At 42.7% G+C, this 132,982-nt stretch overlaps 5 protein-coding genes across 15 annotated transcripts; 2 read left to right on the top strand and 3 right to left on the bottom strand.

Annotated features, from left to right (window-relative positions):
• Positions 1-17,871: 17,871 nt before the first annotated feature.
• Positions 17,872-40,687, top strand: LOC121575178 (transmembrane protein 14A). Of its 3 annotated transcripts, none has more exons than XM_041888145.2 (5): positions 17,872-17,974; positions 39,872-39,954; positions 40,073-40,174; positions 40,306-40,393; positions 40,593-40,687. In XM_041888145.2, exons 2-5 carry the CDS (start codon positions 39,879-39,881, stop codon positions 40,639-40,641), a joined length of 315 nt encoding a protein of 104 aa, XP_041744079.1. In that variant the 5' UTR covers positions 17,872-17,974; positions 39,872-39,878; the 3' UTR covers positions 40,642-40,687. The 3 variants fall into 3 exon arrangements, with proteins under 3 accessions (XP_041744079.1, XP_041744066.1, XP_041744071.1); XM_041888132.2 differs by lacking the exon at positions 17,872-17,974 and adding an exon at positions 29,372-29,494; XM_041888137.2 differs by lacking the exon at positions 17,872-17,974 and adding an exon at positions 38,081-38,162.
• Positions 40,688-40,906: 219 nt separating this feature from the next.
• Positions 40,907-45,339, bottom strand: LOC121575172 (glutathione S-transferase 3). Of its 2 annotated transcripts, none has more exons than XM_041888123.2 (7): positions 45,041-45,339; positions 44,387-44,490; positions 44,159-44,210; positions 43,943-44,075; positions 43,668-43,809; positions 43,356-43,481; positions 40,907-41,248 (listed from the first exon to the last, which is right to left on the bottom strand). In XM_041888123.2, exons 2-7 carry the CDS (start codon positions 44,471-44,473, stop codon positions 41,120-41,122), a joined length of 669 nt encoding a protein of 222 aa, XP_041744057.1. In that variant the 5' UTR covers positions 44,474-44,490; positions 45,041-45,339; the 3' UTR covers positions 40,907-41,119. The 2 variants fall into 2 exon arrangements, with proteins under 2 accessions (XP_041744057.1, XP_045080954.1); XM_045225019.1 differs by lacking the exon at positions 40,907-41,248 and adding an exon at positions 41,255-41,713 and having other exon boundaries at positions 43,318-43,481.
• Positions 45,340-55,635: 10,296 nt separating this feature from the next.
• LOC121575141 (serine/threonine-protein kinase ICK-like) lies at positions 55,636-67,575 on the bottom strand. Of its 7 annotated transcripts, none has more exons than XM_041888059.2 (14): positions 67,345-67,575; positions 64,611-64,736; positions 62,887-62,941; positions 61,893-62,014; positions 61,681-61,760; positions 61,404-61,536; positions 58,304-58,475; positions 57,857-58,024; positions 57,362-57,730; positions 56,946-57,148; positions 56,706-56,866; positions 56,184-56,300; positions 55,917-56,024; positions 55,636-55,823 (listed from the first exon to the last, which is right to left on the bottom strand). In XM_041888059.2, the coding sequence occupies exons 2-14, from the start codon at positions 64,709-64,711 to the stop codon at positions 55,669-55,671; spliced, it is 1,944 nt and encodes a 647-aa protein (XP_041743993.1). In that variant the 5' UTR covers positions 64,712-64,736; positions 67,345-67,575; the 3' UTR covers positions 55,636-55,668. The 7 variants fall into 7 exon arrangements, with proteins under 7 accessions (XP_041743993.1, XP_041743966.1, XP_041744002.1 ...); XM_041888032.2 differs by having other exon boundaries at positions 64,611-64,895; positions 67,345-67,574; XM_041888068.2 differs by having other exon boundaries at positions 56,946-57,145; positions 64,611-64,895; positions 67,345-67,574.
• On the top strand, positions 66,981-81,252 carry LOC121575171 (F-box only protein 9-like). Of its 2 annotated transcripts, none has more exons than XM_041888096.1 (13): positions 66,981-67,016; positions 75,028-75,108; positions 75,737-75,871; positions 77,295-77,352; positions 77,869-77,956; positions 78,074-78,201; positions 78,713-78,827; positions 79,030-79,148; positions 79,369-79,459; positions 79,867-79,962; positions 80,089-80,182; positions 80,440-80,600; positions 80,755-81,252. In XM_041888096.1, the coding sequence occupies exons 1-13, from the start codon at positions 66,993-66,995 to the stop codon at positions 80,861-80,863; spliced, it is 1,299 nt and encodes a 432-aa protein (XP_041744030.1). In that variant the 5' UTR covers positions 66,981-66,992; the 3' UTR covers positions 80,864-81,252. The 2 variants fall into 2 exon arrangements, with proteins under 2 accessions (XP_041744030.1, XP_041744041.1); XM_041888107.2 differs by lacking the exon at positions 66,981-67,016 and adding an exon at positions 73,880-74,058.
• Positions 81,253-90,232: 8,980 nt separating this feature from the next.
• On the bottom strand, positions 90,233-108,027 carry LOC121575133 (elongation of very long chain fatty acids protein 5). The gene is made up of 9 exons (XM_045222998.1): positions 107,885-108,027; positions 106,653-106,717; positions 106,045-106,232; positions 102,038-102,083; positions 94,346-94,377; positions 92,786-92,957; positions 91,942-92,066; positions 91,480-91,614; positions 90,233-91,277 (listed from the first exon to the last, which is right to left on the bottom strand). The coding sequence occupies exons 2-9, from the start codon at positions 106,708-106,710 to the stop codon at positions 91,146-91,148; spliced, it is 888 nt and encodes a 295-aa protein (XP_045078933.1). The 5' UTR covers positions 106,711-106,717; positions 107,885-108,027; the 3' UTR covers positions 90,233-91,145.
• Between the last annotated feature and the right edge of the window lie 24,955 nt (positions 108,028-132,982).

The raw sequence follows: 132,982 nt of genomic DNA, 5'->3' as shown, positions 1-132,982 counted from the left end.
CTGGTTGGGAATCACCGGTGTAGTGGTTGCTGCAGCAATTAATTCGCAGATTCCATCCATTGATATGATTATTAATTGACAGTTATTTGATAGCCTAAAGCAGGGCTGCTTTTGAATGAGAGCATATAAATGTGCAAGAGTGGAGCGAGGAGGAGAGCGTAATTCGAGCAGATTTAAAAAATGTACTCGCCCTTCTCTACCGCTCCAATTTTGCTCTGGTACTGCTCAGCCACAAGCTCTGGGCGTGCTCTTCTGCCTAGCATTTTTCATTTCCTTTATCACAATTATTTTAATTAGGCGTATTTGGTTGTAATTATTTAGCCTAACCCACCCACAGTAGCCTATATCTAGTTTATATTCTACTTTCTAATATTAGGATATGTAGTTTCTATTTTGAAGGACTTCAAATGTATTAATGGATGTTTAAGGTAGGCAATATACAGTGGGCAGAACAAGTATTTGATACGCTGCCGATTTTGCAGGTTTTCCTACTTACAAAGCATGTAGAGGTCTGTAATTTTTATCATAGGTACACTTCAACTGTGAGAGACGGAATCCAGAAAATCACATTGTATGATTTTTACAACCTCCTTCCCTCAGTAAGAGCATTGAAGATGGGTCGTGGCTGGGTCTTCCAGCATGACAACGACCCGAAACACACAGCCAGGGCAACTAAGGACTGGCTCCGTAAGAAGCATCTCAAGGTCCTGGAGTGGCCTAGCCAGTCTCCAGACCTGAACCCAATAGAAAATCTTTGGAGGGAGCTGAAAGTCCGTATTGCCCAGCGACAGCCCCGAAACCTGAACGATCTGGAGAAGGTCTGTATGGAGGAGTGGGCCAAAATCCCTGCTGCAGTGTGTGCAAACCTGGTCAAGACCTACAGGAAACGTATGATCTCTGTAATTGCAAACAAAGATTTCTGTACCAAATATTAAGTTCTGCTTTTCTGATGTATCAAATACTTATGTCATGCAAATTAATTACTTAAAAATCATACAATGTGATTTTCTGGATTTTTGTTTTAGATTCCGTCTCTCACAGTTGAAGTGTACCTATGATAAAAATTACAAACCTCTACATGCTTTGTAAGTAGGAAAACCTGCAAAATCAGCAGTGTATCAAATACTTGTTCTCCCCACTGTATAGGCTACTGTTAAATGTGTTTTCATTTTTCTTGGAATAGAAACACCCTAATATAACAAATCAAGGCCAGTATCGGCATTCTTTTCACAGTTGTAATCGAACAGACTGTCACCGAGGGCATGCGCAATGGTGATATTACCAAAAGAGAACACAGATTACTGGGACACGTTTTAATATGAAAAAAAGCATCACAATTTACAATGGGTCCGCTGTGGTTCTGTGTAGCCTAGTTATGCTAATATATTTGAGACCAGTGTATTACAGTTAATTTCGTCTTTGACTTAATAAGTAAAATATATTTGAGTAGTAAACAGGGAAACGAGTCCCAGACAGTTTGCAATAGAACAAACCAGAGGGGGGCACTGTTTACTAGGCTACCTAAATTATTGGGATCATCTATGGTTGTTGGTTATTTACCAGGTAAAACGAAGTGAAAAGGACTGAAGCAATAGACCCCTTATTTTACTCAACTAGAGATTGAAATAAATTGTGTTTCTTTGAAAAGATGGGCCTGGTTGACATGAAAAATACATTGAAGGGGAAAGGATCCACAGACACAAAAGTATCTTTCTGCACATCTATTTACAATGCTGGCTGCCATCCTTAACACAAACGCAGGACATTGAATGCTACCTGAACAGACTCAGAAAAGTAACATAAGTAGACCTACAGTATCACAGCGAGGTCATACAGGTGTGTGTGTGTTAGTCAGATTATCCAGTGTCCACAGCAACATTATTGATTATTCACTACCCCAAGTGCAAGTGGTGTACTATGGCCTTTGCCATGCTCTCACTAACCCAGATCTTTTCTCTTTCTCCCCTTCCGGAGGACCTGAGGCTCTTGGACCACGACTGAGGACACCCTGGCCTGACACCTAGACGTGCCTGTCCCAATCCCACCTGGCATAGTTTACCCAGACCCACCGCAGACCTTCGACAAATAAATCTCTGTGAAAACGCTTCCCATGGTCTGTTTTGTCACCACCAGTGTTTGTATTACAAACACTGGTGGTAACCAAATGTACCCAATCATTTAGGTACCCTAGTAAACGATGTGCAAAAAATGATGTGCAAATAGAGATACTGGGGTGCAAATGAGCAAAATAAATAACTATATGGGGATGAGGTAGTTGGGTGGGCTAATTACAGATGGGCTGTGTACAGGTGCAGTGATCGGTAAGCTGCTCTGACAACTGACGCCTAAAGTTAGTGAGGGAGATAAGAGTCTCCAGCTTCAGAGATTTTTGCAGTTCGTTCCAGTCATTGGCAGCAGAGAACTGGAAGGAATGGCGGCCAAAGGAGGTGTTGGCTTTGGGGATGACCAGTGAGATATACCTGCTGGAACGCATACTACGGCTGGGTGTTGCTATGGTGACCAATGATCTAAGATAAGGCAGGGATTTGCCTAGAAGTGATTTATAGATGACCTGGAGCCAGTGGGTTTGGCGACGAATATGTAGTGAGGGCCAGCAAATGAGCGCGTACAGGTCACAGTGGTGGGTAGTATATGGGGCTTTGGTGACAAAACGGATGGCACTGTGATAGACTACATCCAATTTGCTGAGTAGTGTTGGAAGCTATTTTGTAAATGACATCGCCGAAGTCAAGGATCGATAGGATAGTTAGTTTTACGAGGGCATGTTTAGCAGCATGAGTGAAGGAGGCTTTGTTGCGAAATAGGAAGGCGATTCTAGATTTAACTTTGGATTGGAGATGCTTAATGTGGGTCTGGAAGGAGAGTTTACGGTCTAATCAGACACCTAGGTATTTGTAGTTGTCCACATATTCTAAGTCAGACCCGCTGAGAGTTGTGATTCTAGTCGGGCGGGCGGGTGCAAGCAGCGTTCGATTGAAGAGCATGCATTTAGTTTTACTAGCGTTTAAGAGCAGTTGGAGGCTACGGAAGGAGTGTTGTATGGCATTGAAGCTCGTTTGGAGGTTTGTTAACACAGTGTCCAATGAAGGGCCTGATGTATACAAAATGGTGTCGTCTGCATAGAGGTGGATCTGAGAGTCACCAGTAGCAAGAGCGACATCATTGATATACACAGAGAATAGAGTCGGCCCGAGAATTGAACCCTGTGGCACCCCCATAGAGACTGCCAGAGGTCCAGACAACAGGGCCTCCGATTTGACACATTGAACTCTATCTGAGAAGTAGTTGGTGAACCAGGCGAGGCAGTCATTTGAGAAACAAAGGCTATTTAGTCTGCCAATAAGAATGCGGTGATTGACATAGTCAAACGCCTTGGCCAGGTCGATGAAGACGGCTGCACAGTACTGTCTTTTATCGATTGCGGTTATTATATCGTTTAGGACCTTGAGCATGGCTGAGGTGCACCCATGACCAGCTCGGAAACCAGATTGCATAGTGGAGAAGGTATGGTGGGATTCGAAATGGTCGGTGATCTGTTTGTTAGCTTGGCTTTCAAATACTTTCGAAAGGCAGGGCAGGATGGATATAGGTCTGCAACAGTTTGGATCTAGAGTGTCACCCCCTTTGAAGAGGGGGATGACCGCGGCAGCTTTCCAATCTCTGGGGATCTCAGACGATACGAAAGAGAGGTTGAACAGGCTAGTAATAGGGGTTGCGACAATTTCGGCGGCTAATTTTAGAAAGAAAGGGTCCAGATTGTCTAGCCCAGCTGATTTGTAGGGGTCCAGATTTAGCAGCTCTTTCAGGACATCAGCTATCTGAATTTGGGTGAAGGAGAAGCGGAGGGGGCATGGGCAAGTTGCAGAGCTGGTGGCCGGTGTAGGGGTAGCCAGGTGGAAAGCATGGCCAGCCGTAGCAAAATGCTTATTGAAATTCTCGATTATCGTAGATTTATCGGTGGTGACAGTGTTTCCTAACCTCAGTGCAGTGGGTAGCTGGGAGGAGGTGCTCTTATTCTCCATGGACTTTACAGTGTCCCAAAACATTTGGGAGTTAGTGCTACAGGATGCAGATTTCTGTTTGAAAAAGCTAGCCTTTGCTTTCCTAACTGATTGTGTATATTTGTTCCTGACTTCCCTGAAAAGTTGCATATCGCGGGGGCTGTTCGATGCTAATGCAGTACGCCACAGGATGTTTTTGTGCTGGTCAAGGGCAGTCAAGTCTGCGGTCAACCAGGGGCTATATCTGTTCTTAGTTCTGAATTTTTGGAATGGGGCATGCTTATTTAAGATGGAGAGGAAAGCACTTGTAAAGAACATCCAGGTATCCTCTACTGACGGAATGAGGTCAATATCCATCCAGGATACCCGGGCTAGGTCAATTAGAAAGGCCTGCTCGCTGAAGTGTTTTAGGGAACGTTTGACAGTGATGAGGGGTGGTCGTTTGACCGCGGACCCATTACGGACGCAGGCAATGAGGCAGTGATCGCTGAGATCCTGGTTGTAGACAGCGGAGGTGTATTTAGAGGGTAAATTAGTCAGGATGATATCTATGAGGGTGCCCATCTTTACGTATTTAGGGTTGTACCTGGTAGGTTCCTTGATCATTTGTGTGAGATTGAGGGCATCTAGTTTAGATTGTAGGATGGCCGGGGTGTTAAGCATATCCCAGTTTAGGTCACCAAGCAGTACGAACTCTGAGGATAGACAGCATAAACCAGCGTATTATCTTTGAAGTTCATTCATTTTTACATTACATTTTAGTCATTTAGCAGACGCTCTTATCCAGAGCGACTTACAGCTAGCGCATACATTATTTTTATCGAACCCACAACCCTGGCGTTGCAAACGCCATGCTCTACCAACTGAGCTACATCCCCTTTGTAACTTCCATCAATGTAATTGTCTGCATCACTTCCAATCCTCCCTCATATGTTTTTTTTCTTCTTGCATAATATATATATATATATATATATATATATATACACACACACACAGCTGTGGAAAAAATTAAGAGACCACTGCACATTTTTCTTAAATCAGCATCTCTACATGTATGACAGCCTTCCATTCCAGTGTCTGTTGAATTCCGACACAGGCACACCTCATTCTACTGAATTAGGTACAGATTAGGTGATCACCTGAACCAAATCTTATTTAACGAGGAAAAGTATAAAAACCACTGCTGGGGTCATCACTATCCTCTTGCAATAGGACCAGCTGGATGGCAAAAACAGTGCTAATAGTACCTCAAAAGTAATATTAATCAAAAGATAACTATTGACCATGCCAAAAGAGTTGAAAAGGAAAGTTTTGAGTGAGGAAAAGAAAGGTTCAATTCTGGCTTTACTGGCAGAGGGATACAGTGAGCGTCAGGTTGCTTCCATCCTTAAAATTTCAAAGACGGTGGTTCATAAGAACAAGGTCAAGCAGCAGAGATTGGGGACAACAAAGCTACAGACCGGCAGAGGGCGAAAACGACTCTCTACTGACCGGGATGACCGCCAACTAATTCGAATGTCACTCAACAACCGTATGATGACATCAAGTCACCTACAAAAAGAATGGCAAATGGCAGCTGGAGTGAAGTGCACGGCGAGGACGGTTTCGAAACAGGCTCCTAGGGGCAGGGCTGAAGTCGTGCAAAGCTAAAAAAAAAGCCCTTCATCAATGAGAAGCAAAGAAGAGCCAGGCTGAGGTTTGCAAAATACCATAAGGATTGGACCGTAGAGGACTGGAGTAAGGTCATCTTCTCTGATGAGTCCAATTTTCTGCTTTGCCCAACACCTGGTCATTTAATGGTTAGACGGAGACCTGGAGAGGCCTACAAGCCACAGTGTCTCGCACCCACTGTGAAATTTGGTGGAGGATCGGTGATGATCTGGGGGTGCTTCAGCAAGGCTGGAATCGGGCAGATTTGTCTTTGTGAAGGACGCTTGAATCAAGCCACGTACAAGGTTGTCCTGGAAGAAAACTTGCTTCCTTTTGCTCTGACATTGTTGCCCCAACTCTGAGGATTGGTTTTTCCAGCAGGACAATGCGCCATGCCACACAGCCAGGTCAATCAAGGTGTGGATGGAGGACCACCAGATCAAGACCCTGTCATGGCCAGCCCAATCTCCAGACCTGAACCCCATTGAAAACTTCTGGAATGTGATCAAGAGGAAGATGGATGGTCACAAGCCATCAAACAAAGCCGAGCTGCTTGAATTTTTGCGCCAGGAGTGGCATAAAGTCACCCAACATCAATATGAAAGACTGGTGGAGAGCATGCCAAGACGCATGAGAGCTGTGATTGAAAATCAGGGTTATTCCACCAAATATTGATTTCTGAACTCTTCCTAAGTTAAAACATTAGTATTGTTATGTTTAAAAATGAACATGAACTTATTTTCTTTGCATTATTCGAGGTCTGACAACACTGCATTTTTTTTGTTATTTTGACCAGTTGTCATTTTCTGCAAATAAATGCTCTAAATGACAATATTTGTATTTGGAATTTGGCAGAAATGTTGTCAGTAGTTTATAGAATAAAACAAAAATGTTGTTTTTACCCAAACACATACCTATAAATAGTAAAACCAGAGAAACTGATAATCTTGCAGTGGTCTCTTAATTATTTCCAGAGCTGTATATACATATACAGTGAGGGAAAAAAGTATTTGATCCCCTGCTGATTTTGTACGTTTGCCCACTGACAAAGAAATTGTCAGTCTATAATTTTAATGGTAGGTGTATTTGAACAGTGAGAGACAGAATAACAACAAAAAAATCCAGAAAAATGCATGTAAAAAATGTTATAAATTGATTTGCATTTTAATGAGGGAAATAAGTATTTGACCCCCTCTCAATCAGAAAGATTTCTGGCTCCCAGGTGTCTTTTATACAGGTAACGAGCTGAGATTAGGAGCACACTCTTAAAGGGAGTGCTCCTAATCTTAGCTTGTTACCTGTATAAAAGACACCTGTCCACAGAAGCAATCAATCAATCAGATTCCAAACTCTCCACCATGGCCAAGACCAAAGATCTCTCCAAGGATGTCAGGGACAAGATTGTAGACCTACACAAGGCTGGAATGGGCTACAACACCATCGCCAAGCAGCTTGGTGAGAAGGTGACAACAGTTTGTGCGATTATTCGCAAATGGAAGAAACACAAAATAACTGTCAATCTCCCTCGGCCTGGGGCTCCATGCAAGATCTCACCTCGTGGAGTTGAAATGATCATGAAAACGGTGAGGAATCAGCCCAAAACTACACGGGAGGATCTTGTCAATGATCTCAAGGCAGCTGGGACCATAGTCACCAAGAAAACAATTGGTAACACACTACGCCGTGAAGGACTGAAATCCTGCAGCGCCCGCAAGGTCCCCCTGCTCAAGAAAGCACATATACATGCCCGTCTGAAGTTTGCCAATGAACGTCTGAATGATTAAGAGGAGAACTGGGTGAAAGTGTTGTGGTCAGATGAGACCAAAATCGAGATCTTTGGCATCAACTCAACTCGCCGTGTTTGGAGGAGGAGGAATGCTGCCTATGACCTCAAGAACACCATCCCCACCGTCAAACATGGAGGTGGAAACATTATTCTTTGGGGGTGTTTTTCTGCTAAGGGGACAGGACAACTTCACCGCATCAAAGGGACGATGGACGGGGCCATGTACCGTCAAATCTTGGGTGAGAACCTCCTTCCCTCAGCCAGGGCATTGAAAATGGGTCGTGGATGGGTATTCCAGCATGACAATGACCCAAAACACACGGCCAAGGCAACAAAGGAGTGGCTCAAGAAGAGGCACATTAAGGTCCTGGAGTGGCCTAGCCAGTCTCCAGACCTTAATCCCATAGAAAATCTGTGGACGGGAGCTGAAGGTTTGAGTTGCCAAACATCAGCCTCAAAACCTTAGTGACTTGGAGAAGATCTGCAAAGAGGAGTGGAACAAAATCCCTCCTAAAATGTGTGCAAACCTGGTGGCAAACTACAAGAAACATCTGACCTCTGTGATTGCCAACAAGGGTTTTGCCACCAAGTACTAAGTCATGTTTTGCAGAGGGGTCAAATACTTATTTCCCTCATTAAAATGCAAATCAATTTATAACATTTTTGACATGCGTTTTTCTGGATTTTGTTGTTGTTATTCTGTCTCTCACTGTACAAATAAACCTACCATTAAAATTATAGACTGATCATGTCTTTGTCAGTGGGCAAACGTACAAAATCAGCAGGGGATCAAATACTTTTTTCCCTCACTGTACATACACATATCCTTTTTTGAAATATATTTCCCTTCATGACTTTCCAACCCCACCACCCCTTCCCTAATTTGAGTAAACTAGTGAACAACAATACTTAGGCCTCTACTTCCAGCTTATACATACTGTAACGACCCGGTATTGTGTTCTGTGTTCGTGGGTGTGTTATTGTTCTCATGGGTGCTAGCAGGGGTTAAATATGCCAGGACAGACGGAAAGGTTGGGGGGGTATGATGGGTAATCCCGCAGGGTTTTGAAATGCATAAATAGGGGCTACTGTCTCATCTCTCTCTCCTGTTCGGGACCCTTAACTTGACATGTTATATTTGTGTACGTTCGGAATTTAGCGGCGTGGGCTGTGGCCTGAACAATAGCCCAATTTAGGAATAAACCTGTGTTCTGCCCTGTACACCTGGTGCCCGTCTTTTTATTTATTTCTTTATGACCCAGCTGGGTCATTACATTGGTGTCAGAAGTGCTTTCGAACTACTGGATAGATCGAGATTAGGAGAGTTAGCTGTTTCAGTATAGGCCGTGGTTGGCTTTAGCGTGACTCGCATCTACGGTCATGATGCTCGGGGCGAGGCGGAAAATTAAGGAAGTCGGACAAAGTGTCCGTTGTGGGCTCGGGGGTACCCGGTCGGGAGGGTCAGGAGGCGACTGCTGTAGAAGAGCTGGAGAGCCACATGGCGGAAGTTAAATTGTCAGTCAGCAAGATGGCAGAACTGGCGGGTTTTCCTTCACACCGGTCGACCAGAACAGACGTCACGGCGACGGGGATGTCGACGTCACCGGGTGCGGAAATGGCTGGGCCTGCTTATGTAAACAGATGGCAGCGCCCTATTGCCATTAGCCACGTTAGCGGCTAAACTTCCAAAGTTCAATGGACAAGGTAAATGGGATGTTTTTTTCACTTAATTCGAGTTGTTGGCTAGAGTCGGGAGGTGGTCTAACGAGACGAAAGCGTTACAGCTTGCCCTGAGCCTGACAGAGGAGGCGTCGGAATGCCTGCTAACGCTAGCCCCAGACAAGAGGGGCGACTACGGTGCGCTAGTGGAGGCATTGGGGGGCCGTTTCGGCAGCGACGCGCAGCCAAACATGCTGCGGATTGAACTGAGTAACAAAAGGAGACTTCAGGGGGAATCATTAAATGCGTTGGCAAGTGGTATTCTGAGCCTGACCAGGCGGGCTTATGCAACTATGCCGATTGGGGTGCAAGACGAGCTGGCACGGGACAGTTTTATTAGAGCGCTCTCTTCCACCGAACTGGGTAAGCATGTTCAGATGGCGGACCCACCATCTCTGCGGGCTGCAGTGGAGATAGCCAGGAAGAGGGAGCTGATCTGGGGTGAGGGAGTGAGAGTGGAGGTTGCCAGTCAACCAGAGGTGAGAGCAGCGGCGGCCGGGGTGCCGGGGGGTCACCAAACCAGAGTGGGTCGACGAGTTGGGCGGGTTAGTCAAGACCGCTTCGCTTGTCATTGAGAGGGGCTCCAGGCAACATCGCAGTGTCAGCTCAACTCCCATTGTCTGCTGGGGTTGTGGCCAGCCTGGCCACATTCAGCGGGAGTGTGGCAGATTCTCCCGTCACCAGGGAAACGACAGCGGGTTCTCGCGCAGGGGGCAGTGCGGGCCCACCCCCCGCCCCCGAACCCACAGTAAGCAGAAGAGGTACCCAGCAGCTCAGGCAAGAGGGTGGGGACCTGCTCCCCCAGGGTGTAGCTGCCGCGGTGTTTCCTAGTCCGGTAGTTGTGGTGGGACGTACCACCGTTGGGGACTTCTGCAATGTCATCGTCAAGGTAGAAGGGGTGGAATGTTTGGCCCTGGTCGACACGGGCTCTACAGTAACCCTGATGAGACCAGACATACTACCTGTTGGGGTGCGGGTGGAGCCGACCCTTGTCCAGCTGCGGACTGTCACGGGGGAGCTAGCCCCCATGTTAGGGAAGTGTCAGCTGTCTCTGACTGTGGGGGGGAGAACTGTGGGGTGTCCGGTGTGGGTAGCAGCGGTGCAGGACCCCTGTATACTGGGAATGGACTTTTTGAAAAACTGTGGGGCTCAGTTGGACTTAGCTTCGGGCACTTTGAGGCTGTCGGGGGGGCCCACAGTGGGAATGTCGCCTTCGGGAGGGCCAGCAGGGGGCAGGGCTGTCCCTCAGTCTTCCTCCAAGCTTGCCGACACTCCACTGGTCGTCCCGGCTGCTCCCTTGGTCGTTGTGCCATCCCAGCAGCTGTCTCCGGCGGCGACGACCTTCACTCCCCATAATGGTGCAAGCACAGGCAGCCCAGTAGCCCAAAACACACTGGCTCCTTCACCCCATCAGCCCGACGGGGGGAAGGAGGAACCTATCGACGCCGTCGAGGCTGTGTGGCTGAAAAACTGTCAAGGTCTGGATGAGAGACAACAGAGACAGTTAAAGCAGCTGCTGTTGGACTTTAAAGATAGCTTCACTTGGGGGGGAAGATGAGGTAGGGCAAACGCACCTAGTTCAGCACGACATCGACACTGGGGACGCCCGACCCATTAAAATTCGTCCCCGTTGTATTCCCCTTGCCAAGAGGGAAGCAGCAGACACAGCCATTGTTGACATGTTGTGGGCTGATTTCATTGAGCCATCAGATAGCCCATGGCCCGCGCCGGTCGTCATGGTGCCTAAGAAAGGGGGTAAACTTAGATTTTGTGTTGACTACAGGGGCCTAAATTCTGTCACCACTAAAGACTTACCCCCTACCGAGGATCGATGAGTCGCTAGACCACGTGAGAGGGTCCTCGTGGTTCTCCCCACTTGATCTGCACAGTGGCTACTGGCAGGTGCCCCTCTCGCCTGGGGCACGTGAAAAAACTGCCTTCTCCACGGATAGGGGCCATTGGCAGTTCAAGGTGCTGTGCTTCGGGCTCTGTAATGCTCCTGCCACCTTTGAGAGGCTCATGGACAGAGTGCTGGCGGGGGTTCCGAGAGACGAGTGTGTCGTGTACCTAGACGACATATTGGTGCACGGCCCATCGTTTGAGGGGGCACTGGGGGCACTTAGGCGAGTGTTGGAGAGGATCTCGGGGGCGGGGCTAAAATTACATCCGGAAAAGTGCAATTTCATGCAAAGGGAGGTGGCGTTCCTGGGTCATCAGCTGGGTGGTGAGGGCATCAGCACGATGCCAGACAAAGTGGAGGCTGTGAGGGGGTGGCCAGTTCCAAGGGGGAAAAAAAGAGGTTAAGAGCTTCCTGGGGCTGGCATCCTACTATCATAGGTTTGCGGGGGTAGCGGCTCCTTTGAACCACCTTCAAGGAGGATACTGTTTTTCAGTGGACTGAAGAGCACCAGCGGGCGTTTGAGGCCCTCAAACGTGCCCTGGTGGAGGCCCCTATCCTGGCCTCACCAGACCTGAACCGTCCGTTCATCCTGGACACCGACGCAAGCAATGAGGGCTTGGGGGCTGTGCTGGCTCAGCGTGGTCCTGACGGGGAGCACGTAGTAGCTTATTACAGCAGAACTTTTGATAAGGCTGAAAAACTCTACTGCGTGACAAGGAGAGAGCTTTTGGCTGTCGTGGCAGCAGTACGCCATTTCAAGTACTACCTGGGGGGCCTGCCGTTTGTGGTCCGGACGGATCACTCCGCCCTGCAGTGGCTTGTCTCCTTCAAGGAGCCAGAGGGTCAGATCGCCCGCTGGCTGGAGGAGCTGCAACCCTACGACTTCCAGGTGGAGCACAGGGCCGGCCTTCGCAACAGCAATGCAGACGCCTTGTCCCGCCGCCCGTGTGCTGAGGACGGCTGTGGGTACTGCCCAAACGGGTGGAGCGAGAGAGAGAACTGTGCATGGAGGAGGGAGTCACCGCCACGGTGAGTCAGCTGAGTGTGACAAAGTGCCGAGAGCTTGAGGCCATGGACGTCGGGGAGTGGAGGCGTCGCCAGGAGGAGGACGCAGAGCTGTGTCCTGTGCTGCAGTGGGTGGAAAAGAGAAGATGACCGCCGTGGGGGGAAGTAGCCCCTCTATCACCAGTCACCAAAGGACTGTGGGCTAAATTCACAGTCCTTAGAGTGGCTGAGGGAGTGCTCCAGAGGGGGTGGGAAAAGCCAGCTACTGGAGAAATTACGTGGCAGGTAGTGGTGCCCAAAAGGCTGCAAGGGAGCGTGTTACAGCAGCTTCACGGGGGAGTAGGCGCAGGGCATTTTGGGGTCTCCAAAACGTTAAAGCGCATGCGTAAAGGCTTCTATTGGGCCAGGCACAGGAGTGATGTGGAGGACTTTTGTAGGCAGTGCGACGAGTGTGCTGCTAAAAAAGGACCTCCAGGTCAGTCACACGCCCTCCTACAACAATTCCCAGTAAGGGAGCCCATGGAGAGACTGGGGGTAGACATAGTGGGGCCGTTTCCAACCACAGACAGTGGTAACAGGTGAATTCTAACTGCTATGGACTACTTCACCAAGTGGCCAGAGGCTTACGCTCTCCCAGACCAGGAGGCAAAGACAGTAGCTGATGCGTTGGTAGGGGGAATAATCAGTCGGTTTGGGGTGCCACAGTCTATACACAGCGACCAGGGGAGAAACTTACTAACTGTAAGTCGCTGTGGATAAGAGCGTCTGCTAAATGACAAAAAAAATAAAAATTTAAAATGTAAATTCAACACAGGGACACCCGAAGTCAATCTTAAATGAATCATTCTTTATTATCAGCGCGCTGGAGAGGTTCCAACCAACTCAATGCACCAAGTACACGTCGATCAGGAGCTCTCCCGTTAGTTTTCTTATATACTGCAGACAACTCATATTTGCATGATTTTGCTTATTCATCATTCATAATTAATTCATCATTAACGTTTGCTTCATTCATGTGACTGACCAATACTGGGTCATGCATGTGACAGACCAATACCTCACAAGGCTTCTTCTCTAAGCAGAGGACTTGAAACAAGATATCTTTCATTCTCAAAACAAGGGTCTGGGCGTACTGCCAAATTGCAGATACTGATAGTGAGGATTCGTTCAATCAGTCACTTGCATGAACACAGAAACTGGTTATTAGAAAAGCACATGAATAGAACACAGAAATTGGTTATTAGAAAAGCACAACCAATAACATTTTCCATCACACTATGTAGCCTTGTGAAACTGTCCTCCTGGACTCTGTGCCGGTCCCTACTTAAATGTTATAGAGTACTATGGTATGTTGGAATCTCGTTATCTTCCTGCAGATGGCTGTATTGAGTCACGCCAGGTCATCTGCACGATTATAATGAGACCCTGCAGGTCACGCCCAGTGCATTGATGGAATAAACTACCAAAAAGGAATAACTTGTGCCTGTTTACTGTACTAATAGGATATAAACTCAGCAAAAAAAGAAACGTCCTCTCACTGTCAACTGCGTTTATTTTCAGCAAACTTAACATATGTAAATATTTGTATGAACATAACAAGATTCAACAATAGACATAAACTGAAGAAGTTCCACAGACATGTGACTAACAGAAATTGAATAATGTGTCCCAGAACAAAGGGGGGTTCAAAATCAAAAGTAACAGTCAGTATCTGGTGTGGCCACCAGCTGCATTAAGTACTGCAGTGCATCTCCTCCTCATGGACTGCACCAGATTTGCCAGTTCTTGCTGTGAGATGTTACCCCACTCTTCCACCAAGGCACCTGCAAGTTCCCAGACATTTCTGGGGGGAATGTCCCTAGCCCTCACCCTCCGATCCAACAGGTCCCAGACGTGCTCAATGGGATTGAGATCCGGGCTCTTCGCTGGCCATGGCAGAACACTGACATTCCTGTCTTGCAGGAAATCACGCACAGAACGAGCATTATGGCTGGTGGCATTGTCATGCTGGAGGGTCATGTCAGGATGAGCCTGCAGGAAGGGTACCACATGAAGGAGGAGGATGTCTTCCCTGTAACGCACAGCGTTGAGATTGCCTGCAATGACAACAAGCTCAGTCCGATGATGCTGTGACACACCGCCCCAGATCATGACGGACAGGCCTCTGTGTAACGCTCATTCCTTCGACGATCAACGCGAATCTGACCATCAAGAGACAAAACCGCAACTCGTCAGTGAAGAGCACTTTTTGCCAGTCCTGTCTGGTTCAGCGACAGTGGGTTTGTGCCCATAGGCAAAGTTGTTGCCGGTGATGTCTGTTGAGGACCTGCCTTACAACAGGCCTACAAGGTCTCAATCCAACCTCTCTCAGCCTATTGCGGACAGTCTGAGCACTGATGGAGGGATTGTGCATTCCTGGTGTAACTCGGGCAGTTGTTGTTGCCATCTTGTACCTGTCCCGCAGGTGTGATGCTCGGATGTACCGATCCTGTGCAGGTGTTGTTACACGTGGTCTGCCACTGTGAGGACGATCAGCTGTCCGTCCTGTCTCCCTGTAGCGCTGTCTTAGGCGTCTCACAGTACGGACATTGCAATTTATTGCCCTGGCCACATCTGTAGTCCTCATGCCTTCTTGCAGCATGCCTAAGGTACGTTCACGCAGATGAGCAGGAACCCTGGGCATCTTTCTTTTGGTGTTTTTCAGAGTCAGTAGAAAGGCCTCTTTAATGTCCTATGTTTTCATAACTGTGACCTTAATTGCCTACTGTCTGTAAGTGGTTAGTGTCTTACTGACCGTTCCACAGGTGCATGTTCATTAATTGTTTATGGTTCATTGAAACAGTGTTTAAACCCTTTACAATGAAGATCTGTGAAGTTTTTTGGATATTTACAAATTATCTTTGAAAGACAGGGTCCTGAAAAAGGGACGTTTCTTTTTTTTGCTGAGTTTATATAGTAAAATATCACATTCAAATTGATCCCAAACACACAAAGTAAATAGCCGCTGATGTTATAGAGTCCAGAGAAAGTGGCAGTGTAGGCTGTACGTATGCTATCTGTTCTAATGTTGGTCTGCTAGACCGAAAGATTACCAAATAAACTGAAACTGGCATTGATTCTACTACATGTGCACTCTCTTTCTTTGACGTGATCAGGGTGTACCAAATCACATCTTATCAAATTGCTGAGAGACAGGGGGGTTAAATAGCTGTGGCATGATAATAACATGATATTAGTTACAGCCACATGGTTTGCTTGTTAAAACTGAAATGACAACAGACAATAGCAAAAACACACCTTTATTCAAGTGTCAGAACATAAGTCTCTCCATCCTTGTATGCCTTTATCAAGAAGAACATCCAATGCACATACATATAGGTTATTTTTAAATTAACAAAGAAAATTAATTACTGGGCTACTGGTTACTGTGGATGGGGCAGGCTAAATAATTACAACCGAATAGGCCTAAATAAAAGAATAGTGACAAAGAAAACAATAAATGCTAGGTAGACCATGTCAGGAGCTTGTGGCTGAGCATTACCAGAGCGAAATTGGAGAGAGAGAAGGCCAACACCATTTTTTAAATCTGCTTGAATTACGCTCTGCTCCACGCTCGCCTACTAACATGCTCTGGCATTCAAAAGCAGCCCTGCTTTAGGCTATCAAATAACTGTCATATCAATGGATGGAATCAGTGAATGAATGGCTGCAACAACCATTACACGGTCTGACAAGCTGCATAACAAATTAGGCTTAATTAGACAAAATAACAATTAAATCGTACAAACGAGATAAGTCTTTGAAACGACTTAGTAAAAGGAAGCCTTTTTTTACTAAGTCGTTCAAATGAGATATTAAGTTGTTCAAACAAGACACTAAGTTGTTCAAACAAGATCATTCCAAGTCTAATTTTTTTTTTGCCTTGGGCTTCTGTATTGACATGCTAAACTTTGTGAATACAGTGCATACGGAAGGTATTCAGACCCCTTCTCTTTTTCCACATTTTGTACGTTACAGCCTTATTTTAAAATGGATTGGATTAATTTTTTCCTCATCAATCTACACACAAAACCCCATAATGACAAAGTGAAAACAGGTTTTTAGATTTTTTTTTATTTTTTTATTTACATAAGTATTCAGACCCTTTGCTATGAAACTCGAAATTGAGCTCAGGTGCATCCTGTTTCTATTGATCATCCTTTAGATCTTTCTACAACTTGATTGGAGTTCACCTGTGGTAAATTCAATTGATTGGACATGATTTGGAAAGGCACACACCTGTCTATATAAGGTCCCACAGTTGACAGTGTATGTCAGAGCAAAACCCAGGAATTGTCCGTAGAGCTCCGAGACAGGATTGTGTCGAGGTACAGATCTGAGTAAGCGTACCAAAACATTTCTACAGCATTGAAGGTCCCCAAGAACACAGTGATGGAGAGTGATGGAGTGCTGCATCAAATGACCTGGCCTCCACAATCCCCCGACTTGGAGGCATCTACTGTACGTGTGTGCGTGTTAATGATTAGTGTCATGCTTACGGTTACACAAATGCAGCTTTCCTCCTGTGCGGTTAGCTGAGCACAGAATGTGTGCCAAACCTACTTAGCCTATTGTTTAGATTACACGGCCTCCAATGAATATGACGGACATGGTTTTGAACCCCAGTCGCCTAAGAGCCTCAACAACATTTTGGGAGCTAACACGATTCCTCAGGCCTAAGGCAATGTTAGTCATGCGAGCGTAGTTCACCAAACCACCTCTGCACATGAAAGGTTCTAGTTTAGCTCAGTTGGTAGAAGCATAGTGCTATCTAATGCTAAGGTCATTGGTATAATTCACACAGATCACTTACACATTCTGCAATGACTGTTTGTAATGTCTTGTGTTGTAACAGCATGTAAAGTTAAAACAATTATTATTTTTTTAGGGGGTAGATCAGCTTTAATATTTCAGATAGATTGTAACTTCCATCAATGAAATTGTCTGCATCACTTCCAATCCCCCACATTTTTTTTCTCGTAAAAATATATATGTGGTCCTCTGTAGCTCAATTGGTAGAGCATGGCACTTGTAACGCCAGGGTAGTGGGTTCGATCCCCGGGACCACCCATACGTAAAAATGTATGCACACATGACTGTAAGTCGCTTTGGATAAAAGTGTCTGCTAAATAATGGCATATTATTATTATTAACCCAATTGGGATGGTTTGGGATGAGTCGGACTGCAGAGTGAAGGAAAAGCAGCCAACAAGTGCTCAGCATATGTGGGAACTCCTTCAAGACTGTTGGAAAAGCATTCCAGGTGAAGCTGGTTGAGAGAATGCCAAGAGTTTGCAAAGATTGAAAATATTTTATATTTGAAGAATCTCAAATATAAAATATATTTTGATTTGTTTAACACTTTTTTGGTTACTACATTATTCCATATGTGTTATGTCATAGTTTTGATGTCTTCACTATTATTCTACAATGTAGAAAATAGTAAAATAAAGAAAAACCCTTGAATGAGTAGGTGTTCTAAAACGTTTGACCGGTAGTGTAGCTGTGCAGCGACCCTCCCCATCCAACCTGACAGAGCTTGTGTAGATTGATGAGGAGAAAAATGTATTTTATCCATTTTAGAATAAGGCTGTAACGTAACAAAATGTGGAAAAAGTCAAGGGGTCTGAATACTTTCCGAAAGCAATGTATCTCTTACGTTCGCAAATTCACTCTGGCTATCTACTCTGATTTCAGAGAACTCTCGTCTGAGTGTGCCAGAGCGCAGAACAACTGATGAATTCACGAACACGCAACACCCACTGAATATGACCGGTGTCAGTAAGCAAAAAAGTAATAGTTAATCAAGAATGCTCTAGATAACATGTAAACAGCCTAACCAGCTCTGCTACGGTGAGTAAAATGGTCAAAGTGAGGTGTTCTCTCATTTGTGTCTGGAAGTAGCTAGCTAGCAAGCTAGCCAACTTTAGCCAGTTAGCTTGGGTGCTTGGTCGGGAAAAGCATGCTTTTGCAGGCAAGTTGCAGAAGGATGAGGAGGCTACAGTTCCCCATCGTGTACTAGTGCAATTTTGACGGCCAACTAGCTGAAAAAATTTGAGAGGGTTTATCTAATGTTCCTTTGTTAGATTTTAGCTCATCTTGCTCTGGCTAACATTAGTGGTTCATGTTGTTGTTGATGTGCATAACTGAGGGAGAGAGAGCCTACCTTTTCATGGTTGTTTGATCAATAGGACTGTAAAGTTCCCAAATGTATGAGGACACCCGTGGTGTTTACATATATGCAGAAATCCATTCATGTGTATTTTGTGACTTTTGGCGAAAGTGTTCTAATGATCTAAAGTCACGCTGTTGCAACTACCTGTAAACACACCATCCAGTTCAAAGTGAATGATGGCAGGCCCGTGTGGCAAATGGCTTGTTTGTATAAAGGCCTACTGTAGCTCTGCTTGGCTATAGCGCACCGGTCTCTATAGACTCCGGTCCTGGGGCCTGTTGCACAAAACTAGGATAAGGGATTAAGCCAGGATATCTTGGTGATCCTGGCTCAATTGATCCGTAATCCGGTTGCACTAAAGATGGATAGGGGGCAGGAGGATATGTTATGGTATAAATTACCATGGAGATTTATTCTGTGGAGCTAGCCTGCTCCAGACCAGGCTAAATTCCAGGATCTATTTAATCTCATCCCTAATGTCAGTCAGCAGTCACCACAAATGGAAACCAATAGTTATTTCACTGCTCACTATACATTGTTATCACATATAACTAGACCCACTGTCATTATTTAAACATTTGTGATCATTAATTTCAATGATTTTGGATAAAAAATGATTTTTAGATGATGTTGCTATCATTAGATAATTTACAGTTTCCCATAGACTATAAGGCTATATATAAAATGATAGAATATTAGGGCCACAGAGGGGAAAAAAACACAAGTCATAATATTGTAACCAGTTGTTTTAAAGGAGGACAGTTGTTAAAATGACAGATGTGGGGCATTTCGTGAAATTGTACTTCAGTATGGTTTCATAAACAAAGACATGCTGATGTGCCAGAATATTAAGTATCACATTGTCATAAGTATCAAAACTGTAAAACAATATGTAGCTTTCTGCAGAAAGAACCAGCCTCATAAATTTATGACTTTATCCTTTTTCTTCAGTGTGGCCCTAGTACTCTGTCATATAAACAAATACACATTCCATATGAATATAAAAACACAATGTGTAACATTATGTTCCTTTATTGAATAAGGACAAAACAAAGCAGGTAAACCATCAGCTCCTTTCGAAACTGAAGTCACAGTGACTCTACAAGATGGAAAGCACAGAATCCAAGCATATTATACAAAATGATACATACACATTCAAAGGTCTGTATATAACACACCCTGCATGTCTGCACACTAAAATAAATGCAGGACAAATCCATACACATCAACTGAACAGACAAATGAATGGATGCAGTAGCCTCCCTGCAGCCTTGTATTACACACAGTATACCGCACAATCATCATAAGAGGCCAAATTCGTAAAAAACGAACCCAAAAAAAACCCAAATTCCTCTGCCACCGCAGGACATATTTAACCAAAATTGAAAGCACACATACTAACTAAAATAATTCAACACATATTGGTCCCTCAGCAGCCGACCACTGTCGTCATCAGGGAAGATTGCCGGATTGTCCCAGTCCATGGCTGGTGGCACTCTGGGGGGCCCTCTCCTTCCTCAGGCAGGCCACATTGTGGAGGACAGCACAAGCCACAGTAATATCACATGCCCTAACAGGGCTGACCCTTAATTTGTGAAGGCAGTGAAAGCGTGCCTTCAGGAGGCCAAAGGTCATTTCAACTCTGGCCCTGGTCCTGGCATGGGCATGGTTGTAGGCCTGCTGTGCTTCCTGGGGGTCTGTGAAAGGTGTCAGGAGAAAAGGCTGGCAGCCATACCCCCGTCTCCCAGCAACACACCAGAGAATTCACCTGTCAACACAAAATCTCATCATTACTACCTCATAAACACAGTGATATTCTTGACACAGCCATGATGGTTATAAATAGGGGTTGTGTGGCTTACCTTGTGATAGGCACTGATAGATTTCAGAGGCCCGAAAGATTCTGGAGTCATGGACTGAGCCAGGCCATTTTGCCACAACATTGCTGATCACACAGTCAGCATTGCAGACCATCTGAAATCATAAGATGAGGAATATTACACCAATCAATGCACATCACTGGCAATGCAGAGTGTTCGACAATGGACAATATCAAAAAGTTATGTTCACCTGAACATTAATGCTGTGAAAGGATTTCCTATTCACAAAATCGGCCTCATGGGCACCTGAGGGGGCTTTTATCCTTATGTGTGTGCAGTCCACTGCACCAATGACATTGGGGAAACCTGTCACACAAAGTAATGAGTATCCTACTATGTGTTAACAGTTGTCCTGTAATTTGTAGATCCTCTTACCTGCAATCCTATAGAACTCCTCTTTGATGTCACAGAGTCTTCTGTGGCCAGGGAAGGAGATGAAGACATCTGCTAATGCTTTGATAGCCAGACACACACTCCTTATTGTGCGGCAAATTGTGGCCTTGTTCAGCTGTTCTGCATCCCCCACTGAGTACAGGAAGGCTCCACTAGCAAAAAGCGCAAGGCCACACAAACCATTTGCTCCACACTCAGTGCATGGCTCGTGCAGTGCGGTGCTTAATCCTGGGACCCAGTAGTCTGCATAGATACCTGATGCCATCTGCAGAAAACCTGTATCTTTCTATAGATGGTCATCAGGGAAGGCCAGTGGGTCCAACCGGTCCCTGAAGACCCTTTCTCGCCTGAAGGCTCTCCTCAGCACAAGTGCTTCTTCATCCACCACATCTCGCACGAATGGGCATGCCATTGTCAGAGCAGAAAGGAACACACAATTTTGGGCCTTCATATAGGCTAGTGGCCACACCTGGTGCTGGGGGTGGGCAAAAGAGGGCGATGCCTTATAACGATGACTTGGTTGTACTGATTGCTGGGAAAATAAAAAAACCTTAGAAAGATGCCACCGTCCTGTGTGCTCACAATAAGAGCTCATATGTCATGGCTCACTTGACTTTACGAGAATATACCTAATTTTTTATTTTGAGCTGTGTCATCTTCTTGGAGCTGGGGGAGGAAAGAAAAATAATGATTAATACATTTGTGTTACAGTTAGCATACAGTGTACATTGAAGGCATATCTCACCTCCCTCTCAAGTTTTTTTATTTCAAGGTCCAGTTTCCTAATTGTCCTCTTTTTTATTTCGGACTCCAGTGCAAGATTTTCCATCTTTTTCTTCTTGTACTGAATGTCTATGTCTGCCAGTTCTATTTGGCGCCGGAGGTGGTTGCCATACAACTTTCTGATAGCTTGTGAGCTCTGTGAACACAATACAATTAGCGCAGCTGGAATTTGGCAGGATGTGGTGTCCTTTTATTAATACGCACTATGTTGCCAGGCTGGTTTTCCCACTGTATAGCATCTGGGTCCTGTAAAAGAAATTAGATTTTTTGATTTTGATGAGGACTCCTCACCATTGTAGAGTAAATAGTACTTTCACAGTCTTAACATGATACCTCATGCCTTCTGGAATCCAGAGAGATGGTCTCCTCCTCATCATCGTCTCCATCATGTGCTGTTGCTGCTGCACTGGGGCCTTCACCCTATCACATTTAATCTGATTCATATTGAAGCTAGTAGACAAGACATGCCAGGCCTACAGTATGCCTTTGATGGAGTACTCACTGGATCAGCATCGTCTGGTGCTTTGTGCTGGTGGCTCTAACAGGAACACAGTGCTGCCAGACACTGCAAGGCAATAGGTAAACCAAAGTCAGACAGTCCAAATTGATTCAATATGAATGTGGTTGTATCCCATGTAGAGATGGAAGGACATACCTTGAATGAAGCGGGTGGCATCTTGGGAGGAACCTATGCTCGTCTCTTTCCCCCAGGGATCCCCTCTAAGACGGGCCTGCCTTTATTTAGCTCCAAGGCCATGTCCTCTGCTGGGGTAAGGTCAGCCTTTGGTGACCCACCACCCGTGCCTTGTCTGTGGGTATTCTTTTTCACTGCTAAAACAGTACAGACAATGTGTGAGCAGGCACCTTCTGGGTACAATATATGCTTGTGCTTTGTTAAATATTAGTCAGGGACCATACCATTCTGCAGAATGTTCTTTGTATTTGATTTTGACCTGCTGCCATGTCCGTTTTGGCCCGTTCATGTTTAATCTACACACACACACACACACACACACACACACACACACACACACACATTTAATGGAGTCACACTGCAAAAAATTACTTGGTATTTTTGTCTTGTTTTCGGTAAAAATATCAAAAAATTTATCATAGCTTTATACAGTGTGATGGAGTTACTTTACACAATTTCACTCATATCTGCAGTGCATTTCAATTAAAAATTTAACCGTTTCATAATTACAGTACAACTGCATTTTTGGAGATGTGAATTAAATATTTGAATTGTAATTGTGATGTTTCAGCGGAGCGGTGAGTGTGTAATTGTGCACTACTTACGCATTCAGGCGGTCTGCAATACTTTGCCACGCTTTTTCTCTTTGCTTTATCACTGTGGCGGTGTTGCCTTTCTTCTTAATTATATCTTTTACCTCCTCGTATGCCTCCATGAGGATTTGTGCTTCCGACGGGGAAAAGTACGCGGCTCTAGTTGCCATGGTAAATCAGTTAATCTGTGATCTGTGGCGGGGTCTATTTGAGTGAGCCGTGAGCGCGCACCTATCCAGGATTGGTTTCACCTGGCTTAATGAATCCGTGTCTGCTCATCCTGGCTTGGTCTTTGTGCAACCAATTAAGCCTGGACGCACATGTTTTGGCTTCATTGAGCTCAGCTGAGTCATTTATCCCGGATGTCTTAATTCTACTTTTGTGCAACAGGCCCCTGGACAAGACAGATGTTTTTATTCGGTTTTATTTGATGCAGTGTCTACAAATTGTCCAAACGCACGGCCCCTTTCCCACTCTATATTGCTATAGAATTTTCACAAATAGCTTAGTATACGTAATTCCCAATGTCGTGGAAATTATTTTACACAGGGACACTCGAAGTCAATCTTAAATTAATCATAGTTTATTTGTCAGCACGCTGGAGAGGTTCCAACCAACTCAATGCACCATAGTACACGTCTGTCAGAAGCTCTGCTGGGGCAGTCCCAGCAGTTGTCTTATATACGGCTATACACAGACAAGTTATATTTGCATGATTTAGCATAATTAATTCATCATTAGCGTTTTGTTTCATTCATGTGACAGACCAATTCTGGATCATAACATGTGACAATACCTCACGAGGCTTCTTCTCTAAGCTGAGACCTTGAAACTGAGATATATTTCTCCTCAAGTTCTCAAAACAAGGGCATACTGTATTGCAGCCACTGATAAGTGAGGATTCGTCTGATAAGTCACTTGCATGAACACAGAAATTGGTTATTAGAACAGCACATGAATATAACATAGAAATGTATAGAATAGAAAACACCAACATTAAAATGTCCATCTCTAAGTGGCCGCTTGTCAGAAAATGTTTTTAAATAGTGTCATATTCTTCCTGGGGGTGTATATGAACAGAATTGAATATGATTTAATGTTGCTAAAATGCTGTCAGTTCCACTTTAAATGCAACAAATGTTTCACACACCTAAATTATTTTCAAAGAGATGGCTAACAACAGCAGGCACGCTGCAATAAAAATCACAGTTCCACTCACCAGATGATGATCATTTGAAACTTTACTTCTTGTTGAAAGCTATTCTAATAAATTAGCAACAACATCCTCTTTGATAACACCTGCTGCAGCCGCTGCAAACTAGCCGACAACAAAAGCTAGCTAGCTAGACTGTGGGAAAACTACAGTCTAGCTAGTTTCCATTCGTTTTTGTATAAAAAACGGTCCCACCCATTAAGTCAAAATGTGATTGGTTGATTCCACTGTCAATCCAAAATGTTGCCCTAATACAGTTGAACGGCAGATGCCTTTATCTAGCGTCTGATGACCTAGCCCAGGGCTGCCCAACCCTCTTCCTGGAGATCTACTGTCCTGTAGGTTTTCAGTCCAACCCTAATTTAGCGTATCTGATTCAGCTAGTTAAGGTCTTGTTGTGCAGCTAATAAGTACAATCAGGTGTGTTAAATTAGGGTTGGACTGAAAACCCACAGGAAGGTAGATCTCCAGGAAGAGGGTTGGGCAGCCCTGGCCTAGCCAATGGCTGACTTAGCTAGATAGATTTATCTCCCCAGAGACCAGCAAAGAAAAATCCTGATTGGATCTTTTTTTCTCTTCAGCGTTAGCCCTTTCCTTTCTAGCAAAAACTGAAGAGATTAGATCAGAACATCATTGAAAATAATAATATAATTATTATATATATATTATATTATTATTATTTTATAATTCCTTAACCCTTATCTGAAGGTGTAGAAGGCCCATTGTTCCCCACTGTATTTTTTTTTTTTTCACCTTTATTTAACCAGGTAAGCCAGTTGAGGGTCCTCAGATCCTCAAAAAATTATACAGCTGCACCATCGAGAGCATCCTGACTGGTTGCATCACCGCCTGGTATGGCAACTGCTTGGCCTCCGACCGCAAGGCACTACAGAGGGTAGTGCGTACGGCCCAGTACATCACTGGGGCCAAGCTTCCTGCCATCCAGGACCTCTATACCAGGCGGTGTCAGAGGAAGGCCCTCAAAATTGTCAAAGACTCCAGCCACCCTAGTCATAGACTGTTCTCTCTGCTACCGCACGGCAAGCGGTACCGGAGTGCCAAGTCTAGGTCCAAAAGACTTCTCAACAGCTTCTACCCCCAAGCCACAAGACTCCTGAACAGCTAATCATGGCTACCCGGACTATTTGCACTGCCCCCCCACCCCATCCTTTTTACGCTACTGCTACTCTGTTAATTATTTATGCATAGTCACTTTAACTCTACCCACATGTACATATTACCTCAACTACCTCAACTAGCCGGTGCCCCCCGCACATTGACTCTGCAACGGTACCCCCCTGTATATATAGCCTCCCTACTGTCACTTTATTTTACTTCTGCTCTTTTTTTTCTCAACACTTTTTTTGTTTTTGTTTTATTTTTACTTTTTTTGTTAAAAATAAAAAGGGCTGTAAGTAAGCATTTCACTGTAATGTCTGCACCTGTTTTATTCGGCGCATGTGACCAATAAAATTTGATTTGATTTGATTTGAGAACAAGTTCTCATTTACAACTGCGACCTGGCCAAGATAAAGCAAAGCAGTGCGATAAAAACAACAACACAGAGTTACATATGGGGTAAAACAAGACATAAAGTCAAAAATACAACAGAAAATATATATACAGTGTGTGCAAATGTAGCAAGTTATGGAGGTAAGGCAATAAATAGGCTATAGTGCAAAATAATTACAATTAGTATTAACACTGGAATGATAGATGTGCAAGAGATGATGTGCAAATAGAGATACTGGGGTGCAAATTAGCAAAATAAATAACAATATGGGGATGAGGTAGTTGGGTGGGCTAATTTCAGATGGGCTGTGTACAGGTGCAGTGATCGGTAAGGTGCTCTGACAACTGATGCTTAAACTTAGTGAGGGAGATAAGAGTCTCCAGCTTCAGAGATTTTTGCAATTCGTTCCAGTCATTGGCAGCAGAGAACTGGAAGGAATGGCGGCCAAAGGAGGTGTTGGCTTTGGGGATGACCAGTGAGATATACCTGCTGGAGCGCATACTACGGGTGGGTGTTGCTATGATGACCAATGAGCTAAGATAAGGCGGGGATTTGCCTAGCAGTGAGTTATAGATGGCCTGGAGCCAGTGGGTTTGGCGACGAATATGTAGTGAGGACCAGCCAACAAGAGCGTACAGGTCACAGTGGTGGGTAGTATATGGGGCTTTGGTGACAAAACGGATGGCACTGTGATAGACTACATCCAATTTGCTGAGTAGAGTATTGGAGGCTATTTTGTAAATGACATCGCCGAAGTCAAGGATCGGTAGGATAGTCAGTTTTACGAGGGCATGATTGGCAGCATGAGTGAAGGAGGCTTTGTTGCGACATAGGAAGCTGATTCTAGATTTAACTTTGGATTGGAGATTCTTAATGTGAGTCTGGAAGGAGAGTTTACAGTCTAACCAGACACCTAGGTATTTGTAGTTGTCCACATATTCTAGGTCAGACCCGTCGAGAGTAGTGATTCTAGTCGGGTGGGCGGGTGACAGCAGGGTTCGATTGAAGATCATGCATTTAGTTTTACTAGTGTTTAAGAGCAGTTGGAAGCTACTGAAGGAGTGTTGTATGGCATTGAAGCTTGTTTGGAGGTTTGTTAACACAGTGTCCAATGAAGGGCCAGATGTATACAAAATGGTGTCGTCTGCGTAGAGGTGGATCTGAGAGTCACCAGCAGCAAGAGCGACATCATTGATATACATGGAGAAAAGAGTCGGCCCAAGAATTGAACCCTGTGGCACCCCCATAGAGACTGCCATAGGTCCAGACAACAGGCCCTCCGATTTGACACATTGAACTCTATCTGAGAAGTAGTTGGTGAACCAGGCGAGGCAGTCATTTGAGAAACCAAGGCTATTTAGTCTGCCAATAAGAATGCGGTGGTTGACAGAGTCGAAAGCCTTGGCCAGGTCGATGAAGACGGCTGCACAGTACTGTCTATTATCGATCGCGGTTATAATATCGTTTAGGACCTTGAGCGTGGCTGAGGTGCACCCATGACCAGCTCGGAAACCGGATTGCATAGCGGAGAAGGTACGGTGGGATTCGAAATGGTCGGTGATCTGTTTGTTAACTTGGCTTTCAAAAACTTTCGAAAGGCAGGGCAGGATGGATATAGGTCTGTAACAGTTTGGATCTAGAGTGTCACCCCCTTTGAAGAGGGGATGACCACAGCAGCTTTCCAATCTCTGGGGATCTCAGACGTTACGAAAGAGAGGTTGAACAGGCTAGTAATAGGGGTTGCGACAATTTCGGCAGCTAGTTTTAGAAAGAAAGGGTCCAGATTGTCTAGCCCAGATGATTTGTAGGGGTCCAGATTTTTCAGCTCTTTCAGGACATCAGCTGTCTGAATTTGTGTGAAGGAGAAGCGGGGGGGCATGGGCAAGTTGCAGCGGAGGGTGCAGAGCTGGTGGCCGGGGTAGTGGTATCCAGGTGGAAAGCATGGCCAGCCGTAGCAAAATGCTTATTGAAATTCTCGATTATTGTAGATTTATCGGTGGTGATAGTGTTTCCTAGCCTCAGTGCAGTGGGCAGCTGGGAGGAGGTGCTCTTATTCTCCATGGACATTACAGTGTCACAAAACTTTTTGGAGTTAGTGCTACAGGATGCACATTTCTGTTTGAAAAAGCTAGCCTTTGCTTTCCTAACTGCTTGTGTATATTGGTTCCTGACTTCCCTGAAAAGTTGCATATCGCAGGGGCTATTTGATGCTAATGCAGTACGCCACAGGATGTTTTTGTGCTGGTCAAGGGCAGTCAAGTCTGAGGAGAACCAGGGGCTATATCTGTTTGGGTTAGTAATCATTTGTAGAGGAGCTCTATTTTCCCTCAGCATGCATTTTTTCACTATTCTGAATGTCTAAAGAATCCATATGTTGTTCTGAAATATTAACACAGAAATACTGGACATTTTGAACTCTTATTATGGTGGTGATTTGACAAAATTACAATCATGGTCTTGAATTGACTCGGTCTCGGACCCCTTGTCCCCCTCCCGGTCTCGGTCTTGACCCGGGCTCGACCCCCTCCGGTCTTGGTCTTGACTCAAACTCGATTTGCTCCAGTCTTGGTCTTGAATCGGTCTCGCTTTAGGTGCTCTCGAACACAACACTGTTAAAGCTCTTTGGTAAATTGCGCTCTTCTGGCCTGTCTACCTTCAGAAGTAATGTCATTGAAGCATGGATGACAGAGCTTGACCACTGAAAGTCATTAGCAGTATTATATGTTTTACAAATCTTGTTTTCTTGGGATGCAGTGAAAGGAATTATTTGATGCCTTTTTCTGAAATATGGTTCAACTATTCGTTTTTTACCCTGGTTATACATGGCTTTCTTGCACTGACTGCAATTTTGAGAACATAAACTGTGAATGCGGAGGAGATCATTGGCTAAGAAATGTGCAGGTAAGGGGGAGGGGGAATGGGAGGCATTGGGAATGGTGGGGAGGGGGGACATGGAGGTGGGGGGGGGACATGGAGGGGGTGGGAGATCAATAGGGAATGTTCTGAAGGATTAGGGGTAAAAAAAAATATTAAAGCAGCCTGATCATGAAAAGTATTGTATGTTTCTATATATTTTCTTTAATAAAATATTATATTTTTAAAAAATGCAGGTAGCATTGCTGTTTTGAAGACTCTGTTGAAGCAATGGTTGTGTAGTCTGTCCTGTTTTCACTACATCCAACTTTGAATTTACTTTGCTGAATTGCTGATTTGGACTCATACTGTTTGCTTTAAGTAATCTTTTGTGACATTCTTTGAAAGCGGATGTTTTCTTCAGAAATGTCAAAACAGGAAAAGCTTTACCCTCACGATGATTGGGGAAATAGTCACATGTTGGAATAACATCAATATCTGAATAACTATAAGCCTAAATGTATTTGCCAAAATGTATTTGTGTTGTGGCCTATGGAATGGGTGTAAATGGGTGTAGTAAAAGAAAAGCAACACTCCATATTATTCAGTGCCCCATGAAATGACACCATATATAGATTCTACACACCCTACTGAGTACTCCCAACCCCACTTTTACATTGGCACAAATAATTGTTTTTTCACTATAAGCCAATATCTATTTCATATACAGTGATTTGCATTGTGGCCAGTGGAATGTGTGTAGTAAAAGTCCAGCAACACTGTATTATTCAATGCCCCATGAAAATACACCATATATAGATTGTACAGGCACTACTGAGTACTCCCAACCCCACTTTTATAATTTTACAAATTGAGTATTTTTTTATTTCTATATTATATATATATATATATTTTTTTTTCAAATAATCGTTTTTTCACTGTAAGGCCATATTGTCAACATACCAGTCTGAGCATTGTATTTTTCCATAGTGGTCTTAAAATAATGTTTTTGCATTTGCTTATAAGCCCAATAAATATCGACATTGATTAAAATGTAATATCTTTTGAATGACTTATCCACCTGCCAATGTTTTGAAATGCGAGCTTTTATTTGGAAGGTTTCGTCATTACCATATATAAGTGACGTCATCGTTAGTGCTTCAAGCAGAATTGTAGTCATCCCTTCCTACTGCCGAACAGTAAACATTGGGACCACAGGCGTGTACGGCTGCATATTTCTACTCCTTTGTTTTACGTTTAAATGAACAAATACCAGGTAAATTCATTATATTCAAATATTTCAAGTGGTGTTTTGTCAAGTGTTGTGTCCCCTTCTGTTCGCTAGCTAGCTAGTTAGTTGTAGCCTAATATTGGACTAAAGGAGCCAGTAACGTTACTCCTTTTTATTTGATTATTTAACCAGGCAAGTCAGTTAAGAACAAATTCTTATTTACAATGACGGCCAAATCCGGACGACGCTGGGCCAACTGTGCGCTGCCCTATGGGACTCCCAATCACGGCCAGATTGTGATACAGCGTGGAATCGAACCAGGGTCTGTAGTGACGCCTCTAACACTGAGATGCAGTGCCTTAGACCGCTGCGACACTCGGGAGACCGCAGCGCCAGTCCTTACAGTCCAAAGACCTCACACATTCTGTTTAAAGGGCGAATTGGCTTTGGAAGCCCAAAAAACCAAATACTCCATCTAAACGTGAATCGAGTCTCAATTATGATATGGTTCTAGAAACATAAATCCCCCCTATATTCACTGTCTTTATCATTGGGTCAGTGCCACTTTTGTTTGTTTTTGGACAATAATTTCCTCCTCCAGGTTAGGTGGACGTCATATTGTATTTGTATCTCCCCTTTTCGTAGGCCTAGTATATGGATCAGACAATGACGTTTTTATTGATCTGTTTGTAAGTGTCAGCAAAGTAGGCTACCCTGTAATTTTTATCCTATAAAAAAATGTTCTGCTAATGTCTCCAGTCATAATGTGTAGTAGAATTGCATGAAATGTATCTGATAAGCCTACTCTACGACACAACTCGCTGCATTTAAGTCTTTTTTTTGCGAACAGTGATTGAGTTATATTATTAGCCTAAATTATGACTATCCAATCTAATCATCACATTAGGAATAGTAAGGCATTTTACATAAGTCTGCAAATTCGAGGATCCATGGAATAATTTATTATAACGGTGCATGTTTATGCTGAAAATTAGCTTCCCAAACTTGAAACCCACGTGAAACCCACTATGTTAAAAGTGATATGACATCTCTACTAGGCCCACAGATAATAGGGATTCTATATGTAATTCTATAATTACACCTAGGCTATAAAAACAAGTGTGTGTGGGCTTGGGTGTCCCGTACCAGTAAGAAATGAAATCTACTTTAACACCTGACTAAGAGTCATGATTTAAGGGCTAGCTACGCTACATGGCAAAAGTATGTGGACACCCCTTCAAATTAGTGGATTCGGCTATTTCAGCCACACCCGTTGCTGACAGGTGTATAAAATCGAGCACACAGACATGCAATCTCCATAGACAAACATTGGCAGTAGAATGGTCCATACTGAAGAGCTCAAGGACTTCCAACATGACACCATCATAGGATGCCACCTTTCCAACAAGTCAGTTCATCAAATTTCTGCCCAGCTAGAGCTGCCCCGGTCAACTGTAAGTGCTGTTATTGTGAAGTGGAAATGTCTAGGAGCAACAACGGCTCAGCCGGGACTGCCGAGTGCTGAAGCACGTAAAAATCGTCTGTCCTCCGTTGCAACACTACCCTACCGAGTTCCAAACTGCCTCTGGAAGCAACATCAGCACAATAAGGGAGCTTCATGAAATTGGTTTCCATGGCCGAGCAGCCTCACACAAGCCTAAGATCACCAATGCGCAATGCCAAGCGTCGACTGAAGTGGTGTTAAGCTCGCCGCCATCGGACTCTGGAGCAGTGGAAATTTGCAATGTTCTAACATGTAGTGGAAAGCCTTCCCAGAAGAGTGGAGGCTGTTATAGCAGCAAAGGGGGAACCAACTCCATATTAATGCCCATGATTTTGGAATGATATGGTGTCCACATACTTTTGGCCATGTAGTATATCTTGTAGCCATGTTAGCGCTAAGTCAAGGCGCATTCTGACCTCGCTACAGTTTTCAGCCATTAGTTTCGCCCACGACTGGCTCATGTGAACTACAATCCCGACGCTGTGTTTTAACGTTTAAAAAGGTCATCGCTTGCGATACGGCTTTCGAAACATATGGCCCTTATCTTTTTCATCAGCGAGAAATAATCTTTCAAATAAAAAAGATACACATACTGTAGCAGTTTTGCACTGATCCATACAGCTAAGGATGCCTCCATCCGACAAAACTATACTTCCGCTACACCCGTTACGCTTACACAGGTGTTCGGCGCATGCTAGATAGCTAATTAGCGCAGGTGGTTGCCTCTTGTCTTCCGTAAAAACAAGCGCTGTAAAATGGAGGTATGGCCTTGTATCAAGGTGTGTATCAATTTAACCTTTTTAAAAATTATTATTATTTCTCACTAAAATGAAAGATAAGGTCCTTATGTTTCCAAAACTGTACCACAAGCAACGCGTGTTATTGTTCAGATTAAGCCAGGGCCTAAAATTAACACCCGCCACCTGCGGGTAGATTTTGGCATTAGCGGGTAAAATGTCTATTTCACCAGCCACGTTGGCGGGTGGTCAGGGCTCCTTAGTGCGAGCATTTCACTCGCATCTCAAATCAAATCAAATCAATAACTCTACATGTAGGTAGAGTTATTAAAGTGACTATGTATAGATAATAAACAGAGAGTAGCAGCAGCGTAAAAGAGGGGTGGGGGCAATGCAAATAGTCTGGGTAGCCATTTGATTAGATGTTCAGAAGTCTTAGAAGGTAGAAGCTATTTAGAAGCCTCTTGGACCTAGACTTGGCGCTCCGGTACCGCTTGCCGTGCGGTAGCAGAGAGAACAGTCTATGACTAGGGTGGTTGGAGTCTTTGACCATTTTTAGGGCCTTCCTCTGACACTGCCTGGTATGGAGGTCCTGGATGGCAGGAAGCTTGGCCCCAGTGATGTACTGGGCCGTACGCACTACCCTCTGTAGTGCCATACCAGGAAGTGATGCAACCAGTCAGGATGCTCTCGATGGTGCAGCTGTAGAACCTTTTGAGGATCTGAGGAACCATGCCAAATCTTTTCAGTCTCCTTAGGGGGAATAGGCTTTGTCGTGCCCTCTTCACAACTGTCTTTGTGTGCTTGGACCATGTTAGTTTGTTGGTGATGTGGACACCAAGGAACTTGAAGCTCTCAACCTGCTCCACTACAGCCCGTCGATGAGAATGGGGGTGTGTCGGTCCTCTTATTTTTCCTGTAGTCCACAATCATCTCCTTTGTCTTGATCACGTTGAGGGAGAGGTTGTTGTCCTGGCACCACACGGCCAGGTCTCTGACCTCTTCCCTATAGGCTGTCTCGTCGTTGTCGGTGATCAGGCCTACCACTGTTGTGTCATCGGCAAAATTAATGATGGTGTTGGAGTCATGCCTGGCCATGCAGTCATGAGTGAACAGGGAGTACAGGAGGGGACTGAGCACGCACCCCTGAGGGGCCCCCGTGTTGAGGATCAGCGTGGCGGATGTGTTGTTACCTACCCTTACCACCTCGGGGCGGCCCGTCAGGAAGTCCAGGATCCAGTTGCAGAGGGAGGTGTTTAGTCCCAGGGTCCTTAGCTTAGTGATGAGTGTTGAGGGCACTATGGTGTTGAACGCTGAGCTGTAGTCAATGAATAGCATTCTCACATAGGTGTTCCTTTTGTCCAGGTGTGAAAGGGCAGTGTGGAGCGCAGTAGAGATTGCAAAATCTGTGGATCTGTTGGGGCGATATGCAAATTGAAGTGGGTCTAGGGTTTCTGGGATAATGGTGTTGATATGAGCCATGACCAGCCTTTCAAAGCACTTCATGGCTACAGACGTGAGTGCTACGAGTCTGTATTCATTTAGGCAGGTTACCTTAGTGTTCTTGGGCACATGGACTATGGTGGTCTGCTTGAAACATGTTGGTATTACAGACTCAGGCAGGGAGAGGTTGAAGATGTCAGTGAAGACACTTGCCAGTTGGTCAGCGCATGCTCGGAGTACACGTCCTGGGAATCCGTCTGGCCCTGCGGCCTTGTGAATGTTGACCTGTTTAAAGGTCTTACTCACATCGGCTACGTCCGGAACAGCTGATGCTCTGATGCATGTTTCAGTGTTACTTGCCTCGAAGCGAGCATAAAAGTAATTTATTTCGTCTGGTAGGCTCATGTCACTGGGCAGCTCGCGGCTGTGCTTCCCTTTGTAGTCTGTAATAGTTTGCAAGCCCTGCCACATCCGACAAGCGTCGGAGCCGGTGTAGTACGATTCGATCTTAGTCCTGTATTAACGCTTTGCCTGTTTGTTGGTTCGTCGGAGGGCATAGCAGGATTTCTTATAAACTTCCGGGTTAGAGTCCCGCTCCTTGAAAGCGGCAGCTCTACCCTTTAGCTCAGTGTGGATGTTGCCTGTAATCCATGGCTTCTGGTTGGGGTATGTACGTACAGTCACTGTGGGGACGACGTCATCGATGCACTTATTGATGAAGCCAGTGACTGATGTGGTGTACTCCTCAATGCCATCAGAACAATCCCGGAACATAATCCAGTCTGTGCTAGCAAAACAGTCCTGTAGCTTAGCATTTGCGTCATCTGACCACTTTTTTATTGACCGAGTCACTGGTGCTTCCTGCTTTAGATTTTGCTTGTAAGCAAGAATCAGGACGATAGAATTATGGTCAGATTTTCCAAATGGAGGGCGAGTGAGAGCTTTGTATGCATCTGTGTGTGGAGTAAAGGTGGTCTACAGTTTTTTCCCCTCTGGTTGCACATTTAACATGCTGGTAGAAATTAGGTAAAACGGATTTAAGTTTCTTTTCATTAAAGTCCCCGGCCACTAGGAGCGCCGCCTCTGGATGAGCGTTTTCCTGTTCACTTATAGCTGTATACAGTTCATTGAGTGCGGTCTTAGTGCCAGCATCGGTTTGTGGTGGTAAATAGACAGCTACGAAAAATATAGATGAAAACTCTCTTGGTAGATAGTGTGTTCTACAGCTTATCATGAGATACTCTAACTCAGGCGAGCAAACCTCGAGACTTCCTTACATATTGTGCACCAGCTGTTGTTTATAAATATACATAGACCGCCACCCCTTGTCTTACCATAGGCTTCTGTTCTATCCTGCCGATACAGTGTATAACCCGCCAGCTGTATGTTTTTCATGTCATCGTTCAGCCACGACTCGGTGAAACATAAGATATTACAGTTTTTAATGTCCCGTTGGTAGGATATTCCTGCCTGTAATTCGTCCATTTTATTATCAAGTGATTGTAAATTGGCCAATAGTATCGATGGCAAAGGCAGATTAGCCACTCGTCGCTGGCTCCTTACCAGGCACCCCGATCTCCTTCCGCGATATCTCCTTTTCTTTCTACTGCGAATGACGGAGATGAGGGCCCTGTCGGGTGTCTGGAGCAACTCCCTCTCGTCCGACTCATAAAATAAAAATTATTGGTCCAGTTCAAGGTGAGTAATCGCTGTTCTGATGTCCAGAAGCTCTTTTCAGTCATAAGAGACAGTAGCAGCAACATGATGTACAAAATAAGTTAAAAACAATGCGAAAAAACACACAAAATAGCACGGTTGGTTAGGAGTCAATAAAACGGCAGCCATCCCCTCCGGCGCCATTACTCACCTGTGAATAAAAATAGTCAAGTATGATCACATTTATAGTAAAATAAATGCAGCAGTAGCTGTTTTCAAAGTATTATCGCTGTTTTGTTTTATAGCTGGTATAATAATAGCACAAAGTCAAAGAACAACAAATCCTATAGCCTATTCCACCTCGCGCTGCAACACTGCCTGGCTGGGGGCTGTGCGCATGCGAAGAGCTGAGTGAAAGATACCTTTTTAGAAGCTCTGCGCACAGGCATAAAAGTTGGTCTAATTTACTTGAAACTAAAGTCTACTGAAGTGAGACTTTGTCCTTGTGTTTCTTGGCTATTTACTTTTTGTTCACCAACTAGGTTGTTTTTCTATGTTTGAGTTTCAACTGCTAGGGAAGAGAAGATAATATGGAGCCAAATACCTGCCAAAAGGTTGAACGTACGTATCGTTAGGATCGTAAGACAATCCATACGTAAATTGTTAGGATCGTAAGAAAAGCCATGTTTGAAACATGAAATGTAAACGTTAAAATAGATCTGTAAATGTACAAAACTTATGTTACGACTATTAATTAATATTTACACATTCAATTCTTACTTTACGTCTCCCTTTACTTGGTTACAGATCTTTTTTATGCGTGCAAACTTTTGTTGTAATGTGGCATCTGTAAAGGACATGAACCGAACGTAGCCAGTCGAAGTTAGCTAGTCAATCAAGCAACTCTAGCCCAGACATTAGATTTGCTTTGCAGCTTCCGGTTTAATTTCCAAAATAAAAGTCTAGAGTTTGTTTTAGAACTGCATTCAATAACGACGTTATACCAGTAGATGCCTTAGTATAGACCTGGGCCTTCAGCAAATGACTTGTGTGAGAATGGTAAAGACACAGAAGAGCCTTGTCTAGAATAATCACCTGAGCTGCAAAATAGAAAGTAAATATGATTTAGGCTAGGCCTATATCACTATCTAAATGTGCCATGCTGTTGTGTGTTATTTAATGGCCATATCATTGCATAATTTATTTTTATAGCCGTGTGGGGCTATTGTGGTGGTCATGTAACCTAATGAATCACACTTTTTCCAGTATTTGTACTGTAGGCCTTATATTACGCATTTTGACTGTTTTATTAATGCATTTATAGATTCACCAAACATCTATTATTATTCCATGTTTCGTTATACCTGGAATATACATTGAGGGGAAAAAAGTATTTGATCCCCTGCTGATTTTGTATGTTTGCCCACTGACAAAGACATGATCAGTCTATAATTTTAATGGTAGGTTTATTTGAACAGTGAGAGACAGAATAACAACGAAAAAATCCAGAAAAAGGCATGTCAAAAATGTTAAATTGATTTGCATTTTAATGAGGGAAATAAGTATTTGACTCCTCTGCAAAACATGACTTAGTACTTGGTGGCAAAACTCTTGTTGGCAATCACAGAGGTCAGACGTTTCTTGTAGTTGGCCACCAGGTTTGCACACATCTCAGGAGGGATTTTGTCCCACTCCTCTTTGCAGATCTTCTCCAAGTCATTAAGGTTTCGAGGCTGACGTTTGGCAACTCGAACCTTCAGCTCCCTCCACAGATTTTCTATGGGATTAAGGTCTGGAGACTGGCTAGGCCACTCCAGGACCTTAATGTGCTTCTTCTTGAGCCACTCCTTTGTTGCCTTGGCTGTGTGTTTTGGGTCATTGTCATGCTGGAATACCCATCCACGACCCATTTTCAATGCCCTGGCTGAGGGAAGGAGGTTCTCACCCAAGATTTGACGTACATGGCCCCGTCCATCGTCCATTTGATGCAGTGAAGTTGTCCTGTCCCCTTAGCAGAAAAACACCCCCAAAGCACAATGTTTCCACCTCCATGTTTGACGGTGGGGATGGTGTTCTTGGGGTCATAGGCAGCATTCCTCCTCCTCCAAACACAGCGAGTTGAGTTGATGCCAAAGAGCTCCATTTTGGTCTCATCTGACCACAACACTTTCACCCAGTTCTCCTCTGAATCATTCAGATGTTCATTGGCAAACTTCAGACGGGCCTGTATATGTGCTTTCTTGAGCAGGGGGACCTTGCGGGCGCTGCATGATTTCACTCCTTCACGGCGTAGTGTGTTACCAATTGTTTTCTTGGTGACTATGGTCCCAGCTGCCTTGAGATCATTGACAAGATCCTCCCGTGTAGTTCTGGGCTGATTCCTCACCGTTCTCATGATCATTGCAACTCCACGAGGTGAGATCTTGCATGGAGCCCCAGGCCGAGGGAGATTGACAGTTATTTTGTGTTTCTTCCATTTGCGAATAATCGCACCAACTGTTGTCACCTTCTCACCAAGCTGCTTGGCGATGGTCTTGTAGCCCATTCCAGCCTTGTGTAGGTCTACAATCTTGTCCCTGACATCCTTGGAGAGCTCTTTGGTCTTGGCTATGGTGGAGAGTTTGGAATCTGATTGATTGATTGCTTCTGTGGACAGGTGTCTTTTATACAGGTAACAAGCTGAGATTAGGAGCACTCCCTTTAAGAGTGTGCTCCTAATCTCAGCTCGTTACCTGTATAAAAGACACCTGGGAGCCAGAAATCTTTCTGATTGAGAGGGGGTCAAATACTTATTTCCCTCATTAAAATGCAAATCAATTTATAACATTTTTGACATGCGTTTTTCTGGATTTTTTTGTTGTTATTCTGTCTCTCACTGTTCAAATAAACCTACCATTTAAAATTATAGACTGATCATTTCTTTGTCAGTGGGCAAACGTACACAATCAGCAGGGGATCAAATACTTTTTTCCCTCACTGTACTACTGGTTATGATTGCAGACAGAGCACAGAGAATGGGATGGTGCAATATTGAATTAGTCATATTTTGATAAGGTGCATGCATGGGGATGTCCACTTGCTGGAGAGATACACCTAGCGGACTGAAACTTAACTGTGGTAGGCATAATACAGCTAATACTATCTAGACTTGCGCTGGCTAACAAATCCATTACATTAGCTACCTAAATGTGAAGTAAACTCAACAGGAGGAATGGAGACTTTTAACTTGAAAACGTGCAGGATACCTCTTTCTGGTTTCCCTGACTTCCGTTTTTTTTAATACTGCGTTATGCTTGTTCGAGTAGCACTACTCACAGACCGTTTGGTGTATGTTTTTTTTGTTGGTGAGATGAAACTGCCAAAACTCTGAAAGGTATTATTGTATGTCAGAATTGCAACACAAGATTTGTTCGTCTGTAATCGTAACATGGTGTTTGTATGTTCACAGATTAAATTTCACGTTTACATTCTCGCATGGAATAGCCTTCATTTCTCAGAACAAGAATAGACTGACGAGTTTCAGAAGAAAGTTATTTGTTTCTGGCCATTTTGAGCCTGTAATCGAACCCACAATTGCTGATGCTCCATATACTCAACTAGTCTCAAGAAGGCCAGTTTTATTGCTTCTTTAATCAGCACAACGGTTTTCAGCTGTGCTAACATAATTGCAAAAGGGTTTTCTAATTATCAATTAGCCTTTTAAAATGATAAACTTGGATTAGCAAACACAATGTGCCATTGGAACACAGGACTGATGGTTGCTGATAATGGGCCTCTGTACGCCTATGTAGATATTCCATTAAAAATCAGCCGTTTCCAGCTACAATAGCCATTTACAACATTAACAATGTCTACACTGTATTTCTGATCAATTTGATGTTATTGTAATGGACAAAAAAAATTGCTTTTCTGTCGAAAACAAGGAAATGTCTAAGTGACCCCAAACTTTTGAACAGTAGTGTACGTTCAACCGTTTGGCGGGTATCTGGCTCCATAAGAAAACACTCTACTAGTCAGACTCAATCTCACAGGCACAAACATGACTGGAGTCTCGCTACCGCGGTAACCTCCCACCCTTAAAGGGGCAGGTGAAAATTTTTTGTCTCATCTGTGATATTTTGGTTAAAAGACTCGGGTCACAAAAATGTAATTATTCAATATACCACATTAGTAATACATTTATTGTTTTAGAAACATGCATCAATTTTTTGGGGTGTTTTGTTGGTGTAATGTAAGCAGGCCAAAAATATTTAGCCTGGTAAAAAATCTGAGTGGCTGGTAGATTTTTTTTATCTACCTGTCACAATGGCTGGTGGAACAAAAAGTAAATGTTATGCCCTGGTGAGTGTCTGGGTTCATAACAAAACTCCCCCATAGAGAAGATCCCCTTTTTACAATGACTCTTATGTGTAATGTAATGGAGCTAAGAGTCATGATCAAGGGCTACTAGCTATGTAGGCTAAAAGTGTCTGCGTGCTTCCCTTCCGAAATAATTCAGATGGGAAGTTCGTGCCTATATTATGATGACATTTTGTGTCATTTTTGTTAGTTTTGGTCTTCAGCAAGGGTTTTTTCGGCTGTCCGTGCACACATTTTTTCTTGAGGCAAGCCAAAGTTCGGTAGCCGAAGTCTACACCCTTTCGTTGGTGATTGGTCAACAGAAGGCATTCTTCAAATGTTTGTTGTCATTCAACGAGAGACGACTCATTTTCATGCACAATTTTTCACTTGAGAAATACTACAGATGATCCATTATATTGACCAGATACTCTAGTGGCCCTTATAAAAATGAAAAGATATGTCTTCAAAAATGGAAGGCAGTCGGGAGGAGGCAAGATCAGGTGGGACTATTCTAGCCAATGAGAGGGCAGATGAACAACCAGATTTTGGGCCCAGTTATCCCTCTCGCTTCGACTCTTCCTCTCTTGAAATACTGCACCAACGCTATGGTGTCTCAAGATGGAAAAACAGTAAACTGTGCGAGCACACTCTTTCGGTTCGCCTAGCCAAAGCCAGCCGAACCGAAATATGTGGAAGCCTTAAGAAGATTAATTGATGTGTCCCAATACTCCTGTTCCACAGCACTGCAATGGCAATTGACTGGCTTGGATTTGGCTATGCTGCAGCCATAGCCCTGGGGGGGTTCATGGGATACAAGAAAAAAGGTAAGCGTTTCCAGTCAAGCAGTTCAAAATGCACAAAGCAACATGAATTTGTCAGTGTCACCATTTCATTGACCCTGTTAACAAGACGATGGCAAGTAATATCTATTTTTGACTACAGGTAGTGTCATGTCACTGATAGCTGGGCTATTGTTTGGCAGCATAGCCGCCTATGGGGCCTTAATGATTTCAAATGACCCAACCAAGACTTTCTACTCCCTCGGTATGTATGCCTGCTTTGCTGGGATGTGTTGGTCACCAGAAACCTCAATGAAATATAATTTATTATTTTAGGCCTTGACATGTCTTGAAATAGCATTTAAATAAATGTATAAATCTTCTTTCTTTTCTCAGTTGCTTCAGGAGCGCTGACACTAGTGATGGGAATGAGATTCAAGAAATCTGGGAAAATAATGCCAGCTGGCATCATGGCAGGACTAAGGTGAGAATCATCAATCGTGCACTATAGTCTGTATTGCGTGGGTTTGATATATATGGAGGTTAACGTTACATTTAACTCCTTGCTGCTTTTCATTGTATTTGGATGTTTCTTACAATTGACCCTGTGTTGAAATGATTTAATTTGAAACATTAACGTGCACAATCAATATGAAGTTATCATATCTGGTTTCTCTATTCAGTTTGCTGATGGTCCTGCGACTTCTCTTCATGAGCGTGATTGTAATGTGATTTGAACAACACAACTGACTAAAGTGAGACTGAAAATGTCACTGCAAGGGATGAAGTTCCATTTGCACATTGTTTGTGCTTGCCTATATGTATTATTTTTGTAATGATTTGGTCAATGAATATGGGAACAGAAATACAGTAACATTTACTACTTGATCTGAATTAATTTTATTGCACTGCAGAAGGTATGACTACTTAGTTTGACAATCATGTTTAGCCACCTGACTGTAAATAACTAAATGTTTGGTATAAATGATGGAATAACTCAGAACAGACATGTAGTGTTTAATTACAGCTGACATTTTGTTTAACAGCCTTTTTCGTTATTAATTTGTGTATATTATTGAAAAACATAAAAATACTTGTGCTACTTGAACAATTTGGTCCTTACATGTTACAAGTAATTATGACAATATGGAATATTATTATATTCGCTTCAACTCTTTAAACTGCATTTTACTTGGTGTTTAGATAAGCATCAGTGCTTGAAGTTGAACACCTCATACACAGTCTTTACATATACATCATCTGGTTGAGGCTTTCTCTTGCTGCCTGGCTGCAGGAACTTCTGAATGGCCGGTAGGCTTTTCATCCTCCCTTGAAAAGCCTGAAAAGAAAACAATTTGAACCCATCAAGAATTAATCAAATGAAGTATCTATGGATCCTTTTACCTTTCTTTCAAATCTGCTGCTGACTATCTCCTAATTATCTCTCCTTCCTCCCAAAGTATGCCTGGGTTCACTTCCCTTCACTGATTTGAAAGGAAATGACTGGTCAAATAAATATGCCTCCACAAAATCCAATGCTTTTAGATTTATGGGAAGTAGTGAATGAGGGCACACTTCAGGAGAGATTATTGGGACACACCCAGGGTGTTGCAGCAGTACATTTAAAAATAGACAGAGGGTGTTGTAGCAGTAAATTCGAAACAGTATGGCCAGACTTATATATTGATATCTGTATTAAAATGTGCCAAGTGCAATATTCATATGCTGTTTGGGTAATGTGAACCTGTAACATGTTTTGATGAGATGCACTTAAATGTAACAAGATGATTTGTCTCATGACTTACAGTGGGGAAAAAAAGTATTTAGTCAGCCACCAATTGTGCAAGTTCTCCCACTTAAAAAGATGAGAGAGGCCTGTAATTTTCATCATAGGTAAACGTCAACTATGACAGACAAATTGAGATTTTTTTTCTCCAGAAAATCACATTGTAGGATTTTTTATGAATTTATTTGCAAATTATGGTGGATAATAAGTATTTGGTCACCTACAAACAAGCAAGATTTCTGTCTCTCACAGACCTGTAACTTCTTCTTTAAGAGGCTCCTCTGTCCTCCACTCGTTACCTGTATTAATGGCACCTGTTTGAACTTGTTATCAGTATAAAAGACACCTGTCCACAACCTCAAACAGTCACACTCCAAACTTCACTATGGCCAAGACCAAAGAGCTGTCAAAGGACACCAGAAACAAAATTGAAGACCTGCACCAGGCTGGGAAGACTGAATCTGCAATAGGTAAGCAGCTTGGTTTGAAGAAATCAACTGTGGAAGCAATTATTAGGAAATGGAAGACATACAAGACCACTGATAATCTCCCTCGATCTGGGGCTCCACGCAAGATCTCACCCCGTGGGTCAAAATGATCACAAGAACGGTGAGCAAAAATCCCAGAACCACACGGGGGACCTAGTGAATGACCTGCAGAGAGCTGGGACCAAAGTAACAAAGCCTACCATCAGTAACACACTACGCCGCCAGGGACTCAAATCCTGCAGTACGAGACGTGTCCCCCTGCTTAAGCCAGTACATGTCCAGGCCCGTCTGAAGTTTGCTAGAGTGCATTTGGATGATCCAGAAGAGGATTGGGAGAATGTCATATGGTCAGATGAAACCAAAATATAACTTTTTGGTAAAAACTCAACTCGTTGTGTTTGGAGGACAAATAATGCTGAGTTGCATCCAAAGAACACCATACCTACTGTGAAGCATGGGGGTGGAAACATCATGCTTTGGTGCTGTTTTTCTGCATAGGGACCAGGACAACTGATCCGTGTAAAGGAAATAATGAATGGGGCCATGTATCGTGAGATTTTGAGTGAAAACCTCCTTCCATCAGCAAGGGCATTGAATATGAAATGTGGCTGGGTCTTTCAGCATGACAATGATCCCAAACACACCGCCCGGGCAACGAAAGAGTGGCTTCGTAAGAAGCATTTCAAGGTCCTGGAGTGGCTTAGCCAGTCTCCAGATCTCAACCCCATAGAAAATCTTTGGAGGGAGTTGAAAGTCCGTGTTGCCCAGCGACAGCCCCAAAACATCACTGCTCTAGAGGAGATCTGCATGGAGGAATGGGCCAAAATACCAGCAACAGTGTGTGAAAACCTTGTGAAGACTTACAGAAAACGTTTGACCTGTGTCATTGCCAACAAAGGGTATATAACAAAGTATTGAGAAACTTTTGTTATTGACCAAATACTTATTTTCCACCATAATTTGCAAAGAAATTCATAAAAAATCCTACAATGTGATTTTCTGGAATTTTTTTTCTCATTTTTTCTGTCATAGTTGACGTGTACCTATGATGAAAATTACAGGCCTCTCTCATCGTTTTAAGTGGGAGAACTTGCACAATTGGTGGCTGACTAAATACTTTTTTACCCCACTGTATTTTGTCAAGAACAAAATACATTTGTAATAAACTTTACCTTAACAACAGGGAATTTGGAGAGAATTGTAGGAAATTTCTCCTCCAACATCAAGGTGGTTTCAAGTAGCTGGACATCAGCACAGCTCAACTGATTACCCACCAGGTACTGGGAGCTAGCAAGAGCCTGTGAGGTAAAATCAGCGCACACCCTCAAATTAGTCAATACATAAACTTGTACAGACGTGCCAACCTTTTTTCACTTAGCAGACATGGTATTTCTCAATTGTTATGCTAATAAAACTGCTTAGATTTAGGTTACTTTAGTAAGCTCTACTCTTCCCAGCCGGCCAAGGCCCAAAGCATACAGTACCTTCTCGAACACTGGGATGTAGCGGCTTGTAGCTTTCCTCTCGATGTCCTCCAGTTTAGTTTTCTTGGCATCAGGTGAAATGAATGGCAACATCATTATCATTTCCATCAAGTCCCTCACACCTTCAGCATACATGTCAATCCTAAAGGTAAATTAAAACCAAACCCTTAGCAGATTTCCCCCCTTTTTTGTACAAACAGCTCCCCTTATGCCTCTGTAATACAGCCAAACAAGTAAATAAAAGTTATAATTACATAATTAAAATTCATACATACATGACTCGTTCTTTTAGGTCTTTCCCATAAAGATTGTATTTCCCAGCTATGTAGTTTAGGATAGCCTTGGTTTGAACCAGCTTCATTCCATCAATTTCCACCAATGGAACCTGCTCAAACATGAGTGCTCCATCTGAAAAAAAAGGTCCAACAATTAAACACCCTTCAAAACAATGAGCATGTTATTGGAGTTATTAACACTGTGACCAAACTTACCACTCAACAGCTTTACATATTCCTCGTGCTTTGTCATATTCACTTCTTCAAACTGTGGACATAAAATGTATATTTTCAGAATTACAGTTTAGTGATCCATCTGTGCGCATCACCTGTAGGCCTATCCACTATTTCACTTAGGGTAGGTCTACTTGAATGGACTACTTGAAAAAGCAAGTCCTGTAAACAGACTACAGCCACATTTTTTGATTTGTTCAACCTACTTACCTCAACTCCAGCAACTGCTAAAAGCCATCGAATTGACTCCATTTTACCCCTCCCATTGAAATAAGTCAGCACCACTTTTCCAGACATGGTGATTTTGAAGTTTACTGTAGGAAGGAAATAACCACATTCCATTACGCTTTCATTTGCAAATTCAGCAATGTTGTGTTTGATGCATTGCATTAGATTTAGTGCATGCAGGCAAATCCTTGTATGTATGCTAAAAGTAATGACCGTGTCAAATAAAGTACTGTGCATTTAATCAGACTACTATGTCTCCTGAGTGGCGCAGTGGTCTAATTGTGTGCCACTAGAGATCCTGGACGGCCGCGACCGGGAGACTCATGGGCGGCGCACAATTGGCCCAGCGTCGTCCAGGGTAGGGGAGGGAATGGCCGGCAGGGATGTAGCTCAGTTGATAGAGCATGGCGTTTGCAACGCCAGGGTTGTGGGTTCGATTCCCACGGGGGGGCCAGTATGAATAATAATATGTATTCACTAACTGTAAGTCGCTCTGGATAAGAGCGTCTGCTAAATGACTAAAATGTACTATGAAACTAGAACCATACATGAAAAAAAAATAAAAGCCTACAAAACATACGGTTGTCTGTTAAATTATCGACCTATAATTTCAAGATAAGTCTAAGAAATACTGACCTTGTATGTCGGAGAGAAGTGTGAACCTGTGTGAACACCAAAAAAGTTTACTTGCAAAATTATGTAACACCACACCTTTGGAACTCTCTTCCGGACAAACTCAGGGCTGTTCAGACTGGTGGAGCTATTAAAGCAGGCCTTAAGACGAATGTTATAGGCTGGCCTACCTTTCCACCTAGACTTTGTTATTTTATGATATGGTTATATACTGTATATTTGCTTTGTTTTTAAAAAACTATTTTTCAATTTTTACTGTTATTTTATGAACTTTGACATCGTCAGGCGTAAGGGGCGGGGGGTATCTTCTGCACTGTTCAACCAATCCAGTAAATGTTGAGGAGGAGTTAAGATGGCGTGTCGCCTTCTTAACGGTCGTCACTAGTTTCCAAAGCCACAAAGTCATAAACCCCGCCCATTTCTACAATTTACCTTCTTAAAACCTGGTTTTAAACCTAACCTTAACCACACTGCTAAGCTTATACCTAACCCTAACCTTAATTTAAGAAAGTTCATCTGTGTCGTTTACAGTGGGAGCAAATGAAGCATAGTGTGCAGAACAGGCAAGGAGCTGGCGGTCTTGCAGTCTTTCTAAACAACGCATTTTTTAAAAAGTTTGGCAAAGCGTCGCTTATAAAACTTAGTGCACTGTGTTCGTAACAGATTCTAGTTTTGGGAACAGAAAAATGTATTAAGATAAGATGTTTCATCGATGACAAAATGTGCAGAATTTCGGATCAGTTTAGTTCCACCCTCTATCACTGGCCTTCCTCTCACTACATTTGGTGGTGAGAACGTTCTAAACGGATGCTTCAGCTTTATAGCCCTTGTGACATGTCTTCTGTCTGTGGTACAGTATGAAGTAGGCAGAAATGCATCTCCAATATAAATCCCTGATCACACTTGCAGGCTTTGGGCGCGTTCGAGTCAAGTCCATCGTTGCTCACCACCTTTCAAAATGTGTTGTGTTCTGTGTATAGAAATTGTCCGAATTGCGCCTACACGTCTACTGCATGAAGTTTTCAAAATCGTGTGATCAAATGTCATGAAGGTTTGACTGCAAGTTTCTGCAGTTGCTCTTCACCAACTTCATTCTGCAGCATAGCCGCGGGAAGTAGGGGTGCTGAGGGTGCTGCAGCACCCCCTAAAAAAATATTAGAAAAAAAATATTAATCATAAAAAATGGAATTGTTTTTTTTATTTTAAAAGTAGTGCACTGGGCCTTTACTAGTCCTGTATTAGAGACCTATATAGCCGTCTGTAGCTCCTCGGGTAAACATGCAGACATGACTGAAACAGGAACCAACTTTGCAGCAATTCATGTACACTACCAGTCAAAAGTTTGGACACACCTACTCATTCAAGGGTTTTTCTTTATTTTTACAATTTTTTACATTGTAGAATAATAGTGAAGACATCATGTAGTAACCAAAAAAGTGTTAAACAAATCAAAATATATTTGAGATTCTTCAAATAGCCAGGTGACTACATGAAGCTGGTTGAGAGAATGCCAAGAGTGTGCAAAGCTGTCATCAAGGCAAAGGGTGGCTATTTGAAGAAACTCAAATATAAAATATATTTTGATTTGTACTGTATACAGTGGATATATAGGCTATAACAATAATAATAAGCCATTTAGCAGACGCTTTTATCCAAAGCGACGTACAGTCATGCGTGCATACATTTTTGTGTATGGGTGGTCCCGGGGATCGAACCCACTACCTTGGCGTTACAAGCGCCGTGCTCTACCAGCTGAGCTAATGATTGTACAATGTACACACATATGATTTTAGTTTGTGAGTTTGTCGGGCGTTGTACAATGTGGAGAAAAACAGGGAAATTCAAGAGGGTGCTACGAAATAATGTCAAAACATAGTTTTATTTGCTCTATGTCATTATCAATTACATATAATTAATAATTAGATTGTTCTCTACAATATGATAACCTTAATATACTTGTACTTGACAGTATTGATGAAATAAGAATGTTAATTTGCTGTGACCATTGATAGTTTAGGTTGCGCCGCTCTTGTTGTATCTCTTCCATATTTGGTGTTGTGAGGTGGTACCATTTGGAGGTGTTTCTGCTAGTTAGACCAATCAAAATTAACTTGATACCTTTCTCATTTACACCTCCAGATCCTTGGCTTTCATTGCCTATATTGGCAATCAATCTACATTGAAAGGGGCCGTTTCTATGGCGATTTAAAGGGAAAGACTCAGAAATGCACAATGAAAACAGATTGTCTTCCTGGAGGGTGGATATTGAAATTCAGTCTCTTAGCTTTGTATATAAATAGATATTTAGTCCCTATTTAGTTTTGTATTCAGCGGATTTCATATAGAAAAAGCCCATGTTTTCACTCACGAACCTGCAGCCACTAGTTAGCTTGTCAGTTGACGTTCGAAGTTAGCGCCGTTCTGCTGCGGAGAAGTGAGCAGTGACTTTTTGATCATGCCTATGATGACGTTCCATTCACGCTAAACATGCTAAATTCTCAGAGTAAATAGTCTGTAACTTTTTAACCATATAGAAACATGGGGTTTGAACTATTGTTTTTCTGACGGAATTCTCTATTGAATGGACATTTGTATAAACTTTGAATGAATTAATCATTTTATGGGTGAACACCCTAGAGTGTGTGATATGGGGGTTGGAAAGTTTATTTCGCCATTACAAAGAAAAACTTGTATAAACAATGGCAACACCGCCATATTGCACTGAGCCTTTGGAAAACCACATCAATGTCTGACTTTCAACTGTCACAGATGCACCTCCCCCGACTTCGCTCTTCGACTTTCCTCTGCAGTAGGTTGCTTCAACCTTACCACTCAAACAAATCCAATGTCATGGTGATGTTGGCTAGCTAAACTAATTCGTAGAAACAATTAATTGTGTCTGTCATCTCGCGCCGAACTGCACTCCTTCGATGTAAAGTTGTTTTTGACAAAAATGAAAACTAGTCAGTTTTTCACTTTGTTAAGTAGCGTCAATTCAAATCTGGTATTGGAACAAAAAGAGGTCAATACACGTCTTCTAAAATAGACTAGTATATTAATTAATGCAAAACACTTCAATGGTAAATATGATGTTCGTACAGTGGGGGAAAAAAGTATTTAGTCAGCCACCAATTGTGCAAGTTCTCCCACTTAAAAAGATGAGAGAGGCCTGTAATTTTCATCATAGGTACACGTCAACTATGCCAGACAAATTGAGGAAAAAAAATCCAGAAAATCACATTGTAGGATTTTTTATGAATTTATTTGCAAATTATGGTGGAAAATAAGTATTTGGTCACCTACAAACAAGCAAGATTTCTGGCTCTCACAGACCTGTAACTTCTTCTTTAAGAGGCTCCTCTGTCCTCCACTCGTTACCTGTATTAATGGCACCTGTTTGAACTTGTTATCAGTATAAAAGACACCTGTCCACAACCTCAAACAGTCACACTCCAAACTCCACTATGGCCAAGACCAAAGAGCCGTCAAAGGACACCAGAAACAAAATTGTAGACCTGCACCAGGCTGGGAAGACTGAATCTGCAATAGGTAAGCAGCTTGGTTTGAAGAAATCAACTGTGGGAGCAATTATTAGGAAATGGAAGACATACAAGACCACTGATAATCTCCCTCGATCTGGGGCTCCACGCAAGATCTCACCCCGTGGGGGTCAAAATGATCACAAGAACGGTGAGCAAAAATCCCAGAACCACACGGGGGGACCTAGTGAATGACCTGCAGAGAGCTGGGACCAAAAACAAAGCCTACCATCAGTAACACACTACGCCGCCAGGGACTCAAATCCTGCAGTGCGAGACGTGTCCCCCTGCTTAAGCCAGTACATGTCCAGGCCCGTCTGAAGTTTGCTAGAGTGCATTTGGATGATCCAGAAGAGGATTGGGAGAATGTCATATGGTCAGATGAAACCAAAATATAACTTTTTGGTAAAAACTCAACTCGTCGTGTTTGGAGGACAAAGAATGCTGAGTTGATTCCAAAGAACACCATACCTACTGTGAAGCATGGGGGTGGAAACATCATGCTTTGGGGCTGTTTTTCTGCAAAGGGACCAGGACGACTGATCCGTGTAAAGGAAAGAATGAATGGGGCCATGTATCGTGAGATTTTGAGTGAAAACCTCCTTCCATCAGCAAGGGCATTGAAGATGAAACGTGGCTGGGTCTTTCAGCATGACAATGATCCCAAACACACCGCCCGGGCAACGAAGGAGTGGCTTCGTAAGAAGCATTTCAAGGTCCTGGAGTGGCCTAGCCAGTCTCCAGATCTCAACCCCATAGAAAATCTTTGGAGGGAGTTGAAAGTCCGTGTTGCCCAGCGACAGCCCCAAAACATCACTGCTCTAGAGGAGATCTGCATGGAGGAATGGGCCAAAATACCAGCAACAGTGTGTGAAAACCTTGTGAAGACTTACAGAAAACGTTTGACCTGTGTCATTGCCAACAAAGGGTATATAACAAAGTATTGAGAAACTTTTGTTATTGACCAAATACTTATTTTCCACCATAATTTGCAAATAAATTCATTAAAAATCATACAATGTGATTTTCTGGAATTCTTTTTCTCATTTTGTCTGTCATAGTTAACGTGTACCTATGATGAAAATTACAGGCCTCTCTCATCTTTTTAAGTGGGAGAACTTGCACAATTGGTGGCTGACTAAATACTTTTTTTCCCCACTGTATATACGGGTCCACTGAAAAACCACGCAGGGCAGTCAGAGAACTGGTCCATTGTTATAAGTTCTTCTTTAAATACTCTGACAGAGATAGTTCCCGCTCCCTGCTGGCCTATCAGAGTAGAGCGTGGTTTAGACTTACTCAGCCTATCGTTGGCGCACAGGCTGGTCCCAGACCCTTGGCGCTTCACTGTTGCCAGGTGTTTAGTTGTTTTGCAACTTGTCCAGAGAGTCAGCACTTTTGCAGTACACATGTCCTTGAGCGGTCTAACAAAGAGGCAGTGTTTGTGTATGTGAGACACAAGTCTTATCTCATCCTACTCCCTAACAGTTCCCCACATTAATCACAGCTTGTTATGTTAAACAATCTATGTCAGTACAGCACAAACCTATTATGTTTAATCATTAATGCTTTCTTATTAAGCTAACAGCACATCTAAAATATAAGATAATAATTTCCCACAACTTTCACAAGGTTGTAGTAATAACATGTTCAACTACTTAAGACATTGGCTGGAATCTAGGTTGTGCCTTTAGATTTAGAAAAAATTAACAACTAAGGAATAATTTTTCACTTCTCTCATTGACTTCTCAAAACCCAAACCTCGGCCTGGTCTGCTTGGCAAGACTTCTCGAAGGTCTGGTGAAATTGCGCCTCTGGGTTTAGAAACTTGGGCTGCAGTCCAAACACTTTATTTTGACCCCCTTAGCCCTCGAGGGAACGAGTTAAGAACTTTGATCACTTGTGGGGTTGATATGACCCACAATTCCATGCAAACTGTAGTCATGTGTCATACTTCGGTGGCAGCGAAGTGTCACATTTAATCAACATGGCTGCATTTTTGCATGTCAGACAAAATTATGACACTTGCTTGCTAAAAAAAGAAATATAAATATGACATTGATTTTAGCGTTGGCAAATTGGCTTAGTCTCGTAGTAAGGAGACTATAAAACGTAGCTAGCTTCAAAAAAATTTTTTTTCTGGAATTCTGAAATTTATTGGAATCAATGACCAAACTATAAAACTAGCTAGCCAGCTATGGGTAACTGTATCTAGCTACCTGACAGGAGTGATAGCTATGTACATTAATAGCTTTAGGTTGGTTGTTTTTAAGGTCAACTTCAAGATTTCCACCAAGGACGTTGCCTTTCCGATCACCACTCTCCCTCGCTTGGGCAAGGGACATTTAATGTACACTCGGATGTGACGATGTAAAAGGTCATTCTGACAATTTCGCACCTACATTTCCTCAGATGTCATAACACATTACATTTTTAAATATGAACACAAACATTTCAAAACCGTAACTACAATTTGTTTGGGTCTTTCTCAGGATATATAAACCGATGGGCTAGCTATATCCTATTGATGTGAGAACAAGTGAGTTTAGGCTAGATTAAGCATGTGGAGTAATGAGTACGATTCTGTGTTTTTAAATGCAAAAAGTGATTTATTTGGATAAAACGCTTTCTGCCTTCCCAATGAAAACTAGTTTGAAAATTCAAACATATTTTATGGGAAAGAGATGTTTCTGGAAAATGCACTATGCTGCCTTGTTGACAACATGACCGTGCAGCACAGATTACGGCTCGATTTGAGAAGGGTTCTCCTGGATATTTTTTTTTACATTTTAGCCATTTAGCAGACGCTCTTATCCAGAGCGACTTACAGGAGCAATTAGGGTTAAGTGCCTTGCTCAAGGGCACATCGACAGATTTTCACCTAGTCGGCTCGGGGATTAGAACCAGTGACCTTTCGGTTACTGGCACAACACTCTTAACCACTAAGCTACCTGCCGCCCCCAGGCCACTGCAGGCTACTAAACTATAATCACTTAAATTCTTTGATTATCAAATTAAAGCAATTAACAAAATCAGAGTCTATCCACCAATTAATTTATTGAATATAAAACCAAAACAGAATTGATGTCAAAGACATGACCTTACAGCTTGTCCAAAAACAGTTGTCAAGAAAAAGAATTGTCATTACAATACCACATAACTAACAATTTTGCAATGGCATTTGGTAACTGGCAGTTATACATGTTTGTACAATTTGGCCCAGCAGATAAACCAAGTCAACAGTAGGGCCTATATCTCTCAAAAAACAGAGCCATGTAATTCAATACAAAGATAATATTAATGCCAATAGTGTTAGCAATTCTGCTTGAAATAAGCTCAGTTGTTTTAGAGAAAAAAAGAAAAGAAAAAATGAATAAAATCTAAAAGAATGCATAAGATACAAGTGTTTTTCCTGTATTGCATGATTCCAGAATGTCATGAAAGAAAACACCAAGAAAAATATGTTAAAACAAGAAAAAAAAACAAGAAAAATTGTCAACATAAAAACAGGATTCGGCCAAAATATCACAGTGATATTTGCAATGTAAAATGCATAAAGACTGGATAGGTAATTTAAACATCATGGAGGAGTTTGACAAAATCTATGGAACAAACATTCTATGAAGACAACGAAGGGGGTGAGAAAACTATGCTATGCAATAAACAAACAAAACTGGTATTGAATTTGTCACCGAACAAAATGGAAATATAATCTATTGCATGTGATAACAAACTGTTTGCTGAGTGCATTTAGCCATATAATACATACAGTGGGGAGAACAAGTATTTGATACACTGCCGATTTTGCAGGTTTTCCTACTTACAAAGCATGTAGAGGTCTGTAATTTTTATCATAGGTACACTTCAACTGTGAGAGACGGAATCTAAAAATCCAGAAAATCACATTGTATGATTTTTAAGTAATTAATTTGCATTTTATTGCATGACATACAGTGGGGGGAAAAAGTATTTAGTCAGCCACCAATTGTGCAAGTTCTCCCACTTAAAAAGATGAGAGGCCTGTAATTTTCATCATAGGTACACGTCAACTATGACAGACAAAATGAGAAAAAAAAACCTGAAAATCACATTGTAGGATTTTTTATGAATTTATTTGCAAATTATGGTGGAAAATAAGTATTTGGTCAATAACAAAAGTTTCTCAATACTTTGTTATATACCCTTTGTTGGCAATGACACAGGTCAAACGTTTTCTGTAAGTCTTCACAAGGTTTTCACACACTTTTGCTGGTATTTTGGCCCATTCCTCCATGCAGTTCTCCTCTAGAGCAGTGATGTTTTGGGGCTGTCGCTGGGCAACACGGACATTCAACTCCCTCCAAAGATTTTCTATGGGGTTGAGATCTGGAGACTGGCTAGGCTACTCCAGGACCTTGAAATGCTTCTTACGAAGCCACTCCTTTGTTGCCCGGGCGGTGTGTTTGAAATCATTGTCATGCTGAAAGAGGTTTTCACTCAAAATCTCACGATACATGGCCCCATTCATTCTTTCCTTTACACGGATCAGTCGTCCTGGTCCCTTTGCAGAAAAACAGCCCCAAAGCATGATGTTTCCACCCCCATGCTTCACAGTAGGTATGGTGTTCTTTGGATGCAACTCAGCATTCTTTGTCCTCCAAACACGACGAGTTGAGTTTTTACCAAAAAGTTCTATTTTGGTTTCATCTGACATTCTCCCAATCCTCTTCTGGATCATCCAAATGCACTCTAGCAAACTTCAGACGGGCCTGGACATGTACTGGCTTAAGCAGGGGGACACGTCTGGCACTGCAGGATTTGAGTCCCTGGCGGCGTAGTGTGTTACTGATGGTAGGCTTTGTTACTTTGGTCCCAGCTCTCTGCAGGTCATTCACTAGGTCCCCCCGTGTGGTTCTGGGATTTTTGCTCACCGTTCTTGTGATCATTTTGACCCCACGGGGTGAGATCTTGCATGGAGCCCCAGATCGAGGGAGATTATCAGTGGTCTTGTATGTCTTCCATTTCCTAATAATTGCTCCCACAGTTGATTTCTTCAAACCAAGCTGCTTACCTATTGCAGATTCAGTCTTCCCAGCCTGGTGCAGGTCTACAATTTTGTTTCTGGTGTCCTTTGACAGCTCTTTGGTCTTGGCCATAGTGGAGTTTGGAGTGTGACTGTTTGAGGTTGTGGACAGGTGTCTTTTATACTGATAACAAGTTCAAACAGGTGCCATTAATACAGGTAACGAGTGGAGGTCGTGTTACAGGTCTGTGAGAGCCAGAAATCTTGCTTGTTTGTAGGTGACCAAATACTTATTTTCCACCATAATTTGCAAATAAATTCATGAAAAATCCTACAATGTGGTTTTCTGGATTTTTTTCTCTCAATTTGTCTGTCATAGTTGACGTGTACCTATGATGAAAATTACAGGCCTCTCTCATCTTTTTAAGTGGGAGAACTTGCACAATTGGTGGCTGACTAAATACTTTTTTACCCCCACTGTAAGTATTTGATCACCTACCAACCAGTAAGAATTCCGTCTCTCACAGACCTGTTAGTTTTTCTTTAAGAAGCCCTCCTGTTCTCCACTCATTACCTGTATTAACTGCACCTGTTTGAACTCGTTATCTGTATAAAAGACACCTGTCCACACACTCAATCAAACAGACTCCAACCTCTCCACAATGGCCAAGACCAGAGAGCTGTGTAAGGACATCAGGGATAAAATTGTAGACCTGCACAAGGCTGGGATGGGCTACAGGACAATAGGCAAGCAGCTTGGTGAGAAGGCAACAACTGTTGGTGCAATTATTAGAAAATGGAAGAAGTTCAAGATGACGGTCAATCACCCTCAGTCTGGGGCTCCATGCAAGATCTCACCTCGTGGGGCATTAATGATCATGAGGAAGGTGAGGGATCAGCCCAGAACTACACGGCAGGACCTGGCCAATGACCTGAAGAGAGCTGGGACCACAGTCTCAAAGAAAACCATTAGTAACACACTACGCCGTCATGGATTAAAATTCTGCAGCGCACGCAAGGTCCCCCTGCTCAAACCAGCGCATATCCAGGCCCGTCTGAAGTTTGCCAATGACCATCTGGATGATCCAGAGGAGGAATGGGAGAAGGTCATGTGGTCTGATGAGACAAAAATATAGCTTTTTGGTCTAAACTCCACTCGCCCTGTTTGGAGGAAGAAGGATGAGTACAACCCCAAGAACACTATCCCAACCGTGAAGCATGGAGGTGGAAACATAATTCTTTGGGGATGCTTTTCTGCAAAGGGGACAGGATGACTGCACCGTATTGAGGGGAGGATGGATGGGGCCATGTATCGCGAGATCTTGGCCAACAACCTCCTTCCCTCAGTAAGAGCATTGAAGATGGGTCGTGGCTGGGTCTTCCAGCATGACAACGACCCCAAACACACAGCCAGGGCAACTAAGGAGTGGCTCCGTAAGAAGCATCTCAAGGTCCTGGAGTGGCCTAGCCAGTCTCCAGACCTAAACCCAATAGAAAATCTTTGGAGGGAGCTGAAAGTCTGTATTGCCTAGCGACAGCCCCGAAACCTGAAGGATCTGGAGAAGGTCTGTATGGAGGAGTGGGCCAAAACCCCTGCTGCAGTGTGTGCAAACCTGGTCAAGACCTACAGGAAACGTATGATCTCTGTAATTGCAAACAAAGGTTTCTGTACCAAATATTAAGTTCTGCTTTTCTGATGTATCAAATACTTACGTCATGCAATAAAATGCAAATTCATTACTTAAAAATCATACAATGTGATTTTATGGATTTTTGTTTTAGATTCCGTCTCTCACAGTTGAAGTGTACCTATGATAAAAATTACAGACCTCTACATGCTTTGTAAGTAGGAAAACCTGCAAAATTGTCAGTGTATCAAATACTTGTTCTCCCCACTGTACATTGAAAAGGTTGTACATTGAACAATATATACACAGAATAATACAAAACCAAGGTTATTGCTGTATAACACGTACATACTTTGATAATTCATATTATGAAAACATCTGTTTTTCCTTTTATAGGGAAAAGAGAAATCAGGAATACAGACATCTGTTCCAGGCCATAACACAAGTGCCCCAAAGAGGCCACTAGCGGTGTCCATATTTGGCAGACCAGTCTGTGCGCCCATGGATGGCCTGTACTGGGGGGCGAGACCGTAGGCCAGGTGTAGTCTTGGTGGGTGACGGCAGATAGGATGAGGCACCCATCTGACTTCTGCTTGATGACCTCCAGGTTGCATAATCTGTGACAGCAGGGACAAGCCACATTATTACATTACTACACAGCACTAAGACTGGACTGACAACTGTGCATTGAGACTACAAAGATCACTCACTTGATGCTGTCGAGTCCCCTATAGGTTCGAGTTGCACTCTTTGGCCGGCAGAGCCAACCTCTTTTTTGTAATAGGATGGTACATATCCACTTGGAAGTGTATTTGAACCTGCGATTGGGCCATCAAAGATAAAAGGACATTCAAGTTAAATGTTGTACTGTAAACAAACAACAGACACATAACCCTAGCTTATACCACACAGCCTTCTGTTTAGTAAGGTGACAGGTGATAAACATCCAGGACGTTGGTCCCAACCCAAATCGTTACCATGAGTGTTTCTGCTAGGAAGTGTCCCTCCTACAGGAATACTGCTGCTGCCCCAGCGGTTGCCTTCACTGTAGTCTTTGTTGGAATTTATTGCCATATTCTTTTTGGTACTTAAACCTGCAGGTGAGATAGGAGAGATTAGGAAATAGAGGTAAAGTTGAGAAAGTTTGCAACATAATTTAAATCACAACAAGCTGCCCCTTGTGGCTCAACAAGACTAAATCATCATGACTCAGCAACATTAGCCACTCCTGAGATGATCATTGATAAATCAATTGATGAAAATAATGTAGTTTCACCCAGGTTTAAAAATAATTTGGCATTCTATATCAGAGCATGTACATGCGTATGTCTCTGATTTGGTAGACAAATGGCAGATAAATCGAGTTCAAAGTTCACTGATAAAGAAGGCTCAATGCCGATTAATGAGTGACCCCATTTTATGATATACATTAGCAGTAACTAGACGTTCCTTACTGAAAATATCAATTTGGAAGGAAGGTCATGTTTTTGTCTTTCTACCTGGTAGATATCTTGACTGCTTCAAGTAATGCTGTTTGGCAGAGGCTGTTCTCGAAGGCTCCTGGTAGGACATTGCCTTGTTCAGATTCAAAGGTGCCTCGTCACCTGTTGTCACATGCCCCTTAACTTTGGGGCTGCTAAAATCCAAAACATTTCCATACCTGAAAGACATAGCAGAAATGCATAAAGCCTTTATCTGAAAAGATCAAACTGATAACTCATAGGGACAGAGAGTCTCACCTGCTCAACGTCTCCTCTCTTCGTTTTTCAGTAGGAAAGTTTGTTTTGCACAGAACACTTAGAGAGGTCAGCTCTGTGTCCTCAAAGTCATCCCAGCCGTCACCCTTTAGGAGGCCTGTGCCGTGGCCCCATCGCCGGCGTCCTCCACCCTTAGGTTTCACCTGATAGCTTAAGAAGTTGGCATTTTCAGCCTCCTGGGTCAACTCGAAAAAAGGAAATGGTGTATTAACAATCTCTATGAGAGAGACAAAGAAGCAAAATGGCTCAATTACATTTCTGAAGAATTCATCAACTTTGCATTCGTAGCCATTGCATTTTGGATTAATTTAACAAGGTATTCTAACATCTAATGACATGATTACGCGGATGAATGCTTGTCGTGCTCAGGTAGCCCTGGTTGATGACTGCAAACTCACCTGGCTCTGCAAGCTCTTGTCAACAATGTAAGGTAAACGGGTCTGTGGGACTCTCTCAGTCTCCTCCTGCTTCACTATGCGGTTGGGCTGCTCTCGCAGCAGCTCTGTGTGCCTCTGGTATAATGGAACCGGGGCGGGGGCTGGCTCGATCTGTTGCAGGGGCCTGGACGAGGTGAAATGCGGATTTGGGGGCACTGGCTGGGGAGGGGGCACTGGTTTGAGCAGCAGTGGTTGTTGCTGCTGCAGAGGCTGCTGTGATGGTTGTGGTGGCTGTGGAAGTAGGGGACCCGGCTGAGGCCTGCCCTGCTCCAGGATCTGCTGAGGCGTGCCCAACGCCTGACCCACGTAGAAGTATGAATACCTGAGGGCCTGCAAATGGAGAATAAAATAATTTATTGGTTTCCGTTGAGCCCTAAGCAGGATATATTAATCAGCTAAAATGACATTAAAATGTTAGAATATCTAAATTGTTTAGCTCCAGCCAAGGTGTGCTACCTGTGCAGAGGCTGGCCTCTTCTTAGGGTCCCACTGGAGTAGGTCTCTCATGAGGTGGATGGCCTCAGTACTGGCGTTGGGGATCAGACTCCTCAGATTACTGGGGACACACTGGGGCCAGCGGAAATTCATGGCTGCCGACAACTGGAAGCCCTCTGGCCAGTCATTCTAGAGGAAGTGGATTAGACACAATTATTATTATTGAACTGCTTAATTTCACCGTACAGAGATAAAACAGAACATTTTTTAAATGTTATGACAAAAATAATCTGGGAAGAAGTTTGTCATTTCAAAAGCACATCACACAAGACTAATCACCACATCTTCAGTGAGGTTTGATTTATGAATTTAACAACACCATGAGACATTCTACATGAAGATGTGAGGACAGTATAGCTTATAACAGGCTGATATACTGGATCTAACAGCCCCGGAGAACAAAGCTACCTTCTTTGGAGTTCCCAAGACTTGGCAAATTTTGAAAATGGTGTCCACTTCACTGGAGCCCGGGAACAGAGGCCTGAGGGTGTAGAGCTCTGCCATGATGCAGCCCACAGCCCACTGGTCTATAGGAGAGCTGTAGGAGGTGGACCTCAGCAGCACTTCTGGAGCTCTGTACCTGGATATCAAATCAAAGTTTATTTGTCACATACACAGATGAGCAGATGTTAAAGCAGGTGCAGGGAAATGCTTTTGTTCCCTAACTCCAGCAGTGCAGTAAATGTTTAACAGCACAATACTAATACACAAATAATCCCCCCCCCCCCAAAAAAAAAGAAGAAACAATAAATATCAGAACAAGCAATGCCAGAGTCCGGGATATAAATACACGGAGTGTATAGACAGTATGGACATGTAGGAAAAGGTTATGTACAGCAGTAGTTATATAGGATGATCTATGTCGACAATACCGTATGTACAGTGCATTCGGAAAGTATTCAGACCCGTTGACTTAGGGTCGTTGTCCTGTTGGAAGGTGAACCTTCGCCCCAGTCGGAGGTCCTGAGCAGGTTTTCATCAAGGATCTCTCTGTACTTTGCTCCGTTCATCTTTCCCGCAATCCTGACTAGTCTCCCAGTCCCTACCGCTGAAAAACATCCCCAAAGCATGATGCTGCCATCACCATGCTTCACCGTAGGGATGGTGCCAGGTTTCCGCCAGACGTGACGCTTGGCATTCAGGCCAAAGAGTTCAATCTTGGTTTCATCAGACCAGAGAATCTTGTTTGAGGAGTGGCTTCCATCTGGCCACAGTCATAAAAGCCTGATTGGTGGAGTGCTGCAGATATGGTTGTCCTTCTGGAAGGTTCTCCCATTTCCACATAGGAACTCTGGAGCTCTGTCAGAGTGACCATCGGGTTCTTGGTCACCTCCCTGACCAAGGCCCTTCTCCCCCGATTGCTCAGTTTGGCCAGGCGGCCAGCTCTAGGAAGAGTCTTGGTGGTTCTAAACTTCTTCCATTTAAGAATGATGAAGGCCACTGTGTTCTTCGGGGTTATTGTGTGTAGGTTGATGAGGGGAAAAAAATCAATTAAATCAATTTTAGAATAAAGCTGTAACGCAACAAAATGTGGAAAAAGTCAAGGGGTCTGAATACTTTCCGAATGCACTGTACATATAAAGTGAGTAATCAATTGGTTTAATTAGTCACAGATCAAATTAAATTCAAACAGAATAATGTTAATCTTATCTTTGTCTAACTACAGAAACGATTTCAAAACAATAGACATTACGTAAACATTAAAGTGAACAGTGTTCAATGACTATGTACAGTCGTGGTCAAAAGTTTTGAGAATGACAAACATTAATTTTCACAAAGTCTACTGCCTCAGTTTTTATGATGGCAATTTGCATATACTCCAGAATGTTATGAAGCGTGATCAGATGAATTGCAATTAATTGCGAAGTCCCTCTTTGCCATGAAAATGAACTTAATCCCCCAAAAAACATTTCCACTGCATTTCAGCCCTGCCACAAAAGGACCAGCTGACATGTCAGTGATTCTCTCGTTAACACAGGTGAGTGTGTTGACGAGGACAAGGCTGGAGATCACTCTGTCATGCTGATTGAGTTAGAATAACAGACTGGAAGCTTTAAAAGGAGGGTGGTGCTTGAAATCATTGTTCTTCCTCTGTTAACCATGGTTACATGCAAGGAAACACGTGCCATCATCATTGCTTTGCACAAAAAGGGCTTCACAGGCAGGGATATTGCTAGTAAGATTGCACCTAAATCAACCATTTATCGGATCATCAAGAACTTCAAGGAGAGAGGTTCAATTGTTGTGAAGAAGGCTTCAGGGCGCCCAAGAAAGTCCAGCAAGCGCCAGGTCCGTCTCCTAAAGTTAATTCAGCTGCGTGATCGGGGCACCACCAATGCAGAGCTTACTCAGGAATGGCAGCAGGCAGGTGTGAGTGCATCTGCACACACAGTGAGGCAAAACTTTTGGAGGATGGCCTGGTGTCAAGAAGGGCAGCGAGGAAGCCACTTCTCTCCAGGAAAAACATCAGGGACAGACTGATATTCTGCTAAAGGTACAGGGATTGGACTGCTGAGGACTGGGGTAAAGTCATTTTCTCTGATGAATCCCCTTTCCGATTGTTTGGGGCATCCGGAAAAAATATTGTCTGGAGAAGACAAGGTGAATGCTACAATCAGTCCTGTGTCATGCCAACAGCAAAGCATCCTGAGACCATTCATGTGTGGGTTTGCTTCTCAGCCAAGGGAGTGTGCTCACTCACAATTTTGCCTAAGAACACAGCCATGAATAAAGAATGGTACCAACACATCCTCCGAGAGCAACTTCTCCTAACCATCCAAGAACAGTTTGGTGACAAACAACGCCTTTTCCAGCATGATGAAGCACCTTGCCATAAGGCAAAAGTGATAACTAAGTGGCTCGGGGAACAAAACATCGACATTTTAGGTCCATGGCCAGGAAACTCCCCAGACCTTAATCCCATTGAGAACTTGTGGTCAATCCTCAAGAGGCGGGTGGACAAACAAAAACCCACAAATTCAAACAAACTCCAAGCACTGATTATGCAAGAATGGGCTGCGATCAGTCAGGATGTGGCCCAGAAGTTAATTGACAGCATGCCAGGGCGGATTGCAGAGGTCTTGAAAAAGAAGTGTCAACACTGCAAATTGACTCTTTGCATAAACTTAATGTAATTGTCAATAAAAACCTTTGACTCTTATGGAATGCTTGTAATTATACTTCAGTATACCATAGTAACATCTGACAAAAATATCTAAAAACACTGAAGCAGCAAACTTTGTGAAGACCAATACTTGTGTCATTCTCAAAACTTTTGACCACGACTGTACATATGGCAGCAGTCTCTAAGGTCTCAACACAAGGAAGGGAGAAAGGCTTTATAGGCTGGTTGATGCTCCACATGAGAGAAAATACAAGAGGAATCATGTTGTCACATTGCGGACAGAAAAGGGGACCAACAAATTCAGAGAACTTGATCAGTCTTACTGATCAATCACAAAATGGTGTCACAGACACATAAAACCCATATAGAGGTAACAAAACTAACCATCTTGTTGAAACATAGTCTGTGTATGGTGGCCGAGATCTTATCTCGCGGGCAAGCCCAAAGTCAGCTATTTTCACCAGCTCTGGTCCCATGCATAGAAGGTTCTCAGGTTTCATATCCCTGTGAAAAAATCCTGAGGGGAAAATCATACAGCGAGCATACAGAGTAACACGTGAAAAGCTTTTTCAAAATAGTGTACCTCATTTCTAGAAAATGTGCCACCAAAAAACATCTCCATGCTAGTGTATCATTCTGATAAGTATACAGTGGATCATACCATGCTTATGAATAAATGCTAATCCCTGCAGTATCTGGAACATAATATTTCGCACAGCAGATTCAGGGAACAGCCGAGACCTGTAACATGATACAAATAACAATACATGAGCCATGATTTTGACATACTGAGAAAAAGTATCCCCAAAGCATTGAACCCCTTTCAAATAGACTATATTTAGGCTTTGTGATTTAAAAAATAATAATATTTACCTGTCTTTCATTAGTTGATACAAGTTCTCCTTCATGTATTCAAACACAAAGTACAAGTGGTCATTTTCCCGTATAACCTCCTTGAGTTTGACCACATTCGCATGGTTGAGTTTCTTTAAAGACTGAAAGGAGGAGGGAACAAATTAGATGGTACCTCATCAATCAAGACCAAGCATGAGGGAAATCACCTCAATCTGTATATCATCAAAAACAGCTCTGCAATACTCCATCATGTAAGACCGACACATAAAAGGTAACACATTCAAGGCCTCACCCTTAAACCCAACAAACACGCTTTTGTTCAAAATCAAAACATGGTTTGACAATCAAAGCGCTTCCCAATCGTCACTTGCCAGACCGTCATTGTAAATAAGAATTTGTTGGATAAATAAAAGGTTAAATTAAAAATATATATAATAAACAGTATATCATCTTGGGTACAGTGTGGGGAACAACTGGTATTTCTAAAAGTGCAGCCATTAGTGATTGCTTATGCTTTTTAATGTTTTAAGCAAACCAGGGCAGATCATAGTAAACAGAGGTGAAGCAGGACTCAGTTTTCCCATGCACTGGAAAGTATGGAGGCAACTTTCAGCATGCCATATTTTTTTAGTAGTGGGGAAAGTCGTTATGGGTCTTGGTGGTGGCACATGCTATTTACAGCTGACATTCCAACTAAGATCCCTCAGTGGCCGGATTCGTCTAATATGCAGCTACGCTCCTTTGGTACCAAGCTCTAAGGTAAGGAATGAATATCTGGGTCAGGAACTAGAGTTCAAATCCAAGGGCAGTACACAGAAGAATCACCTTCTAGATTATTTGTGCTGGTTTCTGTGGTTCTGAGCAGAGGTGGAATTTAAATAGTCATACAAAAACAGTAACAGGTGAAACAGGCAACAGCTGTGGTAGGTTGTATTTATTATGTTACCATGTTTTGGAATAAATATGTGGAGCATTTTACACACAAGCATAATATCTGGAAAGGAGCACTTACTATGACCTCACGAAGATTCATGCATTCTTCCCATGAGTAGAACTTTCTCTTCATTCTGAAACAAATATGCAATCATTCATGATTAGCCTAACTTAAAGGGATATTTTGGCAATGAAGCCCTTTATCTACTTCCCCAGAGTCAGATGAACTCATGGATACCATTTTCAAGTCTCGGCATTCAGTATGAAGGAAGTTTCGCGAGCCAATGCTAACTAGCGTTAGCGCAATGACTGGAAGTCTAATGTATTTACTAGCAATTGCGCTAACACTAGTTAGCAACTTCCTTCAGAAATAAAAATGGTATCCACGAGTTCATCTTACTCCAGGGAAGTAGATAAACGGCTTCATTGTCAAAATCCTGAAATATCCCTTTAATAAAAGGACAGACATCATAGGTCATCCTTTTTATTTTAAAACATATTGGGATTCTTGATTGATATAAGAAGTTTGATTCATAAAAGAGATTAATACGTAGTGCGTAAAATGTATGATTGAAAAGACCAAACAAGTTTATAACACGTAGGCCTAGGCCAGGGTTCTTCAATTCCGGTCCTCGAGGGCCGAAACACCTCTGTTTTTCATCCTCTCCTTCTAATCAGGGGCTAATTCAGACCTGGGACACCAGGTGAGTGCAATTAACTACCAGGTAGAAATAAAAAACAGAAGCGTTTCGGCCCACCAGGACCGGAATTGAAGAACCCTGGCCTAGGCCTTCTCTATTTCAATCTCAAGACAGCGACACCACCAACATTATGGATTTACGCAGCGAATAATGGCTAGTCCGACATTACGATCTGTTCCAGCTGGCAGATAGCCGCTGATACGTAGGTAGTGAGGGATACTGCAAGATTCTGGCATGTTCTACTTGCCCAGAGTCAGACGAACTTGTGGATAACATTTTTATATCTCTGCATGTATGAGTATGAAGGAAGTTAGCAGTAGTTCCGCGAGCCAATGCTAACTAGCGTTAGAACAATGACAAAGTCTACAGGTACAGACGCATTTCTTTTCGACCAACCTTTACTTGGCAATAGGGTACTTCCTCAATTCCCGACTTGGAAGCCACCGCTGTCTTCTAAACATCCATGGCTAGTTGCAGGTGGTTCGTTGGAATTTAGAAAATGCTCTGTTATTAAATAAATTAAATGTTTTGCTCAATGGTCGAAAATGTGCTGCTTACCCTTAACACTACCTACGTATCAACAGCTATCCGCCAGCTGGAACAGATAGTAATGTCATACTAGCCATTGATTTATTAGCTAGGATTTATGCTGCTAGTCTGCAGCTGCCCCACACACTTCCTGTCAAAGCTAGAAATAGAAGTCAGAGGCTTTTATGATGCTGCCCAAAGGTACCATACCCACCAAGACATGCCTTTATTTTTTTAAATCAGCTAAATGGGTGGGCTTGTCAGTCATCCGTGCACTTTTATTTGTCTACACATCTTTCTAACCAGCTGTCATCTTAACCACACATGGATGTGGGAGTGGCCACCTGCTAATGCCATTCCTAGCAAATCCCACAGGCACTGGCAGCTCATTTTACTACACGGTTTAGCAGCTACAACCACTTTTAGGCTAAAGCCCTTCAATTTAGGTACCAGAGGATAATATGTAGCCTACACTAGCTACCAACCCTGCAAAGATGGACTGCATTTGCACACAGAGATCAGCCATTTTTTTCAACAAAAAAAATAATTCAATGACAATGTGCCCTACACTCACTTCTTAATGGCGACCAGTTCCCCTGATTCCAGGCTGCGGCCGAGCATGACTGAGCCGTAGGTGCCATCCCCGAGCTGCCTGAGGGTGGTGTATCTATTCATGGCGCTGCCCTCTCCTCGCCATTGCCTAGGGGTAGATCAGATCACTATGGGCTGGAGGAACACAGAGGTGGCAGGCTGGAAGCCCCCTGCATCTGTTGAGTGTAACCAGATTTTCCTGTGACAACAGCAGTGGACCACAGGCACAGCTGCAGGACTCATGTTGTCATGGGCTTCTTGCCTCCTCCTGAGGAAAAGGGAATCGGAAGGCATAGAGGAAGCCATAGACCAGCAATTCAATCACAGAGGGAAAATATACACTTGGTTATCCGTTTTAAACAATACAAAGAATCTGAGACAAAGAGTTTGTAATTGAATGCAAGTTACACAATTTATTTGATTATCTTCTTAGATATTCAACAGACAGTAGTACTCTTTTTGCCAACCCCATTCATAGATGCTAATTACCTTTAGCGCCTAATTTAGGGATGCAAATTTCGGTCAATTTTGCTGCTGACTAACTGACCCTCATTAACCTTAACCGTCAAACTAATATTTCCCCCCAAACAGTAAAATAATGTGACCAACAGAAAATACTATGCATGCATACAAGGAACGGCCCATTTATATTAAGAGCTTAATGGAAACATGCAACAATAGCAAGCCTATCATCTTACAGTCAAAAGGCTATGGCGTATTGTTGATTATAAACTGGGTGGTTCGAGCCCGGAATGCTGATTGGCAGAAAGCTGTGGTATATCAGACCATATACCACGGGTATGACAAAACATTTATTTTTACTGCTCTAACCATGTTGGTAACCAGTTTATAATAGCAATAAGGCACCTCGGTTGTTTGTGATATATGGCCAATATACACTCCGCGTTGCGTCGTCGATAAGAACAGCCCTAAGCCGTGGTATATTGGCAATATATCACACCCCCTCGGGCCTTATTGCTTAAATGTGCAACTCCTGTATAATGAAGTAGCAAATACGTCATTTTCAAACATTTGCCAAAAGGCTTATAAGAGGCCCACTTGTTCTAAACGTGAACACACATCGCTAGGGATACGGTTTTGGAAACAGAAGGAATATATCTTCCATATCAGCGAGAAATAATTTTCAAAAACAAAATGTTAAATTACTACACACATTTATAGGGTTAGGTTAGTGTTACCACACAGCCATATCGCCATGTTACAGCGCATGTTTACGGAAGACAGACCGAAGACAGAGGCAGACCACCTGTGTCACAGTAATTAGCCATCTAGCATGTTCAGAACACCTGTGTAACCGAAGAAGGCCGCCAGAAACCAGTTGTAACTGAAAAATACTGTAGGCTGCAACTGTGATAAAGCTGGTCTAGCTATTTCATCACAAGCTAGCTACTGACCTAACATTACCAAAAGACATGCATAAGATTAAGTGTAAAAATGTCTGACCATAATGTCATGTTATGTTTACATAGTTAGCAATATTGCTAGCTAATTTTCCCCCAACTTCGGACACTCTAGCGGTTGGAGGACTAAATCACCTCGAGCTCAACATTTAAATGGACTGGAAAATAACGGTACGTTTTGCGACTAACAACACTCTTCTAGCTAGCTGACCACCGATTTTCAGTGCAATTTATGTAAGTAAAGTTAGGTTTTGAGCGTTTTCAAAAAAGTTATGTACACATTTTGTGGAACACTGCATATTGTAAAATTCGACTGGGCGACAGACCACACATCATTTAATATCCAACTTTTTACCTCTGAAATATAGCTAACGGATTTTCTAATGATGCTAGCTTAGTTGCTAAATGTTGATAGAACTGCTAAGACAGCAAAAAGGAAAGAAATTGTAAGCGTTAGATAATACATATCACGAAAACAGCTGAATGTTGTCAAGCTTTATCGTATCAAAATGTTGTCCTCTGACAGAGGCGTTTTGCACAATCTGCAAAAATGTATTTGGAACTTTGAACCATTAATTTTTTGACACCTATCACTGTTGGCTATGTTTCGTCTTACAACAGCTACATAGAGACAGTATTTAGTCAAATTTTACAATGTATGCATCAATATTAAACTAATTGGGACACTAATTTATTATAGATAACATCAAACAAAAAACGTGGCTCCACTTTCAGTTATTGTGAAAACTTTCATCACCTTTCAATGCTTTAGCTTTGAAATGTAAACGTTTATACATATTCAGATTGAGTTATCTTTCTAAATTGTGTATAGTATGCCAAGTTATTTAGCTACATTGTATTAACACCACAACATGGAGAAAGTCAAGAGGAAGCAGTGGAGTGTGTTGGACATGTTCCATGCCATGGAGGACTGCGGGGCAGGGATGGCTATCCGCCAGGCTGCCAAGGTTAGACATCTTTTGTTTTTAGGAGATTACCATGTGTATGTGAATTTTATCTGCTAGTAACAGTTTTATTTTCTTATCTACCAAGGTGCATGGTGTACCTCGGCAGACCCTGGCGGACAGGCTGAGCGGCCGGGTGACCCATGGTTGTCGCAGTGGACCTAGCTACTGCTGCAACGAGAAACAAAAAATGCTACAGCGAGCTACTGTTAACGCGTTGGTTAGCGGACGTTAGCTAGCTAGCTCACGTTAACTAACAGCCACACGATCAATCTTTGATTGCTGCTGATAATGACAAAAAGCTAAGTAAGAGAGTCAAAAATACACTCACCCACTCCGTTTCAACTCGATGAACAGACATTTGAACACAGCATCACTAAACTACTTAGTCAACCACGCTCACTCACATTACATCCATAGGCCCATCACAACAAATCACAGCTGCGCGACCACTAAAGCGAGCTATTCTTCTTCAGTGGCGGTTGGCAATCAATGTTATGTCACATTACCGCCACCTACTGGACTTTCCTTTTCCTTTTTCTTCTTCGTCTTCGTCTTCGTCTTCGTCTTCGTCTTCGTCTTCTTCTTCTTCTTCTTTGGTGGGGTTTATCGGCGGTTGGCATCCAACGTTATGGTGCATTACCGCCACCTACTATACTGGAGTGTGGGCCAGAGACCGGGAGAAAATAAATGCCACCCCCGTTGCTCTTAAAAAAGATAACAAAATATTTCAGACTATATCTAATGACATTCTATTCAATATACTCTTCAAACTAATTTCCTGTATCCCCTTCTCCCTCATACTAGATCTCACCCTCTCTCTTTCCCGCTGATACTGCCCACACAGTAGCAATACATGCTCCACAGTCTCTGTTTCCTGTCAATAATCACACTTTCCTGTTGGATGCTTTCCTATCACATTTAAGGTCTTATTCAACTGGCTGTGTCCCACCCTCCATCTTGTAAAAATAGCCTCCTCTCTTCTGTCCCTTCCTGCCGTCCTCCCCGACTTTCCTCTGTACTTGAAATAAATGCCTGCCCTTTGTATCTCTATTCCTCTTCTTCTGCCATCTCTGCACCATCACTGTATATATCAGGCTTTTTGCCTCTGCCTTGCTCATTGAAACTACAACATCAACATCCCCACTACTAAGTGCTTGTTTAGCCAGTACATCAACTGCCTCGTTCCCCTCCACCCCCACATGGGCTGGGACCAAAGTAAATCTTATCTGTATACCCATCTGTCTAATCCTGCCATGGGTTTGTAGCACCTCATAAAGCAGGTCTTGTCTGCTACGTGAGCTAAAGGACTGGAGACTCATCAACACTGCACATGAATCAGATCAAATAACTACTCTGTCTGGCTTGACTTCCTCCGAAACGCCCCACTACATATTCTGAGTCCTTGCCCCTGTATGACATCTAGCCTTTCCAATGAGGTCCGGGCTGCCGAACCATACGCTATACTGTCATAGTCTATTACAGATCAGATCAATGCAACATACATGGTCCTCAATGAGGAACGCCCAGCCCCCCACTCCTTCCCCGTCAGACAGCGCATCACATTTAGCACCTTTTTAGACTTTCCCACCACTCTCTCAATGTGTTCTGCCCAGGTCAGTCTAGTGTCAAAGTATACCCCAAGGAACATGAAGGCCCCCACCGTCTCCAAGTTTCTCCCATATAACCTCAAGCATACCTCATCTACCACCTTCCTCCTGGTAAAGAACACTGAGTTTTCTCTAAAGAGAACCTGAATCCCAACATTAATGCCCACCGCTCTACCTCATCAATTGCTTCCTGTACCTTCCTGACTGTATATGGCACATTTCTTCCCCTCTTCCATAAGGCCCCATCATCTGCAAATAACGACCTCCCAATATCCGTCCGTACCTGAGAATAAACATAATTGATCATGATTGAGAACAAGAGGACTAATCACGTTTCCCTGCGGTGAACCATTATCCATCAGGTAGCTGCCTGATAGACTTACCTACCCTCACCTGTAAAGACCTTCCAAACAGGAAATCCTTTATCCAGTTGTACGTTCTTCCTCCTACCCCCATAATATCAAGCTTGATTAACAACCCCTCCTTCCACATCATATCATATGCTTTCTCCACATCAAAAAAGACAGCTACTACAGTCTCCTTGTTCACCTGAGCCTTCCTGACCTCTGCTTCTAAGCAGAGCACTGGGTCCATAGCTCCCCTACCCTTCCTGAACCCACTCTGATGTGGTGATACTAGCCCCCTGCTCTCCAGGAAGTAAGTTTGCCTCTCCGTAATCATACGTTCCATAATCTTACCTACATGTGATGTTAAAGCTATTGGCCGATAGCTTTTTGGTCTAGTTGGGTCCTTGTTGAGTTTCCCCTCCTCCCACACTCTCTTGTAAAACACCAATACCTTATCCAGTGCTTCATCACTAAGATGGGCCAACATAACATAGCACACCTCATCTTTCCCAGGTGAAGTCAACCCAGCCTTACCTATTGCCCTTTTCACCTCTGCCATGGTAAATGGTGCATTCAATGCATCATTTTCATCCTCCCTCCTATCCAGCACTCTAGGATGCTCCTCTCTCGTTCTCTCTCTCCCCCTCTGCCAAATTTGCCGAGCTATGCACTTGGGCAAACGCTTTGACCATCATCTCTGCCTTCTCCTCATCTGTTACTGCCACATCCTTCCCACTTGTCAACACTGGGTAATCCCACTCCCTTCTGACCCCACTCATCCTCTTAATCATCCCCCACACTTCTCCCACAGGTGTCGCCCTTTTAATAGTGTCACAGAACCGACGCCAACATGACCTCTTTGCCTGACGGATAGTTCTCCTCACCAGGGCCTGCTTATACTGAATCAGATGTTGGAAGTTATGCGTCCTTTTCAGTACTCTAAATGCCCTGTTCCTACTCCTCACCATTGCCACACACTCCTCCGTCCACCATGGGACTGCTTTCCTTCTCCTCCTCCTCCTCCCTGAACTCTTAGATATAGACTCAGTAGCTGCCCCCACTAACGCTGTTCTCACCCAGTTATTCATACTATCCACATCCCCTCTCATGTCCACCCGAGCCATCACCTGCTCACTCAGCTTCTGAAACTGATCCCACTTTGCCCTTCCAAACACCCACCTGCCTACTCCATACACTGACACCTCCTCCTCCCTCCGGCCTACTGTGCATACTATGGGATAATGATCACTCCCTACTGTCGACTCCTCCCATACCTCCCACTCACAGATTCCTGCCATTGCACTAGATACCAGAGTGAGGTCCAAGGCAGACAATTTCCCTGTGGCTACATCAATCCTGGTCCCTCGGCCATCATTCAGGCACACCAGATCTTTAATTTCTATCAGATTTTCCATCACTTGGCCATTTTCATCCATCTGTTCTGGCATTTATAACATCTTAAAGGCTTCGGTACATAAGCCCTCACATAATAACTCATATATCCTATGGTTACTTTATTTGGCAGCACCCGGTCCTTGAAGTGTAACAGAATAGACAGGCTAACTACCTTAACTCCACCCTTTGTCGCTTGCAATCTTTGAACATTCACTAGAATGCCTCCTCTCAAGTTGTCGCTTACCTCTTCAGTGCTAACACTCACAGGCACTCCTGTTATCACCCCATTAAACCACTGCTTCCCTTCTTGATCAGTCCAGCTGCTCGACACCACCTTACACTTCCCTATTTGCTTCACTCTGAAAGCTTTTTCCCTCTGCGCCATGTCCTTACAGAATACCAACAAGCTCCCATCTCTTAACAAATGTGCATTGACAACTTCCCCAATGAACTATTTTATCTCAGCCGTCAACCTTATCAGACTCATCGCCCCAACTCCCCCTTCCTCCCTAAACTTCAGAATCACTTTATGCTCCTCCTCACCTCCATGATCCCCTCACGACTTATCTTGCCCTTCCTCAGCACTCTCTACCTCCGAACTGCCGCTAGAGTTGGAAACTGTTGTTCTCCTCAAACTTCCTTTTCTGCCTCCTCTCTGCCTCCATAGACCTCTCACTCCCCTTCAAACCCCTACTCCCTTTCTCTCCCGCTTTCTTTTTCTTACTCCCCCCTTTATTTGTACCACTATGCTCCATACTTGCTTCACTTTCTTCTCCATCACGATCTCCTACCATCTCTGACCCAGTCACAGCACAGCCGTGCCGAACCGCCACCACACCGAGTAAAGTTTGATTGTTTGTTTATCAACGATTGATCGCTAGCCACAGCTTTCAGCCTCTCCCTCGGGACGGATTGTTCAACTGACTCTCGGACTTTCCCTCTTGGTGTTCTTCCCACTTATGACCAAGCCTATGTAACATCTCTTCTGTTCTGACCATTGACTGTATTCTGACACCAACACCACCACCTGGTTGGAGCCATAGATAATGATAGAGGACTCTAGTGCCCAAAAGCCCGATTTAGCAACATGTTGAAGTAGTAGGTGGGACTTCCTATGGGTTAATAAGGAAGGATCTTCTTCTTCTTCTTTGGTATCATGGCGTTCACACATTTTGTTTGTGCATGCCACAACCTACTGTGCGGTAGTGTGTGGTCGATCACGTTACACTTTGTGACACAAAAATAAAAAGGAAGGGCAAAAGGGAAAAAATGCACCACCAACTAACCCTACGCCTATATACCACTATTTCATAAAAATAAACACCACCCCATTCCACTACTCTCACCCTAACTGATCCTACACCAGGCCGATGGCCTGGGAGGACGGGACTCTTTCGTTCAACACACCTTGTAACTCTTCTGCAGTAAAACTTCATATACCCAAGTACTTCTCTGCAGCTGCCACCACAACATCTATTTTCTGTGATTGATGTAACATTTCTGCGGTACAGTTGATAACCATGCAATGAATGCTAAGAAGCCAACCGTACTGAAGCACAAATTCGTATCACTCTGTATTGGCCTACGCCTACTACTCACCCTTGACCTATCATCCTCTACTCTCGTCACTGCCTCAGCATACGACACCGTCTGTTCTACTCTGACCCTGGCAACCTCAACCTGCCTCACACCGGGCACTTCTGATCCCCAGCAACATGGGCACCCCCACAATTGACACACACAGTTTTTTCCACCGATACTACAAATTCCTTTGTCCCATGCCCTCCTGCACATCTCTCACATCTCAGAATCTCCCTCCTACAGACTGCTGCAACATGACCATAAGCTGGCATCTAAAACACCTTAGTGGGTTCGGCACAAAAGCTGTCACGGGATAACTGACATATCCTAACATGACTTTGTCTGGCAAAGACTACTTCAAAACTCAAAAGGACAGTGTCTTCTCAGTTTTACCACGCTCGCCACCGGTTCTGCGTCGTACCAAACGGCGGGCGTGACAGACACCGGGAATCTTCCATTTCAGTTGCTCCACCTCAACACTTAACTCCACCCCAGTAATCACTCCTTTCAAAGGCGCCCTACTCCGGAGAGCAGGTCTTTTCGAAGAAACACAGAAAATCATCACAAGTTTGCTTCGATTAAGGAAGGATCATATAATTCAATCCAGGTCATCAGGAGGGTTGAGCCAATGAATTATACTCCATAACTGCAGGTGGCAGTAAATCGTTAACCTAAGCTTTATACCGGTTCAAACAACACACTCCTCCAGGTGGCAGTATGCACCCTTTCAGTTTGTTTACCAACTCATAGAAGTAGTACAATAAAATGGACTACTTCAAAATGGAGATGCCTCAATGGCGCTGCCTGTGCGCTCACAGGCGCCATATTGTGACATTTACAAAGAAGAGTCCTCTATCATTCTCTGGTTGGTGTCCATCATCACCACATATTGCCATGTCATATCTTTCGTAGCCGCCCACCAACCCTCCCTGCATGGGTCCAGGTGACCTTTCCACCCCTCCCCCCGATTGCTGTACTGGTGTCAGAAGTGGGAATGCGCTTCTGTGAAGCTTTCGAAATAGGTGGTATAACAAGTTCCCTCCCTAACACTCCCCTTGGCCCTAACCATTCAATGTTTGCAGATCTGAGGGGTCTGGATAAGTGTAACCAGTGTAGTGGAGGAGCTTCCACCATACTTCCACCTTACAGATCTGCTAGGGAGGGTTAGGGAGCTTGGCTGCCTGAGTAATGAGTATGGAGGAGTAGCGGTCGAATTGGCCCAAGGTATCTGAATACTGCTCTGGCGAACTAAATTGAGCCTACCCATTTATTTTTTATGAAAATGTATACTGGGAGTCTGTGATAATGAATGGCTGCTTTTAAGCTGGGACAAAGGTGTGGGTACCACATTTTTTTCAGTTATGAACAGCGTTCTAGAAGTTTAACAACATTATTATTATTATTACCAAGGGTGTATCTCAATAGTATAAAGTGGCTTCTTCATCTCCTTTCCTTCATCTGCACTGATGGGAAAGGAGTTGGACAAGTGAATGCAAATTGGTTTGGTTTTGGATCCATCATATTGCATTTACCTGTCCTGTCTTGGTTTTTCCAAGAGGTGAAGATGAAGGAAAGGAAACAAGAAGAAGCAACTTCAGACTAGAGGTGTACCTCAACTTTCTCTTTCATAAAAACACCCCTTACATTGTACAGTCAGGCATTAGGATCCCTCTACGTTGGAATGATTTTCGAAAAATATGCTCATTAATGAAGGATGGCACTTTTGTGTGGACCATGTACTAGCCTATAACAAAATTATAGAAAAGAACGATGTCAAATCATGACGTCAGTGACCTTCAGCTCGGAGCTATAGAAAGATGTCCGAGTTTTGTACTTGGAATTCCGAGTTGGGTGACCGTTCAAAACTATTATTCCCAGTCGGAGCCTGTTTTTTTCCCGAGTTCCCAGTTGTATTGAACGCAGTGAAGTCGGAGATTTCCGAGTTCCCAGTCGTTTTGAACGCAGTAAAAGTACTCAGCAGTTCGAGGCAAGTCATTGAAATGTCTGCATTTCTGCGATCTCTCAAATTTCCCCGATGTGTTGTCCGTTTTTCTGACCGTGATCTGTAGACCCTCATCTGAAAACGTTAACGGACAACAGAAGACCATAATGGTAGCTCAATGTCGTTTGTTATGAGGCTAAACCCTGCACCGAGGCAGTTATCTAGCTAGCTAGGCTAACGTAGTTAGCCAGGAAGTATGGTCACTCACGCCTACTGCTGGTGGTTGCATGACGGGTCTCGTAAACACGAATGATACTAACTAGCTAGTTAGCTACCTGTAGTTAATGTATTGATAAATTAAAATGTCCAGGTGTCAACAGATTAATATGAAAACTGTTTGGCAAATAAATCATGGAAATGACATGCTAAGCCCTGCTTGCTTGTTTTAGTAGCCGACTCAACTCCACGATTTACGATGGAGTTGTGTGGCAACTAGTCTGGGCAGACTGGAGCTCCGACGTCACATACGTTTTTATAAAAAAAATTAAAAACGGATTTCAGCAAACGAACAATACACATGACATTGACATTGTCCTCTGAAAATACGTAGTTTTTGATCGCTTTTATGTGACATCGAAACTCCAGTCCGCCACACTAGTCGCTGCTCAACTCCAGTCCACCACACTAGTCGCTGCTCAACTCCATCGTAAATCGTTGTTTAGTTGGCTATTGTTTAGGTAACGTCAAGTAGCTAGTTCCTTCCTGGGCATAGGCAAAGCCAAGAAAGAGGCTGATTGTTCGTTTGCCAGTTAGCAAGCTATTGTGGTGCCAAATGTGTTTGAATACTAGGAGCTAGCTTATGTGTTCTAGCTAACTTGTGCAATTTTTTTTTTGGCATGCTCACACCTCAAAGTAACTTAAACCCAGATCACGCTTTGAATATTGGTTGGGTGTGGTTTGTCTTTCTTGTCCTACCACTTCACTTCCATAAACACAGCTTGTATTTGGGTAAATGACTTGTATCAATATTTGCTAATGAATGAAACCCTATTTGTTAAGAGAGCCAGACAGTCCATGTTTGTGATTCGCTGCCATGTTTAGGCCTAGTTATTTTAACAATACTTTTATTTTTTCTGCAGGCTGAAAGCATTATCAATTCTCGTGGCATTGTAGAAGATCAAGATGGAGAGAATGAAAATACTGATGACTCAAACCTCCAAGTAAGATGGCCTATACAAAGGTCTAAACAACTATTATGTCTCAGAATTGCTCTGTGATAAAGAGTTTAACAGAAATCCATATTGGCATTTTTTTTGTTGTTGCCATGATAGCATACCTATACACTGTTATGAACAAAGTTTACGAGATTGAGGGTTGTTGCTTACGCTTTGCTATTGTGTGTGTGTACACAGGGATTGACATTAAAGTTCGAAAGGCACTTGTCAGGAGTATTTTTTTTGGTTGCCAGACGATTATGATTAATTACCTATTTACACACAGAATTGCCATATTATATTACCTGCAAATAGGGGAGGAATCAGAATTATCATTACTGGAATTATTTTTAATTGAGTTGTTATCAGTAAAAACATTCTCAGAGCAGGCTCAACTTGCCAGACTGCCATAAATGATCTGTCTTCCACTTAAACAATGGGGAGGAACCAGAAAGATCTGTTTTAGGCTACTGGAATTCTTTGCAGTATTCTATATATATATTTTTACAAATCACCTGCCCAAAGGGGCAACCTCAGAGCAGGTTAAACTTGCGAGACTGCTCAGGTCACTTGCTCCAGGCAATAGAGAAACCCCTAATGTCAATCACTCGTACACCATTGTTCATGTGACAAGGTGGAGCTCACCGTGTTCAGGGCCCAATGGATGTCTGAACTGAAGCCCAACTCTGGGTCCAATGGGGGGAACAGAGGACTGTCGTCAAGAGCTGCAGACCTGAGAAGAAAACAGGAACTGGCCCGGGAGGAAAAAGTAAGCTGTTTTGTTAGAGCCATTTACACTGAACAAAAATATAAACGCAACATGCAAAGTGTTGGTCCAATGTTTCATGAGCTGAAATAAAAGATCCCAGAAATTTTCCATATGCACAAAAAGCGTATTTCCCTCAAATTTGGCGCACACATTTGTTTACAACCCTGTTAGTGAGCATTTCTCCTTTGCCAAGATAATCCATCCACCTGACAGGTGTGGCATGCTGACTGCAGGAATGTCCACGAGCTGTTCCCAGAGAATTGAATGTTAATTTCTCTACCATAAGCCACCTCCAGCGTAGTTTTTGAGAATTTGGCAGTATGTCCAACCAGCCTCACAACCGCAGACCACGTGTAACCACGCCACCCCAGGACCTCCATATCCGGCTTCTTCACCTGCGGGATCGTCTGAGACCAGCCACCCGGACAGCTGATGAAACTGTGGGTTTGCAAAACTGAAGAATTTCTGCACAAACTGTCAGAAACCGTCTCCAGAAAGCTCATCTGCATGCTCGTCGTCCTCACCAGGGTCTTGATCTGACAGCAGTTCGCCGTCGTAACCAACTTCAGTGGGCAAATGCTCACCTTCAATGGCCGCTGGCATGCTGGAGAAGTGTGCTTTTTACAGATGAGTCACGGTTTCAACTGTATCGGGCAGATGTCAGACAGCATGTGGGCGAAGTGGTTTGCTGATGTCAACGTTGTGAACAGTGTGTCCCATGGTGGCGGTGGGGTTATGGTATGGGCAGGCATAAGCTACGGACAACGAACACAATTAAATTTTTTCGATGGAAATTTGAGTGTACAGAGATACCGTGATGCGATCCTGAGGCCCATTGTTGTGCCATTCATCCGCCGCCATCACCATGTTTCAGCATGATAATGCACAGCCCCATGTCGCAAGGATCTGAACACAATGTTTGGAAGCTGAAAATGTCCCAGTTCTTTCATGGCCTGCATACTCACCAGACATGTCACCCATTGAGCATGTTTGGGATGCTCTGGATCAATGTGTACAACAGCGTGTTCCAGATCCCGCCAATATCCAGCAACTTCGCACAGCCATTGAAGAGGAGTGGGACAACATTCCACAGGCCACAGTCAACAGCCTGATCAACTCTATGCGAAGGAGATGTCGCGCTGCATGAGGCACACCAGATACTGACTGGTTTTCTGATCCACACCCCTACTTAAAAAAAAAAAAAGAAGATTATATCTGTATTCCCAGTCATGTGAAATCTATAGATTAGGGCCTAATGAATTTATTTCAAATGACTGATTTCCTTATATGAACTGTAACGCAGTAAAATCTTTGAAATTGTTGCATGTTGAGTTTTAATTTTTTATATTTTTACACCAGATATTACTACCTGCCATCAGCATCATCTTCACTATCGTTCCCAACTTTTGTTTCTTTGTCTTAGGCCAGAGAGTTGTTCCTAAAAGCTGTTGAGGAAGAAGAGAATGGAGCTGTTTATGAAGGTATGTCTGTGAGACAAGATAGGCTAAGCCCAAGGCGGGCCAGTATGGAAGAAAAAAAAAAATTTATGCACTCACTAACTGGCTCTGGATAAGAGCGTCTGCTAAATGTGTAAAATGTAATTTCTATTTTGTCTGAGTATGATGTGATTGACCTTTTAAATGGATAGTTCACCCAAATTACAAAATGACACATTGGTTTCCTTACCTAGTAAGTAGTCTATGGACAAGGTATGACAGCAATCAATGCTTTGGTTTTATTTCCCTGGCACCGTTTCCAAATGCTAACATTTTAGCATTTGTGGCATAAATCTCATTCAAGTCATGGTACCATTTAGCATTTTTTACACATCATGTTTAAATCATCCGTAAGTATGATTTTAAAAGCAAAGTATGATTTGAAATGTTAATATTGGTACCATGACTTGAATGGAATTCTTGTGTGGCTGTAGTTGGGATTGGGAATAATGGTTTTACACAAAAGCATAGCTAAACTTTTTTTCCCTCCCTAATTTGCAGCAATTAAGTACTATCGCAGGGCAATGCAGATTGTGCCTGACATTGAGTTTAAAATCAACTACAGTCGTTCTCCTGATCCAGATGGTGGGTAAGTCTTTATATGGTGGTATACAGTAACACTACAATGAAGACTTCATACTGAAAGTCACACCTCTTTTCCATACAAGTCATATCATGTGAATGATACTGCATATCTGTTTCCTAGCAATGAGAATGACATGGATGGTGAAATAGAGGATCTACTGGCCTACTTCCATCAGCAGCTCACTCTGCAAGACAACTCTCTGAAGATATGTGTTCCTGAGGTGGAGATGACTCAGATGCACATCTCAGGTAGAGCTTATGCAATAGTTAGGAAAAATCCACACACCCAAGCACGTTAAAAAAAGTTATGTTGGCTACTCTCATGCTCCCACAGTGGTTTATTAAGACGCACCCACATACAATGTTTCAATCCCACTGGGATAAGGGCGGCAGGTAGCTTAGTGGGTAAGAGCGTTGTGCCAGTAACCGAAAGGTCGCTGGTTCTAATCCCCGAGCCGACTAAGTGAAAAATCTGTCGACGTGCCCTTAAGCAAGGCACTTAACCCTAATTGCTCCTGTAAGTCGCTCTGGATAAGAGCGTCTGCTAAATGACTAAAAATGTAAAAAAAAATCTTGGTCAGGATTGAAACATTTCAATAAACCACTCAATGAACCACTGTCTGGGAGAATATTGGCTTTGCAGTACTCGATTAGTATACTGGACATTGTCTGGTTTGCCTTTACACAAACTTTGAAGGACTTCTATACAGTACATAAGCTCTCTCACTGTCAGTCTGTTCCTTTGGGTTTCTGTCCACAGCCCTGCCCCCAGAGGTCTTGATATACATCTTCCGTTGGGTTGTGTCCAGTGATCTGGACCTGCGTGCCCTCGAGCAGCTCTCCCTAGTCTGTAGAGGCTTCTATATTTGTGCTAGGTCAGACCAGTCATTACAAATCCAACATATTTTAAATATACTTTCCACAAACATGGTTTTGATTCATTTAAATTCATGCTGAACTTTTTAGTGCTGTGAAACACTGGTCCATACACTGCATTAAAACAGGCTCCTGAATAATGTATTGGTTTTTTCAAATGAAACCTAGATTGTTATGCCCTTGGTGTTGATTTCTCCTCAGGGACCCAGAGATTTGGCGTTTGGCCTGTCTAAGAGTGTGGGGCCGGAGCTGTACCAAACTGGTGCCCTTCAACTCCTGGAGGGAAATGTTTCTTGAGAGGCCACGTGTGCGCTTTGATGGTAAACACTAAGGAACATCACTTATTTATCATCCTTAGAGAAAGAAAAACTCTAACATAAGAGTGGATTTGTTTCATATACTTCTCTATTTTCTCAATATCAATGCACAATTGGCACGTTTAGCAAAAGTTGCATAGCTAAAACTAGATTGGTCCGATTTTATCAGATGCTCGTTATGTTTGGGAAATTCAATATATGGTATTCAATGTTGATTTTGCAGGTGTTTACATCAGCAAAACGGCATACATCCGTCAGGGAGAGGAGTCCCTTGATGGATTCTACAGGGCTTGGCACCAGGTGGAGTATTACAGGTCGGTGCTTCAGTCAGTCACTGGTGTCCTTGTTATGTTATGTACTCCCGAGTGGCGCAGTGGTCTAATGCACTGCATTGCAGTGCTAGCTGTGCCACTAGAGATCCTGGTTCGAATCCAGGCTCTGTCGTAGCCGGCCGCGACCGGGAGACCCATGGGGCGGCGCGCACAATTGGCCCAGCGTCGTCCAGGGTAGGGGAGGGAATGGCCGGCAGGGGATGTAGCTCAGTTGGTAGAGCATGGCGTTTGCAACGCCAGGGTTGTGGGTTCGATAAAAAAATAATGTATGCACTAACTGTAAGTCGCTCTGGATAAGAGCGTCTGCTAAATGACTAAAATGTAAAATGTTATGACATGCTAATGACCGTACAGTCGGACAAGACTAGCTATACTGTTTGTATCCCCAGATATCTGCGTTTCTTCCCTGATGGCCAAGTCATGATGCTGACCACACCTGAGGACCCAATGGTCACTGTTCCTCGTCTGCGTAGCAGGAACACCAGGTATTTAGAATGCAACATACACTGGCATCCAAGTCTGGAGTAACACATTTGAGGGAAAAATTTGTTTTAGAAGGTCACAACGGTTGGATTTGTAACATTCATGGCTTTCCTTTTCCCTTTACACAGGGTGGAGTCCATTATGTGTGGTCATTACCGTCTGTCGCAGGACACAGACAATCAAACCAAAGTATTTGTTGTCGTCTCTAAGAGAAAAGAAGAGGTGAGTGAGAGAAGTTACAGCATTGGACATGGATGAATTGATGTGGGAAGGTATTTATATATTTTCCATTCCTGTTATACCTTAAACCCAACGAAATAGGCAGTTTCCTCACCCATTAACTGGTGCAACTGGTGCAGTGCTGGACACAGAATAGGAGAAAATAAAATACTGTACGTCATTGTCCACAGATGATTGAAGAGTGCTTTGGCTATTCAGTTCTGACTGCGGATCCCTGTGTGCGTGTTCTCTCTTGACAGAAGGTGGCAGAGTACCAGAGAAACTCTCGGTTTTGCCGGCGGAACCCAGCGGCACTCGAGACAGAGCACAGCTTTCATGTGGGACTGCAGCTGTCGTCTGGCGGGCGCCAGAGCTTCAACAAGCTGAATTGGATTCACCATTCCTGCCACATCAACTACAGGTAATACACTGGGTAGTTAGGGTTTTGATTTGACAGCATTCATTCAATGAATGTCATTGCAAGAGAGAAAAGTGATTGGGAATGTAACTTTTCATTGAGCTCTCAGGTATCCATCTCCTAAAGCAGCATAAATGTGATTTGAATGTTTTTTTAGATCCACGGGAGAAACGGTTGTCACTGCCTTCGACTTGGACCAGATGTACGCATCTTTCTTCTTTGCACGTGTGAAAAGCTATACAGCATTTTCTGAACGCCCACTCTAGGGCAGCCTAGAGAGAAGAGATACGTCACTACTGAAGTAGAAACCACCCAAAAGTTTACACAACACTAAATGCATATTTCTTTGCCTGTTGGTTTTGGGCTGAACTATGATTTTGAATGAATGTATACCAATCAACCTGCATCTGATTCTAAACGTAGTGTGTGTGCCACATAGCCATTATGTCTATGGCTGTCACAGCAAACAAAAAATAATTATACTGATTCTTCTTTTAAAGACTGGATAGATGTCCAGTATGATGACATAAAATGTCAATAATAGGAGATTTTTCACCCTTTTCCAACAATGAATATTTTGACTGTTTTTGTTAATTCTCTAGTAAGCTATTTTCTCATCTGTTAACTCAACTGGAATAAACAAATGTGGGAACTATGTGTAGATGTTTTTCTTATCACTATAAGGCGTAAAGTGTGCTTGCACACCAACAACAAAAGCAGAACACTGATGGATTTTCTCTTACACAACCCCAATCATAATACAACACTTTCCCATCCCAAACTCAATTATTTCATAATTCTAAATCACTTTTCTTGACCAGAGCACACATAATCCACCTATTACATACTCTAGGAACCCAGGTCTGAAATGGATTTAGATGAAGAAAAGAAAAAATCTGATTACAAAATATGTAAAATACAAAAATCGTAGTAAAGGCTCTCTTTAATGATATTTATCTAAATGGACTTGATGGTGGAATGCATAACAGCTTAAAATGATAATGGTGAATTTAATAGTAAAATCATATTTTCACATGACCTTTGATGGTTGTCCAGGTGTCGTTCTGGTGTGTCCTCATAAGTGTGCGTCGTAACACTGGCATGTTTTCCAATCCTGTTGATTTTTTTCATCCTCTTCAGAGCCATCATTTTTATAACCCATTGATTGAAAAGAGAGTATTCCCCTACGTGATAGTTTGTTCACATACCAGGAAAGATTAGCATCCAAGAACAGCGGAATAAATAATCTAGGATTTGTGACATGACAACCCCCATAAGCTTCAAATTATGATTACTTATGGGGTGATATGTATATATATTTAAATAATAGGCTTACTGTATGATAACTGGCTTAATAATAGCAAGGAGTGAAAGACCTAGATAGGAAATATCATTGTAAGTGATAATTGGAATGTGCCCTGAGGGTGATAAGATCCTGGTGCTATTGAGGAAACAGTACTGGCTTGATTAGAGTGCTTTAGAACGATGCCTGAAATACACCACAGGAGATACAGACGAAACATTCATGATTTTATTCATTCCAATCTGTGACATTACAAATGCAACAGCTTCGAGGCTGGCTTTACTTGCACTGTTAGAAAGCTGATAATATTTCTACAGACTAGACTACTGTAGATACAAATCTGATCTTGCAGTCCATTCACAGATTGGGAGGACATGAGAATGTTGTCATGCTGTTGTTTCTTTCTCAACTTGTCATCTGAGAACATTTCAACATTTGATTACATAATTCAAACAGCTAACATAGAGAAGCATTTCTACTTTTCAGTGGTAAGTGGCTGTAAATGGCTTTCAAAGCGAGACATCTCTACAACATAAGTTGGTGATTTGGCCCCTGAATTTTATAATTAAGGCATATGTGTGCTACAATACAACATAATTAAGGGAACAAGTTAAACATGTACAAACATAAGTAGCAACATCTATTAAGGCAACGCTTTGGAGAAAACACAAGTCACATTCAAACGTCATGGCTTGATGTAACTTGTAGCCTGACTCAATCTAACGAGTGAAAACAAGGAGGCAAACACTTGAGCGTAAGAGAGAAGTGTGGGTTTAAAACACAGCATGAACCATGCATATATATACAAACAATATTAAATATGATACAGAATTGTAAGTTTAGTTTATACATCTACATGTTTTTATTATTTTCTGCGTTCCATGGAGTTGAGGTTGAAATTCAAAGCGTACAGATAATACCAGTAATACTAGGGTGACTTTGGGTAAAGAGAGATACTGAGAATGTATGTCATATCAGAGGCTGAATTTTGAGGGTTGAGTGGACACACTTATCTACTTCATATATTCTTTAACACAATCCATGACATTATCAGTGTAATTTTTGCTGCATAATATGTTGCAATAAAGTAGGTCATAAATATACAAATTGGGAAACATTAGATGGAAACTAAATTGCTACTGTAGAGGAATAGTATTGTGCAGTAGGTAGGGCTCTCAATCTCAGACACCCATAACTAAAATATTGCATCTGTTCATGAGAGATTAGGGCTCTCATAAAATGTCCTCGTACGTAAACTATTGCTACAACAACGGCAATATCTAAAGCAAGACCTAAAATATAAATTACAATTTCTAATATTTCTCATTCACAGAACTCGTTGTTCTGATCAGTGCCATTTGATGGCAAATACTTTCAAACCTGAACAACTGATGGACAACAGACAAAGCTATTATTGCAACTGGTTTTGAGCTATAGCTCTCCTGAGTCATGAATATACAATGCATACAATGAAAGTGAACCTCTCTAAGGAGAGTTGCCATACTCACTGGATAAAGTTACTTACTGGATACATTTGACACTGTGCACATGGTAGTTACTTGGCTCCAGACGACGAATACATAGCTCATGTTAAATAGGAGTAATTAAACTTATCACAGACATGCAGAGGAACCTGACCGTAGTAACATTCCAGGGGTGATTTGAGATAGAAAGTACCTCCTTTACCGGTGTATACCAATTGCTGTACCTAAAACTTTTAAGGTGCTGGACACAATGATGTCAGACTTTTTATGGAATAATAAAAAGCCACATATCCGTAAAGCCATACTGCAAAATCTAAAAGAACTAGGGGGTTTGGGGCTCCCTCACTTTCAAAAATATTATTGGGCTGCAAACACTCGTAATATCATGTTTTGGATTCAACTCCAGGGGCAATCATACAATCCAAATCCTGTATGGCCACATCATTAAGAGCTATCGTATGCGCTCCCGTACCAGCTCCATTTGCTACCTTCAGTAAGAATGACCTAGTTAGACAAACTCTCAATATATGGAATAACCTAAGGCTGAACCTAGATATTAGAGATATTCTTACCAACTCCTCTTTAGTTTGTAGGCTATTTCCACCATCCCTTGCAGAGAAAGCTTTTGATATTTGGAGACAAAATGGTGTGACATTTTGAGCCTGTAATCAAACCCACAATAGCTGATGCTCCAGATACTCAACTAGTCTCAAGAAGGCCAGTTTTATTGCTTCTTTAATCAGCACAACAGTTTTCAGCTGTGCTAACATAATTGCAAAAGGGTTTTCTAATGATCAATTAGCCTTTTAAAATGATCAACTTGGATTAGCAAACACAATGTGCCATTGGAACACAGGACTGATGGTTGCTGATAATGGGCCTCTGTACGCCAATGTAGATATTCCATTAAAGATCAGCTGTTTCCAGCTACAATAGCCATTTACAACATTAACAATGTCTACACTGTATTTCTGATCAATTTTATGTTATTTTAATGGACAAAAAAATTGCTTTTCTTTCCAAAACAATGACATTTCTAAGTGACCCCAAACTTTTGAACGGTAGTGCATTCGGAAAGAATTCAGACCCCACATTTTGTTACGTTACAGCCTTATTCTAAAATTGATTAAATTAATGTTTTTCCTCATCAATCTACACACAATACCCCATAATGACAAAGTGAAAACAGGTTTTTAGAAGTTCTTGCAAATCTATTAAAAATAAAAACAGAAATACCTTATTTACATAAGTATTGAGACCCTTTGCTATGAGACTCGAAATTGAGCTCAGGTGCATCCTGTTTCCATTGATCATCCTTGAGATGTTTCTACAACTTCATTGGAGTCCACCTGTGGTAAATTCAATTGATTGGACATGATTTGGAAAGGCACACACCTGTCTATGTAAGGTCCCACAGTTGACAGTGCATGTCAGAGCAAAACCCAAGCCATGAAGTCGAAGGAAATGTCTGTAGAGCTCCGAGACAGGATTGTGTCAAGGCACAGATCTGGGGAAGCGTACCAAAAAAATCTGCAGGTTCCCAAGAACACAGTGATCTCCATCATTCTTAAATGGAAGAAGTTTGGAACCACCAAGACTCTTCCTAGAGCTGGCTGCCTGGCCAAACGGAGCAATCGGGGGAGAAGGGCCTTGGTCAGGGAGGTTACCAAGAACCCGATGGTCACTCGAACAGAGCTCCAGATTTCCTCTGTGGAGATGGGAGAACTTTCAGAAGGACAACCATCTGTGCAGCACTCCACCAATCAGGCCCTTATGGTAGAGCGGCCAGACGGAAGCCACTCCTCAGTAAAAGGCACATGACAGCCCGCTTGGAGTTTGCCAAAAGGCACCTAAAGACTCTCAGACCATGAGAAACAAGATTCTCTGGTCTGAAGAAACCAAGATTGAACTCTTTGGCCTGAATGCCAAGCGTCACGTCTGGAGGAAACCTGGCACCATCCCTATGGTGAAGCATCGTGGTTGCAGCTTTATGCTGTGGGGATGTTTTTCAGTGGCACGGACTGGGAGACTAGTCAGGATCGAGGGAAAGATGAACGGAGCAAAGTACAGAGAGATCCTTGATGAAAACCTGCTCCAGAGCGCTCAGGACTTCAGACTGGGGTGAAGGTTCACCTTCCAACAGGACAGCAACCCTAAGCACACAGCCAAGACAACGCAGGAGTGGCTTCGAGACAAGTCTCTGAATGTCCTTGAGTGGCCCAGCCAGAGCCCGGACTTGAACCCAATCAACTCTGGAGAGACCTGCAAATAGCTGTGCAGCAACGCTCCCCATCCAACCTGACAGAGCTTGAGAGGATCTGCAGAGAAGAATAGGAGAAACTCCCCAAATAGAGGTGTGCCAAGCTTGTAGCGTCATACCCAAGAAGACTCAAGGCTGTAATCGCTGCCAAAGGTGCTTCAACAAAGTACTGAGTAAAGGGTCTGAATACTTATGTAAATGTAATATTTCAGTTTTTTATTTTTAATACATTTGCAAAAATTTCTATAAACCTCTTTTTGTTTTGTAATCATGGGGTATTGTGTGTAGATTGATGAGGGAAAAAAACACTATTTAATCAATTTTAGAAAAAGGCTGTAACGTAACAAAATGTGGAAAAAGTCAAGGGGTCTGAATACTTTCCGAATGCACTATATTTATATTTCCCACAGGTACCATCTCACACCATTTTGGATGTTATATTGAAAACCTACCCAACTGCAAAATGATGTCTATCAGCTGTGTATTCAAAATTATTAACCTTTGGCACTCCATGCCTACAATCATTGAGATAAACTTGGGAACAGGATTTAGGATTCAAAATTTCAAATATAGCTGTGAGCAGCAGTGAACGGAGTTCACAGGATGACAGAAAGGACAAGATCAGTTGGATAACAAAGCAAGCACTCGATCGGTGTGGAACAATCTCTTTATGTGCAATCATGAGTCTAAATACAAAATATGGAGTGAAGATGAGGAGATGATGATTTTCAGCATTAGCGTTACATATGCAAAGAATGAGTTGTTAATAGTTTCCTTGTTTTTTGAGATATCAACACCAAATTCAGTGTGGGACGTCCATGACGCCCACATCCCTCCGGCTAATTGGGCAACTTTTGCACATTCCTTGTTGTCTGAGTGAGGGAAATGCTGTAAATTAAGAGGACTCTGTATTTTGAAAGACGAGACATTGAGGATTATAATAAATACCGCTTTGATGTCATACAAGCAAGTGAAACACACGTGAGTCCAAATGTGCACGTCACATTTCCGTATAATAAAACTCATGTCATGTACAGTGTCAATGTTTATGATCACTATGTTTGATGTACAGTTACAAGATGACATGGCGTCATACCCTTGGTTGTTCTGAACAGAATGACCCTATGTTTGTCTATTGTGAAGAAAATTCACCACGGCACACACCTGAATGGACTCATGTCTCCTTTCTATGTGCATCAAAATGGATGTTTCCCTGAATTGCATTGTGAAAGCCTCACACTGTAATATCGTATTTTATAACTTAGCTAGTCATGTTGGCAATAGAACAGGCTTTCAAATGATGCTCACCTGACCCAGATTGCGATTTATAATGGACTATTTCTTGGATTACGTAAACAAAAACAGTAATTGTGTGAGGGCGGGGATGCATGGTTGCGTTCCAAACAAAACAACTACATGTGATTGGTCTAGTTCCTCAACGGCACAGCTAGGAGCTTAAAAAAGCACCTCATAGTTGAAGACTTTTTTGAGTCATAAAAGTGCATTGAAATTACTTAGGAACTGTGCACATTTTGGACAGGTGTGTGGCCACTTGGAGACACCAGTTAGTTATCTCACTCAAACCCTTGTCATTTTTTATTTCTTAGCATATTCGCGTATTTGCTAATATGCATCTACTGGTATAGTGTGGCCATCTTTGACTGCATCAACACTATTTTCTCAAACTCTTTAGGGACTATTGTGATGAGTCCAAAGACCAAATTTGGAGTGAATCTGACTTTTAGTTCATGAGATGTTTTAATGATTATTTTAAGCATTAGCGTTGCATAGTCAAAAAAGTGAATTGTTAATAGTTTTTCTTTTGTAATATTTAAATGACAAACTTAACATGCTTCATCATGGTAATGTATTTGATGACCCTAAACAGTTTCAATTTGATAGGCCATTGTGAAGTGGGTTTACAAAGGATTTAAATGGACAAGTCAAATCTGATTTCCAGATGTATCAATAACTCAGCCATCTCTTAACCAATCCCTTAGCTTTTCTTAAACTATATTAAGACATGTACCATGGGCCTACATGCCAAATTTGGAAAATCTATCCTGACAGACCTTATGGGTCCTTGAGGCAAATTCGTTCAGCATGAGGAAAGACACCTACATACAAGGTCTCCAGGTCAAACGGGGCTGCGGATATGAGGGTTTAAGTGAGACTGCTTGTAACAGTGCCACTTATAGGCCAATCGGTGCCATTATTTTTCATTCAAGTTACACATGGACTATGTGATCACGCTCTCCGTAGCCGATGTGAGTAAGACTTTTAAGCAGGTCAACATTCACAGGGCCGCAGGGCCAGACGGATTACCAGGATGTGTACTCCGAGCATGTGCTAACCAACTGGCAAGTGTCTTCACTGACATTTTCAACATGTCCCTGACTGAGTCTGTAATACCAACATGTTTCAAGCAGACCACCATAGTCCCTGTGCCCAAGGACACTAAGATAACCTGCCTAAATGACTACCGACCCGTAGCACTCACGTCTGTAGCCATGAAGGGCTTTGAAAGGCTGGTCATGGCTCACATCAACACCATTATCCCAGAAACCCTAGACCCACTCGAATTTGCATACCGCCCCAACAGATCCACAGATTATGCAATCTCTATTGCACTCCACACTGCCCTTTCCCACCTGGACAAGAGGAACACCTACGTGAGAATGCTGTTCATTGACTACAGCTCAGCGTTCAACACCATAGTGCCCTCAAAGCTCATCACTAAGCTAAGGATCCTGGGACTAAACACCTCCCTCTGCAACTGGATCCTGGACTTCCTGACGGGCTGCCCCCAGGTGGTAAGGGTAGATAACAACACATCTGCCACGCTGATCCTCAACACGGGTGCCCCTCAGGGGTGCGTGCTCAGTCCCCTCCTGTACTCCCTGTTCACCCATGACTGCATGGCCAGGCACGACTCCAACACCATCATTAAGTTTGCTGACGGCAACGATGAGACAGCCTATAGGGAGGAGGTCCGAGACCTGGCCGTGTGGTGCCAGGATAACAACCTCTCCCTCAACGTGATCAAGACAAAGGAGATGATTGTGAACTACAGGGGGAAAAAAAGAGGACTGAGCACGCCCCCATTCTCATCGACGGGGCTGTAGTGGAACAGGTTGAGAGCTTCAAGTTCCTTGGTGTGCACATCACCAACAAACTATCATGGTCCAAATACACCAAGACAGACGTGGAGAGGGCACGACAAAGCCTATTCCCCCTCAGGAGACTGAAAAGATTTGGCATGGGTCCTCAGATCCTCAAAAAGTTATACAGCTGCACCATCGAGAGCATCCTGACTGGTTGCATCACCGCCTGGTATGGCAACTGCTCGGCCTCCGACCGCAAGGCACTACAGAGGGTAGTGCGTACGGCCCAGTACATCACTGGGGCCAAGCTTCCTGCCATCCAGGACCTCTATACCAGGCGGTGTCAGAAGAAGGCCCTCAAAATTGTCAAAGACTCCAGCCACCCTAGTCATAGACTGTTCTCTCTGTTACCGCACGGCAAGCGGTACCGGAGCGCCAAGTCTAAGTCCAAAAGGCTTCTCAACATCTTCTACCCCCAAGCCATAAGACTCCTGAACAGCTAACCATTGCTACCCGGACTATTTGCACTGCCCCCACCCCCCTCTTTTACGCTGCTGCTACTCTGTTTATTATTTATGCATAGTCACTTTAACTCTACCCACATGTACATATTACCTCAATTACCTCGACTAGCCGGTGCCCCCGCACATTGACTCTGCACCAGTACCCCCCTGTATATAGCCTCCCTACTGTTATTTTATTTTACTGCTGCTCTTTAGTTATTTCCTTTTTTTTTTTTTTACTTAACACTTAAAATAAAATAAAAAATCTTTAAAAAAATGCATTGTTGGTTAAGGGCTTGTAAGTAAGCATTTCACTGTAATGTCTACACTTGTTGTATTCGGCGCATGTGGCAAATACATTTGATTTGATGGCCTCTAGCTTCTGTGTGCCAAATTAGAAAAAAAGTTCCCAATCTATGCTTGAGTTATTTGGCCATGTCAAGAAAAAAGAACATTCAAAGAATAACAATAGGCTTCACAGCTTCGATGTGAACCCCCAATTAACAGTTGGGATAAAAAAATATACTTTAAAAAGGCCCTTCTATTTCTATTTTGTACCAGTCATGTTGTTACAGACTTTAAAGTGATACATAGAAGTTACTACACAAATGCCAAGCTGGCTAAGTTCTACTCCCAAGTTGACCCCAAATGTGAACAATGCCAACATAACACTGCAACTCATGCAGATATGTTCTGCTTGTGTGAGTGTCCAAAACTCAAAGGCTATGGGATGCTATTTCTAATGCAATTTCCAATATAACACAAGTATCTATAAGTCCTGACCCACTAATATCTATCTGGGACAACTGATGGTAGCTCTGGAATAGCAAAGGTGGAAGCAAATGCCTTGGCATATGCCTGTCTGATTGCCAGAAACCTGATTTTGACCCACAGGAAAAACCCAACCACTCCATCTTACAATCAGTGGGTTAATAGCATGTTGCAAAGTCTCACTTTGGAGAAAATTAAATGTACACGAAGTGGATCCACAACTTTATTTTATAAGACATGGCAACCTTTTCTTTCTTTTGTTGAAACCGAAACCGGTGTCTGATTGATAATGTACCTGAGTTTACATTTGTACTTGTGTGTATATAATCATGACGGGAACCTCAATAAGAGGATACAAAGAAAATCAAATCATTGAGGAACATTGGGAAGGGTGGGAATGATTTGGACACATGATGTAAAAAATTAAAAGATCACTATTACTGGTATTTTAGATACTAATGTTGCCACACGTTTGTTTTTTCTCTTTCCTTTCTTGTATGCTAAGCCATTTTGGAACACAAATCAGTTAGTATCTAATTATTTATGTTGATATTGTACAGTTTATGTATTTTTTTGAAGCAGCTCTTCTGCATACTTATCAATGATTGTATGACCTCGTGATCAAATCAAATATATTGACAGAAAAAAACAGATAAAGTACCTTTTACAAAACGGAATCCCAAAAATAGATTTTCTTCCCCTCATGGACAAGCATGTAGACAAGTGAATATGTTGTGAATTAAAACATGGGAAATAAGTTATTATTTCTGTATGGGTCAAGGTTGATTAAAGCTTTGTCCCCACCACACTGAAGACAGACAAAGTTGAACATCTTGTGCAGCATTAAGAGGAAGTGGGTCTCTGGGGCTACTGTGCTGTACTGTACTCCCTCTGCTATGCTTGTTAAGTAACTCTAATTAACTTTGATTCAATATGAATAATAACAGGTTGCGGTGTGCAAAATGTTAGGAATCTCTTTCAGATAAACATGTCTTGTCTATTGTGAATAAACTAGCTAGACTCTTTAATACATTTCTTCATTAGTAATCCTCATGAAGAAATGTATTATCCCATCTCTTCTAGCGACATGACATACAGTTAGGCCTGGAACATTATTCAAGCTTCAGTCCGCTCTCACTTTCCTGTGTGTAATGGTTTCCGTGGGTGTCACCCCATTCGCATGGCCATTCAATGAAGCAACAGAGCCATTCTGATGATACTCCTTCTTTTGTGAAACACGGTGTTTCTTGTAAGTCTAAAAACAGAGGGAAGGAGTCAACACATTAGAATGTGCTAAAAATCAAAGAAACCCCCCCCAAAATGACTGTTGACAGCAATGCACTGTTATATTTAACCCTGTCACCATCAGGGCAATATAAAATACTTCACAACACCATAATTCATTGAAATAATAATACAGTATGTCTAATTCATACAAGGGTTTTATATTTGCTCACCTGAATGTAGAAGTTTGAGAAAAGGGCAATAAGCGTGACGACATAGAATATCTGGAAATACAGCCAGCCTCTGGGGAAACCACATGGCCAAATGACTGCACATATCGTCTGGGACATGGTCAAAAAGAACTGAATCTAGAGAGTAAACGAGACAAAACTGGAATGACTTGTTTGTAAACTAAGTCAACATCAAATCTCCAAAATACATATTTCTGTAACTCAGTGCACTTACAACACTGCTCCATCCATGGTAAATATTGCCATCCAATACAGTGCAGAAGACAAGAGGGATTAGAACAAACATGCCACTTTCACTCTGTACCAATGGCCCACAGTTCATGGGGCCTTTGTCACATTCACGAAGACCCTGAGATTGGATGAACTATACACTGGATGATTACTATGGACGTGAAAGTCCATCTCTGAGGGTTTTAAACAATGCATGTGGAAATGCAGGCTCACCAGCTGTCCTTGTGTGATGTATTTCTTCCACCATAGATAGGGCCGCAAGGCCGGGACAGCAGAGAGCCCATAGTAAGAGTACATCAGGACATGGATGAAGCTGTTCAGGGAGGCACCAAAGTAGGCTGAGGCAGAGACAGAAGATAGGGGGTAGATGATTAATCTACATTAGACATCAATGAATGACAAAATTACAATTATTGTCATTTCATGTCTGTTTTAAAACTTTCTTTGAGTGTCTGCTAAATGACGTAAATGTAAATGTAAAATGTAATGATTAATACATTACTATGAGAGAAAAAAGAGAATTAAACAGTCATGAATAGTAGTGACAATGGTATACAGTAGAAAGCAGCTGAGGTGTTAATTCTCATTCCCAGAGAGTCCTCTGTAAAACACAGAGAGCTGTAAGACAGGACAGAGTGTCCTATTCTAGGACACTGTGTGCCACAGTGAGAGGTAAAGCAATTACGAGGTGAGGGTACAGTATTTCACAGAACAAAAAACATGCTGTGCAGTCCTGAAATAACAGTAGGTTCAATTCACACTTGATTCTAACAACGGATCAACTTCACTTGAAAGTATCTCAGTCACAGAATCAATTCAAGAAAAACATGTACTCTAAAGCTCCTGTATGGCTACTTTAAAAAAGTATATACCATGTATTTAGGCAGCTATACCATGTATATAGGCTGTCCTAGCCTATTTCAGGAATTGCGTAGAAAGGTTCACCTAAAGCTCAGTGGATTTGACTTTAGTGGTTCTGAATTATTCATTGTGTAAACTGACTTGGTTATTCCACAGTGTTGAGGATAGAAAGGGAATATTGTGTTAGAACACTCACAGTGACCACAGGGCACCCAGTTCATGACGAACCACCAGATGTTGAGCATGCTAGCATGGTGGTAGATGTGCAGAAACGTGATCTGATGGTTGTTCTTCCGTAGGATGAAGAAGAAGGTGTCCATGAACTCTATGAGCTTGGAGAAGTAGTACCACCACAGCACATTTATGATCTGAGATGAGAAAAAAAGCTAAGTATAAGAGTCAAGCTTTCAGATTTAGTCCCCTGTAGCTCAGTTGGTAGAGCATGGCGCTTGCAACGCCAGGGTTGTGGGTTCGTTTCCCACGGGGGGCCAGTATGAAAATGTATGCACTCACTAACTGTAAGTCGCTCTGGATAAGAGCGTCTGCTAAATGACTAAAAATAATAAAAATAATAATACAATACTTTTTCTAGTAGTTCACTTTCCTGCAAGGACATACTCAATGTTTCTCCTGAGGCATACATTGCCAGATTTGTATTTCACCTTATGAGCAATGGCCAGTGAAAATCATTTGACCAAAAAAGTTGTGTTGAGGGACCAAAAATTGTCATCTGTACTGAAATGCTCTTGAAATCTCTATTAAGGACACAAATAAAAATATGATCATCCACTGCTGTGACGGCGGGCACACTTTTACAAGTTGTAATCACTATAGAACAGGGACTCTTAAACTTTATCAGCTCGAGACCCAAATGAGAAATTGACCGTCCTCCCGTGACCCAAATCATCCTCCAACGACCCAAATTAAGAAGAAATAGTGTGTGATTATATACTGTATGTATTCTCAGAACTCACGACCCACCTCTCACAAACCCAGGGCCCACTTTGGATCCCGACCCAGAGTTTAAGAAACCCTGCTGTAGAACTGCAATCCAATCACACATTTCACTACTGATGACAGCAGCACAGATTAAATAGACTGTCTGTCTGACACTGTGGCTTCCCACAGGGGGGGAAATGGTTGAATCAACTTTGTTTCCATGTCATTTCAACCAAACAAATCTATGTGATGATGTTGAATCAATGTGGAAAACTGATTGGATTTGCAAAAAGTCATCAACGTAAGGGCATTTGATATTTTTTTCACCCAACTTTTAACCTAAATCCAATGACATGGTTACATGTGTTGTTGATTTCAAGTTGAATTCATGCTAGTTGACAACTCAACCAAATGTAAATCAAAACTAGACGTTGAACTGATGTCTGTGCCCAGTTGGTTATCTGTTAGAATTTGCTGGTACTGGCTGACATAAATTGTACCAGTAGAATTGGAAGCCACCAGGACAAGAAAATATCAATAAAAGTAGTTGGAAAGAACAAAGTATCGCAGTACATATTGATCTGGTAATTAATTTGTCTTTGAAGTTAGTTGTCAAGCTATTATTTGCATCTCTGGCAGTGAGCTAAGGGGTATGGAAATATCACAAAGAGAATGAATGAAAGGGTGAAGTCAAGCTGGTGTCTGGTGACAATGCATTTCCCCACATACTATACACATTTTGAATCTAACACAGATTGTTTTATATTAAATTCTATATAAGTGAACAGAGGGGTGATATAGAGTAAGACTGCTTTACCTTGGTATCGGTTTCTCCTGCACTGTGTGTGTCTTGGTGTTACACCCCTGAAAAAGGGGAGAAATAATCACGAACGTGACGCAGTTATGTTTCCTCACTGACAAATTTAGTGTAATGAGAAAAAGACCGCGATTTCCCCAGGAAGTTGGGTGGAGACCAGAGCAATCGATCTCAGGCTCATAGATTAAGAGCATTTAGTAGATCACAGATGAACACTTTTACCCTTAAATTAGGCACCACAAAATAAAGTAGTCAATATAACATTTACACATTCCTCTTACAATATTAACCCTTTGACTCTTGACGGATTTTAAACACATTTATGCATTTTATCAATCTCTATGAACTAGTACTGGATGCATTCTCTTTTAACCTTAGATATTTTAAGATCCTTACATACCATGAACTTACTAATACTTTTTAGTGTATAACAGGCTATGAATATGTCCTTTAACCTGTCACACTCTCCCGACAAAATAAATGTTGTCCCAACATTACCAACATTATCTTCTTAAACAGTCTATAAGCACTGGACGTAGAAAATCCTCTTCTGTAAGCTAGTCCTTGAGCAGAGGTCAAAGTTCACAGTTCAAATAGAACCAAGAAGTTATATTCACAGTCCATATCTGTTGACCAGCTGTATAAACAGTCCATAAGCAGTCTTTTCTCATACTATTGTCAACAGTCCATCAGTTTTAATGATCTATATGCATAGTCTGCTAATTGTCTTGTGAAAGTCTGTGAAATCAGTCAGTAGTCCATGGTCAAACATGTCAACTCTGTCTGTGGCCTCAAGTTTGCTGAAGTCCATACATGTAGGGTGGCTGAAGGTAATATCGCTGTAGTGATGGCAGCCATGGAACCAGTCCTGGTGCAGGGTAGACAGGGAACAACTGTGGCTGTGGCTGTATACTGTAGCAGGAAGGGATACCAAGCTGATCATAGGTGATACGTCTTGAGGGTGTCTCTCTCTTTGTGGCAGCTGGTAAGCTGGTTCCTCAGGTTCAGCAGCAGCAGTTAATGAAGGAAAGGCACTTAGTGGACGATCATCCAGCACATTTTCAGCAGGCAAGTTCATCTCCTCAGCAGGCAGTTCTTTAACTGTTGTTTTCTCCTCCAGCTGATTTTCAACAAGAGGCTGTGCTGGTAGCGTATCAGGAACTGGCACCGCAACTGTTTGTTTCACTGGTAGGGGGCCTGTTTTCCGACTCTCTCGCTGGTTCAGCATACCTCTCAGGCACTGTAGGAAATGTGGGACCTGTAGCGGCTCATGATGAAGGTCATATTCATCCGCTGTCTTCATCAGAATCTAGAGGCTGTGATCCAGGCTGATGTCTCTTTTTCTTACTTTTGTCATCTTTAGTCATTTCTGGTTGTTTCTCAAAAGGTAAGTGGTCACAGGACATGAGCAGGTTTCTGTGCAGGACCCGGGAGCGTCCCTACCCTTTTCTGGTCTCAACTCATAAATCGGCAGGTCTGAACCCATTTGTCTCACTACTGTGTGAATTTGATCTTCCCAATAGTTGCGGAGTTTGCCTGGTCCTCCTCTTGGTGTCAGGTTTTTAATCAGAACTCGCTCGCCAGGCTGTAGCACTGAACTCCTAACTTTAGTGTCATAGTACTTTTTACTTCTTTCAGCAGCTTTCTGAGCATTTTTCATTTGCAATGGCGTATGCTTCTTCCATTCCTCGTTTCCAGTTCTCCACGTAGTCTCGCTGGTTACTGGAACCTGCCTCTGTGCACAATCCAAAGAACATATCAACTGGAAGCCTGGGTGATCTCCCCAAACAGAAGATAAAATGGTGAATAGCCAGTCACTTCTGCAGGGTGCAGTTATAGGCATAAACCAGTTTGTTTAGAGACTCCTTCCAGTTTGACTTTGTGTCTCAGTTAGTGTCTTTAGCATTTGCAACAATGTTCTGTTCTTCGTTCCACTTGACCGTTCCCCATCGGGTGGTAGGGTGTTGTTCTGGACCCGCCATGCCACTGAGTTTCTTTAACTGATGGAACAACTGATTTTCGAATTCTCCCCCTTGGTCATGGTGGATGTGGGGGGGAACCCAAACTTCAGGGCAAAGTCATTGAAGATGAGATTTGCAGCAGTTTTTCCTGACTTTGATGTGGTGGCGTAGGCTTGAGTGTAACGTGTAAAATGATCAACAATCACGAGGATGTACTCATATCCCCCTTTGCATCTGTCGAGATGGAGGAAATCTATACATACCAGTTCAAATGGCTGTGTTGTCACAATGTTTGTCAGAGGAGCTCTTGTTTCATGGCCTGGCTTTTTCTGCTTGACACAGCTACAAGTTTTAGTCACATAGTGCTCAATGTCAGATTGCATATAAGGCCAGAAGAAGCGGTCACGTACTAGTGATACAGTGCGGTCAGTACCTTGGTGTCCCATGTTATTGTGCAACTCTTCCATCACTTTACCTTTGTACTGCTCTGGTAGAACTAACTGCTTGCGGGCTGTAGTGATTCTGCAGAATACTCATCACTGTCGATTGTCAATTTTGTCCCATTCTCTGAATAGGCATTTTGTCTTTGGACTGAATTCCTTTTGCTCTTTAACTGGCGGTTTGGAACCAGACAGCTTGAAATCGAGCACAGGACGGATGACCGGATCAGACTCTTGTGCCTCTCTTATCCCCTCTTTGGGATCGGGCTGATTGTTGCTGTAGTTGTCTCACCTTCAGCTGATACTGACATAGATGCAGCTGAAATTGACCAAGGCACAAAAGGCTCTTTCTGTACCTCTACTGCTTGTATAGTGGCGGCAATGGTGTCTGGTGGAAGCTCCTCAGAACACTCTCTCATCAGTGACTCTACATCCAGTGGCATCCTCGACAAAGCATCTGCATCACCGTTCTCTCTGCCTGGCCTGTACTTTATTGTAAAGTGGAAATCAGCCAATTCTGCAACCCACCTGGAAGTGGTTAGCGTTCAGTTTGCAGTAGACAGAATGTAGCTCAGCGGGTTGTTATCACTGTATACAGTGAAGGTCGGAGCATAGTACAAATAATCATGGAACTTATCAGTGATTGCCCATTTTAGAGCTAGAAATTCTAGCTTGCCAGAGTGGTAGTGATAGTTCTTCTCAGCTGCTGTTAAGGTTCGAGAGCCATAAGCAATGACCCTAAGCTTCCCATCTTGCTCTTGATAAAGAACTGCTCCCAAGCCTTGGTGTGACGCATCAGTGTGTACAACAAATGGCTGAGTGAAGTCAGGAAACCTAAGACTGGTGGGTGAAGCAGACACTCAATCAGCTGTTCAAGTGCCTGTTGATGCTGGTCAGTCCACAGGATTGGCTTGTTTGAGGCACCACATGACTTACTTTCTTTGTTTTTGCTTTCCGTGGGTGGTCAGGTAATTTCTCTGAATCTGCTTTCAGGAGGTCATACAGACAGCTGGCCCTCCTAGAAAAGTCTTTGATGTACTGTCTGTAGTAAGTGAGTAAACCAAGCATTTTTTCTGAGCTGGCCCACAGTCTGTGGTCTGATCTCTTTCAATGCTCTTACTGCTTCAAAATCGGCTGGGTCAACTTTGCTGCCGTCTGCAGACACTATTCTGCCCAAATAACGGACCTGGGGTTTAAAGAGATCACACTTACTTGGCTTGAGTTTGATGCCATACTCTCTGAGACGCTGCAAAACCTTTTGCACATCATTCACATGGCTGTCGAAAGTTTTACTGAAAACTAGCGTGTCGTCCAGATAAGGAATGCAGATGTTGTCCCGGAGCCCTTCCAAACATTCCTCCATACAACGCTGAAAAGCTGCAGGAGCGTTCATGAGGCCGAATGGCATACGTATCCACTCATAGAGTCCCCATGGGGTCACAAATGCTGTCAGTGATCTGCTTTCTTCAGAGATGAACCCTTGGTGATATGCTTTTCCCTGATCTAAAAGGGAGAACCAGGAATTACCACCTAAACTGTCCATGATGTCCTGGACCCGAGGGATGGGCTGGCGGTCGGGATGTGTCTTTCTGTTCAGGTCTCTGTAATCTATACACAACCGGAGGGTCCCGTCCTTCTTCCTAACGCACACGACAGGTGAAGAATATGAAGAGTTTGACTTCCTAACCCAACCCTGAGCTATGAGGTCATGAAGGTAACCCTTCATCTCCTGATACAGTGGCCTGGGCACTGACATGTATGTGCGCTTGACTGGTTCAGAGTCCTTTAGAGAAATAGTCATTTTCAATCGTTCAATGCAGCCAATGTCATTGTCTGATCTGGAGAAGGAGTGACACTCTTCTCTAAGCATTTTCCCCAACAACCTCTCTCTGTTCTTCGGTTAGGTGACTTAAACCTACTGGTGGATCCCACTGTTCAGTAGCAGTACATGGAGTTTGAACACTAGTGTGATTCACTGTGGCTGGGGTGACAGCTTTTTTCAAAGACTTGGGCAGGTAACACAGTCGTAATGGTTTTGTACTGTCCGATTATGGTGCGTCCTAGCAGGGCAATGTCGTGGTCAGTGGGGTTAGAGACATCAAGCATGACAACTGGAAAAACACCTTTCTTAACTCTGACTAGTGTGTCAAAGAACTCAAGTTCATCTGGCCACTGCGGGTTCAGGTCTGGCTGGAAGAGCATTGTCATGTCATCTTTGAAAGGCTGGGAAGCTACCCGGCACTCAATCTGAATGCTACTGTGTTTTGGTACAGCAACCTTCTCTTTCTTGGTCTTCACTGCGTATTCATCTGTCTGTTCTGCGCTAACAGCCTGTATAAAAGCCCTCACCTTATTTCTTTTGAGGCTTGGGGAAAGCTTTTTTCACTGTACTGTACCGTTTAGTCTTTTCGGTCATTGTCAGGATGTGCTCAATAACATTGAAACCTATGATGGGATGAGATAGGTGACAGCCTTTCATTACCAGCACTGGGATGATCAGTTCGCTCGTTTGGTCAGTTTCAGAGGCTAGCCGAAAAAGTTGTTTCAATCCATCCCAGGTACGGCATTTCAGTCCCATTTGCTGCCGTCAATCTTAGATCATCAGGTGAGTCCAGAATTTCTGAAACATCCCTCAGCCTTGCGTTTGGGAGAGATTCCGCTTTCCATCGTTCATCAATGACCGATACCTGAGAGCCTGTGTCCCATAGAGCTTGGAGGTGGTGGCGATTCAGGTGACACTCAACAAGGCACTGTCTACCGACTAGCGAGGTGACCTTATGGGGGTGGCAACCTTGAGCTAGGGATGGTAAAGAGTGGGCATTTTCTTCTGTACAGGAAAGCTTTTCACAGGTAGAGTCAATTTTCAGGTGAGTGCATTTTTTTACCTTATGTTTAGTCCAATGTTGGTTTTGACATCCTTTGGAACAGTACAGTGTCTCTTTACATGATGAACATTGTTTCAGGTTCTCAAATGACTCTTCTCTGGCACAATTTGCACATTTCTGGGACTTTGGTAGCTATGGTTAACACTTTGTCCCTCAGCGGTAACCCTTCCCCGTTTAAAGGGGCCTCTTTGGATGGTCTGACTCCCCGGATTTTACATCCAGCTTGAAAATGTTCCCCACTCCCACATCGGAAGCAGTGTGTGCAGCGTGCATCTGTTCTGGCCTGCTGGCAGACAAAACACCTCCTTGGAGCTTGAGCAGAGCGGTTGGTATACAGGTTAGGTGCATATTGATACTGCGCAGGGTCAGGTGCTTGGGGCTGACTGTAGTTGCTGTAATACTGCTGCTGGGAAACAGGTGGCTGGGGGTCCCTATCTGGCCTCCTAACTGGAAGTGGGGCATGGGCATAAGGCGATGACTGAAACATAGGCTGCTGTAATGTCTCCTTAATCTGAGCAATCTCTGCACTGAGACCTTTTAGGAAGCTACACCTGTCTTAAGTTCAGCTAACTCTGTTAACAGTTCTGCGGGTATCTTAGCTTTGGCTTCCTTCACAGGACACTTTGCAGATGGCGTATCTTCTAACTGAACTACACTTACAGTTGTAGCAGGCTGTGGGGCATTAAAACGCTTTTTGTTTCGTCTTTCTATCTCATTAGCACAAGCAATGTTAAGCTTCTCTAGCAAAACCTCATCTGATGTTTCGCTATCAAGCAGGAGAGGCTGCATGTCTATCCTGATACTGTCACTCTGGAGACCTGTAAGGACTGTGTGTAAACACATGCGCTGGACTAGAGCAGGGTCATACTTAAGCCCTGATTCTGACTCCTGGGACGCAAATAGTACTTTCTGCCTCAAATCTAAGACGCGCATCAGGAAGCTTTGAGGGGTCTCCCTTGCTATGCTGTGCTTCTGAAGCTAGCTGTTTGTAAAGCTCTGTTGCACTCTTCTCTTGGAAGTGGGGAACGCAGGATGCATCTAAGTGTGGGAAGAGTTAGCTGGGGTTTACCTTCCAAGTAGCTGCGTAGCTGTGAGCCTGGAGAAATAGCCCTGATTACTGCGTCTACTATTTCTACCTCAGGATAGCCTCTGTTAAGTCCATTCTCAATCTGATGGGCAAGGCTGGAAAAAGTCAGTTTATCTTTCTGGCCCGGTTCACCTATCTGACCAGAAATTTTTAACTCTTTGCGCCAGTATGAGCCGGGCTGTGCACTGGGTGAGAGCTGCATGCTCCTCTGAAGATGGGCAGGGGGGTTGGGGCTGGCGCAGAGAATCACTGGCTTGGTCTGCAGTACTCTGCTCAGTTCCCACCCCTTGTTGTGGGGTTACAGTTCTCAGTCCCTCTATTCTGTGATGTGTTCTGGCTGTTTCAATATCATGGTCAGTTTGCCCTGTCTTGCTATCTATGCCACTGATCATCTCTGTCATTTTGTCTTTAAGTAACAATAATTCCGACATGCCGCCATCTTCTAACTCTGCAACTTCCTCTCTTTCAAGGAACATCATAATGTGAGTCATCAGTGATATGCGGGATTTGTCTTGAACATCTCTTCTCTGTTCGCCTGATATGTCAAGGAAATCACATACGTCTAGTAACTTGTCTTTAGTCAGGGTGTGCAATTCTCCTACTACCTCTTCCTGTAGTTCTTCCAAGGCGGTTGTCATGTTGACAGGACAGGAGGAACCTTTACTGTGCAGGAGTTGACTCTGAATTAGGTGGTCCTTACTGTCTCTGATGGTCTCTCAACGGCCTCAGTTGACACGTACTTAACCCCCAACTTCCAGCTCCCCTCGAACAGCAACACTTTCCTCACTGCAGCCTGCCTGGGTTGTTATGTAGGGATTTAGCTGGCTCGGAATTCAGCGACCAGGATGTGGAAGCCGGACATCTGAGCAGCAATCTCAGCGGAGCCTCCAAAATGTAAAAAAAAAAAAAAAGGGGAGAAATAATCACGAACGTGACGCAGTTATGTTTCCTCACTGACAAATTTAGTGTAATGAGAAAAAGACCGCGATTTCCCCAGGAAGTTGGGTGGAGACCAGAGCAATCGATCTCAGGCTCATAGATTAAGAGCATTTAGTAGATCACAGATGAACACTTTTACCCTTAAATTAGGCACCACAAAATAAAGTAGTCAATATAACATTTACACATTCCTCTTACAATATTAACCCTTTGACTCTTGACGGATTTTAAACACATTTATGCATTTTATCAATCTCTATGAACTAGTACTGGATGCATTCTCTTTTTAACCTTAGATATTTTAAGATCCTTACATACCATGAACTTACTAATACTTTTTAGTGTATAACAGGCTATGAATATGTCCTTTAACCTGTCACATTGGCAGTAGAAGTTATAATCCCCGTGCCACACAGCAGACACCATCTGGGGACAGAGAACAAGGTGATTTAGAAAAACCTAGATTGTCATGTCTTAGGCATCTTCACACAGCTTGAATCACCTTAATACCTCACTGCCCTTGTATTGTAATATCACATTTATTTCATTATTGTATTTCAAGTGTCATAAGATCCAAATAAAAAAACACTTGCGACATCAATTTGCTTTCTCCCATACAAAAGCTGATTGTAAACCTGTTCGAATTTACATTGGCATTTAGGATGCTAGCTTCACATACTTGCTGCAGGCGTGGACAGAGCAAGTAGTGGGTAATATTATATCCCTGAGTAATTTTGAGAGTCTCCTCCTCTCCATTTTAGTCTCCTTTACCAGAGAGAATATCAGTACCCTTTTTGTTGCCACTGCAACATTGTGACTCTGCATTGTTTATTGTTGTTGAGCAGACCAGCGATGCCACAGTTACTAAATGGAGCCCTTGTTCACACATTTCATCTCATTTGGGATGGATGGAAATGGCTCTGCCTTTATCCACCACTGCCTTGAATAACTGACAAAAACAAAGGGTTAAATGTAACACGTGTAAAGACATGCCCAGATTCAGATTACATTTACATTTTAGTCATTTAGCAGACGCTCTTATCCAAAGCGACTTACAGGAGCAATTAGGGTTAAGTGCCTTGCTCAAGGGCACATCGACAGATTTTTCACCTAGTCGGCTCAGGGATTAGAACCAGCGACCTTTCGGTTACTGGCACAACGCTCTTAACCACTAAGCTACCTGCCGCCCAAAGTATATTATTCTAGCTGTGTTATGTGCTCAAACTCAGAGCACTACACAAGGCCAGAATTACCCCCCTTTTTATGTTGTACTGAATAAAACATTTTCTGAGGAACATTACATTTTGCCACAGGATTTTAGTGCATTTGCCTCGAGACAGGACCCATTCCAGAACAGGATGGTAAAAAAAGCAGGGCAAAGCAGAGAGCTAATTATGTTGATGACTTCGAGGCATACAGTGGGATTATCCGATGATTGTGGCACCAGGAGAGTGATTGCCCTGCATGCGCCTATGGGGATGATAGCAGAATAAGGACAGGCCTGGGATTGGCAGATGTTGTGCTCCACTACTCAACTGGGTAATCTCGTACATGCAGAGGACACATCGAATAACAACACAAAAGTCTCAACACAGAGAGTGACTATTCACTTCAACAATGACATTGTTATGCCTGTTGTTGTTTTAAATGTAATGCTGCAGGGCCACTTTTACTGTGTTAGCAAAACGATTATTCTCAACAACATAGACTAGGCTATTTTCCTTTATTTATAATACATCATTTATTACTACTACACTAATACTAAATCTTCTTTATTCTTACTATGTAATTCAAAACGAAGGAAATATGTGGTAAATGTTCATATAGATTTAGGTGGAACAGTGCTGATTCATGACATTTATGAAGACCCACATTCCAATCAATATTGACTATCTAAAATGCAGAGTGAGGGCAGGATCTGTTTCTAAACCTAAACCTTTATTGTGGCCAGCTTGTATCCACAGTAACTAAACAAACCTACTAACCTGTTAGGCCTATTCCCTTGGGGGGGGAATTCTGACCCGAGTTAAATGTGACGTAATTCCCTTTTTATGCACTTCTCTCTCTCTGCGTACTCTGACCTTGAAGTTAAGCATGAGAATAGCATTCTATTCACCCACTATTCGTTTGGGGTGGAGATCGAATAAATGAAGGTGTGGCGGAGGTGTGTTTACAGATTCGCAGTATTCTGACCTTGACTTAATTCCCTAATAATTCCACTACCTTAATGCGCGAAGAAACCATGAATAATGTACAGCAACCTGTCGGTTCCAAGTGGAAAAAGCATGTACTTAATTTTTTTAGATAGAAAGAACTCCATTCTCCATGCACTGTAATTTACAACTTGATTAGAGCTAGGTAAATTAGTAATCCGTTTCGATAAGGGAATTGTAAATAAAATAAAACATAAATGAAACGTAGGATAATTAAATCATTATGGAGCAGAGAGCAGACCAAGCCATAACAGTTTGAACCCGACGCATGGCACAATACTCGTTCGTGTCATCCCACTTTTCCATGGTTAGTACAGGCAATAGACGAGGGTATAGCCTACTATTGTACACTATTCTTCCTATTATAATTCTATGTCAAATCAAATGTTATTTGTCACATGCGCCGAATACAACTGGTGTAGACTTTACAGTGAAATTCTTGCTTACGAGCCTTTCCCAACAATGCAGAGTTTGAAAATAGTAACACAAGAGGAATAAAATACACAAGAATGGAGCTATATACAGGGAGTACCAGTACCAGATCAATGTGGAGCTATATACAGGGAGTACCAGTACCAGATCACTGTGGAGCTATATACAGGAAGTACCAGTTCCAGATCAATGTGGAGCTATATACAGGGAGTACCAGATCACTGTGGAGCTATATACAGGAAGTACCAGTACCAGATCAATGTACACTAATCTTCCAACATTACCATGGGTTGAAGAACTGACTGTGGCCATTTTCAGAATGAATCAAATTACAGTTCTTTCTTTCGTGTGTAAAGGCTCTCCCTAACCATTTTTTTATGATTCATAAATAATTTCCTAACCCTAAATAATCTACAAGATCAGAGTATTTTTAAATCTACCAATTGTTGCTGAAACTGAGACGAATATGCATATATTTAGATGGCTTTCTTTCATTGATCCCTAATATTCTGAACCCGTTATCTCGATATATTCTAGTGAGTCTGTCGACAAAATTCTAACTAAAAAGGTAAGCCGTATTTAAAGGGATGGCTTAAGATAAATGTACTGAATATATATATATGTACCTAACCCTATTGAATGAAAACTCCACAAGAAAATCTGTCGGCCAGCAAGTAGGAGGGTTTTCAGCAGTTGAATTCAATGTATTGAGAGCGTGCAAAGTAGCCACACCTGCAGAATGCGTTACACGACTGAATAAGGTAAGTCTGAATACCAAACATACTGAGAAATGCATAGGAAAGGCATGTGTAGGAAAGGCGTACATTTCCTAAGTCTGAATCAGCCCCTTGGTCGTTTGCTATTCAGTATGGTTTTTTAAACATGTCAAACCACACCTATTACATTGTGAAAATGCTATTTCTAAGTGCCCTGGACAGGTGACAACAACAAGCAACTGCTTTGTATTTTAATTTAAATCGGGTGGCATTGATTTCAGAGGACTAAAAGTTCACCCTGAAGCAGGGGCAATGTCAGCATCAGCAAGTTTAATGATTTACACAGCATGGGCACAGCCAATCTTTTTATGCAATGCAGACCAAATTGAGCCAATTAGGCCAGGGTGGTAAGAACGGAAAAGACTTTAGACTTACAGGTGCATGGAGAACAGACTTTGTCCATTATTAGTATAACTATATCATGACATTTTGAGGCTGATTACACTACAGAAAGTATTGACAGCTCACTCTCCCTCCTGTTTCATTACCGTATACAAGAATTAGGGATAATGCAATCAACTACTAGCATAGACATCCACAGAGGATACAGACAGTTTATCAGTATATCATGTCAACCATTTCAGAATTAGAAGTCACGACTTCAACTTTCTAATAATAGCAGCAGGTTTTCAGAAAACAATTGAGGGCTGTGTTGATGTTGGGTGAGAGATTTGTTTGTGTTAACAATGATCCCGTCAGAGACCAGCTGTGCCCCACTCACTCCCCCACAGCATTGTCTTCTGGGGTGGCTTCAGTGCAAGACACCATTTTTGTCTAATCAGAATCACAATTTCCCTAATCCTCACAGAATCCTTCAACAACATTAGCATATAAAATCATTTAGCCATGCCTATCAGTCATCCGATCCTCTCACTTTCCCTCATCCGCCCGCGGTGTTGCATTGCGATGATACCAACACATCCTTCGGATGTCTATATCAGTTCAGATCAGGAGTAGCCTGCCTACCTCATAGAACATATAGAAGGACAAGATCGTGAGGCCCAGATTGTAGACCAACAGGAGACCCCGGCAAGACACCGGCTGTCTGTGTCTCATGTACTTGGGCCCCATCCATACGATCAGCAGGTACATGACTGTTAGTGCAAAGGTTGGAGGGTAGTTGTCCAGAAGCAGCCATCCCTGAACCCGCTCATCTGAAATACATGGGCAGAGAACAACCTGATAGTATACAGTAAGATGCTCTCTCTTTTCTGCACGTTATTCCCATATTTACTGTATTTCTTTTCCAGTGAGATAGCACAGAGCACAGAGAGCGGTAGTTACACTGCAGTGCAGGCATATTGGTTGGAGAGGGTAAAAGGACACAATTAAGTTGGAGGGAGAATTGGCAGTGACTACGAAGCATGTTTGTTTAACTCCAGGAAAGGTTATGCTAGAATCATGGAGGTGCAAAACGACCTGGTGCAATCCACTGCATGTATTAACACACAATGCAAACATTTTGTGAGGAGATATAGTGTGATAAATAATTGTATGTTAATAATTAAGCATTTATTCATATAATTCCTATACTGTAATTTAAAATACAGTAATGAAACAGTAATAACACTTACCTCTGGGACCCATCCAGGAGTCTATGTATGTGTTTAGTTTATAATTAAAAGCCTCCATTTCTGACCTAAATAGACAGATGAAAGAGGAGAGAGTACCTACAGTCACACATTACAGCTCATCACAGAGCCATAGTTATACACTCTGAAAGACCTGAAATGTATGGTAAACTACCACTTTGGTATAGAAAATACCATATTCAAGAAGCACTGCTGGAATGTGACTGAGTGAGTCAGCTTAGCTGTGTTGACAAAATATGTTTGTCTCTTAAATTACACATAGCAGCTGAAGGGAAATCAAAGCTTGGTTCATTGTAGCATAGGAACGATCATTTGGCACAACCAACTTCGGACTGAAAGCAAACGCAAAGATGCCTGTCTGCTTTCTTCTTAGGCAAGCTATAAGGTCCATTTCAGAAGGTTAAGGCTTAAGCGATATTCTGACTATTGGCCAAATGCAATTGGCAGTCACTGTGATAAAAGTGTAAAGCATTGCCATTCACATGAATATAAGGTCAAGTTCATCAAAGGCTATAGAATCTGGTTACTTCTTGACCACTCGTATATTTTTCATCATTATTATGGTGCTGAAGTAGCTGTTCAAGCAGTCCCAAACGCACACAAATACAAACATTAACATTTACATTATTCTTGCAAGATAACATAGAGGTTAATGACTTCTCTCTTTAATATGAGTGATACTTGTAGTTATAACTGACTTGTCTCCAAATGTTGCCCTTTGATCTAAACAGCACCTAAACATCTTGTTTAAAGTTCTCTAATAAAAACAAAGCAAAAAGTAAATAAAAAAGAGAGCATCATAGCCAAATAGCGCATCAACTTATAATAGCAGCAAAGTTGGATAGCCTATGGCTGCTGTGCTGGATCAGGATGTAGTTTCCCATAACCTCACTACTGTCTAAGTTTAGTCTTGTAGCCAAACGCCTATATTATTATTACAATGTTGTCTTTAACTAAAAGTACAATTGTATTTCTAAATCATCTGCCCAAATCCGGACACATATTGCAAATAGCAATCGTTCGCATCAGAGGCCACCGATTCATCATCAATTGTTTTACATAGCCTAGCTTGATGACCTAACTAGCGAAACATGAAACAACTGCTTAAAGTCTATTATCAAGTATATCAATTTTGTAAATACTGTTAGCATATCCACACAAAAAAAATAAAAGATCATCTTATTTCAAACCACATTTCAGCTCATAAAACGTACCCCTGGAAGATGCGTAGCCTTGGATGACAGTCCCAAAGCACAAATTTGAAGTCTCGTCAGTCAGCGGAAACAGCGAGGGTAATACATAGGGCGCGTCGAGTGGATCACTTTTGTCAGGTCACCGCGGTGTTGCATTATGGGAATAAAATGTTCCGATTTGCGACTATATTACTTCATCATGCAGCCATCACCTGTATTGTGGGAGGCTCTATTGTCAACCAATCATTCTGGTTTGATCCAAGCAAACGTGACCAAAGACGTGACTGAAACAGGAACTAACTTTGCCGCAATTCATGAATAGAGTGGGTATGTACAATGGAATGTGATATTTGACGCTCAATTCAATTCCAGGGGCTTTATTGGCATGGGAAACATGTTTACATTGCCAAAGCAAGTGGAATCGACAATAAACAAATGTGAAATAAACAATCTGAAATAAACAGTAAACATTACACTCACAAAAGTTTTAAAAGAATAGAGACATTTCAAATGTTATATTACTGGCAAATAGTTGAAGTACGAAAGGGAAAATAAATAGACAGACTCTCAGGCTCTCTCTCTCACCAATTAATAGTACAATGTACACACATACACTTGTCGGCCAGTTTATTAGGTACACCACCAATTTCACGAAAATGTATCGCTCCTACAGACAGTGAGTCACATGGCCATGGCTTGCTATATAAAGCGGGCAGACAGGCATCAAGGCATTCAGTTACTGTTTGATTGAACGTCAAAATGGGCAAAACTAGTGACCTAAGCAACTTTGAGCGTGGTATGATCGTCGGTGCCAGGCGTGTATCTCAGAAACAGCCGCCCTCCTGGGATTTTCACGACAGTGTCAAGGGTTTACCGAGATTGGTGCAACAAACAAAAAAACATCCAGTCAGTGGCTGTCCTGTGAGCTAAAACAGCTTTTTGATGAGAGAGGTCAAAAGAGAATGACAAGAATCGTGCAAGCTAACAGGCGGGCCACAAACAGACGATTAACGGCGCAGTATAACAGTGGTGTGCAGAACGGCATCTCAGAACGCACAACTCGTCGATCCTTGTCACGGATGGGCTATTGCAGCAGACGACCACACCGGTTCTACTCCTATCAGCTAAAAACAAGAAGAAGCGGCTCCAGTGGGCACGTGATCACCAACACTGGACAATTGAGGAGTGTAAAAACATTGCCTGGAACATGACAGCGAATTTAGTTAATTTGAGTGGCCTGCTCAGTCCCCAGACCTCAACCCATCTTTGGGATGAGATGGAACGGGCTGTGAACATTGTGAAAATTCTGTGCAACTTCCAGCGCACATTTTTATTTTATTTCACCTTTATTTAACCAGGTAAGCCAGTTGAGAACAAGTTTTCATTTACAAATGCGACCTGGCCAAGATAAAGCAAAGCAGTGTGATAAAAACAACAACAACACAGAGTTACATATGGGATAAACAAAACGTACAGTGAAAATCACAATAGAAAATCTATATACAGTGTGTGCAAATGTAGTAAGTTATGGAGGTAAGGAAATAAATTGGCCATAGTGCAAAATAATTACAATTTAGTATTAACACTGGAGTGATAGATGTGCAAAAGATTATGTGCAAATAGAGATATTGGGGTGCAAATGAGCAAAATAAACAACAATATGGGGATGAGGTAGTTGGGTGGGCTAATTACAGATGGGCTGTGTACTGGTGCAGTGATCGGTAAGGTGCTCTGACAACTGATGCTTAAAGACAGTGAGGGAGATAAGAGTCTCCAGCTTCAGAGATTTTTGCAGTTCGTTCCAGTCATTGGCAGCAGAGAACTGGAAGGAATGGCGGCCAAAGGAGGTGTTGGCTTTGGGGATGACCAGTTAGATATACCTGCTGGAGCGCATACTACTGGTGGGTGTTGCTATGGTGACCAATTAGCTAAGATAAGGCGGGGATTTGCCTAGCAGTGATTTATAGATGACCTGGAGCCAGTGGGTTTGGCGACGAATATGTAGTGAGGGCCAGCCAACGAGAGCGTACAGGTCACAATGGTGGGTAGTATATGGGGCTTTGGTGATAAAACGGATGGCACTGTGATAGACTACATCATATTTGCTGAGTAGAGTGTTGGAGGCTATTTTGTAAATGACATCGGCGAAGTCAAGGATCGGTAGGATAGGCAGTTTTACGAGGGCATGTTTAGCAGCATGAGTGAAGGAGGCTTTGTTGTGAAATAGGAAGCAGATTCTAGATGTAACTTTGGATTGGAGATGCTTAATGTGAGTCTGGAAGGAGAGTTTACGGTCTAAACAGAAACCTAGGTATTTGTAGTTGTCCACATATTCTAAGTCAGACCCGCCGAGAGTAGTGATTCTAGTCGGGCGGGCGGGTGCAAGCAGCGTTCGATTGAAGAGCATGCATTTAGTTTTACTAGCGTTTAAGAGCAGTTGGAGGTTACCGAAGGAGTGTTGTATGGCATTGAAGCTCGTTTGGAGGTTTGTTAACACAGTGTCCAATGAAGGGCCAGATGTATACAAAATGGTGTCGTCTGCGTAGAGGTGGATCTGAGAGTCACCAGCAGCAAGAGCGACATCATTGATATACACAGAGAATAGAGTCGGCCCGAGAATTGAACCCTGTGGCACCCCCATAGAGACTGCCAGAGGTCCAGACAACAGGCCCTCCGAATTGACACATTGAACTCTATCTGAGAAGTAGTTGGTGAAACAGGCGAGACAGTCATTTGAGAAACCAAGGCTATTTAGTCTGCCAATAAGAATGCGGTGATTGACAGAGTCAAAAGCCTTGGCCAGGTCAATGAAGACGGCTGCACAGTACTGTCTTTTATCGATCGCGGTTATAATATCGTTTAGGACTTTGAGCGTGGCTGAGGTGCACCCATGACCAGCTCGGAAACCAGATTGCATAGCGGAGAAGGTACGGTGGGATTCGAAATGGTCTGTGATCTTTTTGTTAACTTGGCTTTCAAATACTTTCGAAAGGCAGGGCAGGATGGATATCGGTCTGTAACAGTTTGGATCTAGAGTGTCACCCTCTTTGAAGAAGGGGATGACCGCGGCAGTTTTCCAATCTCTGGGGATCTCAGACGATACGAAAGTGAGGTTGAACAGGTTAGTAATAGGGGTTGCGACAATTTCGGCAGCTAATTTTAGAAAGAACGGGTCCAGGTTGTCTAGCCCATCTGATTTGTAGGGGTCCAGGTTTTGCAGCTCTTTCAGAACATCAGCTGTCTGAATTTGGGTGAAGGAGAAGCGGGGGGGGGGGGCATGGGAAAGTTGCAGAGCTGGTGGCCGAGGTAGTGGTAGCCAGGTGGAAAGCATGGCCAGCCGTAGCAAAATGCTTGTTGAAATTCTCGATTATTGTAGATTTATCGGTGGTGACAGTGTTTCCTAGCCTCAGTGCAGTGGGCAGCTGGGAGGAGGTGCTATTATTCTCCATGGACTTTACAGTGTCCCAAAACTTTTTGGAGTTAGTGCTACAGGATGCAAATTTCTGCTTGAAATTGATTGTGTACATTGGTTCCTGACTTCCCTGAAAAGTAGCATATCGCCGGGGCTATTCGATGCTAAATCAGTACGCCACAGGATGTTTTTGTGCTGGTCAAGGGCAGTCAAGTCTGAGGTGAACCAGGGGCTATATCGTTTCTTAGTTCTGAATTTTTTGAATGGGGCATGCTTATTTAAGATGGAGAGGAAAGCACATTTAAAGAACAACCAGGCATCCTCTACTGACGGAATGAGGTCAATATCCATCCAGGATACCCGTGCCAAGTAAATTAGAAAGGCCTGCTCGCTAAAGTGTTTTAGGGAGCGTTTGACAGTGATGAGGGGTGGTCGTTTGACCGCGGACCCATTACGGACGCAGGCAATGAGGCAGTGATCGCTGAGATCCTGGTTGAAGACAGCGGAGGTGTATTCAGAGGGTAAATTAGTCAGGATGATATCTATGAGGGTGCCCATGTTTACGGATGTAGGGTTGTACCTGCTAGGTTCCTTGATAATTTGTGTGAGATTGAGGGCATCTAGTTTAGATTGTAGGACAGCCGGGGTGTTAAGCATATCCCAGTTTAGGTCACCAAGCAGTACGAACTCTGAGGATAGATGGGGGGCAATCAATTCACATATGGTGTCCAGGGCACAGCTGGGGGCTAAGGGGGGTCTGTAGCAAGCGGCAACAGTGAGAGACTTATTTCTGGAAAGGTGGATTTTTAGAAGTAGAAGCTCAAACTGTTTGGGCACAGACCTGGATAGTATGATAGCGCTCTGCAGGCTATCTCTACAGTAGATTGCAACTCCGCCCCCTTTGGCAGTTCTATCTAGACGGAAAATGTTGTAGTTGGGGATGGACATTTCTGCATTTTTGTTGGCCTTCGTACAGTTTCAAACAGTGGTCAAGTAGGCTACTGTGGCTATTTGATCATAATGTAGGCCTACCAGAGTGGCTTACCATCAAAAACTATGGAGAAAATGCATCTCATAACATTTTAACATGGAAATAGCTGTTCTATCATTTAGCCTACAGTAGCAGCCAATGTGTGGTGTTCAATGTAGGCCTACATTCCATGAGACTTTTGAAAAAAAAAACATGCAGGGCTTAACATTAACCTGTTTATCCACTTGTCCTCCAGACAAGGAGGTGACTGAAAATGTTGTTGTGTTGTTTGATACAAGAAACCACTTTACAAAATAAAATGAATTATTATTGCCATACTATTATCAGACAAATTATGCTACCCTCTGCCAATTGGCTACTTAGCTTATTCAAGCCTGTCTCAAAATACAACACTGCCCCTTTAAGACAAAAAAAGCTATTTACCCAACTCTTTCAAAGATGTCTAGAAATGTACACGTTTTGCGCTCTTGTAGGAAGCAATCACTACCCCATTGCTGACTACAAATGATCTATGACTGGAGTAATAACTCACCAACTAGCAAAGGATATGAACAAATGTGCACACATGGCTACATGCAGCTCTAACTTTGATCTCAAAACAAGCCATCTACTCACGACCGCTCATGCTGTAAAGGCAGTACAATTCAAAGTGAATGGCACAGATCGATTTATGGCAATGATCTATTTGCATACAGGCTTGCTACAGCTCTGATTGGTTATGCCGCACCTGTCTAGGTAGAGTCGTGTGCGTCAATTAAATAGAGTCCTACTCCGATGCATTCTGCCTACAACATCTCTTGCATAGTTAGTCTTGCAAACTAAATCTTGCATAGTTAATTTTGTTTCGGTATGTTGTATTGAAAGTGGCTAATATTGCGTTGATTCAATCACAATTCCCACAGTAAAGGGAAACGTTGATAATGTTAACTAAGGGGGAAAACTCTAGAAAGTTGAGTGAAGTTCAATCTCATGCTTCTCTGCACGGGTTGATATTTCTTCTGCACATAGTCCAGTGGGAGCTGTGCGCAGTTTAGAGGGAACATTGCTGCCATGATGCACTGAACCTTGCTGTTGGAAATCCACATCGGTGTCCGACTTTCGGCTGTAGCAGATGCACCTGCCCCGATTTCAATCCTCGATTTTCGTCTGCAGTCTGTTGCTTTCGCCTTACTCAAACGAGCCCATTACATTTGTGCAAAATAAGGAAGTGAAAATCACAAACAGAAACTCTCGGCCAAACCACCCCCTTCCGCGAATTTCACCCGTGTTTATAAGGGCCCAAAAGCACATTTTTGCTTTAATTAATTTTTACAATACAGCCAATTTTGACTTTGTGGCTGTGGAATCTAGAGGAAACCATTTATCATCTGCACATGGGTTTGAAAATCATCGCACCAGTTTAAACACCGCCCAATCCTGATTCTTCCAAATAATCAATGACGAAAATCCCACATTATTCTACATTAGCCACGACAGATTCTCACCATTTCATCTGTCTACGAGAATCTGGCCACGAGAGATTAACCAGAAGGTGATTTGACCGTCTGCTGATGTTGGCGTCCCACAGAGAGACGTGTCAAATATAAATGCCTAAATGCACATTTACACATGCCAGAGACCTATTCTCTTTTAGATCATTTGTTTGTTTAATAATATTTGTGCACTCTTTTACGTGAAACTTTAACATGTAACTTTATTTGACAATGACGCTTGCACGACATTTTATTATGCAGAATCCAGGGAATTGTCCTATGATTCAATTTTTTACCCGGGGTGTGCATAGTCAGGAAAAGGTTACTCGTGGGGTTTTATAAAATCCTGGATTTATAAAAAGTAATGACAAAATGTGCCCAATAGCCTCTGCCCCAAGGCATTGGCTGATCATGTGCGGAGATGTCACCCCATTCATAACTCGTCATTGGAAACCAATCAAATCACTGCATCATGGCTATGCAGAGCCGAGCTAAGTAGCAGCTGGTATGGCAATAGGGTCTGGCCATAGAGAACGATAGAGACCTCTACGCGATTGAGGGCTTCAACCATTTTAATTTAGTCAACTGGGTGGGACTTCCAACTTCATTGGCTGATCCCTCCTGATGACCCCGTTGGAGTCATGTCCAACGGGGTCATCAGGAGGGATCAGCCAATCGTGAAGAAGAAAATGGACTATGTTGTCACAGCTGCTATAGTGCTCGCCAGCTTGTAGTGCTAAAACCCATAAAATGAGTCACCTCTGGTTTGTTTAACTATTCCTATTGGGAAAGAATAGGGTTTTGGGATAAATGCCGAAAATAAGGTCTGAGTTTAACACAGGCTTAGCAGATCATATACGTTTTGTTCTATGAGATAATATCAGTCAGTTAATATGACCTTTATGAATTATGAAGCCTTTATGTGCTTTTTGATTACGTAAATGCTTAAAAAAAAATTAACACGTTAGCTGATGAAGATGATCTCATAGAACAAAACATATCAGATCTCCTAAACCTGTGTTTACCACAGACCTTATTTTGGGTGTTTATACAAAAACCTTAAAGAGAACTCAGGAGTTAGTGCCTACAAAAAGATGCCATTACCATTGCTCTCTATAGTTGCACAAATACAAAGATGAGTCCTCTATCTATCTCTATGGGTCTGGCTCCAGCGGAGATCTGTATAACCCGATCTATCTTGTATCACCCATTCAATGGTGAGAGATTCTTGCACAAGCACCCATTCACATGGTCCAGATTGTCCAACCCAACAACCCAGGTTGCCAATTCAATGGCCCGCATTCACTCATTAGCTAGCTGTCTTTTCTACTTTATGTGTATGTACGTTTTCTAAATACGTTTTTATTTGTTTACTAATTTTTTGTTGGGGGTGGGGTTACAGGTACATTATCCATTTCACTTTGTACCTTTATAAAACATGTACCCATAGGCTGCCACTCAAAAGAAAAAGAACAGTAAAAAATACATACAGAGTTTAAAAGGTTGATGTTCGCGCCCCCGCTGAAATTTAATTAGCATAATAAAAAAATCCCCATAAAAATCTGTCCGTTTATGCTGGAGATATATCTGTTTTTTTTGTAATGGATGCATCTCAATCCACCCCATCCGCCTATGTCACACTTCCGCATCTGAGGTGAAAGGTGACAGAGCTAGAGCAGGATTTGTCAGACCATGAGACATCCTGAAAATCTGTCTTCTCACAAAATCGTCTGTAGCGTCCGAACGGTTTGGCCTACAAACTATTATGACCCCTCTATGGAAAGACGAGACTCTCACAATGGTGTTCAAGCGTCTTGGGATTTGTCTGAAGACGGTACAGCCGATTTACCAAATTCTGTCTGTAGTGTCTGAACAGTTTGGGCAACACACTAATACACTAGTTGGTATGGGCTAATACCACTAAATACCAAAAATAAACAAATGTTTCCTGAATTCCTTATATCTATCAGATATAGGACAGACACTTCAGAACAAAGTTCCTTTTCATTTATTTTTTTTTGGGGGGGGGGGGGGACTATCTGTTGTTCCATGTAGTGAATCTGTTGTTGAATACGTTTGTATGGGCTAATAGCAGTAAGGGTCAAGTATTAATAAATTCAATACAAACAGGAAAAGAAAACAACAAAAAAGGTGGGCCTCCACCCCCAAACTCCCATCCCATTCCCCCAACCCCACCCAGCCAACATGTCTCCACCCCCAAACTCCCATCCCATTCCCCCAACCCCACCCAGCCAACATGTCTCCACCCCCAAACTCCCATCCCATTCCCCCAACCCCACCCAGCCAACATGTCTCCATCCAACCCCCTCACACCCCACTCCCAGAAACCATGAGAGAAATAAGCTTTTTGTGCATATGGAACATTTCTGGGATCTTTCATTTCAGCTCATGAAACCAACACTTTACATGTTGAGTTTACATTTTAGTTCTGTGCTTTCGAAAAGTATTCAGACCCCTTGACTTTTTCCACATTTTGTTACGTTACATTTCTTTGTACTTTGCTCCGTCCATCTTTCCCTCAATCCTGACTATTCTCCCAGTCCCTGCTGCTGAAAAACATCCCCACAGCATGATGCTGCCACCACCATGCTTCACCGTAGGGATGGTGCCAGGTTTCCTCCAGACGTGATGCTTGGCATTCAGGCCAAATAGTTCAATCTTGGTTTCATCAGACCAGATAATCTTGTTTCTCATGGTCTGAGAGTCCTTTAGGTGCCTTTTGGCAAACTCCAAGCGGGCTGTCATGTGCCTTTTACTGAGGAGTGGCTTCCATCTGGCCACTCTACCATAAAGGCCTGATTGGTGGAGTGCTGCAGAGATGGTTGTCCTTCTGGAAGGTTCTCCCATCTTCACAGAGGAACTCTGGAGCTCTGTCAGAGTGACCATCGGGTTCTTAGTCACCTCTCTGACCAAGGCCCTTCTCCCCTGATTGCTCAGTTTGGCCGGGCGGCCAGCTCTAGGAAGTCTTGGTGGTTCCAAACTTCTTCATTTAAGACTGATTGAGGCCACTGTGTTCTTGGGGCCAGACATCTTCCTTCCAGGGATAATATAAACTAAAAACTAAACTACGCCTAAACTACACCTGACATATGCAATAACCTATGTACAGACTGTCTTCTTCAACATCTATAATAACATAAAAGGAATTTAAGTAAGGAGCGAATAACATACTGTACAAGCTGATCGCCTACCAATCAGAAGTGGACGTCAGGGACTTCACAATGTATGGTATATTTTACACAAGCCTGTAATTGAAACTAATTGGATTATGGATAATTTGTGAATTAACCCAGGACACTATGGTAACAACCTTATTCTTGCAGATAGCACCATGCAATATTATTAAAAATGGGTTATTTTTCCAAAGAGTTTTCACACAAAGACATTAATGACCATTCTCGGATTAAAAGAGTTCCATGTAGAACCCTTTGTAGCAGTAGAAGAAAAAGGCTGTTAAATAAAAGCTTTTTCACCTGAGAGGGTTCCTTTTGTAACCTTCTCTATGGAAAAAAAAAAACCTTCTAAAAGGGTTCTTTAAGGGTTCTACCTAGAAACATAAAGGGTAATCCTACAGCGATGTTTCTGTATTTCTTTTTGAATAAACTTGCAAAACTGTCTAAAAACATGTTTTCACTTTGTTATTACGGGGTATTGTGTGTAGATGGGAGAGAGAAAAAAACCATTAAATCAATTTCGAAATCAGCCTGTAACACAACAAAATGTGGAATAAGTCAAGGGGTATGAATACTTTCTGAAGGCACTGTATATGTATAAATATTTAACTATGAATGAACATACCATTGTTATGTTTCAAGTGTTTCCTTTCTAAACAAATTGTATGAGGAAAGGTGACAGGGGTGTTTGGGATACAGGGCTCTGCTGCCTATCCAATTCTGTGATGGAAACTGAAAATAAAACATATTAGTTTAGCATTCATTTACAGGTAGGCTACGTATCAGTAGCATAATTATACAACTTTAGTAACTTAATCAAATAGGGTTGCCAACTTGGACTGTGTCACGTTCGTTGAGAGACGGGTCAGACCAAGGTGCAGCGTGGTATGCGAACATGTTTATTAAATCAAATTAACATTAAACAAAACAAGAATCAACGTAACGTGAAGTCCTCAGGCTAAACACATTCATGTTAAACACGGAACAAGATCCCACAACTAAGGTAGGCAAACAGGCTACTTAAGTATGATCCCCAATCAGAGACAACGAGCGACAGCTGTCTCTGATTGGGAATCACACCCGGCCAAACATAGAAATACAATACCTAGATCACAAACATAGAATTTCCAGCATAGATTCTCACGCCCTGACCAAACCAACTAAAGACAACAGGCCTCTCAAGGCCAGGGCGTGACAGACTGAAATAATTCTGGTCATTTAGCGATGTATAATCTATGGTAATGAATGTATTCATTTCATTAAGGTGATTGATGAATCCCTCTGGATATGAAGTCCAATTCTAAGAGATTCCAGGACAAACTAGGAGGGTTGGCAATCCTATCATCAAGGTACTTTATATGCCGTCCCTTATCTGTTATTGGCTGTCCAGAGACAACCATCCCATTCAGGATATGACATAATGGGTAGATGCTGGACAAATAATCTAAGAAAATAATGTGGGCTAAATTCTCTTTTCTCTTGTTACCTCCACCACATCCACTGTCAGGGCAATGGCCTTAGCTGCCAGAGGCACCAGCTCAGACCCCTTTTTGACCATTACCTGGTCAATAAACAGCTTGCTTCTTTGGAGTTGGCTCAATTGTCTTGCCATTTCTAAGACAAAAATAGAGAATGCAATAAAATATTACAATTCCATTCTGAATTGAATTGACAGAAGCAATACGGCACAAGAGTCTCTAAAACAGCCTAGAATTAATAACACATGGCTACAGGGTATTCTTAGCCACAATTTGAAGTCAAAGAACACATTTTTTTTTCCATTTGCAGTTTCTCTGCTTGATTTTCTAGCGGCCCTTGCTATTTGAGCCAGGTTACAATTCTCAACAAGTGGGTTAATCCTATTAGCGCAATGCGTAGGGTGTTTGCCTTTCACGCCTACCCCATGGTTCGCTACATTGGTGTCAGAAGTGGGATGGCGGCTGTGAGGTCATCGGAACGCACAGCCCGAACGTGTGAGGGGGCTGAGTAGTCAAAGCATGGGGATGTGCCTTCCTGATCCTCACTACCGTCACAGAAAGACCACACGATTTCACGTGAAAATGTGTTTTTGGAACACTTCACATGTGATCAAGTGAAATTCATGTGGTTTTTCCGTAAGGGTATATAAACCATGTTAGAATTCCCACCAAGTGGGTTAGCCCTATTTGAGCTATGCATAGGGTGTTTACCTTTCACGCCCGCTACCCAAGTTCTTCCCTGCCCCGCCGTTCACATGTACACGCCTCTCTGATGGCCAACACCCCAACCGTCACACCAGGTCCGAACCTCTTGATGAGGTCACTAGGTGTTGGGTTAAGGTCGCTACATTACCCCCCCATGCCCCTCTACACCAAGTCCCCCAGGTGTACACACCTCTCCGATGGCCTCACAGGCCCCATCCCACTTCTGACACCAATGTAGCGAATGGCAAGGCAGGGAAGCAAACCCGGGTCGCTGGCATGAAAGGCAAACACCCTACACATCACGCCAATCGCACTGCTTTGCTTTATCTTGGCCAGGTCGCAATTGTAAATGAGAACTTGTTGTCAACTGGCTTAACTGGTTAAAAAAAGGTGAAATAAATAAATAAATACAATAAAATAGGGTTAACTAACTTGGTGGGAATTGTAATCGCTACAGTATTATGAATGAATCACTAGTTAAGAGATCTAGGCCTATAAGTACTATATGAAGTGACAATAATTACACTTAAGGACTTCAACTAAAAGACGATTGATTGATGACACTTTATTTGAAGCCAACAACAGGTATATGTATGAAGTAATGCACTAATACAACTACTAACGTTACTGCTACTGCTACTAGGTAATAATAATAATAATAATAATAGTAATAATTAGCTTGTTGATGCAGCAGTTCAAAGTGTTTTACAAACTAAATGGAACTAGCAATGAGTAATGTGAGAGATTTATTATTCTCATAATTGATGGGATGACTAACTTAGAAAGAATGCATTCTTGACTGTGCTAATGTAGGTTGTGACACCTGGCAAGCTGTGATTGATGTGAAGAGCTGTTTTAGGGGGTAAAATGAGATAAGGATTTGTGTCTCCAAATACTAGAATATACTGGTTATTTGTGATCTGTGAACCTTCCTTGGACGTAGGAATGGTGTCTAAGGGAGCTGGCTCTTCTCACTATGACAGGTTGTTATGATGAACGTATGCCTGGAAACAGGGATGCGCTAAGAGGCGGGGGACTAGCCTGTGCGCCAACGGATAGGCTGAGTAAGTCTAAACCACGCTCAAGTCTCTACTCTAATTGGCCAGTAGAGAGGTGGGAAACTCTCTCTGTCAGAGTATTTGAGCAAGAACCTAGAACAATGGATTAGTTCTCTGAAGTGCCCTGCGAGGTATTTCAAAGAGCCCGTATATACGAAACATCATATTTACCATTGAAGGTTTTTGCATTAATTAAAATAACTAGTATATCTTAGAAGTCGTGTTGACCTCTTTTGTTCCTAATGCCAGATTTGAATTGACGCAACTTTGACAGTAATCAACAAGTAATCAATCAATTAAAATCAAATAGATTATAGCCCAAAAAGTACATTACCCATAATGCAGCGTTGTGGCTTGGCAGCTAATTTAAACCTAGACTAGTGGCAAAAAAAAACAGTGATAAAAGACGTTTTGGCATGCTATAGTTTAAATGTTATAACCGTTGACATTACCTTCTTGGTTACTCATTGCTAATACATTTTTGGGACTTATGGATGCGATCTACGACGTTGCATGCGATCTAAGCAGTTGTCCTGCTTTACGTCATACTGTGCATGCTTGTGTAACAGTAGCAAGTGAATGCGGACCATTGAATGGGCTTTTTTCAACATTCTCTGCAACTTGGGTTGGACAATCTGGACCATGTGAATGGGTGCTTGTGCAACAATCTCTCACCATTGTCTGGTCCCGCCTTAACAATGGGAGTCGTTGTCCCAAAGGCGGGAAGGCAAGCGACAGGCTTAGGTCCAAAATAAGCCCATATAAACGCATTGGGCTTATTTTTGACAGATTTCGGCGAGAGTACTCTCGCTTTTCCTTTTCCTCTTTTGGCTCCAACTAACCTAACATACTGGAAACGGGACACAGACACTGTGAGACATAGATGTGGCAAAGAGGTCAATAGAACGCTAGCCTCTGCCGAGTCCCCAACAACCGGATGTTCCAGTTTACAGGGGAAATGGAAAGAGAGCCTGTGACCCGACTTCCGCTTTTGGACATTAACAATGCGACACTCCATCTCCTCCTCCACATTTACTGGATTAGTTGAACAGTGCGGATGAGAACCTCCCCTGACAGTTTTTTTTTTGTTCTCGTCAAGACCAGTATGTAGGCGATCTAGTTTCAGGTGTTTTTTACGCCTGCTTTATTAGGTTATTGGAACGCAGATCGTAGGGGATAGGATTGGCGCACATTCAACAAATCTAACAAAGTGGATATTCATCAAATCCGTCATGATTTATGTATTGTAACAAGGCCCACAATGTGGTTACTAAAGTCAGATTTTTATATATTTGGCTGTTTTCAGTGTATAATATTTAGAAGTAGTCCCTTTTAGGTTTGGAAGAAGTTACTGCTAAATGCTAACTCCCGTTCGTATAAGCTGGTAGCATACCTAGCATAGAGAAATCGGTGGTGGTAGTCAAAGTCGCTTTTAACTGCGATGCAGTTGATTGGTGACGATGACATGAACATGAATTGGGGTTAACATCCATACAAGCATTATACTTTGATTTGTACCTCAACATGTGTGAAATACACATATAAACAATACCCAGCTAGCAATGAGCAGTTGACAACACCCACCGCTAATCAGCCGATCATGCATTCACTCAACCGAGTTCGGCCCGAGTCCTGGTGCTAGCCTAAATGTAGGCACATTTTGCTAGAGGGCAATGAGGCGATTCAGGATCTTTCCACCACGCATTTCCATTATTTTGGTCGAGTTCCATTGATCTCTATAACACATTTATAGGAGCTCAGGCAGTTCTAATGGTTGCCTGGCTACCCAAACGCCTTGCTCTGGCCAAACGCTACACCACGCCCACTGATGTTAGGGGGGGGCAGTGAACTACTTTTATGAGAATTGTTTTGTGAGCATATTTTTTATTTTTTATGATTTAGTTATTTCTGATTTTTCAGGGGGTGCTTCAGCACCCCTACACCCCGTGGCTATGCCTCCCCGATGATTTTTAGAAACTGAAAAAACATTCTAGCCGATTGGTCCCGGAAACCAATGGGGTTGAGAGCCAGAACACACGTGGGTAAAGCAGCAGTTTGAAAATGTGTCATTGGCTTTGATACATTTACATTACATGATACTCTGATTGGTTAGAGAACCAATTGCTGATGACTTTTTTTTTGTACAACACCCCTCATTTTGACTTCACCACAAATTACTTCAATAGTCCGGCACAGTGGACGAGTCATAATACCTAGCGGTCAAACACGGATATGGTTCCAATCGGTTTTTTCACATAGTGAATTTGACTAACACTTCAAAGTAAGTATGTGTTTGGTGTAGGCTTACCTTGGGGTGACGTTTTGATAACCGTGTAATTCTGTCTTGGACACGGATATATTAGCCTCAATTTCATCTCAGAAATTCGAAATGCTAATTAGCAACAGAGAAGACCTCAGCAAGACTACAAATTCCTGCAGGAAGCTCCTGCACATCATCTCTAGCCGATACTGTGAGCTATCGTTCACCAGCGCGATCAGAGACCTGTGCCCAATCCATGATGAATCCTTGTGCTGTATTGAAATGAATTGAATAAAGTGTTGAACTTCTTCCGTCGCCTTTCTTTGTCTTAGCTAGCCACTGACTACACTTTAGCTAGCTAGTTAGCAGAGCAGTAGATCAAAAAATTATTTTGTATTACTTAGCCTAGATAATTGTTTGTACAGTATGTCGACTTTGGTGTTGATTTCAGACCTTATGGCATTTTTCAAGGATGAGCATTAAAAGGGGAGAAGACCACTATAAGTCTGGCCATGTGGAGAAGTGCAGCTATAGTGAAGGGCAACTTACCGGTTTGGTCAGGGCCAGCATGAGGGATACAGTTTATCCTGTGTCGGTGAGTATAGCTATTAAATTAAGTTTGAGCATCTTAGCAATACAATGTGTTATATACAAATGTCAACATTCTACAAGGAAAGGGCCCCATAATAAATTATACTGAACAAAAATATAAATGCAACATGTAAAGTGTTGGTCCCATGTTTCATGAACAGAAATAAAAGATCACAGAAATGTTCCATACGCACAAAAAGCTTATTTGTCTCATATTTTGCGCAAAAATGTGTTTACATCCCTGTTAGTGAGCATTTCTCCTTTGCCAAGAGAATCCATCCACCTGACAGGTGTGGCATATCAAGAAGCTGATTAAACAGCATTATCATTACACAGGTGCACCTTGTGCTGGGGACAATAAAAGGAGACTTTAAAATGTGCAGTTTTGTCACACAACACAATGCCACAGATGTCTCAAGTTTTGAGGGAGCGTGCAATTGGCATGCTGACTGCAGGAATGTCCACCAGAGCTGTTGCCAGAGAATTTAACGTTAATTTCTCTACCATAACCCACCTCCAACGTCGTTTTAAAGAATTTGGCAGTACGTCCAACCGGCCTCACCTCCACATCTGGCTTCTTCACCTGCGGGGTCGTCTGAGACCAGCCACCCAGACAGCTGATGAAACGGAGGAGTATTTCTGTCTGTAATAAAGCCCATTTGTGGGGGAAAATTAATTCTGATTGGCTGGGCCTGGCTCCCCAGTGGGTGGGCCTATGGCTGTGCCCCTGCCCAGTCATGTGAAATCCATAGATTAGGACCTAATGAATTTATTTCAATTGACTGAATTCCTTATATGAACTGTAACTCAGTAAAATCGTTAAAATTGTTGCATTTATATTTTTGTTCAGTATATATAAATTATTAACCAGATTACCCCGGATACCAGACCTAGATGAGTGATAACTCAGTTCTAGAATGTTGTCATTGGCGCCAGAAGAGATGGCTGACATTCTATGGGCTCCTAACCTATTGTGTGTGTTATAATGTTTCTGCCACCGTCTCTTATGACCGAAAAGAGCTTCTGGATATCAGGACAGCGATTACTCACCTCGTACTGGACGAAGATTTTTTCTTTAATGAGTTGGACGCGAAGGATTTTCCCAAATCCCCGTCATTTGCATGAGATAGAGATATCGGGGACGTAGATCGGGGTGCCTTGTAAGGATCCGACAGCGAGTGTGTAATCTGCCTCTACCATCAGTCCTACTAGCCAACGTACAATCATTGGATAACAACATAGACTAACTAAGATCACGGATATCCTACCAACGGGACATAAAAAACTGTAATATCTTATGTTTCATGGGTTGTGGCTGAACGACGACATGGATAACATACAGCTGGCGGGATATACGCTGCATCGGCAGGATAGAACAGCTGCCTCCGGTAAGACAAGTGGTGGCGGTCTGTGTATATTTGTAAAAAAAACAGCTGGTGCACGAAATCTAATATTAAAGAAGTCTCGTGGTTTTGCTCGCCTGAGGTAGAGTATCTCATGATAAGCTGTAGACCACACTATTTACCAAGAGAGTTTTCATCTATATTTTTCATAGCTGTCTATTTACCACCACAAACCGATGCTGGCACTAAGACCGCACTCAATGGGCTGTATAAGGCCATAAGCAAACAGGAAAACGCTCATCCAGAGGCGGCGCTCCTAGTGGCCCGGGGACTTTAAAGCTGGGAAACATAAATCCGTTTTACCTTATTTCTACCAGCATGTTAAATGTGCTACCAGAGGAAAAAAAACTATACACCACCTTTACTCCACACACAGAGACGCGTACAATGCTCTCGCTCATCCTCCATTTGGCAAATCTGACCATAACTCTATCCTCCCGATTCCTGCTTACAAGCAAAAACGAAAGCAGGAAGCACCAGTCACTCGGTCAATAAAGAAGTGGTCAGATGACGCAGATGCTAAGCTACAGGACTGTTTTTCTAGCACAGACTGGAATATGTTCCAGGATTCTTCCAATGGCATTGAGGAGTACACCACATCAGTCACTGTCTTCATCAATAAGTGCATCGATGACGTCGTCCCCACAGTGACCGTACGTACATACCCTAACCAGAAGCCATGGATTACAGGCAACATCCGCACTGAGCTAAAGGGTAGAGCTGCCGCTTTCAAGGAGCAGGACTCTAACCCGGACACTTATAAGACATCCCGCTATGCCCTCCGACAAACCATCAAACAGGCAAAGCATCAATACAGGACTAAGATTGAATTGTACTACACTGGCTCCGACGCTCGTCGGATGTGGCAGGGCTTGCAAACTATTACAGACTACAAAGGGAAGCACAGCCGCGAGCTGCCCAATGACACAAGCCTACCAGACGAGCTAAATTACTTCTATGCTCGCTTCGAGGCAAGCAACACTGAAGCATGCATGAGAGAATCAGCTGTTCCGGATGACAGTGTGATCACGCTCTCCGTAGCCGATGTGAGTAGGACTTTTAAACCGGTCAACTAAAAATATTTTTAAAATGCATTGTTGTGTAAGGGCTTGTAAGTATGCATTTCACTGTAATGTCTACACCTGTTGTATTCAGTGCATGTGGCAAATACAATTTGATTTGATTTGATCCACATTCATGTAGAGGTGTTTAGAAACATATTATATTTACAATAAAAGTGAACCCAAAATGACCCCAAAAGGGTCATATTAGATTTAGTAGAAATGCAGGAAATGAGCTTTAGATGGCCAAAAAGTTCTGAGGGAGGACCCCCAGACCCCCCACCAGGTTCCTCCACTTCTAAAACCAAAGTTGCGCCCCTGTATAGATTACATTGATTTTAGCTCTGGCAAATTGGCTTAGTCACGTAGTGAGGAGCCTATAGAACGTAGCTAGCTTCATACACATATTTTTGGGAATTCTGAAATGTATTGGAATAAATGACCAAACTATAAAACTAGCTAGCCAGCTATGGGCTAACTGTAGCTAGCTACCTGACAGGAGTGCTAGCTAGCTACATTAGCTTGCTACTGTAGGTACATTAATAGTTTTAGGTTGGTTGTTTTTAAGCTCAACTTCAAGATTTCCACCAAGGACGTTGCCTCTCCGACCATCGCTCTCCCTCGGGCAAGGGACATTTAAGGTACACTCGGATGTGACGATGTAAAACGTCATTCAAGTGTTGAGAGTTTAGGGCCTAGGGCTGTCTACTTTGAGTTTGGACTGCAGCCTCAGCACGCATAATCTGCAGCTGAATGCTTCTAGTGGGGAAGAATGTCAAACTCTAGAAATGAACATGAAGAAATGTGTTTTCTTTTCAAACTGAATGTTTTGTATATGGCTTATATTTACATTTTTTTGTCATTTAGCAGACATTCTTATCCACAGCGACTTACAGGAGCAATTAGGGTTAAGTGCCTTGCTCAAGGGAACAGACAGCTTTTTCACCTAGTCGGCTTAGGGTTCAAACCAGTGACCATTTGGTTATTGGCGCAACACTCTTAACCACTAGGCTACGAACCACCCATATCTACACATCAAATGTACAAAGTTCAACTGCTGTAACATACCATAGCCTACTTGACCTACTCTCTGGAGACTTCAAAGCCTGAAAAAAATATTCAGAGTTTGAACTGCTTGCCTTACAAAAAGTGTCAGCATCTTTGAACATTTTGGTAATGAAAAATGTGGCCTTGGCCAGATGATGATAGGGCTAAACATCAGCACTATGATAGCAGGGGCAGACTGGGACAATAATTCAGCCATGGCATTTTATCCACACTAGCCCACTTCACTGCACACGCCACCAACTTTTATAGTTGGTGGCACCAGCCCATGATTTCATCGGACCCAAATGATAAGTAGACCTAATCATCTTATAAAGTCATTCAAAGTGCTTTGTTAAGAAATGTAATAATGGACTACTGAGGTATTCAATAAATTAATTAATCTAACACATCCAAGCAGGAATGCATTATTGAAGATATTTTGATGTGCAACCTAATCCAGTGATTGACATGAATTTCGGGTTGACAATTACACTATAGTTGCTATATTTTACTGTCAAAATAGGACTCCAGAATTTCCTGATAGTTTTTTGTTCAATTGATATGAATTACATATACAGTGCCTTCAGAAAGTGTTCAGACCCCTTGACCTTTTCCTCATTTTGTTACGTTACAGCCTAATTCTAAAATGGATTAAAAAATATATATATATATATTCAGCAATCTACACATAATACTCCAAAATGACGAAGTGAAAACAGGTTTTTAGAAATATTAACACATTTATTACATTTTTTAAACAGAAATACCTTATAGTATTCAGGCCCTTTGCTATGAGACTCGAAATTGAGCTCAGGTGCATCCTGTTTCCATTGATCATCCTTGAGATGTTTCTACAACTTGATTGGAGTCAACCTGTGGTAAATTCAATTGATTGGACATGATTTGGAAAGGCACACGCCTGTCTATATAAAGGTCCCACAGTTGAAAACCAAGCCATGAGGTCGAAGAAATTGTCCGTAGACCACTGAGACAGGATTGTGTCGAGGCACAGATCTGGGGAAGGGTACCAAAACATTTCTGCAGCATTGAAGGTTCCCAAGAACACAGTGGCCTCCATCATTCTTAAATGGAAGAAGTTTGGAACCACCAATACTCTTCCTAGAGCAGGCCGCCCGGCCAAACTGAGCAATCGGGGGAGAAGGGCCTTGGTCAGGGAGGTGACCAAGAGCTCCAGAATTCCTCTGTGGAGATGGGAGAAGCTTCCAGAAGGACAACCATCTCTGCAGCACTCCACCAATCAGGCCTTTATGGTAGAGTGGCCAGATGGAAGCCACTCCTCAGTAAAAGGCACATGACAGCCCGCTTGGAGTTGGCCAAAAGGCACCTAAAGACTCTCAGACAATGACAAGCAAGATTCTCTGGTCTGATGAAACCAAGACTGAAGTCTTTGGCCTGAATGCCAAGCGTCACGTCTGGAGGAAACCTGGCACCATCCCTACGGTGAAGCATGGTGGTGGCAGCATCATGCTGTGGGGATGTTTTTCAGCGGCAGGTACTGGGAGACTAGTCTGGATCGAGGCAAAGACAAACGGAGCAAAGTACAGAGAGATCCTTGATGAAAACCTGCTCCAGAGCACCCAGGACCTCAGACTGGGGCGAAGGTTCACCTTCCAACAGGACAACGACCCTAAGCACACAGCCAGGACAACGCATGAGTGGCTTCGGGACAAGTCTCTGAATGTCCTTGAGTGGCCCAGCCAGAGCCCGGACTTGAACCTGATCAAACATCTCTGGAGACCTGAAAATAGCTGTGCAGCAACACTCCGCATCCAACCTGACAGAGCTTGAGAGGATCTGCAGAGAAGAATGGGAGAAAATCCCCAAATACAGGTGTGCAAAGCTTGTAGCGTCATACTCAAGAAGACTCGATGCTGTAATCGCTACCAAAGGTGCATCAACAAAGTACTGAGTAAAGGGTCTGAATACTTATGTAAATGTGATATCAGTTTTATATTTGTAATAAATTAGCAAAAATGTCTAAAAACCTGTTTTTGCATTGTCATTATGGGGTATTGTGTGTAGATTGATGAGGGGAAAAAAACAATTGAATCAATTTTCCAATAAGGCTGTAACGTAACAAAGTGGAAAAAGTCAAGTCTGACTACTTTCCGAAGGCACTGTACAGTGGGGAAAAAAACTATTTAGTCAGCCACCAATTGTGCAAGTTCTCCCACTTAAAAAGATGAGAGAGGCCTGTAATTTTCATCATAGGTACACGTCAACTATGACAGACAAAATGAGGAAAAATAATCCAGAAAATCACATTGTAGGATTTTTATGGTGGAAATTATGGTGGAAAATAAGTATTTGGTCAATAACAAAAGTTTCTCAATACTTTGTTATATACCCTTTGTTGGCAATGACACATGTCTTCACAGGGTTTTCACACACTGTTGCTGGTATTTTGGCCCATTCCTCCATGCAGATCTCCTCTAGAGCAGTGATGTTTTGGGGCTGTCGCTGGGCAACACGGACTTTCAACTCCCTCCAAAGATTTTCTATGGGGTTGAGATCTGGAGACTGGCTAGGCCACTGCAGGACCTTGAAATGCTTCTTACGAAGCCACTCCTTCGTTGCCCGGGCGGTGTGTTTGGGATCATTGTCATGCTGAAAGACCCAGCCACGTTTCATCTTCAATGCCCTTGCTAATGGAAGGAGGTTTTCACTCAAAATCTCACGATACATGGCCCCATTCATTCCTTCCTTTACACGGATCAGTCGTCCTGGTCCCTTTGCAGAAAAACAGCCCCCAAAGCATGATGTTTCCACCCCCATGCTTCACAGTAGGTATGGTGTTCTTTGGATGCAACTCAGCATTCTTTGTCCTCCAAACACGACGAGTTGAGTTTTTACCAAAAAGTTCTATTTTGGTTTCATCTGACCATATGACATTCTCCCAATCCTCTTCTGGATCATCCAAATGCACTCTAGCAAACTTCAGACGGGCCTGGACATGTACTGGCTTAAGCAGGGGGGACACGTCTGGCACTGCAGGATTTGAGTCCCTGGCGGCGTAGTGTGTTACTGATGGTAGGCTTTGTTACTTTGGTCCCAGCTCTCTGCAGGTCATTCACTAGGTCCCCCGTGTGGTTCTGGGATTTTTTGCTCACCGTTCTTGTGATCATTTTGACCCCACGGGGTGAGATCTTGCGTGGAGCCCCAGATCGAGGGAGATTATCAGTGGTCTTGTATGTCTTCCATTTCCTAATAATTGCTCCCACAGTTGATTTCTTCAAACCAAGCTGCTTACCTATTGCAGATTCAGTCTTCCCAGCCTGGTGCAGGTCTACAATTTTGTTTCTGGTGTCCTTTGACAGCTCTTTGGTCTTGGCCATAGTGGAGTTTGGAGTGTGACTGTTTGAGGTTGTGGACAGGTGTCTTTTATACTGATAACAAGTTCAAACAGGTGCCATTAATACAGGTAACGAGTGGAGGACAGAGGAGCCTCTTAAAGAAGAAGTTACAGGTCTGTGAGAGCCAGAAATCGTGCTTGTTTGTAGGTGACCAAATACTTATTTTCCACCATAATTTGCAAATAAATTCATTAAAAAATCCTACAATGTGATTTTCTGGATTTTTTTCTCAATTTGTCTGTCATAGTTGACGTGTACCTATGATGAAAATAACAGGCCTCTCTCATCTTTTTAAGTGGGAGAACTTGCACAATTGGTGGCTGACTAAATACTTTTTTTCCCCACTGTACACCATAGCCAAATACATTTAAACTCAGTTTTTCACAATTCCTGACATTTAATCCTAGTAAATATTCCCTGTCTTAGGTCAGTTAGGATCACCACTTTAATTTAAGAATGTGAAATGTCAGAATAATAGTAGAGATAATTATTTATTTCAGCTTTTATTTATTTCATCACATTCCAGTGGGTCAGAAGTTTGTGAGAGCCAGAATTCTTGCTTGTTTGTAGGTGACTAAATACTTATTTTCCACCATAATTTGCAAATAATTTCATTAAAAATCCTACAATGTGATTTTCTGGAGAAAAAAAATCCACTTTTTAAGTGGGAGAACTTGCACAATTGGTGGCTGACTAAATACTTCTTTTTCCCCACTGTATATCTTTATGTGCACTAATATCATAGGCTAATTAATTTGGGGTTCAACACCTGAGGAATTGGAAACTCAATACACATTAACTAGATCGCTAACTCTAAATACTTATGCATTTTGCATTTTGCTGCTCCATGTCTCAAAGCCATATAAAATATATTGGTTGTAAAATAGTTGCTATTGAGCTGAATATTTAGAGTTGAGAAATAAAGATTATATCTACAGAAAGCTGAGACCCTCCTCTCTTCGACAGGGACAAGGGGACGAAGCTTCCAAAGCTGTGTTTTTTTCCGCAATTGCATCTTGAAACGTTATACGATCAGAACAAATGTTTCTCTCGAGCGCATGGGGGTAGAGGAGAGTGGCGTTTATAGGCACCTTTTCAGTTTTTTATGATTCCATGATCTTGGCTGTCTAACTGATGAGTGGGAGCAGGTCTCTTTGCTGATGCCGCGTTTGACTTTTAATGTCCCCTGACTAGCCAAAGGCTCAGTCTAGATTAGTATAACAGAGAAGTTGCACACAAATCCCAGGCTCATGGGCGCTGGCCATGTAACCTTTTTATTTAAAAAAGGTATATATAAAAAATTTGTTAATTTCGACCAGCCCACCCAACACAGAAAAATTGTCCAGCCCAGCTGGCATATTCCAAAATTGCCAGATGGCCAATCCGCTCGTGTGATAGGATGAGGGAGACTTGCTTAACTAGACTGATCTGATAATAGGTTGGCACTTATACACTATTCAAGTGTAGGCTTATATTATTAGGGCATGGAACACCATCAATTCTTTACATCTGCATTATTTTTTTTATTTGTGTGGTCCCCTTGAAGGTATTATGTAAATGGAATATTTGATCTATCCTTAATATGTAAATGTATCAAAGATGTTTACATTGATAATATTGGCATAATGCTTCAAAGGAACCTGTCAACAGTAATGTACAATTGGTATATGCCACTGGCACCCTCTAGTGGATTAAAGGTCTCACTCCACACTGAGCATATTATCGAGGAAACAGAACCATGTAACCAAGATAAATACTGCACTTAGTGCTGTACACAGATTTATTCAATGAGACATTCCAACCAAATGCTCACATTCACTTGCACTTCAATGCAATAGTACTTTCTTAAAATGTTCTACTATAATGTCAGCACAGCAAATCACACTTCTTTCGTTTTACATTTCTCACAAAAGCAAAATAATTTCTGACAAATGCAGATATACCGCATTTGGAAATGAAAGAACCTTTGTTAATGTTTGTAGAGCAGATGGAAGTACAGTATTTACACTTAAAGATTAATATTCACTTGTGTTCACTACATTTACATAATTTCACAGAGTTACAATGAACAGAAGAAAAATATTTACATATCCAATTACAGATCCGATTGAGTTTTTTTAATGCATTTTGGAATAGTCAATCTGTAACAGTATATACACAACTTCAATACACCGGCTTCACCTTTGCAATGCACACATGCAATTCTGTTCTCCATTAAAACTCAATTACACTGAACAAAAATATAAAATGCAACATGCAACAATTTCAGAAATATTACTGAGTTACAGTTCATAAGGAAATCAGTCAATTTAAATAAATTCATTAGGCCCTAATCTATGGATTTCACATGCCTGGGAATATAGATATGTATCTGTTGGTCACAGATGCCTTAAAAAAAAAAGTAGGGGCATGGATCAGAAAACCAGTCAGTATCTGGTGTGACCACCATTTACATCATGCAGCGCGACACAGCTCCTTCACATAGAGTTGATCAGGCTTTTGATTGTGGCCTGTGGAATGTTGTCCCACTCCTCTTCAATGGCTGTGCGAAGTTGCTGGATATTGGCGGGAACTGGAACAAGCTATTGTACACGTCAATTCAGAGCATCCCAAACATGTTCAATGTGTGACATGTCTGGTGAGTATGCAGACCATAGAATAACTGGGCCATTTTCAGCTTCCAGGAATTGCGTACAGATCCTTGTGACATGAGGCTGTGCATTATCATGCTGAAACATGAGGTGATGGCGGCAGATGAATGGCACGACAATGGGCCTCAGGATCTCGTCACGGTATCTCTGTGCATTCAAATTGCCAACGATAAAATGCAATTGTGTTCGTTGTCTGTAGCTTATGTCTGCACATACCATAACCCCACCGCCACCATGGGGCACTCTGTTCACAACGTGGACATCAGCAAACTGCTCGCCCACATGACGCCATACACGCAGTCTGCCCGGTACAGTTGAAAATGGGATTCATCCGTGAAGAGCACACTTCTCCAGCGTGCCAGTGGCTATTGAAGGTGAGCATTTACCAACTGAAATTGGTTACGACGCCAAACTGCAGTCAG

The sequence above is a fragment of the Coregonus clupeaformis genome, chromosome 1, assembly GCF_020615455.1.
Source record: "Coregonus clupeaformis isolate EN_2021a chromosome 1, ASM2061545v1, whole genome shotgun sequence".
NCBI classification, from domain to species: domain Eukaryota; kingdom Metazoa; phylum Chordata; class Actinopteri; order Salmoniformes; family Salmonidae; genus Coregonus; species Coregonus clupeaformis.
The sequence above is the reverse complement of the archived record's forward strand: the minus strand, read 5'-3'. Positions and strand labels throughout refer to the sequence as shown.

Bases quoted from the DNA above. Each gene is read 5' to 3' on its own strand.
- LOC121575178 (XM_041888145.2), top strand. From the start codon at position 39,879: ATGGCAATTGACTGGCTTGGATTTGGCTATGCTGCAGCCATAGCCCTG. The intron at 39,955-40,072 runs GTAAGCGTTTCC...TTTTGACTACAG, and splicing joins CATGGGATACAAGAAAAAAG to GTAGTGTCATGTCACTGATA. The intron at 40,394-40,592 runs GTGAGAATCATC...TTCTCTATTCAG, and splicing joins GGCATCATGGCAGGACTAAG to TTTGCTGATGGTCCTGCGAC.
- LOC121575172 (XM_041888123.2), bottom strand. From the start codon at position 44,473: ATGTCTGGAAAAGTGGTGCTGACTTATTTCAATGGGAGGGGTAAAATG. The intron at 43,482-43,667 runs GTACTGTATGCT...TTTACCTCACAG, and splicing joins ACATCCCAGTGTTCGAGAAG to GCTCTTGCTAGCTCCCAGTA. The intron at 41,249-43,355 runs GTAAAGTTTATT...TTTTCTTTTCAG, and splicing joins CCAAATTCCCTGTTGTTAAG to GCTTTTCAAGGGAGGATGAA.
- LOC121575141 (XM_041888059.2), bottom strand. From the start codon at position 64,711: ATGAATAGATACACCACCCTCAGGCAGCTCGGGGATGGCACCTACGGC. The intron at 57,731-57,856 runs GTAGCACACCTT...CTCCATTTGCAG, and splicing joins AGAGGCCAGCCTCTGCACAG to GCCCTCAGGTATTCATACTT. The intron at 57,149-57,361 runs GTGAGTTTGCAG...CCTTTTTTCGAG, and splicing joins ACAAGAGCTTGCAGAGCCAG to TTGACCCAGGAGGCTGAAAA.
- LOC121575171 (XM_041888096.1), top strand. From the start codon at position 66,993: ATGGCTATCCGCCAGGCTGCCAAG. The intron at 75,872-77,294 runs GTAAGCTGTTTT...TCTTTGTCTTAG, and splicing joins AACTGGCCCGGGAGGAAAAA to GCCAGAGAGTTGTTCCTAAA. The intron at 80,183-80,439 runs GTGAGTGAGAGA...CTCTCTTGACAG, and splicing joins TCTCTAAGAGAAAAGAAGAG to AAGGTGGCAGAGTACCAGAG.
- LOC121575133 (XM_045222998.1), bottom strand. From the start codon at position 106,710: ATGGAGGCTTTTAATTATAAACTAAACACATACATAGACTCCTGGATG. The intron at 106,233-106,652 runs GTAAGTGTTATT...CATGTATTTCAG, and splicing joins CTCCTGGATGGGTCCCAGAG to ATGAGCGGGTTCAGGGATGG. The intron at 92,958-94,345 runs GTAAAGCAGTCT...TTCTCATCTCAG, and splicing joins CAGGAGAAACCGATACCAAG to ATCATAAATGTGCTGTGGTG.